The sequence below is a fragment of the Pleurodeles waltl genome, chromosome 4_2, assembly GCF_031143425.1.
Source record: "Pleurodeles waltl isolate 20211129_DDA chromosome 4_2, aPleWal1.hap1.20221129, whole genome shotgun sequence".
Taxonomy (NCBI): Eukaryota; Metazoa; Chordata; class Amphibia; order Caudata; family Salamandridae; genus Pleurodeles; species Pleurodeles waltl.
This window is the reverse complement of record NC_090443.1, coordinates 110,898,902-111,043,080: the sequence shown is the minus strand read 5'-3', so window position 1 is coordinate 111,043,080 and position 144,179 is coordinate 110,898,902. Positions and strand designations below refer to the sequence as shown.

The 144,179-nt window shown below is 44.8% G+C and overlaps 1 protein-coding gene across 1 annotated transcript; it reads right to left on the bottom strand.

Annotated features, from left to right (window-relative positions):
• Positions 1 to 31,970: 31,970 nt before the first annotated feature.
• On the bottom strand, positions 31,971 to 93,390 carry LOC138292330 (retinol dehydrogenase 7-like). The gene is made up of 4 exons (XM_069230880.1): positions 93,007 to 93,390; positions 89,370 to 89,628; positions 34,852 to 35,015; positions 31,971 to 34,155 (listed from the first exon to the last, which is right to left on the bottom strand). The coding sequence occupies exons 1-4, from the start codon at positions 93,317 to 93,319 to the stop codon at positions 33,959 to 33,961; spliced, it is 933 nt and encodes a 310-aa protein (XP_069086981.1). The 5' UTR covers positions 93,320 to 93,390; the 3' UTR covers positions 31,971 to 33,958.
• Positions 93,391 to 144,179: the final 50,789 nt, after the last annotated feature.

Sequence of the window (144,179 nt, the reverse complement as noted above, 5' to 3'; positions counted from 1 at the left end):
AGTTGCATATGTAAAATGCTTTGAAAAGTTCGAGCTCCCAGGGCAGCTGTCATATACAGCTGAAGTTTAGCGACACTATACGACTCGGCTAAACCCTCTTCCCCCCCTGATTTCCCTGATTATGGCAATGTCTTGTTCTCTGGAGATTTGCGAGTCGCGTTCTTTCAGTATCTTTTTCAAGAGGGCCTTTGATATTAGGGGATCCGATCAATACATGGGGCCTAGATTAAAAAAAAAACAGGCGCGCCTGAGATAGGTGGCCTAGCTGCTGGTAACGTCTTAAAAGATTACCTTCAGCGAACCCCTCAAACTGTCGGTATTGGCCCTGGAGACAGCATGAAATAGCTTAATTATGTCCATTTTGCAATTTATGTCCATACTTGTTATGTTAAATTCTAGGTGTATCCCTCCATGTCTGGTGGATTTAGGGATCTGAAAGACCCTTTTGTACGCTCTCATTTGACATTTCTCCAGAGTTTTTGTTATCCTGCCTGGGTATGCTAAATGGCCATAAATAATAGTGGGTAGAAGTTTTGCTTTTGTAACTCTCCTAATTGATACGGATGGAGGGGCTTGGAGCCGGAGACAGAGTTTAGCCCTAGGTGGTTGTCTCTGCCTTTGTCCTTAGTGCTGTTGCCTGGTGTACTATTTTACCTGCATTAGATAGCCATACCCCAAGGTACTGGTATTTTTCTTCTGCGTCTATTCGTAAAGCACCAAGCTTCCATGCTTTTGGATATTTCTGCGACTGCCGTCTGAACATCAATACCTTGGTTTTCGCTGCATTAACCTTCAGAGTGTTTTTTTCGTTGTAATCAAGCAGGATGGCAAAGCCCCTTTTCAAGCCCAGTTGAGTCTGGGCAAGCAGGACTAGATCATCGGCATATTGGATTACAGGAAGCACTGTCTTTCCTAGTTCTGGGGGAAATGTATTTCCTCTGAGTAGGTCCTTACCAAGGTCGGCATATTAATATGATCTTGTGGGGGTTATGCAGTGCTGATCGCAGCAAACTGGCAGACTGGGTACATGAGCGATCAAACCAGCTGTGCTTTATTCCAGGTTGAGACTTGGGCTTCCAGGTCAAAAGAGTATTAAGTGACCTACTAATGGCTTCTAACATGCAGATTAATGTTGTGTTATCAACATTATCACCTAGGCAATACATAAATTCGACTTCATTTGTTCTTAGCAACTTCTGAAGTATTACTGATGGGTCTATCCCTGTCCATTTAACCCGGGCAGCATTCAGCCATATAACAGCTATATTAGCAGCATTGCTTCCAAACCTCTGCTCTCCTGAATTTGTTAATATAGTGACAACTAGTGGGTTGCGTTTACTTACAGCAGTCTCTACAATTTTATAATCTGTAACAAATTCCTTTGTGGAAAAGAGACTAAGAAGCGATCAATAATCGTACTAGCTTCTCTGCCAATATACAAGGGCATCTGGACTTTGCCTGCTCCAACTTAAATCTCTAGTAGTAATAAATCATATTGAAAGATAAAAGCATTAAATGACTGCCCGTAACCATTATGTAAAAAATAATGGGCTTCTTCGCCTACTTGGTCAGTTATGTTACACACTGATTTGGCTTGCAAGGGTGCATTTCTGTGCGTTAAAGTCTCCAGGCCATAAAATAAAACTATTTGAGGAACAAGCCTGTAGAAACAAATTTAGGTCTGCCTCTAAAAAAGCAACAACCGTGCTACGTGTAGTATCAAACATATCATTATAATAACTGATAATAAGGTGAGGCATAAAAGGATCTTTTACCAATCACATGTGACAAATTAGAAATTAAGATCTGGAGGCCACCCTTTGGACGACCTGACAATGAAGGAACTGCAGGTGAAAAGATAGTAACGAAGCCTTCAACATGGGAGGGAGTTACGTCCTATTTTTCCTGTAGACAGGTAATGTGCGACATTCTAGTAATTTGACCCCATTCAGGAGCATCTAACTTATTTTTGAACTCAAATATATTCCATGATGTAAAAGAATATGCACCTTTTTGTCTCTCTAATACTAGCAAAAGGGGTACATTAATTTTACAAGCAGTTCCTAAAACTACTGGGTCAGATGACTTGGTACTGTGATCGCAGGAAGTTAAAACAGATCTATCAGTCTGCCGCTTGTTGACACAAGGCCATACAAGTAGTTGCCTTCTGCCACCCACAGCATAGAACCCCATTAATGTTCTGTCAATCTACATCCTGTAACTAATTTAAGGCAGTGGATCTATTAAATGTAGGAATAGTGGGTTGATAAATCATTCAGCTGGAATTGAGCAGGTGGAATATGAGCTGGTGCCCTACAAGGTGGATGCAAGTGGCGATAAAAATACCCCAAGGGAAGAACAACTATATTCCCAGAATTAGTGCTAAATGCTTGAGATTTAAATAAAATGTCCCCTGCAACCCTGGGGTATTTGGCATGTGTAATAACACAGTCCCCTTTAAAAGATTTCCTCTTTGGTCCAATCCAGCAAACTCTTCTTGTCATGAATATAAGATCAGCTCTTACTACTGGAAAAATAAATTTGGATTGTAACCAATGCAGAACCTTATTCCTTAATTGGTCTGTGGACTCATCCTCACTTGGGGGTAGGGGGAAACATCAGTCATAATTGCCCCATACGGGCAACATGCAGGGGGTAAATCAATAGTCACATTTTCGTTCACGTTAATATTTTGCCTCTCCCTCTGCTCAAAATTAGTAGGCTGCCTCGTACACTGTGATACTTCTCACGAAGAAGATGTGCTGGGGGGACATACAGTATCGTGGCATGTAGTTTATCGGTTCTAACATTAGCCAACTGGGCAGAACATAAAGTCATGGACGTGGCAGCAGAGGGGATACCAGAAGTGCCTACTGTATACAGTGAAGTAGTTTGATTATCAGTCCTAACCTTTGTCAACTGAGAATGACATAAAACCTATAGCGGCAGAAGCAGTGACAACAGAACTCCCGTCATGGGGGGGAAGGGGCGAGGTAGGGTGGTGCATGGCTGGATGACAAACAAAAATAAAATAATATAAAAAAGTACCTTCCATGCTGCCTCCACCGAGCGCTCCTCGGTCCTCACAGCAGGCACAGGCTCCCTCCCTGCCCAGCAGCCAATCCAAGAGCTGCTTTAAGCTGCTGGCAGCTTGAAAGCAGCGTTAGGATTGGCAGGAGCACCCTGGCTTGGTGCTCCAAGGCAGAGTGGGACACAGTGCCGGGTTAGATAGACCCCAGTGCACGTGTGTTTGGCAGGCCCGAGACTGCCGGACAGACATACATGTGCACTGAGGGGAGTGCTGTGCACTCGCCCTCCGTCCCTGTCACGCCCTATGGCCCCACCCCTTTTACAATAAAACAATATTAAACATAGTTTATCATTGTTTTATTGTAAAATATTTGCAGCTGCTACTGGCGGGGGGCGACGCTCCTCTGCCATAGCAGAGGAGCCGCCGCTACAGTACTCCCCAAGCCACCAAAGTTATTGCCTGGCAGTAGTACTCAATAGTGTTCCTCCAAGACATTTTTCAAGTTTATCAGTGCTTCTTCCACATTCTCTAGGTGGATCAGAATTGGCCCCAACATATTTATAACCAGGGCCGGCTTTTGGGTTGTGCGAGCGATGCGGCCACACCAGGCAGTGACCTCACGGGGCGCTGTGTTTAGCAATAACTTCAGAAACTTGCGATTTAGCAGCACCTGCTGAAAAGTTCCTTGTGCGTCTAGCCTTCAGGAAACAATTAAAATGTCAAAAAACCTCTTGTGATTAATGTTCCTTCTAGGGAGAGAGGTGGGAGTTTTGCCTAGCGACAGCTTTGCCTCAACATTAAGTAGCATAGAGGGTTAATATACCTGCTGTAAAAAAAAGTACACTGGGGCATGTTTAAGAAAAGTAGTGCTGCACATAGTGCAGCACCACTTTTCTTGCACCCCTTAGCGTCCACCTAACACCACCATGTGCGCATCATATTTAAAATACGGTGCACTGTGGCGGTAGTTAGGGGACTATCGTCAGAATTTTTTCCGCAAGCAAGGCACCTTGCAGGATTAGCGTCAAAAATGTTTATGCTAATCCTGCAAAGCACCCAGAGGCCTATTGTAACAAGTAGAAGCCTCTTTTTAAGAGGCGTTAAAAGTGCAGGAAAAAAATTATGCAAAGTAATCTGTCAGATTTCTTTGCAACATTTTTTTCCCATTGCATACATTATGCCTGGCGCAGGCATAATGTAGCGCAAAGAGTTACAAAGTGGCGCAATGCATGCATTGCGCCACTTTGTAAATATCGCGCAGCATTTTTGGCCTTCTCACGCCACATTAGCATTAAAGAAATACACTAATGTGGCATTAGAATGGCACTGGGGGCTCTTGAGTATGCCCCTATGGGGCATATTTGAAAAAAGTGGCGCTGCAAACAGTGCTGCGCCACTTTTCTTGTGCCACCATGTGAGCACTGTATTTAAAATACAGCACACCATGGCGGTAGTTAGGGGACTAGCGCAGGAATTTTTTACGCTAGTCAGGCGCTTTGCAGGATTAGTGTAATTTTGTTTTAATGCTAATCCTGCAAAGCACCCAGAGGCCCATTGTAATCAACGGAACCCTCCTTTTAACGCCTGCTCTGAGCAGGAGTTAAAAGTGCTGGAATAAAATGACGCAAACAAATCTGTCAGATTTCTTTGCACTATTTTTTTGGCCCCCCTAACGGGTGGAATGCCACCTTTGCATACATCATGCCTGGCGCAGGCATAATGTTGTGCATAGGGTTACAAAGTGGCGCAATGCATTGAGCCACTTTGTAATTATGGCACGGCATTTTGGGGCTTCTAACGCCACAATAGCATAAACAAAAATTACGCTAATCTGGCATTAGAATGGCGGTAGGGGCTCTTAAATATACCCCTATATTTTATGTGGATAGCTGAGTGGATTAGTAAAGCCAGCCTTTACAAGTGCTTTAAAACACATGAATGCATGTGACAGGGGAGCGATAGAGAGATGAGGGGCACATTTGTCAGGTGGTAGTGAGTGAAACCGAGTAGGAGGTCATGGGGTGGGGGGTGCGCCAAAATAAACGGTCACACAGGGCGCCACCAGTCCTAAAGCCGGCCCTGCTCACAACATGTGTAGCCAATCCTTTACTTATCGCATCAGGAATGCCGGGCACAGATTCTATAGATTTACTAGTAGGGCCAGGGGTCAGACCAGGACTCATACTGCAAGACTACAGTATTGGGGCCAAGAGAGTGTATCTTTGATTTGGCCACCCTCTCTGCCCTCTTTATTTTCCCTACATTATTTTTTAGCATTTTTATCCCCGCAGTGGTTTGTACCCCCTCCAAATTGCCCAAACTATCCACAGGATCAACAGAACCAACTCCTCCGATATGGGCAGTATCTAATTGAGCAATAACAAAGCCATCATTCCCAGGGGTAACAAGTTGTTGCAGCAAGTCAATGCCTGTATTGGTTGTAATTGGCCGAAAGGCTCAGATGCTGTGGCAGAAGGCAGGAATAAACGCCGTTCCTCAGTTTCAATTTCTTTATTAATTGCTCCTACAGCCCGTTGTAGATAATTGTCTATAGTGGTACAAGATGTGGGCTTCAATGGAGCAGTTCTACATTTCTCCATTGCAGGGGCAATAAAAGTAGAGGGGTGCAATAGGTGTAAATACTTTGAGGTGTATCTCAGATTGGCTCTTCAATCCCTCACACAAGGAACAGATGTTTTGACATAACCCCAGTGATAAATGTCTAAAATTATTGTCCTCATTACCTTGAACCTTTGTCCTTGCTGCCAAGGGGGGTGGCCCAGCCCAGCCTATTCTGGGCAATGACAGGCTAAGATGGGTCTGGCGCAGCGGGGGCCCAGGGAGCCTAAAAACAATTGCGGCTCAATATCAATCACCCACCACTTGCGAGGTAAAGACTTCAAGGGGCTTGCAGTCCTCACCTCACCTGCTCCTTCACCAGTGTGCGTCCCGCACTGCGGGAGCCCAGGGAACCTAAAATAACGCTGAATTCAATGCGCAGTCACAATCACCCACCTCCTGTGAAGTAAAGTCTTCCTGAGGTTTGTAGTCATTACCTCACCCGCTCCTTCACCTGCGCGCATCGCATGCAGGTGGACCCAGGGAGCCTAAAATAATGCAGCATTTGCGGCACAGTTACAATCACCCACCTCCTGTGAGATTAATGCTTTCTGGGGCTTGTAGACCTTGCCTCACCCGCTCCTTCACCAGCAAGCTTATTTTTTGTCATTGTTTTATTTTCATGTATTATTTTGACATGTATGTTTATTTGTCATATATTTATTGTCATGTGTGTCTCTGTATTTGGGGGTACTGGCATGTGATTTAAAACACATTTTGCAAAATGTCTTCTTTCTTGCTCACTGGCTTACATTTGGAAGACACAAATGCAGAGAAATCCAATGTGTATTGTCAAAGGTTCTACTATTATGTATTCCCACATATCTCCTCATTAAAATGTTGCTTCACTTGTTTGGCTGGGCCTAGCGTCTGCAACACTAAATAACTCCAAACACAACTTAGCGACACCATATTTCACCCAGCAATTTGGGTAGACGGGTATTGTGGGCCCTAACTTAGCTGCCACCGAGGAAACCCTACCATACCTAGGCCTTTCTAAAAAGTAGAAACCTGGAGGTGTCCAGAGTGATGTGACTTGTGTGGAAATAACAAGGTATTGTTACCCAGAAGCCCTGGAAAACCTCAAGGTTTGGGTAAATACACACATTTTCCTCATATTCCTCATATTTCTGTGAGGAAAGGATCTGGAGCCACACATTTCCTAACAACTAGCGTTCCCCCAAGTCTTTTGATGAAAATTATACTTTACTTGTGTGGGTCGACCTAATGCCCGTGACAGGAAAGGGCACAAAACGCAACATGGACAGGTCAAATTTTTCCACTCAAAACTGATCCTTTATTGACTATTTGTACATTTTGGGAACTAACTCAGACGGCACACAGGGAACCCAACCAAGCCTGCATATTTCTGAAAACTAGACACTGGGAGGAGTCCAGGATGGCATGACCTGAATGGCTCTTGCCAGGTTTTTGTAATCCAGAAGGCCTTGCAAACTTTAAACATTGGCTAAGACACATTTTTCACTCACATTTCAGGACAACTAAGTTCTGGAATCTGGAGGGAGACTCAAATTTCCTACTACAAAACGTTCCCCCATGTCTACCGATGGAAATAGTAGCTCAGTTGTATGGGTGGGCCTAGTGCCATGACAGGAAAGGACAGAAAACACACATGGACACATCAAATTTTACCACTGAAAACCAACCTTGTTTTTTTTTTTTTGCAATTTGGGTATCTGTGGATTTTGGGCCCCAGTTCAACTGGCATCTAGGGAAATCTACCAAACATTTCTAAAAACTAGACACCCAGGTAAGTCCATGGTAGTGGGACTTGCATGACCCTCACCAGATTTTTTTTACCCAGAAGTCCTTGTAATACTACAATTTTGTCTAAAAACACTGATTTTCCTTACATTTCTATGACAAAATACTAGAATCTGAAAGGAGCCAAAATTACCTACCACCCAGGATTTCTCCAAGTCTCCCAATAAAAATCGCAGAAAACACAACATGGACACATCAAATATTTCCACAGAAACCAACCATATTTTCACAATATGGGTAGATGTGGATTTTGGGGCTTATCTCGTCCACCACACTGGGAAACCCACAAAACCAACACTTTTCTGAAAACTAGACAACCAGGAGATTTCAGGGGGATGTGGCTTGTGGGGATCTCATGAGGTTTTCTTACTCAGAAGCCTTGCATATCTCAAAGTTTGAATAAAAACAGATCTTTTCCTCATATTTCTGTGCAGGAAAGTTATAGAATCTATGCTGGATCCACAAACTTCATATCACTCAGCATTTCCCCAAGTGTCCCGATAACTACGGTACCCCACTTGGTAGGTGGGCCAAGAGACCGCACCACAAAAGGCCCTAAAACCTTGCGTGGAGAAATCAGCAATAGGGGTAGCTGCATTATTTGTGGCTGAGCTCAGCTTCCACCCATGGCAACCTACCAATTGAGGCATTTTTGAAAAGTAGACACCCTGGGAAATCTATGGTGGAGTGCCTCATGTCGATCCCATTACTTTTTACCACACACAATGGTCTGAAAACCTCAAACTTTGCCTAAAATCACACATTTTCCTTACATTTATATGTTGAAAACATCAGATATCAGCAGGAATCCACAGAATTCCTACCACCCAGCATTTCCCCACTTGTCCCATAAAAAATAAGGTCCCACTTGTCTGACTAGGCCTATTGCCTGCAGCAGTAACAGATCAAAGCGAGGTTATTGCTACTCCCAGATTCCAGAACTTTCAAAGAAATGTGAGAAAAGGGTATGTTTTAGCCAAGGTTTCAGGCTTATAAGGGCTTCTCAATAAAAAACCCTTGTGAGGCCTATGCACATTATGCCACTCTGGACTGTTTGGGTGTTTAGTTTTTGGACTTGCCTAAGGTTGGTAGGTTTCCCTGGGTAGTGGTTGATCACAGGCTCCACACAACAAAATAAACTCTTGGCTTGGAACTGGAAAAATATTTGTCCATTTTGAGCCCTTATCACGGTCGCTATGCCCATGCATAAATATTGGGTTCCATTTTTACAAAGAGCCGTGGAAATGCTGGGTAGCTGGCTATTTGTGGATTGCGAAAGATTCCAGATATTCCCATCATGAAATGTAATTACATACATGATCTTAGCCATTTACGCAAAATTTGAAGTTGGCAGGGTATTGTGGGAAAGCGGATGGAATCAATGCAAGTTACACCACCCTGTACACCTCCAGGTTTTCAGCTCTTAAAAATGTAAGAGGTTGTTATTTTTCCTTTGAAGCATACCACTACTTACAAAGGTTGGTTTTGACACCTCCAGAAAAGCTAGCTTCAAAGATCATATACTAACAACAGTATCAGAATGACTCCTGGAGGTAAGCCATGTCAAGCACCAACCACTTTAAGGTGCACTCACATGCCTTTGACATGCCACATACAAAGTCCTTCATATCACTAGCCACAGGCCTAATCCAACACAGCAGTACACTCATATGAACACAACACCATTGTTCAACGGCCCATCACATTCATACACCACAGGACAGAATCACACAAGAAACCACATCTCACACAATCATCAATTAACTTGCATACAAACACACCATAAGCAGAACTCTACATACATACGGTAAGACATGTTGTTGGTTGGTGCTACAATAATACAACTTTTCAAATGAAAAGAAACATGGAGTAAGTTTTAACTACCAGTCACTTATCTGCCTCCCTGATTATTCCGAGCAATCCCAAATGCAGGCCAAGAACCTTGACTAATAGCTCCCATGAGAGCCACACAAGGCTCAGGAAGTCTTGTTTATCATGCACCTTTAGTGCTAAACCAACTCCTTCCAGTTTGTGGATGTGAGTTGGGGGGTGTACGAGGATGCCTCAGGACGCAGATTCCTCAAACTGAGTGAGCATATCTATCTTTGAAACTAAGATATGCATGTTATGGAAGACCATCCTCAGATCTCTAAAGAGCACATCCAAAACTGTATGCAAGTCCAAGATTTTTTCAGCTAAAGAAAACAATTTGAAAGGCGGCTTGACTAGTTAAGTAGTGTCCATTGGAAGGTATATACATCCATGGTCAGCCACTAAAAGGTATATACTAGGGCATCTCTACCTCTGTCAATTCCCCAGTTGTTCACTTTTGTATGGTAAAACAAAAAGCATGCTGAAAAACATAGGCATGGGCACTGGTGTCAGTAATACCAACCTCACAGCCTTTTTCCTTGCTCAGATCAAACTCTGCAATGATGGTCAAGTCTTTCTCTCTGTTGCAGAAATGAGGTCAGCAAAGTACCGATCCTGCAGTCTTACAACATCTTTTACAATAGATGAAGTCAAGGCTACTGCTTCTTCTGCAGTAAGAGTTTTGATGACGGTCAACTGAAAGTCAAGAAAAGAGATTAGTCTTACTGTGACGGTAAACATATTGCTCATTGGATGCTGCCAACTGGATCATGCGGTAAACAACTTCTTATCCCACTTGTAAGTGTTATGACTTGTGTAATATCTTTTAGGTGTCTGGTCATTCTGATCCACTCTGCCCATTTACTTGTCTTAAACTTTGGCCAACGGACCCCAAAATGTGACCTAAGATGTGCCTCATCTTGGATTGTGTGAGCACATACACATTCTGCCTATCGAAGAATTTGACTGTGAGCAGTTTCTTGGAACACAGAGAAGTGCCCTGGATTTTCTGCAGCTTTTTACAGACAAGCGCCTGTGGGAATCTATAGAAATGCATCGAGCTCTGCAGCATGCCACAGTGCTACAGCTTACTGAACAGGTCTACTCCTGTATAGAAGCAGTCCACATAAAGTTATAATTTTTATGAAGGAGTAATTGGACAAGCTCCCATGAAATCTCTGCAGTGATTCCTAGTGGAGAAGGACAACCTATAGGATTTAGAGTCGGTCCTTTCCTGTATACACTTTCAGGCTGTATATAACCATTAGAACTTTCACACAGCATGTATATTTGATGTCATAAGAAGCTCTTGTGTTCGGTATCATCTGCTTGAACAGCAGCCACAATTTGAACAGAGTCAAGGGCTTATTAATGGATATATTCTTTCTAGGAGTATAAATCTCTGGAAACCTGGCAGATAAATGCTCCACAACAGGCTGCATTATGAACAACCTCTTATGGTCTGTGTGGTCCCGGGGCAAAGCAGCAGAATTATCATTGGAATGCAGCATACGCTGCAATAGCAAAAAACGATTTCTGCTAATGACCAGTGCAAAGCTGGGTCTTACCCAAACCATGTGATTAGACCAGTAGGATTGTAAACTTGGTTTGTGCAATGTCCCTATTTTGAGCATAAGGCCCGGAAATGTCTTCAATTCCCCAGGTGAAGTGAGAGTCCGCCAGTGTATTTGGAATGATGCCTCTCTTCTCCCGCAGAAACTTCAGCAAGCAAATTTGTTTGGCACACAAATTCCTCTAGGAAGTCAGCATCCAGAAAGAGGAGAGATGGATGCAGTCAATAGGCAAAACATTTGTAGTATTGACTTTACATTCAGCGTCTGCTGTGAACGGGGGAACTTGGGGCTAAAGTAAATTGGGGTGCTGCCAAGCGAGCACTCTGTCTGTGCTTGCCACCTTACAAGCCTGCTTTCTGGGTTGATCTACCTGCTACTTTTTCTCCACTGCATAGATTGTGCTTGTGACGAGACATCAAGACTGACATGACTGTGCTCCTCAGAAGCACTGGAAGACAAGTCATTGGATGGACCTCTACCACCTAAAAAATTGCTTCTAGATTCTGCTCCATTTTCTTCTCCATCGGATTATATATCAGAATCTGGTCCTGCCTCAGAGCTGTCCTCGAAACTCGATTAAGGACATAGGCAGCACTCATACACTGAGGCCCCTTCTCTGTTCTATCTATAAAACCTGTCTAAATCCTTCCTTCTGACATTGAAATTGTTTGTCCTATGTAGTATGCAGTAAAAACAGTAGTTGGATGTACAAGCCTTTAAGATGTGTTTTAGAAACAAAGTGGAGATTTAAAAAACCATATAACATATTGGTCCTGTGATCTGATGAGCTGCTCTAAAGACTTTTTCCAAAGACACTGTAAAAACATATTACTTCAACTTGCTACATACGCAATACCACAGCATTCTTCATGTGACAAGTGGTGCAATGTACCTGGAGTGACCAGAACTGTGCTATATCTTCCAAAAAATGGGGCAGGTCTGCTTCCTCTATGTGCAGGTGCTTGAAGTGCTGCCTTGTGCCAATTCCCAACCCAACCCAACCTATACCAATGTATAGAAGGTCTTGGACACTAAAGGAGTGACATTTACTCTTCCCACTCCAATCTAAATCAATTTGGGCAAGTTGTTGGACACTAATCTGGTAACATTTATTATTTCAACTCCTACGTATACCTATTTGGAGAATATTTTGGACACTAAAAAGGTGACATTTAATATCCTCACTCCAAACTGAACAAATTTGGGAAAGGTGTTGGACACTAAAGGGGGTGACATTTACTATTCCCATTTCAATCTATACCAATTTGAGGAAGGTGCTCGACACGAAAGGGGTGCCATTTACTATTTTCAAAACATTCTTAAACTTTTTATGCATGGTGCTACACACTAAAAATTCATCTACACAATCAATTCTTGATAGTGAAACTGACATTACAAATTACTTCAAAAAACACCCTCACCCGAACTACAAACCTAAATATTCATAATTAAACATTTAAGATTAATATATTATTTTTTAGCTAATGACAATATATTTGTAAAAATATTTACCATTTCTATAATTTGAGCCATTTAATATATTACAATACTCCTAAATTAACACAAATAAAAATGTTTAAAAATATACTTTTTTTGTAAACTAAATGATGTTTTATAAATTGAATTTATTAACTTTTATAAAATGTTTTCCCAACAATAAACCTATTTAAATATTAAACATATTAAAAGTTGGATTGCTGTTTTTGAAACCAAATTACACAAATACACCAGCAGCACCATCAACTTATAAATATATAAAATATGAAAGTATACATCTTAATTGATACATATTTATATTATTTTCAAATTATAATTAAAAACATTTTCAGAAAGGTTTATAATAATTGTACATATTTACAAAAAAGATACAAAAAAAATTAACATTGACATTATGTTTTCAACTTACATAAAAATATACATTATTTAGTTTTTGAAAAAATAATATTTGTAGAAAAATTGTTTATAAAATGTAAGTTAAAAAGAATTTTAAAGTATTTCAAATTACATTATTTTTTTATATATTTATATTTCTTCAAAATGTATGTTATTTTTTAATTTACAATTATAAATTATTTTTGTTATATTTATAAAAAAAATATTCTGAACTATTTATTTTATTTGAGTTCATTCGGTCTAGAGATCTAGGCCATTTTGAGTAACAAAGATAACAATCAAACATGATAAAATAGTATTTGTTAAAAAAAAAAAAACAAGATAACAATAACAAACAGTAATAATCAGGACAGTATAACAATAAGATCAACAGGACTAAGTATTTGATTATAGATAAAAAGTACAATAAATAAGACATGGCTAAAATATTAAGAATAAAAAAGATAAAAGATAAAATATAAAATTCTGTCTGACAAACCAATGTGTGCAATTGTTTCCCCGTAAGACCTGGCCCTCGTCAAAAATAAAATAACAGTTGAGACTCCTTCTGTCGACTAATGACAGGATGGCTCACATGCCCTTTGAAACAATAAGCCTACGCCGGATGTACCAGGCCTCCGCTAAAAATTTGGTAACTGTAATAGCTACCACGGAGGATGAGTCGTATGTACAGATTCTGGTGGCGTTTGCTCTATCATGTAATGACATATTTTTGCAGAGGGGAATGATCCACCTCCCTCTGGGATTTTTATACAGAGGGCAGAAAAATAGTATATGCTCTATTGTTTCTTTACAATTTTGGCAAGAGATACATCTATCATTTGAAGCGATGTTAGATGACCAGTGAGCCGTAAAACCATTAATAGGCAGTGTACCATATCTTAGTTGGAGATATAAAGCACGGGCGTACGGAGGCATGGGAAGGTTCAAGAAGTTCTCAGGCCAGGGCTCGTGCTTGAATTGGAGAAATTCCATTGTTAGCCTGCCCCCCCCTTTTTGGTGCAAGGAGTCTTCGTTAACTTTCTCCCAATATCTTTTTGTGACAAGTTTCTTTGCATTATCGGGGATTTGATCCGGATAGTTCCAGTAGGAAGGAAAACCTATTTTGACCCAGGCAGATTTCATTTCCTTCAGCCATGGGATTTTCTCCAGTGCCTGGGGGGTGGCTATGAGCTCTCTTATAGCCAGCCTATATGGTTCGAGTTCAACAGATTTCCATAAGCGGATCCAATAGGAGAGAGGCCTTAGGGCTGCTGTGGTTTTGATACTGTTTAGACCTAGGTCTAGCCTTAGAGGGGTCATTGGTGAGCCCATACCTAGCCGGGCAATCTGTCTAAGGAAATGGTTTTCCTTGGTTTGCAGAGTATCAAGGTTTTTGTGGGACCCCCAAAGTTCCGCTCCATACAGGGCCGCTGCTCTGATTTGGACATTGTAGATCTCTGCAAGTATGTTCAAGGGGGGACTCAGAGCCTTTCTCGATCTACGGACAAGGGCCCCACCTCTCTGGCTTATAATGAGAGCCCCTTTGTCAATGGCTGCCATCCATTTGCCTGTGGTCGATAGTCTGAAACCCAAGTAGTCGAACTCTTCTACTTTCTCCAGTGGAATCGAGTTCATTTCTATGCTAACGCGCGAGAGTTTCTTGGAGGTACTATACATCATGAGTTTTGTTTTCTTAATGTTTACATCCAGACCATAGTCACTACAAAAAACACAGAATTGGTTGATCAGGTTTTGGATTCCCATTGGCGATTTAGATATCAAAATTGTGTCATCTGCATATAGCAGACACGGGATTTTTTTCCCAACCAATTTAGGTGAATCATTTATACAGTTCTCTAAGTAGTGGATGCAATTATTGATATATAGCAAAAAAAGAGTGGGTGCCAGAACACATCCCTGTCTAACTCCTTTTTTAATAGCTACGGGGTCAGTCAACTCACCCCCCTGGCCACATCTAATTTGAGCGAAAGTATTTTCATGCAGTTGAGCAATGAGTTTCAGGAGACCAGATGGCACTCCCATGTTTGATAATGTTGACCACAGCAGGTTCCGGGGGATCAAATCAAATGCGGCTCTGAGATCTATGAAGACCACATAGAGATTACCCCTCCCCAGGTCAACATTCTTCCATTTTATTGACATGAATCTTAGGGCTTGGTCAACTGTACTCACTGCAGGTCTAAAGCCTGCTTGTAGGTCAGAAAGAGCTTCGGACTCCATAATCCATTCCTCAAGATGGAGCAAAAGATGCTTTGCATAGATTTTTTGGGAGTTATCAAGGAGACTAATCGGACGATAATTGGCAGGGATGTTCGGATTTCCTTTTTTAAAAATGGGTACTATTTCGGCCCCTTTCCAAGTGGGAGGAGCGGGGGCCCCTGCTGCAATAGCATTGCAGAGAAGGTTGAGATATGGTGCCCATATATCTGGTCTTGATTTGTATAGATCGCCTGGGATCTTGTCTGGGCCAGGGGCTTTTCCCCATTTCAATGAGTCTATTGCTGCTCTTGTTTCGGATAGAGAGAATGTGATCGGGGTAGTCTCATGGTTTATTGGGGCATCAGGGGCCCACAAAGATGCTTCAGAAGGCCCTTCATATAGTTGCCCAAAGTGCTCTACCCATGATGCTGAGAGGATTGATGAGCCAGGTGCGGCAGGGGAGTTGCTACAGTCATCAGTTATTAGTTTCCAGAACCTAGATGTGTCATTAGATTTAGCAGTCTCCAAAATAATAACCCATCTGGCCTCTTCCCAACTTCTGCTTGCCTTAGAACATTCCTTCTTATAAACTTTTCTGGCTGTTCTTAACAGCCCAACATGGCCATCTTTTATTGCTTCCAGGAGAGACAGTTGTGCTTCTCTGCAACAGTTGTCAAACCAAGGAGCGCAGTGCTTTTTGTTAGATTTATTGAGAAACTTTTTTGTGAAAAGATGCTTTAAAGATTGGAACAAGTCAGTGTGGGCTGCTAAGACTCTGTCACCCTCCCCGTTCTCATTTAGGCGGATCATACACTCCATCTGGTTGGCAAGCAGGTTGTAAATGGATGCCAGGTGTTTAGGGGAAGAATTAACAGATTCCCATTTTAGGTTGCGTCTGTTATTTGTTAGAGCCAGCTGGGAGGCATGGCTCTTGGAGTAGGGCACAGTAAACGAAGGAAAAAGTCCTCTGGTTGATAAAATCAACGGGTCATGATCACTCTCAATTTGCTTTTGAACCCTCATATCAAACATGTGGCTCCACAGTCGGATGTCAAGAAGTATATAATCAATACGACTGCTGAGCCCTCCGCGCCTAAAGGTAGCTTGTAGATTTACATCCGAGCGTGAGCGACCGTTGCAGGCTCGGAGGCCATGGGCTAGTGTGATGTCGGCCAGTAAGCGCGCGGATTTATTCAGCCTTGGTCTTTTGTTGGAGACTAGCTGAGGGATGCCCCAATGGGCATCCTCTTCTTTACATATTCCTTGGACTAGAGGATTAGGTTCAAAAGTGACATTAAAATCCCCTCCAATCAAAACAAAGAAGGAAGGATTGTTTTTAAGAAAACTGTCCAAAATGGACAGGACATCAGAATCGGTGTGGGAGCTCACATTCCTGTTATAGATATTAATTAAAAGTAACGGTCTCTCTTCAGAAATCATTATTAATAGGACTTGCAAGTCAGGGCAACCCGTATCTATTTCTTCTATCTTGCACCTAAGAGAAGTGTTGATCCACGCAAGCAGCCCTCCCGATGGTCTCCCAGAAGAGGACTTGCGTGCTGGAACCCAATAGCTTTTAAAGCCTAGTCTATATTTGGGTTCTAATGCCCACGTTTCTTGGAAGAGGCAGATCAGGTGATCATCAATAAGACTGCCCCATCCTGGACTTTGTAATTTGCTTTCCAACCCTGCTATGTTCCAGCTGAGTACCTTATCGAGATCCTCTGTTTTTATGGACCCTGCTTTATTCTGAGGATATTTCCTACAGGGGGAGGAACTGCTAGGAACCATACTAATTCCCTCGGGTATATTAGGACCAGTGGCTTTCTCGCTATGTGCCATGTGAACCTCGCTGGATGTGGCCCCGGCTATATATGAATTAGGTAGGTTGGACATGCGGGTGGACACCAGAATGTATGGAACAATTGACAGGGACGGAATACATTCCTCGCTGACTTGGCTCGTGGTGCTTATGGGTGATCCCTGGTTAACAGGATCTGCCAAGGTCAAAGGGGCACCAGAGTTAGAGATGCTGAGGGCAGTAGGGTGAATGTCCTCAGCATCACCATTGCTCGGAGCCACTTCCGAAAGGTCGTCTCCTAGTCAGTCTGTTTCAGAAAGAGATGACGAAGGGCAACTGGGGCCAAATAGAGGGATAGACTGTGTGTGGATAGCCGGGGAAGCCCCGTATAACGTTGGCGGTTGTCTACTCCAAACTGGCGTGGGAGGTGGATAGAACACTTGTAACCTGCAAAGGGAGGCTTTTCCAGTTATAGGATAAGGTCTATTAGCGTTTATAAAGAGCTGTTGGACAAGGTCTGGAGAATTAAAGTTGATAACTATGCAGTCCCCTGAACCGATCTTCGCTAGGGAACCCACCCACCCTACCCTTCTCACCATCAGTATTGAGGGTGTCATGGAAAAAGCAAACCCTGCGTTCACGTACAACCAATGAATAACGTTGTTTTTAAGTTCGGTAAAAGATTCAGTGGAATGAGGTTTGAGTTCAGGAACATTCGATATAATGAGTACATAATGACATGATTCTGGTGGCAAATGGAGCACTTTTGGATCTGGCAGGCCCCTGGACTTGTCGCTCTTCTGGTGTTCTGTAAGCAGGTGATCCCAAGTGGGGTTGCCATCTCCCGGATTAGTTACAGGGTTATTCCATGTGGCGGTTCCTTTTAAAAGGGGAACTGGAACCATATGGGGCTTATTCATTAAAATACTAGCTGTTTTGACGGAGCTGGTCCAATCTTGGTTTAAAGAGGAAAAAGGGATTTTTGCTATTTGGCCAGTGGGTCTGTTGGCAGTGATGGGGTCATGGTTGGCAAGGGGATGGGATTGAATTTCTACGGATGGAGCAATTTTGGGTGGCTGGCTATTGATAAGGCTTTCCAATTTGTCCTCAATCGATTGGAGGCGGGTTAAAATTGGAAGAAAAAGTTTGGAAAGCTCATCTCTTATGAAATCCCTGGTGTACTCATTTGTATGACACTTGTTTGTGTTGTGTAAGGGGATTGATACCGTATCCTTATTAGAAGGTTGGGCCATGTTAGAGGGGCTCAAAGTCCTAGATCGTTTGTTTTTAAAAGTGGGTTCCCTTCGTTTCCTTTTACCTTTGGTATTGGAATCTGCTAAGGTGAGGGGGCCTTCGTTTGGGGGACTCTGGGCAGGTGGAATAGGTGCAGCACAGGTGGTAATTACAATTGGGGTTTCGTCCTGATTCTCCTGGGAATTTTTGGAGGGGGAAGGGAAAGGGGTAGTCAGTATAGACTGTAATTCTGGTCGCGGGGAGGGCTGTGGGGCTGAGCTAACATGAACTAGGCTGTTATTTGAAGAAGGGGGGACAGCTAAGCGTCGCTGCACTAACTCTATTTCTTTTTCAAGTTCCCCAACAGCCTTTTGCAGAAAGCCATCTAAGGTTCTGTTAGAGTGCTGTTTACCTTCCAACCCACCCCCACGTCGACGGCCCATTATTCTTTAAATCAGGGGCCTTTAGTGGGCCCCAGCTTATAGGGGTGTGTAGGCCTTTGGGACCCAGCCACTGACACTATAGTGTGATTAATAAGCTTCTCAGACCCTGCTGTTAACAATTCCCAAAAACAAGACCACAGTAAGACGCCCAAACGTATATATATAAAGCCTGGCCCAACCACTTATCGGGCACAGACAGGCGTAGAGCGGGTAATGAATTATGGGCTCCTGCCCTTGGGGGAAGAAGAATGGTGCCGCCTCCTTCCACCCTCCAAGAAACGGAATTCAATAAGCAGTTATATGATTAACTGAGATAAATTCAGCTGAGTATGTGGATACACCTGCAAGTATCCGGTTTGGGATAATAGTTTTCCACGTGCTTGGTGGGGCCTGGGGCTCTGTGGAAGAGCTACCCACGCACCGAGCAGAGGAACTTGGAGTCTCCTTCAGGCAGCCATAGACAAGTTTGCTGTATGGACCACGTCTTTGGGTAGATGCCAGGGGGGTGGCCCTGCCCTGCCTCTTCCTGGCAATGACGGGCAAGGACGGGCCCGCCCTTGGCCCGGGCGCCGCCTGCGCGCGTCCCGCGACGGCAGGAGCGCAAATTCAATTTCAAAGGGCTCCTGCCCCTTGACCTCCTCCCGGCAAACAAACAGCGCTTCCCGCGAGGGCGGGAGCGCGAATTCAATTTCAAAGGGTTCCTGCCCCTTGACCTCCTCCCGGCAAACAAACAGCGCTTCCCCTGAACTATTCTGAACTATTATTTATGCAAATTATTAGTAAAACAAAAGAACATTAGACATTTATCAAAGCTAATTTGCATACCATCAATAAAATTAGCATGAAATTGAAATTACATTATCCACTCCCCACCCTTAGCCACCATTACCTCATTATCCAGCTGCAGAAAATTATAAATCTTTTACTTTTGTAGGCATTAAAACAACTAAAAATACTAGTTCCAAGGATTTCATCATTAATAAATGATCTTCCAAAAAGAACAGTATGTTTGAAATCGATATTTTTAGCAACAGTATTAAAAACAACACTCAAAATGTTATTCTTACCTTCTTTATTCCTTCTGATTATATTTTTGACATTCCAATATTCTTGACACAATATTTGTCCGGCACAATATTTTTAATTCAATATTTTGGCCAAACACCCAGGAAGTGTGTAGGCTCATGAAATGAGCATGTTGTTATTGTTGATTTCTGTGATATTACCACAAACATTGCCTGCAGCAAGTAAAAATGTATGCATGGTTTGATACCATACAAAACACCTAGACAGCTTGTCTTTTCAAATTCAAAACTACTCCAGTGTTGAAATGTGGGCTACTTTTTAGGTGTGGCCTTGGAATTGCTATAATGAATAAGGGCCAGAGTTTCAAACATTTTGAGTCATATTTGCATGAATTTTGTCATGCATGCCCAATGCAAAATCCTTGTTGGGGTTTTACAAAGTAGTGCAGATGGCTATTAGCACTGCTTTGTAAAAAAAACAAAAAAAACAGTAAGCGCACTGTGCTGCCTTGCGTTACTTTGACCAGGGAGGAGCTCCATGGGTGGTGCATGGGCTTTCCCGTGCATCTCCCTTTGTTTTTTATTCAAATCTATATCTACAAAGACTTTTTGGAGATTGATTTTCACCAATGTCTGACACCTGCCTGAGGTTGTGTAACAAGGACCAATATATTCTCATCAGTGTTTCCAGTTTGCATGTGTGCTGCACTCTGCCACACACATACATAAAGCAGAAAGCCATAAAGAAAATCTTTATGCAGGAAGGGATCTTCGGCACAAAACTATACTGACCATAACCCTTGCACTATGGGGGGGGGGCTTTCACCACCATGAAAAAGCTGGCAGAGAACAGGTGCAGGGGGCCACGGGGGCCCCCTGTACTGCTTATGCACTTTGCATGGGCAGTGCAGGGGTCCCCCTGCCCAGTACCCTCACAATGCTCACTGTCAGCTGTGCAGACAATGAGCATTGCAAGGGTGCTGGTACACCATGGGGATGGCTGTATTGCCACCGGCTCGATTACGAGCTGGCGAAAATGCTGCTGCCACTTTCCCGCTGGGCTGGGTTTCTGCCCGTCAGCCCAGCAGAATGTTGTAATGGGCCCAGCAGGAAGTTAGACAGTAAGGCGGCAACCTCCCCGTCGGAAATTCGGCCAATGAGTCATCCCGTCCGCCGAACTCGTAATCAGGCCCTAAATGTGCCTCTTTAGTGTCCAACACCTTCCCAATTCGGTATATATTTGAGTACCAATAATAAATGTCACCCTCAAGTGTCCAAAAACGTCCCCAAACTGGTTTAGATTGGAGTGAGAATAGTAAAGGTTGCTCCTTTAGGGTTCTAAAAAATGGTTTATGTTGAAGTGTGATTATTTAGTTATATAATGTTACTGCTTAATTCTTTTGTAAAATTGTATTTGTATTTAGAACAAGTAGTTTATGTTATTTCATTAGTTTTGTTGGTGTCTAGAAATATAATACAAAAAGTAATTAGTTGTATGTTTTTAATAATAATTGTATATTTTTACAGAATACAGAAATAAAAAAAGTTTTCAGATTTGTATTTATGTTCTCAAAGTGTATGTAATGTATACTTTTTATATTTTTCATAATGTATATTTCAATTTCAAAATACATTTCTTATGTAGATAAATAAAACATTTGTTAATACATTGTTATTATTAAATCATAAATGTAAGTACAATTTAAATATTATATGTGGTACATTTTGTATTTTGTTACATTGTTTAACATTTTTAACAAATTTTAAATTGTTTTCCATACATATTTTCAACATCATTTTAACATGTTTTTAAGCAAATATTAAAGGTGAATATATTTTATATTATTATTTAATTTATACTTTACAATTGTTTAACGTTTTTTCCTTATATGTTTTACATTTTACATGTTTAATAATAGTTTACATTTTTAAATACAGGTATTTACCATTCTTACATTAGTTTCAATCACTTCTATCGGGAGAGAGTCTTTTTCTTAGTTTCATTTAGCGGCCATTTTTTTTCACCACTTCCTTCTATTTTGTAGCCCATTTGTGTCATTTTGGGTCTATTTCCAGGATGCAGATCGCAGTGCTGCTGTTCACCAGAACAGGTACGTCCTTTTTGAAGGTTTTTTGAAGGGTTTAGAGCGTGTGGGGATTTAGGGGGCAGGTCTAGAGGTTAGTTATAGGGGTTTTCACAAGTGTGTTGTTTTGGGTTTTTGGACACTGTTATAGTAATGTACCATTATGTTATGTTACATTGCGTTCTGTTACTTATTTTATGATGAATAAGTGTAATGTATATGTATTTTTGGGAATGTAATGTGTTTTGCGGGTGGGTTTTCTTGTTTGCTTTATATATTTTTGTCTACAAACGTCCTATGGGCACTGGGAGTTTCTGTGTTTTTTTTTAAAGGAAATCACTTTTGGTTTATAATAAAGCAAGATTTTTACGTTAAATTTCCTAGGTTTCAGATTTCCAGTAGATTTCCCTGGTGTCTAGTGGTTTCCTGCTCGTAGATCGTAGCACGTCCCGGATCCACAAGTAGGACATTTTTTGAGAAGGGCATTGCTGAAAAGAGGAGGCTCTCCCTTTTCCAGCCATCCCTCTTTCAAAATTGTGAAGGCCACCTAGGGCATAAAATCCCCACTCAGTGCAAAAAAGAACACTGACCCATCTACTCTTCGCCACTTCTGGTGGCAATCTGTAACATCAGCATGCCTCGCGGTGCACTAACATCACAGATGGTCGGGAAGATGGCTGTGGATAAGGCAGAAGCTATTCTGCTTCAACCCAACTGTGGGAACTGAAAAAAGGAAACCTCCAGTGCAAGAGCCAGGGTTTCTCTTTAACATCCCCCTGTGTTAGCCATACAGGGGAGGTAGTGCAGGAGTTGGCCAATGCCCAGAGCATCCATTGACCGAGGCCCACATTAAAGGGGTTAACAGAAAGTTCAATGTTTTAAAAATATACCCACCATGTTTTATTTACTCACTGAAAAACGGATCAAAATGCCATTTCAACATTCCACATGTTTAATTACAAATATTGCCCTTTTCAGACATTTCTGAGCTCAGTTATAAATTGATCTGTGGAACAAAAATATACAACGTATAAAAAGTAGCCTTATCTTGAAACAGTGAAATCCAAAGCCTCTCACTCTGAGGAAAATTGGAATGAAGTCCTATTATTAGGGTCCAAACAGGAACATGTGATGCATTCTAAATGAACTGGGGCTAATTGTATTGAGATTTATTGTATGGTTAACTGTTTGTGTTTTCTATTGCTTGTTTTCTCCTTAGTACTCCTGCTATGTTTGTTGTGTTTGTTTGACTAACAAAATAGTTATTTTCAGTATAGTTTATAAAAGTGCTTACACTTATTTGTGTTTCTACTTTATGAAAAAATATGCAATGGACTAGCCTTATAAAATATTTGATAGTGTATAACTGGTATCAGTTTGTGAAAGTTTTCTTCTAACTTATGATAGCTTGTATGCAGAAAATCAGTAAAAAAAAGGTAAGAAAGAATGTCCATGAGATAGTTTCAAGTATTAAATTACCAAGCCTCATGGGGCCTTGCCATTTTGTCCAAAAAACACCTTGCTTGCTTTTGAAAGGACAATTTATTATTCCTTGTTTGGCAGTTTAGTTTAGTGTATTTTTCCTCGGCTGTTCTGGATTAGGGCCATTCCTACCAATCAGTTTCTGTGTGATGTGAAGGGCTTGCATGATGGGAAGACACATGGAGGGATCAAGAGAGAGAGGGAAAGAATTGCGCCCCGCCAAGCACAGTTTACTCATCAACTATGTCATTTCCAATGTGCAGTGATGTTATCAATTCTGTCATAGATCATGTCATCAGTGTAGTATGTGGGGAAATTAGCAGTGCACGGCAGGGGCATGAGTTATAATTACTTTAGGGCACAAGTTATAGTAACTTGAGATAACTATAACTGGTGATTTTCAGTTGATTTGTTTGTTTAAAACGGTATGTTTTACCTGAGATTTTCACTGAACTATAATGCCCCTTTAGCCTTTGTTTTTTTAATTGAATTCCTAGGTTTTTTCAATGGAAAGTTAGATAATATTACCATTCCTAACTATAACGTCACTTTCAGTGAATTTCTAGGGTTTAACACAATATAATATTATATTACCATACGGAATGTTAACCTACTACACTGCCTTTGGCCGTACGTGGCCTGGGGTTGGCAACAGGGTCTGTGACCAACACCCTGATGTGCAGCCAACCCCTTGCCAAACACCCCTGTCCCCTTTAAGTAAATATTGGACCTGGGGGATGGGGTCGTGGGAGGATGCGGCAAGGCTTGGATAAGGGGCGGGATGCCCCTTACCCTCTTAACCAATTTTGGACCGAGGGGATATATTCCTTGGGGCCTTTGGTAGCATGGAGATGGCAAACAGTAAGACTTTCTAAATTAATAAATGTATTAAGAGGACTAAAGTCAGGTCTACCCTGGGGCGCTTGGTAGCATGGGGAGGGTGGGCTGCATTGTCCCTCATTCAGTTTGGAACTGGTCAAGGGCAAAGGGATACCAAGGGCCTCACGGAGGCTAATGGAGGAGGAGGCACACTCCCCCTCCCCTTCAAATTGTTTGTGCCAACCCCAAGGCCCAGGACTAACGCGGGGGCAAGTTTATCTAAAGTGTGAGAGCTCAAACTTTTAAAAAAGTTTTTACTGCACATCCACCACAAATTTGTAGTAAAATGTTTTTTAAAAATATTGTTTTAGGTCCCACCAAGCATAAAGGGGCAGGCTATCCCTAGCCTGCTCCCTTATATCTTCATTTTACAGCTCTTTTAGGACTTGGGACTGGTTCCCAAGTCCTAAAATGGCTGACACCACATCATTGTTAATGTCATAGCAGTCAATCAGATCTCAGCTTGAGATCTGTTGGATCCGCGGGGTGAAATATACAAAGCTTTTGAGTCTAATATCCCCAAACCTACTGAAAGGATATATGCAGCAGATCACAAAAAGGAACACTTTCTGGACCATGATCCAGCTTTCTGTCCAATTTAATGTAAATCCTCTAAGCCGTTCAGGCTGTAGCTGTGTCTAAATTTCCTATAGAAAAATGAATGGGGATAATATGTTTTGAGTTCACCTTTTTCTCAGCCCTCTGCTTGAAGGATTACACTGAAACTTTCCAGGAAGGAGCTGAGGTGGATGAAACTTTTGTTTTGGAACGTTTTGTGAAGATTCATCAAACAGTGCCAAAGTTATAAGCAATTCAAGTATTTCTTCTAAGGAAATGTGGTCCTAACTAACACTACGGACTGCCACTGGGTCATATATGTATGAGGGCACATTAATACACTTAAAAGAGAATTAAAAGATAATCTGTATTTCATAAATTGTTTCAAATTCCTCCTATATTATCAAGACACAGTTCAACTTTCTGATGTGGCCAACACATTTTGTTCATAAGAACTTCTTCAGGCCTCATATATCTAATCTACTTCAGGATTAACCGGAAACCTATGTCAAGATGAACCATCTCTTTCAGGGTAATTAGTAGTATATAATATACTCCAAAGATATGGAGGGCAGTCTCCACATTCTGCAGCAGTATCGTAAGAGATCAACACTGGATACATGAGCCCTGAAGAAGTTCTTATGAACAAAACATGTTGGCTACAACAGAAAGTAGAAGTGTGTCTTGACAAGATATGAAGAATGTGAAGACATTATACAGAAATAATTATTTTTTAATATTCTACATTTGAACATTGCGAGATTAAACTGCACCTAGAAAGGACTTTTAAGCTTATTAATGTACTCTCATGTTGACTTTACTTTGAATTTGGAATTTACTGGAATATTTGATGTAGAGTGCTGGACCATACTCTTATAATGTGGATACAGACAATTGCTTTTTGTCTTGTGTTGGGGGATAGTAGTTGTTAGGTCCCTGGGTTTCATGAACTCTTGCTTGTTTTCTTCTTAGCACTCCTGCTATGTTTGTTGTGTTTGTTTGACTAACAAAATAGTTATTTTCAGTATAGTTAATAAAAGTGCTTACACTTATTTGTGTTTCTACTTTATGAAAAAATATGCGATGGACTAGCCTTATAAAATATTTGATGGTGTATAACTGGTATCAGTTTGTGAACGTTTTCTTCTAACTTATGATAGCTTGTATGCAGAAAATCAGTAAAAAAAAAGGTAAGAAAGAATGTCCATGAGATAGTTTCAAGTATTAAATTACCAAGCCTCATGGGGCCTTGCCATTTTGTCCAAAAAACACCTTGCTCGCTTTTGAAAGGACAATTTATTATTCCTTGTTTGGCAGTTTAGTTTAGTGCATTTTTCCTCGGCTGTTCTGGATTAGGGCTATTCCTACCAATCAGTTTCTGTGTGATGTGAAGGGCTTGCATGATGGGAAGACACATGGAGGGATCAAGAGAGAGAGGGAAAGAATTGCGCCCCGCCAAGCACAGTTTACTCATCAACTATGTCATTTCCAATGTGCAGTGATGTTATCAATTCTGTCATAGATCATGTCATCAGTGTAGTATGTGGGGAAATTAGCAGTGCATGGCAGGGGCATGAGTTATAATTACTTTAGGGCACAAGTTATAGTAACTTGAGATAACTATAACTGGTGATTTTCAGTTGTTTTGTTTGTTTAAAATGGTATGTTTTACCTGAGATTTTCACCGAACTGTAATGCCCCTTTAGCCTTTGTTTTTTTAATTGAATTCCCAGATTTTTTCAATGGAAAGTTAGATAATATTACCATTCCTAACCATAACGTCACTTTCAGTGAATTTCTAGGGTTTAACACAATATAATATTTTATTACCATACGGAATGTTAACCTACTACACTGCCTTTGGCCGTACGTGGCCTGGGGTTGGCAACAGGGTCTGTGACCAACACCCTGATGTGCAGCCAACCCCTTGCCAAACACCCCTGTCCCCTTTAAGTAAATATTGGACCTGGGGGATGGGATCCAGGGAGGATGCGGCAAGGCTTGGATAAGGGGCGGGATGCCCCTTACCCTCTTAACCAATTTTGGACCGAGGAGATATATTCCTTGGGGCATTTGGTAGCATGGAGATGGCAAACAGTAAGACTTTCTAAATTAATAAATGTATTAAGAGGACTAAAGTCAGGTCTACCCTGGGGCGCTTGGTAGCATGGGGAGGGTGGGCTGCATTGTCCCTCATTCAGTTTGGAACTGGTCAAGGGCAATGGGATACCAAGGGCCTCACGGAGGCTAATGGAGGGGGAGGCACACTCCCCCTCCCCTTCAAATTTTTTTGCCATCCCCAAGGCCCAGGACTAACGCGGGGGCATGTTTATCTAAAGTGTGAGAGCTCAAACTTTAAAAAAAGTTTTTACTGCACATCCACCACAAATTTGTAGTAAAATGTTTTAAAAAAATATTGTTTTAGGTCCCACCAAGCATAAAGGGGCAGGCTATCCCTAGCCTGCTCCCTTATATCTTCATTTTACAGCTCTTTTAGGACTTGGGACTGGTTCCCAAGTCCTAAAATGGCTGTCACCACATCATTGTTAATGTCATAGCAGTCAATCAGATCTCAGCTTGAGATCTGTTGGATCCGTGGGGTGAAATATACAAAGTTTTTGAGCCTAATATCCCCAAACCTACTGAAAGGATATATGCAGCAGATCACAAAAAGGCACACTTTCTGGACCATGATCCAGCTTTCTGTCCAATTTAATGTAAATCCTCTCAGCCGTTCGGGCTGTAACTGTGTCTAAATTTCCTAGAGAAAAATGAATGGGGATAATATGTTTTGAGTTCACCTTTTTCTCAGCCCTCTGCTTGAAGGATTACACTGAAACTTTCCAGGAAGGAGCTGAGGTGGATGAAACTTTTGTTTTGGAACGTTTTGTGAAGATTCATCAAACAGTGCCAAAGTTATAAGCAATTCAAGTATTTCTTCTAAGGAAATGTGGTCCTAACTAACACTACGGACTGCCACTGGGTCATATATGTATGAGGGCACATTAATACACTTAAAAGAGTATTAAAAGATAATCTGTATTTCATAACATTTTTCAAATTCCTCATATATTATCAAGACACAGTTCAACTTTCTGATGTGGCCAACACATTTTGTTCATAAGAACTTCTTCAGGACTCATGTATCTAATCTACTTCAGGGTTAACCGGAAACCTGTCACAATGAACCATCTCTTTCAGGGTAATTAGTAGTATATAATATACTCCAAAGATATGGAGGGCAGTCTCCACATTCTGCAGCAGTATCATAAGAGATCAACACTGGATACATGAGCCCTGAAGAAGTTCTTATGAACAAAACATGTTGGCTACAACAGAAAGTAGATGTGTGTCTTGACAAGATATGAAGAATGTGAAGACATTATACAGAAATATTTTTTTTTAAATATTCTACATTTGAACATTGTGTGATTAAACTGCACCTAGAAAGGACTTTTAAGCTTATTAATGTACTCTCATGTTGACTTTACTTTGAATTTGGAATTTACTGGAATGTTTGATGTAGAGTGCTGGACCATACTCTTATAATGTGGATACAGACAATTGCTTTTTGTCTTGTGTTGGGGGATAGTAGTTGTTAGGTCCCTGGGTTTCATGAACTCTTCAGAATATGTTATGGAATTACTGCACAGTTTCATGATAATTGAAAGATATGTGGGACTAACTGTTAGTGCCTCTACCACCAGATTGTGAGTTATGTGTGTTTTATCTTTCTATCTATCGATCTATCTGTCTATCTATATTTCAGATAGATAGATAGATATGCAATAAAAATAAAAATAAAGTTGTTAAAGTGAAGTTATGATTACAGAACAAATTCTAAAAAACTCAGAATTTTTCCAAATATGGTTAACTAAACTAACAATATCTTACATCCTGTTACATGCCATTTTTGATGACATCAGTGATGACTTCTCAAATTATATAATTGATCTCAACATTTTTAAGGTTTGAAGGAGGTACGTGAACTTAGGTTTGCTGACCTTTTTAAAATAAAGGTACTGACAGCTTTATAATTTAAGCTCTTCATTATTACCTTTTTAGATTATGACATGTCTCTATTTATGTTTCTTGTTTTTTGTATTTTTTAAATAGAATATTCCTTTTGGCATACTGATCAGCCGAAATGTATTAGCAGTAAATATCACTCCTCTAATTGTCTGATTTGTGTAGACCTGACTTTTTAAACCTCTAAGGACATTTATTAATGTAGAAAGTCTTATTGTTCCTTAGCTGGTAGTGCTAGAAATGCCGTCATATTCTTGGCCCAACTAAAAGATATTGGGTTCATCTTTGCACTTGCGCGTACCAACCCATCCCCACTTCTACCTTGAAGGCTTGCACATTGACCTACCCTTTTGCTAAAGTGTTTTGTGTTGTGTACTGCTCACTAATACTTGGCCTCTTACCACTGACTGGTCATGTGTTTCTGAGATTATTTAAACAATATTAATCTGTTTTTCAATATTTATTATGAACGATTCATATGGCGCACACCACAAACTGAATTGGCTCTTGGCACTTAACAATAGGTGTTACTATTAAACATATGTGAAATTTTCTTGTTGAGCTTTCATGGTTTGAGCAATTGTACCTTATGCATAAAATGTCCCAAATTACACCAGTGTGAAATTGCACACACATTTTTCTGAAGTGTGCTGAAATTAGAAAAAATGTCTTGTGGGAAGACAGATTCAAACAGAAAATGTGCCCCAAAAAACATTTTCTCTGCAGACTAGTCCCTCAATCGGTCTCTTGATTAACTTTTGAACTGAAGGATTTGTACCTGAGACACCCAAAATGCATTTTGTGTAAACTACATTTACTTTTCCATAGCTTTTCTGACATTTTGCATAATTTTGTGGAAATAAATCTGAGAATTTGTACACCCATAGCTACTATACACAACTTAGTGGAGCAAGACTCCATGGGAATGTCTGAGACCAGTGATTTTAGGAATGACAGATGCTCTAGGGGACGGACTCATGCTGGTGAGGTTCATTATGACTTCGGCAGTCTTTTCGAAAACCGCGGAAGCCGTGGGCGCCAAAAGACCACCAGTGCTGGCAGTCCGAAGACTGCCATATTACGACGTTGTGCCAATTTCCACCCAATCCGACAGCTTTGGCCTGGCTGATGTAGTAATAGAGGCAGTTTCCACTGCTGACACCGCCATGCCAACAGGACGCTGCCCACCGTATTACGATCTGTAATACGGTGCAGCGGTTTCCTGCACGGGGTGTGGTGCCAGCGGTGGATTGCACCGAGACCCATTCCCTCCTGGGTGGCCACCTCGCCGAAGCAGGTAAGTTGATCGTTCAAAAGGGGGGAGGGGTTGGGAGGGCAGTGTTGTGTGAATGTGTGTGGTGTCTGCGTGTGTGTATGAATGCAGGGGTATCTGTGTGTGCATGTGTGAGTGCGTGTATGCCGAGGGGGCGTTGTGTGAGTGCGTGTATGTTTGTGTGAATGCGGATGGGGGTATCAGTTGTGTGTGCATGCAAGTGTATGTGTCAGTTTGAGTGCATGCATGCAAGTGTATGTGTGTGAGTGCGTGCATGCGAGTGTATGTGTCTGTTTGAGTGGTGCATGAGAGTGTATGTGTCTGTTCGTGTGCACGAGTGAATGGGTGTATCTCAAAGCGTATTTGGATGCGAGTATGTGGGGGTGTATGTAAGCAAATGCGTGGGTGAGTGGGAGTGTGTGACTGTAGTTGTGTGGTCATGTGGGGGGTGTCTGCTAGTGACAGGAATGAAGATTCCTGTCGCCGGGTGCATGACTGCCAGCATTTTCGTGGTGGTGCGACCGCCACGAAAATGTTGGCGGTCTGCTGAGTCGATATAGCGATGGCAGTATTATGGCTACCTCCGAGCTGGAGGTGCTCAAAGAATAGGTTGAGATGAGAGTGCATGGAAGCTAAGCATCTAAGTGACATTGTGGTATGTGAGAGGCAGAAAAGGGAGAGGGTAGAAGAAGATTAAGATAGGAGAACAGTGACAAAGGGAGCAAGCAGAGATGAAAGCTGCAAGAGTGCGAAAAAGACACCAGTGGTGGGCGGAACTCATGGATCTTCACTCCGTGGAATTCCTCGGAGGTACATAAATACTTCTGGAGATTATGTGGAGTTCCATGAGATAGTGGAATTTGGCACGTCCCCCTGTCTGCACAGATTTTTAGCTCCAGGAGCCACCCTGAAAATCAGCACGAATTGCACCATTTGACATGCCAGAGAGTGCTGCTTCTTTCTGCCACTCAAGTATATTTCCTCCTCAAACAGCAGCTTTCTCAACGTGAACGGTTGCGACCTGCTGCGACCACCTGCACTGAACTTAAAGTAGGCAAGTGCACATGAGAAAAAACCCCTCCACACAGAGGTTGGTGGAACTTTGCTGGAACTCCATGCTCCAAGGGGTACATGGAGTGGGCAAAACTCTGCGAACTCTGCTAGCGGAGCAGAATTGTTCACCCACCCCTAAAAAGACATAGGCCCTCATTTTGAGAATGGCGGTAAATGCTGCCTACCACAGTGGTGACAGCTGCCAAAAGACCTTTGCTGAAGCTAACATCTGTCTGCCAAAATATGACAACAGCTGGATTTCCGCCACAAGAAGGGTGGAAATACGGCTGTGGCCATACTAGAGGATGGTGTTAAGGTGGCGCTACCACCTGCAGCGCCACGCCAGTAGACCGCTGCCAGCCATATTATGAAAAATAATACGGCCTGGCGGTGTTCTGCTGGTGGGGGCTGCTGGAGGTAGCAGCGCCCCGTCCCGTCCACTGCCGGAAGACTCCCTGGATAGAGGTAAGTTGGGATTCCAGCAGGGAAGGGGGTGGGGAGTGTTGTGTGTGCATGTGTAGGGCTGTGTGCATGAATGTGTGAGTGTGTGCATGAATGCGAGTGTATGTGTAATGCTGTTTGCGTGTGTGTGTGTGTGCATGTGTGAGATTGCGTGTATGAATGGAAATGAGAATGCGTGTCTGGGTGTCAGTGTGAATGTGGTAGTGATGTGTGCGTGAATGAATGGATGCATGCTTGTATACCTGTGTGAGTGAGTGTGTGTATGCGTGTCTGCGATTATGCGTGTATGGGGGTGGGAGATTAGAAGGGGAGAGCGTGGATGGAGGAGGGTGGGTGAGGGGCATCTGGGGAGTGTTAGTGGTGTGGGTGGGCCTCCTACCAGTGACAGTGAAGGAATTCCATGGCGGTAGGCAGGGTCCATATGCCGCTGGCGGTACATTAGCGGCCGCCGGGCTGGAGATTGTTATCTCCGGCCCGGCGGCTGCTACCACCATGGTGGTCGGTGTGGTATATTGGCGGGTTGGCTCCAGCCAACCCACAAATGTCATAATGTGGTGGTATGTACCGCCAGCCTGTTGGCAGTACTACCGTCACATTATCACTGACCGCCAGGGTCATAATGACCCTCATAATGTGTGAGGTGGTAAGGAAAGAAAGAGCCTAGAGGCGGAATCAAGACTAGGCAGCCTTTTATTCAGTCACTGCACCATTTGGCACATCTGGCAGAGGGCATACAAGAAATTCTTTAGGCCACTGCACTTAATCTTTTTTCATTACTTTTTTCCTCAAAATTAAGCACATTAATCAAGTAACACTCCAATGAGTTTTGAAAAGCTCGGGATTATAGGACATCTCAATCTCAACCCTTCTCTTATTCTCCTGGGAGAAGCAATACTCACTGATAAATTCTGTTTAAGAAATATTGTCTGGTACATCTGTCCAAAAATGCACAAACAGTGGCAGGCGTCTTTTAACACTTTGTTCTAAATAACAAGTTACTTTTTTGGATGGGATTAAACTCCTAATTTATTTCCATTATGGCTGAAGAAAATGAAGACCACTGACGTCTTGGCAGACTGAAATAGAGTCATAACAAAGTAGGACGGAAGAGAGAAACTTGCAAAGACGTGTAAAGGATGTGTGACGGATCACGTCCACTAAGTGATGAAACTGTCCAAAATAAATATAGGTGGCCCAAACAAGCTGATTCCTGTAACGCAAAAACAATCACCTAAATATGAATTAGACTTCTAAAAGTTTCAGGAGTATGGAGGCTTAAACCAGATAACGCAATACGAAAGAATAGAATAGAAATCCAATTTAAATTAATCTCCAAGTTTACACTAATCCGCAAGAAAATGGCCCGTTATAGTTATAAATTTAAGAGAATCATCTGCAGGAAAGTTCCAACTCTTTGCCCTATTCCATCCATGGCTGTAATACACCTAGAGATTGTGTTACAAAGCAAAAAACAAACCCCTTCACTGTTTCTCCTTCTAAAACAACTGAAAGTGAAAAGACCCACTGGGTTAGGAAAAACCTGCAAGGGTCTTTAGACAGCTACAAAATGCCCCCCATGGCTGTAACCTTACCAAAATTCTGGGATATCAGTGAGTAATATTATCGATACATATTGCATTTCTGTCAACCCAATACCTTCATGGGTCATTTGCCTAATTAGATCTAGAAAGAGTGCTAAGTTATCGAAGCTGGGGGAATAGTAGTCAAAGGGACAGATCGTTTAGATAAAGAAAACATCTTCCTGTTGTGCTTTTTATAAATCTCCCAAAAACACCATTAACCTCGTACCCATATGAGTCTGGAAGTCAAAATCTAAATGACCTATCTAAATATGCAGCATTTAACTTTGAATCCTAGGCAGTTATGTGAAACAAGAACCAAGAAAGTCAGACTTTGGGGACAGCCAAACTCAGCTGGACTACCACATGAACTCCCAGTTACCTCATGGGGTATCTAAATTAACCACATTGTCCAATACTCCTGAATGCATTAAGGTATGCTTGTCGTTATGATAGATACATCCCACAGGGTACTTTGAAGCACTATGCAACCTTGAACCAAGCTAATCTCTTACTTTTCTAGTGGTAAGAAGCAACTGAGATATGGAGTTTGCATCACAAAACGAATAAACATAAAAATAATTCAAACAGAAGATAGACCTCTTAAAAATATAGAAAGTCACAGAAACAAACGAGGTCATCAAAGAAGAATCGAATTAAACCCTGGAGAAGATATTTAATCAAATGAGTAGCAAGAGGTAGCCCTTAGCGAAAAACACACTGAAACACATTAGGTGACCCAAGAGAAAGGGAGGTTACCCAAGGGAAAAAACGTCATCAAAGAAAAGAAAGGCTTTCTTAAAAGATCACTTTTATGAGAGCTTCCCTCTTAGAAGATAGTGAAAAATGTGGGAGAACAGATTCTGCAATGAAGTACCCATAGGTGGAATCCCTGCACCGCTGGGGAAAAAGGTAACCTACCAGCATACTTAAAAGATAGGCAGTGAAAGAGAAAGGAAAAACCTGCTCCTTCGCCAGTCCTGACGAAGGGGAGGTCTAGCAAAGCATCAGTAAGCAAGTCAAGCAAGATGTCTTCTGTTGTTCCTTCCCAGCTGTAAGGTTTGTGGTTTGCACATCTTCTTAAAAAAGTTTAGCCAGGATATAGTCAACCAATATTGTTGGAAGGTATGAGAGCGGGATGGCAATAAATTTGGCATCCCAGCCGGCTGAATAGCGGGTTCGTGGGCGCACAGCAGTCAATCCATGCTCAATGCTGTCTGTCACTGGTGAGAGGTTGGTCTTCATCATTCCAGTCATTGCCTCCATTTTCATGCAAACTACACACATAAAAAAGAAACATGTATAAAGTGAGATCACAGAAATACCTTTAGCTTATATATTATTACATTGCAAGTTGCAACATTTGTGAACTTTGGGAGGCCTCATTCTTTTTATTGGAAAAGGGTGAGCAGATTTATTAAGTTCCAGAGCTTTGCCTTGCCTTTCCTGATCTGGTGCAGGTGGTTGCCAGGGACACAAACACAAAGCAAAGCCCACCAGTACCTCAAATTGACACTGCAAGGGGATGATATGATGTAGGTAGAGTGGAGTTGAAGCAAGTAATCATTATTTCCATGGTTTTCCCATGTTTCTAGAATAGTATTTAACAATGATCCTTTGTAGTAGTAAACACTTGTCAAACAACAACAAATAATCCACCTTACATTACAGCCAAACTGCCTTCAGCCTCGTCCTGCCAAGGCTGAGACTGGGCAATGGCACGGAATGACAGTCCAGGCAGTGACTACTGAGACTTTGAAAAATCTACACTCCAGGATCAGCCCTTTGTATTGGTTATTATGTGTATTTTGTTATTTAAAGGCACCATCCTGGCCAGACATCTGAGAGCATTTGGTTGCTTCAAAAAGCAGGAAGCTTGGAGAGAAACACACACATACGTCCACCAAAGCCTGGCCAGACCTCAGTTTGCTGCATTGCTGGTAGAACACTAGGTACATGAGCAAAGCACTTACAGTTCTTAAAGTATTCCTCTCCGTAGCTCTCCTTCACCTCCGAAGACAGATGGCTCCAGATCCCCTCCAGGTTTGCCTTGAGGACCTCCCTGTTGGTGAGTGAGGTTTTGAAACTCCCAGGCTCGATGATGGAGACTTTCACTCCAAAAGCAGACAGGTCACGCCTGAAACAATACAAGTGTCAGCATCAGCGATCTTCCTTCCATGAGATCCTATTGTGGATTGGGAGTCTTGTAGTGCAAACATCAAATCCAGTCATATTCTTTGACATTTTTAGATCCCTACACATCACTTCTAAAGAGATCTTTAAGTCCATGTCAATCCTCATCCAGGTTTTATAGCTTCATAAACACCAATAAGGACCTACAATCATGACTTCAAGAAATTTCCTAAAGCGTCTTATGTAAATGACCTTATTTTCCATTAATCGCTGAAGGTGTTCCCACACTGTAAATTTCCAGTAATAGTAACTGTTGGAAAATTACAATATGACTTGGAATTAATTGACTGATTGAGTTTGCCCAACCAAATAACCCAATAGAGACATCTGCTCATCCCCACAAGGATCCCATTTAGCACAATTAAGTAACCCTACCAAAGGTCCTGATTTCAGTGTTCTAAACAAGTGCGGTAACTTACCATAGTAACTTTCTTGTGACAAATTGATTTACAAGCAGTCAGGTAGCTGTGGCTTTCCAACTCTTGGCATTGTCTGAAATTATTTTTAGCTATCAAAGAGAAAGCATACTGCTCAATAATGGCAGCCATTATTGTTATCATTTATTTAGTATATTGTTTTACTGATGTAGACCCAAAGTGCTGTGACCTCTTCTCTGGAAGGAATGTAGTTCCATGCAAGTATGCATAAGACATGTGCTGCTTAGTTAAACATTCATGTGGATCAAAAGTGTTGTTTAAGGGACAATTGGAGAACCGCTTTGTTCCCGAGACGAACATCAAAAAGCAAATTAGAAATGGAGGATATGAAAGAGGTAGGGTTAACAAAGTGGGAGGCAAGAAATTTCAGAACGAGAGAGGGAAGGTTGTGTGGATGATGGTTGTGCATATGTGCATAGGTAGAACAATGTGTAAGTGCCAACTATGTGGCCTGGAGATGTGCTCTAAACATGGCTTGGTGAGTCTGGTTAAGAGTAAGTGGAAAATCGTATCTTGAAGCATACTCAATTAGCTTTGAAGTCACTTATTGCATGGTCTGGGAGAAATAAACTTCTGGCGTCATATGTATGCTTCACAATGTTAATGCTATGTGAGGAAGAATGGGTGAGTTTTAAAAGCTTTGATAAAGTCTAGATAGCTTAGTTGTGTGGAGGGGGACAGTTGAACCTTCAAGTCGGGTTTAACAGAAGTTTGGGCTTTTGATTTCGAGATTGACATTTGAGCTAAAGCTCCATCTGGGTCACAAGGTGTTGTCTGCTTTAGAGGAAGGAAGTCCACACTCTATGAAGGATGCAGGGGGTGATGCTAGGACCTTCTGTCTACAGGAAGCATGTGGAGATCTGAGTTGAAGTTACAGGACTCTTGCTGCAATACTATGGATCCATTGGAAGTTGCACAAGAATACGCTGGTTCACCAAGCTAAAAACCATTGACATTACCGAGATGTGAAAGCAACGGAATAAAAATGGTCTGAACAAAGTGAGAGAAGCTAAGTAGAGGGAAGATTATCTTGGGGTGTCATTGATGATGGATAGAGGTCTTGACATTCAAACTGCTCTGGATTTCTTGGCTAAGGTCAGCATGCAAGTTAGCTAGTCAAGACTTTCATCGAAGGAGCCAGTTAAGGTAATCTGCCTAGCTCAGTAGAACATCGGGAAGAAGAAAATACTTGTGTGACCCACAAGTCATGATTTTTAATTTGTTGGAACTAAACATCCAATGGCTTCTGGTCATCCAGTGGGTAAAATCTCTCCCCTGTTTCCAGAGCCACTAGCAATCTTAAGCCAAAATGCTGCCACTTATACTCCATAAATCCTGCTTCGAACAATGCATATGTTAGAGCAATTGGAAAGATAGCCATAGTAAATTACAGAAAGGTGATCTATGAAGTACAAATATGCTGCATTTAAAAAACCACAAGAATTGTCTGGTATTGTTAAACAATTTTATGATGCTCCAAAGCTTTGCAGATGAATGTTTTCAATCAGTTCTTTTCAATTACATATTTACACTCCAGGTCATTGCAGGCAATGCTTACTCTAATGTGGTGACACACTCAGTGCCAGCATGAAAACCCTGGTGTTTGATTTGACTAACTGTTATATCTGAATCCATGATGTACGTAGGAAGGAAAGCAAACAGCTCTAGGTGCTATGATTGATGTTGAGTCGCATTCTCTATGTGTCACTCAAAAAGTGCACATCTCATGGATATAATTCAATATCCCTTAGCAACAGTGAATATGACATATTTTAAAATGCCTCTATAGAAATGTTTTCTTTTAAAATATTCATATGACTACAGGGGTATGGTGGCTGGTGAGGATTTCTGAAAAACGTGGTTAGTGTTCAGTTACAAGTCCACTTTGAGTAACACTATATTTTAGATCTTGATCAGTCCACCATCTGTGCTGTCACCTTCTCTAGCCTGAGGAGCTTATGCTGAAAAGAACTCCATCAATATGAAGCGCAGCACGAGGAGACAATGACCCAATACTGCAACAGACAGAGCAGACCAACCTTCACTGTCAGTTTCAAGTTAATTTCAGTTTCCATATTGTTGGAGTTCTTTTCAGCCGATTGCGGCCTCCCTGCAGTTTAGAGGATGGCACTAAGGTGGTCATTACAACCCTGGTGGACGGTGTTAAAGCAGCGGTAAGACCGCCAACAGGCCAGCAGTAAAAAAAATAGCAATTACGACCGTGGCGGAAACCGCCAACAAAGACAGCCACTTTAACACGCCGACCGCCACGGCGGTACAAACAGCGTGGCGGTCACCGCCAACAGACAGGCGGAAGACAAAGTACCGCCCACAGTATCACAACCTACCAATCCGCCACCTTTTCCGGGGCAGATTCACTGCGGACAAAAACACGGTGGAAACAGGACGTCGAAGGGAAAACGCTCACCTCTACACACCCCACGAGGAATCCGGACGCCATGGAACCAGAGCTGCAGATCCTGCCAGCCCTTATCTTCTTGCTCCTCTACCAGGAGCACGAACGTCCGCGGCGAAGACAACGGTTAGTACTGCACCTACGACACAGAGGAGGGGGGAGGGAAAAAACAGAGACACACACACGCAACACCCCCACCCCCACCCTCACCCACCACAACACACACACTAATACAGCATGATACATTATAGTTACACCCCCAAGCCCCCCGGAAGAATGCAAAGACAAAAGAAAATGAGTGTAACCATTGTAATATATTAAAATCAAGTACACAAAAATATATATATATACACTATAAACAAAATATACACCAAGCTTAGTAGTCTAGGTAGTGCTCCAATGAAGTCCGTGCAACACTGGGCCCACACGGTATGGGCGAGGCCCACATAAGATCCCCGACCATGATGGAGAGAACACAGCAGGGGCATCAGAGAGCAAGAAAACAGGCACATCAGGGGGAGGAAAAGGGGGGCACCTCAGCCAGTTGAGTGCACGACGCCAAACCCACGAGAGGGCCACATGCCCACTGTTCCATCCTGGGGAGTGCAAAGCCACAGTCTCACAAGTCTCTACAGTGGGTGGGTTGCCCACTGTTCCATCCTGGGGAGTGCAAAGCCACAGTCTCTCAAGTCTCTACAGTGGGTGGGTTGCCCACTGTTCAATCCTGGGCAGTGCAAAGCCACAGTCTCTCAAGTCTCTACAGTGGGTGGGTTGCCCACTGTTCCATCCTGGGGAGTGCAAACCCACAGTCTCTCAAGTCTCTACGGTGGGTGGGTTGCCCACTGTTCAATCCTGGGGAGTGCAAAGCCACAGTCTCTCAAGTCTCTACAGTGGGTGGGTTGCCCACTGTTCCATCCTGGGGAGTGCAAAGCCACAGTCTCTCAAGTGGATGACAGTCTCCACTGGTTCTGGAGGGGGCATGGTGCACAGAGTGCTTCATCCTGCTAAGGATTGAGGTAGTGGATGACAGTCTCCATTGGTTCTGGAGGGGGCATGGTGCCCAGAGTGCTTCATCCTGCTAAGGACTGAGGTAGTGGATGACAGTATCCACTGGTTCAGGAGGGGGCATGGTGCCCAGAGTGCTTCATCCTGCTTGTGACGGACTCAGTAGCGTGAGTGCCCTTGGCGCTCATGGGCCAGCGGTGCTTCTGGCGGCGGTGCCCTGTTCAGCGGTGCTTGTGGCGGCGGTGCCCTGTTCAGTGGTGCTTGTGGCGGCGGTGCTCTGTTCAGCGGGGCTTGTGGCGGCAGTGCCCTGTTCAGCGGTGCTTGTGGCGGCAGTGTCCTTTGCAGTGACTCAGTTGCTGGCGGTCCTCTCTGGCCCAGCGGGGCTGGTGCTGGCGGTCCTTCATGGCCCAGCGGGGCTGGTGCTGGCGGTGGCCTCTTGGGGAGCGGGGATGATGGCGGTGGGCTCCTGGGCAGTGGGGATGATGGCGGTCTTCTCAAGCATGCTGCTCTTCCGAGACCTGCTGACTTTCTTGTGTCCCTTCCCCACCTTGGAAGGTGTCGCAGCTGCCTCCACACTCCCACCTGTACCTCTGGGAGCGGCTTTGGTGGCTGGAGACTTCCCCCTCTCCCGTCGGGCACAGGGCAACTTTAGATGCTTCACAGGTAGGGGAATGTCCGTCCTGTGGCTCTGTGCCACACTGGCTGCCCTGGTGGCCGGTGCACTCCAGATTCCGGTGACTACAGGCACCACTGGTCCTGGAGATGTTGTGGCTGAGGTGCTAGGTTGGGACCTGGAGAGTCGGGCCCTAGGAGGCGGACGGGGTGGGGGAGGTGTGGGAAAGAGGTCAAGGTTGGACAGGAAAAGTTTTTTGGAAACACTGGGACGGGTAGCTGGAGGGGGTTTGGGAGTGGAGGAAGAGGTTGTGGTTGTAGGAGGTGTTGGTTTGGTGACTTTGGGTGAAGGTGCATGCGCTGGAGGCCGTCGCGAGGTGGATGGCTGTTGGGTGGGTGTGTGCCTGCGTTTGTGTATCTTGGGAGGTGGCGTCACAGACACACTGGGAGAGGACACAGGGGAAGTGTGAATGGCAGTGGGGGTGGTGACTGCACGTGAGCGGGGTGTGGTGGAGTGTGTGCTGGTGATGGCAGTAGTGGCTGTAGATGTAGTGCATGCAGGTGTGAGTGGAGACGAGACTGGGAGGGAGGAGGGAGACGAGGAGGAGGGGGACACAGTGGAGGCAGTGGATGTTGGTGTGTCTGCATGTGTGTGATGCTTGTGTGAGTGCCTGTGAGATGTGTGGTGCTTATGTTTGCCTGAGTTTTCCTTGTGTGTTGATGTGTGTGCATGCTGGTCTGAAGGTGTGCTTGGGATAGGCTGAGGTAGAGGGGATTGGGTCTGGGTGGAGGAAGCTGCAGGGTGGAGGCTAGACACAGGGACAATGGCTGCCATCAGTGCTGAGGCCAGAGTCTGAAAAGCACGCTGAAGGGCCGCCTGATCAGAATGAATGCCCTCCAGGAATGCATTTGTTTGTTGCAACTGCCTTTCTACACCCTGGATGGCATTCAAAATGGTAGACTGCCCAACAGTGAGGGACCTGAGGAGGTCAATGGCCTCCTCACTGAGGGCAGCAGGGGTGACAGGGGCAGGGCCTGAGGTGCCTGGGGCGAAGGTGATGCCCACCCTCCTGAGTGAGCGGGCACGGGGCAAAGGCTGAGGGGCTGCTGGGAGGGCGGTGCTGGTAGGGGGGGTGGCGGGTGTACCTGTAGGTGCGGGGCACAGATCTTGCCGCCACCACAAGGGAGCTCCCATCAGAGGACGAGTCCGTGTCACTGGTGTCAGCTCCTGTCCCCGCAGTGGAGCGCCCCTCGCCCTCCGTCCCACTGGTGTACTCCGACTCCGTTGTCTCGCCCTCCAGGGCCATATGGGATGCAGCTCCCTCCTGTGCCGTTGCCACTGCTCCTCCGCCTGATGATGCTAATGCACACATGAACAGGGAGACCACAAAAAGGGGGGAGGGACGACAGAAGTAAGACATGTTGAGTGCATGCATTACCACTACCTTTGGCGGACACGACAGACACAGAAGCCCCCTGCACTACGCTGCACACTTGGCCTCCACTGTTCAATCCCTGGGACATGGGCTACAAGGCTTTGGACGACATCTGCGCACATTGATTTCACAGGAGCCTGACTAGGTGTACTTGGCACTGTACACAGGTGGGGTGGGGTGCCTCAGGCTCTGCCAGCACAAGGGGACCTTACCTCCTAAACTCGCCCTGGCCTAGGGAAACCCACAGCCCACCTCCCCCACTCAGACACCTCCACTGCATGCAAAATCAGTAGAATGAGAGTGTACTCACCCCCTTGTGGCTGCTGTGATGCCCCCAAGCACCCATCCAACTCCAGGTACGCCACCGCCATGATCCTGAACAACAGGGGGGTCATGGTGCGACGAGCACCCCTCCCACGTTGGGAGGCCATCCCCAGCTGGGCCTCCGCTGTCTTCTTGCTCCAGCGGCGAATGTCCTCCCATCTTTTACGGCAGTGGGTGCTCCGTCTGTGGTAGACCCTCACGGTCCGGACGTCCTTGGCGATGGCACGCCAAATATCTTTTTTCTGGTGGGCGCTGACCTACATGAATTGTACGGGGGAAAAGAAAAGTTATTACCAAATGCACCATCACAGTCATTGGCCCCCATCCCTACCCTTGCCATTATGCACATGCCCTCACCATTGTTTCATGCACGCCTCAATCTCCCCCCCCTTCTTTCATCCACCCCACTCCACACAGGCATAGCCCATACAGCATTCTCACAGTGTATTTACCTGTTTGTCTGGAGGACCGTAGAGTAGCGTGTACTGGGGGAAGGCCCCATCCACGAGTTTCTCCAACTCCTCCGATGTGAAGGCAGGGGCCCTTTCCCCAGTCGCACAAGCCATTGTCTCTTCCAGATCGAGGTCACAGCAGCACTTGCAGTGTAGGTCCTCTCCTGTCGAAGATCAGGTACCGAGTGATTGAACAGATAGAAAATGGCGGTCACGTCCGTAGCGGTGCGTACCGTCACCGCCAGCGCACATCGTCATTGGCTCCTGGGACCCATAGGGTCCAATGTTAACCAATGCAGGATTGCGCCGCGGTCTTCGACCGCCTACTGCGACAGTGTACAACGCCAGCGCAGTTACCTCACATCCCACTGTCCCACTTTACAGGTCAGGCAGCCGCCATTTCAGGGGCCCACATGGCTTAATTTTTAACTGCGTCACACATACCTAGGCCTAGCCTCAACACACATACAGGCCAAATATCGGATTATGATACGTGTTCTGTGTAAGCTGTGTTTACGTACCTCTGAGTTGTTTGACTATGTGCTCACTGTTGTCCTTCATAGGCACCGTCCGCTGGGACATGTGAGGAGATGGCGGCATCCTCCGGTGTACAGACCGCTGGTGGACCTGTCGACAATGGAGGAAAGACATGTGATCATCACCTACAGGCTTGACCGTGCCACAATCCAGGAACTGTGTGCCCAGTTGGAGACAGACCTGATGTCAGCTATCCGCCATCCCACAGGAATCCCCCCTCAAGTGCAGGTGCTGTCAGTACTCCATTTCCTTGCAAGTGGGTCATTTCAAACAACAGTTGCCATAGCATCAGGGATGTCCCAGCCTATATTTTCCAACGTGTTGTCCAGAGTGTTGTCTGCCCTGCTGAAACACATGCAGAGCTACATCGTTTTCCCTCAGGTGGAGGATTTGCCTACAGTGAAAGGAGACTTCTATGCCCTGGGACATATCCCCAACATCATAGATGCCATTGATGGGACACATGTGGCTTTGGTCCCCCCCCCGCAGGAGTGAACAGGTGTACAGAAACCGGAAGAGTTATCATTCCATGAATGTGCAGATGGTGTGTTTGGCAGACCAGTACATCTCCCATGTGAATGCCAAGTTCCATGGCTCAGTGCATGACGCTTACATCCTGGGGAATAGCAGCATCCTTTATGTGATGGGTCAACTCCAGAGGCACCGTGTGTGGCTATTAGGTGAGCACCTGGAAGCAAGTCAATGGGAATGGTTGTCTGGGGATATCACTCCAGGTTAGTGTGTGTCTAACAGTTGTCCCTCGCCATTTGCAGGTGACTCTGGTTACCCCAACCTGTCATGGCTACTGACCCCAGTGAGGAATCCCAGGACAAGGGCAGAGGAACGCTAAAATGAGGCCCATGGGTGAACACGGCGGATAATAGAGTGCACCTTTGGCCTCCTGAAGGCCAGGTTCAGGTGCCTCCATATGACAGGAGGATCCCTATTCTACTCACCAAAGAAGGAGTGCCAGATCATCGTGGCCAGCTGTATGCTTCACAACTTGGCTTTGCGACGGCAGTTGCCTTTTCTGCAGGAGGATGGTCCAGATGGCGGTATTGTTGCAGCTGTGGAGCCTGTGGACAGTGAAGACAAGGAAGCAGAAGAAGAGGACATGGACAACAGGAACTCAGTGATCCTGCAATATTTCCAGTGAGACACGGGTAAGAATACAAACCTGCCTACTACATGTACTTTAACACTACTACCTCTCTACTATCTGTCATTTTCACCCACTGTATGCTCACTGAGTTGTCACTTTCCCTTACGATTTCACAGATGTGGGTCCCACTGTGTGACATTTGCTTTGATTCCTCATGGACTACAGCTGTGTGACATAGGTATGTTGACATTAAAATTGAAAGTGCATTTTGCCACAGTAATTGCTAATACACTATTCCAAAATCACAGACTGACTCCAGATTGTTTTGTGCTTCAAGGGTGTTTATTTAAGTGCTCAATATTGGAGGGGGTTGCAAAATGGTGAGGGTTGATGGTGGAGGAATGTCCATGGCAGAGTCCAGTCCATTAGTCTCACAGGTGCATTGCCCAAATGGGCATAGGAAGTGGAGCTGGGGCAGTTTAAGGATGGACAGGGTGACAAAGTGGGACAGGAGGATGACATTCAGGGTGGTCTCATTTCTTGGCAGGGGTCTTGGCATCGTCCTCTGTCTTTGTCCTGGATCTTAGGGACCGTTTGCGGGGTTGTTCTCCCTCTGCAGGGGGTGGGGTGCTGGTGTGGTGGTCCTGTGGCGGTGCCTCCTGTCCACTAGCGCCGGCGGAGGTGGTGGGCAGTTCATCGTCCATGCTAGTGTCAGGGGCCCCTTGTTGTGCCACAGTGTCCCTCCTGGTATTGATTACCTCCTTCAGCACCCCTACGATGGTGCCCAGGGTGGAATTGATGGCTCTGAGTTCTTCCCTGAAGCCCAAATACTGTTCCTCCTGCAGGCGCTGTGTCTCCTGAAACTTGGCCAGTACCGTCGCCATCGTCTCCTGGGAGTGGTGGTAGGCTCCCATCATGGAGGAGAGGGCCTCGTGGAGAGTGGGTTCCCTGGGCCTGTCCTCCTCCTGTCGCACAGCAGCCCTCCCAGTTCACATGTGTTCCTGGGCCTCCGTCCCTTGGACTGTGTGCCCACTACCACTGCCCCCAGGTCCCTGTTGTTGTTGGGGTGGTGGGTTAGCCTGGGTTCCCTGTAGTGGTGGACACACTGCTGAGTGATGTGTCCTGGGGACAGAGGTATGGGCCCGCTGGGTGGGTGCTGTGCTGGTGTTTCCAGAGGGGTGAATCTCTGTGGTGGCCTGTGACTGTGTCAGGGGAACCAACTGTCCAGAGGTCCCCGATGGGCCGGGCTGGTCATCTAGATCCAGTTGGACAGAGCTGCTGTCATCACTGTGGGCCTCTTCTGCTGGTGGTGTGGACATGTATGGACCCTCCTGTCCGGTGACATTGGGTAGGGGTCCTGCAGGGGTATAAAAGGATGTTTATTACATCTGTGTGTGCCATAGTGTGCAATGGGTGGGTGTCCGTGTACCCCAGTGCTTGCATTCCTGTGTAGGACCTTGTGTGATCATGGTTTAGGGGGGTGTATGGGTATGTGCAGTGGCCATGCTTTGGTGATGGGTGTCCATGCTTTGTTGTTGCATGCAGGGCTTGGTGTTAGGATGTGTGGGTTGTGATAGTGGGACATTTGTGAGGAGTTGAAGTGATGGAGGTGAGGGTGGGGCTATGTGATGGCATGCAGGTAGGGTGGGGGATGTAATAGTTAAGATTTGACTTACCAGAGTCCATTCCTCCATCTACTCCTGCAAGGCCCTCAGGATGCAGAATCACCAAGACCTGCTCCTTCCATGTTGTTAGTTGTGGGGGAGGAGGTGGGGGTCCGCCGCCAGTCCGCTGAACCGCAAGGTGGTGTCTTGAGACCACGGAACGCACCTTCCCCAGTAGGTCCTTACAAGCTCTTCCTGACGTCATCCCGATTCAATGGGCGCTGTCCCACTGCATTGACCCTGTCCACGATTCTTCGCCATAGCTCCATCTTCCTAGCAATGGAGGTGTGCTGCACCTGTGATCCGAATAGCTGTGGCTCTATCCGGACAATTTCCTCCACCATGACCCTGAGCTCCTCCTCCGAGAACCTGGGGTGTCTTTGCCGTGCCATGGGGTGGTGTAGGTGATGTGTGGGGTGGTGTGTGTGGTGATAAGTGTGGTGATATGTAGTGGTGTGTTGTGTGAGGTGCGTGGAAGTTGTGTGGGTGATGGTGTTATGTGCCTGTGGATGCTGTTGTACTTGCTGGTGGTGTCCCTCTCTGTGCTTCTTTCAGAATTTTTTGTAGTAGGGGTTTGTGGGTGATGTGGTTGTTTATTTTATATTGTATTGGGTGTGTGGGAGTGGTGTGTGTATGTGTATCAGGTGTGTGTATTTTGAATTGTCCAATGTGGCTGTGTTTTGTAAGAGTGTGATTATATTGAGCTCGGCGGTGTGTACCGCCAATGGAATACCGCGGTTGAAAGACCGCTGCGTGGATTCGTGGGTCGTGATAGTGTGGGCCTATTTCCGTTGGCGTGAACGGTGGAGGTTTTGTTTTCGCCAGTTTATCACTGACCTTTGGTGTGGCAGACTTTTGTGGGTGTCTGAATTTTGGCAGATTCCGTGCTGTGGGTCATAATGACCATGGCAGAATTCCGCGGCCGCGGCAGTGTGTTGGCGGTCTTCTGCACGGCGGTAAGCGGCTTTTACCGCCAATGTTGTAATGAGGGCCTAAGAGTCTTGTCCCCTGAGTGAGTAAAATCTTTTCCTCATTACACCAAGGTGCGCATGCACACCTCACTATTCTGGACTAATTTGGAATTCTTTCGTTTTTCCTTAAATCACAGGGGATTTCAGGTGTCCCCCTATATTCCTAGTCCTGATAAGACCCTAGTATCCTAGTTAAGGGGTTAAAATGTTGTTGACACGCTCAAGCAACAAACAAACAAGAAATCTTTGGAACTGCAACAAGGAAGGATTGATAACCCCATGTTGTTACCAATACATTAGCTTATACCTACCTCCTGAGTTTCATATTTGTTTGTGTTATGGCTCTGGCACTGCAGAAACATTGCACTGTGTTTTATTTTGTGTTTGTGTCTTTGCATGTATCTTTTTGAAATGTGCTTTTATTATAAATCTTTGTCACATATGATTACAGAGGTCTGATGTGGTTTATTTTTAATGTGCCATTGACTGCATGAAGCTATTTAGCCTCTTAATCATAGATATTGGTTTGGTAAATGACACCAATGAAAATCAGAGTTGCCTAAAGGCTGTTTCATACCCTGGTTTCTATGGTTTTAAGAGTTGGGCTTGTAGCCTGATATGGGTATTTCACATAAGACAGGTAAAGGACAGAAACTTCCTGCTGCAGATTCTGTACCTTAGAATAATCCCCAGGTGACAGACTGGATCCAGAATATCTTCAGCAGTACCTCTGCGCGCTGGTATATGGTACCAAGCGGTCACAATGTCCTTTGGACATGGCTGGACCATCAGGACATTTTCCTGGTTGTGCAGTATCTGGTGCGATCTTTAAATGCTAGGGTGGACAAACTCAGTAATTGACGCCTCATGGACCATGAATGCTGGCTGCAACTAGAGATGTCTCAAGGTCTCTTTAGAACTGGGGACAACTTGGCTAGATGTATTTGCCACTGCCAAGAATGTGCAATATTAGCACTTTTGCATGTTTAAGTTTCCAAAGCGGCTCTCGCTCGCAGATGTATTCCAACTAGACAGGAATAAGGGACTCCTACAATCCTTTCCACTGATACCTCTCCTCCCCTGAGCTCTGAAGAAGATTAGAACCGACTGAGCCCAATTCATCCTGGCGACTCCAGCTCTGGACTGGGCAAGGACAGCATGGTATCCAGAACTCCTGAGCATAAACATCTGTTCTCTGCTCAGGCTGCCCTTTCAGGAGGACCTCTTGTCACAACAAAAGGGTAGAGTTCTGCACCAAACCTCTGCACTATCCACCTTCATGTGTGGGGATTGAGTGGCTACAGTTGAGGGTGTTCAGCGTCCCTCCGAAGGCCTGTGACGTCATTGTGGCAGCCTGGGACCCATCAACAAATAATATATACTCCTGCTATTTGGACAAGTTTGTGGTTTGGCGTACTGATAAACATATTGATCCACTATCTGCATCCTTGTCTAAATGTTTGTTCTTTGTTTTGTCCTTAGCCTGACAAGCCCTTACTCTGGGCACAGTTAAGTAGTATCCTTCATCGTATCAGCTTTTTTGTGGTTGCCAGATAAATCCTCCCTGATCAAGTCACCTGAACACGTTCCCTCCAAAGCCCTTTATTATGCGCCAATGGAACACTTAATTTGGTTTTGACCTACCTGATGTGTTTTCCTTCGAAACCATGCATATTTGTCCTCGACGACTCCTGATACTCAAGACAATTTTCTTGGTGGCCATCACATTGGCCAGGTGGGTCAGTGAATTACAGGCTCTGTCAGTTCAACTTTCATACACCAGCTTCTTCCCAGATAAACTGGTTCTCCCCACCGTGCCTCTTTTTTACCAAAGGTAATGGCACCTTTCCATCCGAGTCAAAGTATCATATTGCCAATATTTTTCGCTCCGCCACACCCATCCAAAGAGGAAGACAGACTCCACTGCCTAGACCCAAAAAGAGTTGTCCTTCTATCTCGATCACACCAAAGACCATCGGATAGATAATCAGCTGTTTGTGGGGTTCACCAGTACATAGAAAGGGAAACAAGTGCAGAAGCAGAACGTCTCCAGATGGATTGTGCTCTGCATTAAGCATTGCTATGGACTGGCCAAGAAGCAGCCTCTTGAGGGATCGCGGGCATGTTCTGCCAAAGCCTCAAACAGTGCTTTAGCTCTTAGATTCCCTGCCCTACTGGTATGTGGGTTTCTCTCCACATGCTTGCTAAACACTACTGCCCTGACAGTCTGCTCATTGTGACAGGCACGTTGCATGCTCAGTCCTCAGTGATGTTTTGGTTTGAACCAGTTTGTAGGCCCAACTCCGGGGAAGGCCCGTGTTGGTTTCCATTCTAAGGTAAGGAATCTGCTGTTAAAAGCCTCTAACAGGTGAACAAGTAACCTTTGGTATCGCCTTAGCTGATAGAGGCACATCACAAGTCAAATCCTGAGCTAATGTCACAAATGCAGAGCCTTTCGGTGCCATCTACCAGCACTCAGATGTACTGCTCAAACTTTTGCAGGTCCAGTCTGATGCCTGAGGAATATTCTACAGTGAGGAATATGAGGCTAGATAGAGTCTCTACCAGATAAGGCTTTGCTAAAAGCAAGTAACTTGGGAACGCCCTTTGCACCAGGGGACTAATCCTGTACACCAAGGAGAAGGAACATGAGAGGACCACCAGCACTTGAAAAGCACACCCTGAGCCCCTTGGCATGGGACACGCCATGCAATAAGGAACTCTAAGTCCCAAAACCCTTTGCATCAGGGAGGAGAGGCAGAAGAGGACCATCAGCACTTGAAAAGTGCACCCTGATTCCAGTGGTTTAGAACTCTTTTTGCACCAAAGCACTTCAAGTCCCAGAAACCTGTGTGCCAAAGAAGAGGGGCAAGAGAGGACCAACAGTGCTTGAAAAGTGCACCCTGACGCCCGCAGATGGAAAGCTCTTTGAAACAGACTTCACATCCTAGAAACCTGTGCACCAATGAGGAGGGACAGGAGCCCAAAGGACTGGGCTACTCCCCTAACATTCATTGCCTCATCAAAGAAGTGTGGTTTTGTTGGAGGTCCTGTCCAGCTTTTTCCATGAGACTGCTACCATTGTCGAGTCCTCCCTGGCTATTTGACGCAGCTACTTGTTGTTATTTACTTTTATTTTTATTCTATTTTTCTTTGGAGGCATCATAACAGTTTGAATCATGGGGAAACAGAAAATGTCTTGTGTGCCATATGTCCCCGCAGGAGTGAACAGGTGTACAGAAACCGGAAGAGTTATCATTCCATGAATGTGCAGATGGTGTGTTTGGCAGACCAGTACATCTCCCATGTGAATGCCAAGTTCCATGGCTCAGTGCATGACGCTTACATCCTGGGGAATAGCAGCATCCTTTATGTGATGGGTCAACTCCAGAGGCACCGTGTGTGGCTATTAGGTGAGCACCTGGAAGCAAGTCAATGGGAATGGTTGTCTGGGGATATCACTCCAGGTTAGTGTGTGTCTAACAGTTGTCCCTCGCCATTTGCAGGTGACTCTGGTTACCCCAACCTGTCATGGCTACTGACCCCAGTGAGGAATCCCAGGACAAGGGCAGAGGAACGCTAAAATGAGGCCCATGGGTGAACACGGCGGATAATAGAGTGCACCTTTGGCCTCCTGAAGGCCAGGTTCAGGTGCCTCCATATGACAGGAGGATCCCTATTCTACTCACCAAAGAAGGAGTGCCAGATCATCGTGGCCAGCTGTATGCTTCACAACTTGGCTTTGCGACGGCAGTTGCCTTTTCTGCAGGAGGATGGTCCAGATGGCGGTATTGTTGCAGCTGTGGAGCCTGTGGACAGTGAAGACAAGGAAGCAGAAGAAGAGGACATGGACAACAGGAACTCAGTGATCCTGCAATATTTCCAGTGAGACACGGGTAAGAATACAAACCTGCCTACTACATGTACTTTAACACTACTACCTCTCTACTATCTGTCATTTTCACCCACTGTATGCTCACTGAGTTGTCACTTTCCCTTACGATTTCACAGATGTGGGTCCCACTGTGTGACATTTGCTTTGATTCCTCATGGACTACAGCTGTGTGACATAGGTATGTTGACATTAAAATTGAAAGTGCATTTTGCCACAGTAATTGCTAATACACTATTCCAAAATCACAGACTGACTCCAGATTGTTTTGTGCTTCAAGGGTGTTTATTTAAGTGCTCAATATTGGAGGGGGTTGCAAAATGGTGAGGGTTGATGGTGGAGGAATGTCCATGGCAGAGTCCAGTCCATTAGTCTCACAGGTGCATTGCCCAAATGGGCATAGGAAGTGGAGCTGGGGCAGTTTAAGGATGGACAGGGTGACAAAGTGGGACAGGAGGATGACATTCAGGGTGGTCTCATTTCTTGGCAGGGGTCTTGGCATCGTCCTCTGTCTTTGTCCTGGATCTTAGGGACCGTTTGCGGGGTTGTTCTCCCTCTGCAGGGGGTGGGGTGCTGGTGTGGTGGTCCTGTGGCGGTGCCTCCTGTCCACTAGCGCCGGCGGAGGTGGTGGGCAGTTCATCGTCCATGCTAGTGTCAGGGGCCCCTTGTTGTGCCACAGTGTCCCTCCTAGTATTGATTACCTCCTTCAGCACCCCTACGATGGTGCCCAGGGTGGAATTGATGGCTCTGAGTTCTTCCCTGAAGCCCAAATACTGTTCCTCCTGCAGGCGCTGTGTCTCCTGAAACTTGGCCAGTACCGTCGCCATCGTCTCCTGGGAGTGGTGGTAGGCTCCCATCATGGAGGAGAGGGCCTCGTGGAGAGTGGGTTCCCTGGGCCTGTCCTCCTCCTGTCGCACAGCAGCCCTCCCAGTTCACATGTGTTCCTGGGCCTCCGTCCCTTGGACTGTGTGCCCACTACCACTGCCCCCAGGTCCCTGTTGTTGTTGGGGTGGTGGGTTAGCCTGGGTTCCCTGTAGTGGTGGACACACTGCTGAGTGATGTGTCCTGGGGACAGAGGTATGGGCCCGCTGGGTGGGTGCTGTGCTGGTGTTTCCAGAGGGGTGAATCTCTGTGGTGGCCTGTGACTGTGTCAGGGGAACCAACTGTCCAGAGGTCCCCGATGGGCCGGGCTGGTCATCTAGATCCAGTTGGACAGAGCTGCTGTCATCACTGTGGGCCTCTTCTGCTGGTGGTGTGGACATGTATGGACCCTCCTGTCCGGTGACATTGGGTAGGGGTCCTGCAGGGGTATAAAAGGATGTTTATTACATCTGTGTGTGCCATAGTGTGCAATGGGTGGGTGTCCGTGTACCCCAGTGCTTGCATTCCTGTGTAGGACCTTGTGTGATCATGGTTTAGGAGGGTGTATGGGTATGTGCAGTGGCCATGCTTTGGTGATGGGTGTCCATGCTTTGTTGTTGCATGCAGGGCTTGGTGTTAGGATGTGTGGGTTGTGATAGTGGGACATTTGTGAGGAGTTGAAGTGATGGAGGTGAGGGTGGGGCTATGTGATGGCATGCAGGTAGGGTGGGGGATGTAATAGTTAAGATTTGACTTACCAGAGTCCATTCCTCCATCTACTCCTGCAAGGCCCTCAGGATGCAGAATCACCAAGACCTGCTCCTTCCATGTTGTTAGTTGTGGGGGAGGAGGTGGGGGTCCGCCGCCAGTCCGCTGAACCGCAAGGTGGTGTCTTGAGACCACGGAACGCACCTTCCCCAGTAGGTCCTTACAAGCTCTTCCTGACGTCATCCCGATTCAATGGGCGCTGTCCCACTGCATTGACCCTGTCCACGATTCTTCGCCATAGCTCCATCTTCCTAGCAATGGAGGTGTGCTGCACCTGTGATCCGAATAGCTGTGGCTCTATCCGGACAATTTCCTCCACCATGACCCTGAGCTCCTCCTCCGAGAACCTGGGGTGTCTTTGCCGTGCCATGGGGTGGTGTAGGTGATGTGTGGGGTGGTGTGTGTGGTGATAAGTGTGGTGATATGTAGTGGTGTGTTGTGTGAGGTGCGTGGAAGTTGTGTGGGTGATGGTGTTATGTGCCTGTGGATGCTGTTGTACTTGCTGGTGGTGTCCCTCTCTGTGCTTCTTTCAGAATTTTTTGTAGTAGGGGTTTGTGGGTGATGTGGTTGTTTATTTTATATTGTATTGGGTGTGTGGGAGTGGTGTGTGTATGTGTATCAGGTGTGTGTATTTTGAATTGTCCAATGTGGCTGTGTTTTGTAAGAGTGTGATTATATTGAGCTCGGCGGTGTGTACCGCCAATGGAATACCGCGGTTGAAAGACCGCCGCGTGGATTCGTGGGTCGTGATAGTGTGGGCCTATTTCCGTTGGCGTGAACGGTGGAGGTTTTGTTTTCGCCAGTTTATCACTGACCTTTGGTGTGGCAGACTTTTGTGGGTGTCTGAATTTTGGCAGATTCCGTGCTGTGGGTCATAATGACCATGGCAGAATTCCGCGGCCGCGGCAGTGTGTTGGCGGTCTTCTGCACGGCGGTAAGCGGCTTTTACCGCCAATGTTGTAATGAGGGCCTAAGAGTCTTGTCCCCTGAGTGAGTAAAATCTTTTCCTCATTACACCAAGGTGCGCATGCACACCTCACTATTCTGGACTAATTTGGAATTCTTTCGTTTTTCCTTAAATCACAGGGGATTTCAGGTGTCCCCCTATATTCCTAGTCCTGATAAGACCCTAGTATCCTAGTTAAGGGGTTAAAATGTTGTTGACACGCTCAAGCAACAAACAAACAAGAAATCTTTGGAACTGCAACAAGGAAGGATTGATAACCCCATGTTGTTACCAATACATTAGCTTATACCTACCTCCTGAGTTTCATATTTGTTTGTGTTATGGCTCTGGCACTGCAGAAACATTGCACTGTGTTTTATTTTGTGTTTGTGTCTTTGCATGTATCTTTTTGAAATGTGCTTTTATTATAAATCTTTGTCACATATGATTACAGAGGTCTGATGTGGTTTATTTTTAATGTGCCATTGACTGCATGAAGCTATTTAGCCTCTTAATCATAGATATTGGTTTGGTAAATGACACCAATGAAAATCAGAGTTGCCTAAAGGCTGTTTCATACCCTGGTTTCTATGGTTTTAAGAGTTGGGCTTGTAGCCTGATATGGGTATTTCACATAAGACAGGTAAAGGACAGAAACTTCCTGCTGCAGATTCTGTACCTTAGAATAATCCCCAGGTGACAGACTGGATCCAGAATATCTTCAGCAGTACCTCTGCGCGCTGGTATATGGTACCAAGCGGTCACAATGTCCTTTGGACATGGCTGGACCATCAGGACATTTTCCTGGTTGTGCAGTATCTGGTGCGATCTTTAAATGCTAGGGTGGACAAACTCAGTAATTGACGCCTCATGGACCATGAATGCTGGCTGCAACTAGAGATGTCTCAAGGTCTCTTTAGAACTGGGGACAACTTGGCTAGATGTATTTGCCACTGCCAAGAATGTGCAATATTAGCACTTTTGCATGTTTAAGTTTCCAAAGCGGCTCTCGCTCGCAGATGTATTCCAACTAGACAGGAATAAGGGACTCCTACAATCCTTTCCACTGATACCTCTCCTCCCCTGAGCTCTGAAGAAGATTAGAACCGACTGAGCCCAATTCATCCTGGCGACTCCAGCTCTGGACTGGGCAAGGACAGCATGGTATCCAGAACTCCTGAGCATAAACATCTGTTCTCTGCTCAGGCTGCCCTTTCAGGAGGACCTCTTGTCACAACAAAAGGGTAGAGTTCTGCACCAAACCTCTGCACTATCCACCTTCATGTGTGGGGATTGAGTGGCTACAGTTGAGGGTGTTCAGCGTCCCTCCGAAGGCCTGTGACGTCATTGTGGCAGCCTGGGACCCATCAACAAATAATATATACTCCTGCTATTTGGACAAGTTTGTGGTTTGGCGTACTGATAAACATATTGATCCACTATCTGCATCCTTGTCTAAATGTTTGTTCTTTGTTTTGTCCTTAGCCTGACAAGCCCTTACTCTGGGCACAGTTAAGTAGTATCCTTCATCGTATCAGCTTTTTTGTGGTTGCCAGATAAATCCTCCCTGATCAAGTCACCTGAACACGTTCCCTCCAAAGCCCTTTATTATGCGCCAATGGAACACTTAATTTGGTTTTGACCTACCTGATGTGTTTTCCTTCGAAACCATGCATATTTGTCCTCGACGACTCCTGATACTCAAGACAATTTTCTTGGTGGCCATCACATTGGCCAGGTGGGTCAGTGAATTACAGGCTCTGTCAGTTCAACTTTCATACACCAGCTTCTTCCCAGATAAACTGGTTCTCCCCACCGTGCCTCTTTTTTACCAAAGGTAATGGCACCTTTCCATCCGAGTCAAAGTATCATATTGCCAATATTTTTCGCTCCGCCACACCCATCCAAAGAGGAAGACAGACTCCACTGCCTAGACCCAAAAAGAGTTGTCCTTCTATCTCGATCACACCAAAGACCATCGGATAGATAATCAGCTGTTTGTGGGGTTCACCAGTACATAGAAAGGGAAACAAGTGCAGAAGCAGAACGTCTCCAGATGGATTGTGCTCTGCATTAAGCATTGCTATGGACTGGCCAAGAAGCAGCCTCTTGAGGGATGGCGGGCATGTTCTGCCAAAGCCTCAAACAGTGCTTTAGCTCTTAGATTCCCTGCCCTACTGGTATGTGGGTTTCTCTCCACATGCTTGCTAAACACTACTGCCCTGACAGTCTGCTCATTGTGACAGGCACGTTGCATGCTCAGTCCTCAGTGATGTTTTGGTTTGAACCAGTTTGTAGGCCCAACTCCGGGGAAGGCCCGTGTTGGTTTCCATTCTAAGGTAAGGAATCTGCTGTTAAAAGCCTCTAACAGGTGAACAAGTAACCTTTGGTATCGCCTTAGCTGATAGAGGCACATCACAAGTCAAATCCTGAGCTAATGTCACAAATGCAGAGCCTTTCGGTGCCATCTACCAGCACTCAGATGTACTGCTCAAACTTTTGCAGGTCCAGTCTGATGCCTGAGGAATATTCTACAGTGAGGAATATGAGGCTAGATAGAGTCTCTACCAGATAAGGCTTTGCTAAAAGCAAGTAACTTGGGAACGCCCTTTGCACCAGGGGACTAACCCTGTACACCAAGGAGAAGGAACATGAGAGGACCACCAGCACTTGAAAAGCACACCCTGAGCCCCTTGGCATGGGACACGCCATGCAATAAGGAACTCTAAGTCCCAAAACCCTTTGCATCAGGGAGGAGAGGCAGAAGAGGACCATCAGCACTTGAAAAGTGCACCCTGATTCCAGTGGTTTAGAACTCTTTTTGCACCAAAGCACTTCAAGTCCCAGAAACCTGTGTGCCAAAGAAGAGGGGCAAGAGAGGACCAACAGTGCTTGAAAAGTGCACCCTGACGCCCGCAGATGGAAAGCTCTTTGAAACAGACTTCACATCCTAGAAACCTGTGCACCAATGAGGAGGGACAGGAGCCCAAAGGACTGGGCTACTCCCCTAACATTCATTGCCTCATCAAAGAAGTGTGGTTTTGTTGGAGGTCCTGTACAGCTTTTTCCATGAGACTGCTACCATTGTCGAGTCCTCCCTGGCTACTTGACGCAGCTACTTGTTGTTATTTACTTTTATTTTTATTCTATTTTTCTTTGGAGGCATCATAACAGTTTGAATCATGGGGAAACAGAAAATGTCTTGTGTGCCATATGTCCAGAAACCCATGTACAACGGGTCTAGCATATTAACTTATTTGACATCTGCAGTTGGGGTGATAACTGACAAAATCAACACTGTTGAAGAGGAGTTTGGCTAGGCTTCCTTGTTGATAATCAATCTATAAGTGTTCAAGATGGTATAACTCCTCATATTGGGGATGTTCCCAAACCAAATGAGGTAACTGGGCACCACTACGGAAAACATACATCTAGTAGAAGCCATTATCCATTATTATTATTATTATCCATCAGCATTCAGGTAAGGATCCTGCCGCAACAACAGTGTCTGTGATCCTGTGATCCATTGCTGGGACATCTAAGAGTAAGGAATTGACTCTTGAATATGTAGGTAATTTATTCTCTAGTTATTTTAGTAAACTGGAGAACTTGATCACAACATCCTTTACTGCATACAATAGACTGCCCAAGCTGGAAGCTGCCTTCATCAAACAGGTGGAAGCATCGCAGTCCATCCAGTCAGCCACTTTGGTGGATTTTGTTGCTCTTCACTTTCTTTACAGGATTGTGAGTCACTGAGTCACCGGCTGTGGAGGACAGGTTTGCCCTGAAGGTTCAGTCTGTCATTACACATCAAGCAAACCCTGTTCCCAAGGAAGGGTTTACATCTATTGCAGCATCTGGTCCAACTGGAGGTGGGGATGTTTGTACTTTTGGTCCAATTCAGTTCCCTGGGGCGATGACTCTAATCCCACACACGTTTCTTGATTTACCATCTACTGCCACTACCTACATAATTGTTCTTGCTAATGTGCTCCCCCCCCTTAAACCTGGGATGAATGAAAATTCCCCACAGCTTAAAAACATTGGCTAGATAGGCGAACACAAAATAACTTGAATCTGCATGACACTATCATTATGGCCCGTAGAGTCAATTGACTAGGCAAGCTACCTAATACTATGGATTAGGACTGCATTGTAGTGAACGTTAACTACCCTAATACTGCAGGTCACCTGCTGCCGGACCTTTCTTTTCCCCATTAACTTTTGTCAATAGTCAGCCTCTACCTTTGGGCTATTTTAAGAGACCTATAGCAAAAACTTTTATTTCTTTTGTGTCCCCCCTTTTCTCTCTAATGAACAGGTTGGCCAGTCGTCAGTTATCCATCTGAAGGTATTCACACCTGCAACAGACTTGCCCCTTTGAGTTCACTTAAAGATAATGAATAACTTTCTCCTGGTACCTCTTCCATTAATGGCCTTGCGTCTGCAGGGGGAATCAGAAACCTTTGGCCAAGGTTGACATAGTCATTTTAAGTTGGAACATGGCTGGGGTGGCCAAAAGTGCTGACGATGCTGGGTAGATCACCCTACTGAAGAAGCACAATGTTATTTGCTTACAGGAAACCTGGGAGGCATCCAACAGCCTCTTATTGGAGGGGTACAAGAGTTTTTTTCCCCCGCTACAGATTCTAGGTTGGGCAGAGCTAAAGGTGTTCTCTCAGTTTTTATCTCTCCCAGCATAGATTGTAGCCCCAAGTAAATTGATACTGACTCTTTGAATCTACTTGCTGTTAATTATTTCTTTCTAAATTATGGTAACATTTTACTTGTCAACTTTTACAATGCTAATCTGGCCCAAACTTGCCATACCCAAAGTCTTAGAGTTGAGAGGTTTTCGGGAAATAACACTGACCTGCCAACAGTGACCTATCCATGATGCTAGCGGGTGACTTTCACGTTCACTTGTGTGATTCCTGTCCCAAGTGTGATACCTGCATTTGTCTCTTTTACCCCCAGCGCCTCAGCATTTCAGACATTCTGTCCAGGGCTGCTAATTTAGGTGATATTTATTTGGTTTTGTTAGAGGTCGCTGATCCAAATAAGCTCCACTTCCAGTGTGCCCATCTTTTCTGGGGGCGACTGTTATTCTGTCATTGATTTTATTTTTGTCTCCTCTGGCTTAGTTCCCTCCCTCGAGAATTTTGAGTTGTTCTGGGATTCGAGAAGTGACCATAATACTTTATGTGACACTTTTTCCTGTGAAACTAATTCGGACAGGTTTGTACTAAAGACCAGGGCTGAAGGATTAGTTGGGATAAAGTAATTCCTAGCCAATTTTACCTCAAGTTGTTTTTAAGGAATATTCAGAGTTCTTTACTTGTTTAAATGAAGGTGCTTTGGATGAGGACATTAAGAAGCTTTTGGGAGCCAAATGGCAAATTGCGGTAGACTGACTGAGCGCTAAACCCCCTACAAGACTGGAGAAGGGACATGCTTGAGTGGGTTGGCACTGAGAAAGCACATATGCTGAGATCAACAATGTTGGATATGGAGTTGTCAAGTGTTATGAGGCTTATTTCCTCCGATACTATTTGGGATGGACTGAGTAGAACTGCAACACATTAGAGTTGTTTTGATGATTGCTGTAACGTGTCCGATGGGGAGAAACTGAGTGTCACACTGGGGGGACCACATAGTCAGAATATATCCTGGGATGCTATGAGAAGGAATGTTGAGCCTACACACGGAGCATTGATATTGATTTTGTCATGACATGTCCATCACTGCTGGTAATTTGAAATGCTGATAAAGAAATTCTAAAAAAAAAAAGGTTTTGGAGGCACTGAAGAAGAAACCAAAAGTAAAAACTTATGGTCAAGTCTTGTCGCCAAGATTATGACCTAGCTGTTAAAAGGAGGAAACATGAGTCAAGGCTACAAGCTTGGGAAGATTTGATGTTTTTTTGTATCACCAAAGACTGCCCTAAATTCTGGGCAACAATTAATAGCCTCTTTTTAGCACCGTTCTCTAGAGGTACTATCTCTCAGCTCAGTACCTCAGACTCTTGGCTCAAGCATTGTGTTACCATTCATGATGCCCCTGCTTTTTGTGTTGTCTTGGATGTGCAGCTGGATAAGTCTCTGTCTCCTACCACAGCCATCCCGCTAACATTTAGCTGGGAAGAAGTCGGTGATGCTATTATTGACTTTCCTAAGAATAAAGCTCCCAGCCCTGATGCAGTTCCACTTGATGTATTCAGATCTCATGTTCGCTTCTTAACCCTTTATATAAATACAGCAAGGCGACTAGGACTTCCACCTTCATGGCTGAATTCCATCATTGTTTGAGTTTTCAAAAAGGGTAATAAAGATGATCCCTACTGCTACCAGCCCATCTCACTGACAGACTCTACGGTCAAAGTGAAGGGAAGAGTTCTCTTGAGTAGGTTAACCACGTGGACCAGTGGCCACCACCTCCTTTCAGATGTGCAAAATGGTTTTCAGCCAGGGAAGGCAATGGTGGACCAAGGTTTGAACTTTTACTTACTCATAACTAAATACACCAAGGCCAAGACGAGGTCCATCCACTTGGGATTCATTGACTTAAGTTCAGCTTTTGACAGGGTTAACAGGGCCAAGTTCTGACCGTTATGTTGAGCACAAGTTTTGATCAATCTGTGATTGCTTTTCTTCATGACCTTCACACTGATCTCACAGCAACTATCTGATATGGGTTGTCATGAGAGTGTACAACCAAAATTTGCCCTTAAAAAGGGCATCATACAAGGTTGTATATTGTGTCCTTCCTACTTACCTTATAAATAAACAACTTGGAGAGGGTCCTTTGTGCTGAGGGGCATGATTTACCTATGGTGAATGGCCGGCCCATACATCTATTACTCTATGCTGATGATGTTGTCCTAATTTCCAGAACAGTTCTTGGTCTACAGTGACTCTTGAATAGTTTTGTAGATTTCCTGGACATCCTCAATTTCACCACAAATTATACTAAGTCTAGTATAAAGGTGTTTGGCCCTAAAAATACTAAAAGCAGAGTCCATTCCATCAAAGGTAACAAGTTCAGCAAGATAAAGACATTCCCTTATCTTGGGATTCCTTTTGATAAATCCCTTTACTGGTCCCCTTTGATTAGTGCTAGAAGGCATGCCTTTTCAAGAAGCCTTGCCCTGGTTTTTGACTTTGCCTCTAAATTAGGGCCAAAATCCGTACCAGCAGTGTTAAAAATCTACAAAGCTAAATGCCTTACCATTCGCTTCTATGGCTCTGAGGTTTGGGTATACTCTAATTCATTGCCCCTACAAACTGCGTATAACAGGTTTATCAACTGCCTGCTCTCATTGTCTTGCAGTGTGTCCTCTTTCAATGCTCATGAAGAGCTAGCAATTGGTTACCTTTCTGATTTAATCCAGTTTTACCCTTTGTGCCTGTGGTTAGCCATTTGGCTTAAGAAATATTTTGAGCCTAACAGAGTCATTATTAAAGACTGTTTAAATCTTGACTATGCCAATAGAATTCCGTAGCTCAATTATGTTAATGAGTGCCTTGACAAACTAGGTCACTCTGACTTGTTCAGCCACTGTCTATAAAAAGATGGCTATTACTTGGGTCAGGAAAACAGTCATTACTTTAAAATCTGAAGCAAGAGAAACTAGAGCCCTGCGTTTGTCTTCAGAGGGATCCTAAGTCTTGGTTCAATCCACGCTCTTACTGGAACCTTATCTAACTCACAGGCTGTCAAATAATCAATGTTTTTTGTTAACTCGCTTCAGATAATATCAAATATATCATATGCTACGTGTCCCCAACTGCTGGGTGAATGATGATCTAGACATTCCCTGTCAATGTGATGGGCGTTCAGTACAAGACACTATGGGGGTCATTCTGAGTTTGGCTGGCGGTGGGCGCCGCCAGCCAAACGGGAACCGCCAGAATACCGCTGCGCGGTCATAAGACCGCCGCGGTTATTCTGAGTTTCCCGCTGGGCGGGTGGGCGACCGCCAGAAGGCCGCCCACCCGCCCAGCGGGAAACCCCTTCCCACGAGGAAGCCGGCTCCGAATGGAGCCGGCGGAGTGGGAAGGGTGCGACGGGTGCAGTTCCACCAGTCGCGATTTTCAGTGTCTGCTATGCAGACACTGAAAATCTTAGTGGGGCCCTGTTAGGGGGCCCCTGCAGTGCCCATGCCTTTGGCATGGGCACTGCAGGGGCCCCCAGGGCCCCACGACACCCGTTACCGCCAGCCAGGTTCTGGCGGTCAAAACCGCCAGAACCAGGCTGGCGGTAAGGGGGTCGGAATCCCCATGGCAGTGCTGCCTGCTGCGCCGCCATGGAGGATTCCCCAGGGCAGCGGAAAACCGGCGGGACACCGCCGGTTTTCCGTTTCTGACCGCGGCTGTACCGCCGCGGTCAGAATGCCCATGGGAGCACCGCCAGCCTGTTGGCGGTGCTCTCGCGGTCGTTGGCCCTGGCGGTCCATGACCGCCAGGGTCAGAATGACCCCCAATGTACTTTGTTCTTATTTGTCCTTTTCATCTGTACATGCGCAAACATTTTTTAAAAACAGTTTTGAGGGACTATAACTTAAGAGTAGTTATTCTCACCTCACTGCATCTCAAGATGCTAAGTGATACCAGCACCTGTAATCATGTTGCGTGCTAATAAACTATGCAGTTAGAATGAGGAACTCTGTAATTGTGGACTGATTTACTGGTTTTAACGGTTGTGCCTTTTCTTAGTTGTGTTTAGCTGCAATATTGTACGATTTTATTTTATAACTTCACTGATATTATTCTAAACTTCTGTGATTTGTTCATATCATCCTGTTTTCATTGTCTTTTATGGTTTACTTGTTTTGAAGATCTGATTGATTGACCTTGTTTGTTTATAATGTTGAGGTCAGTGCTTTGTTCAATCCGATGCTGTTACGCTCTTCTGGGCATTAACTGAGATCTCTCAGTAAAGAGATCTGTATATCACATGAGATTCAGATGATATTTACATTTGCACACTACAATTTGGTGACAAGCATGATGGGATTGATTGAGATTGACAGTGCAACTGAGGTATGCCGGACCACCAAAAGAAGTCTTGAATTGATGCAGAATGGCAACAAATGTTCACACTGGATGGAGTCAGTGAGGAAATCTTAATGAGTATGCTGCTGTGCTAGATTTATGGAGTGGCTACTATTCACAGACAGATAAAAGAGCTATTTTGAACTGGTGTGCCTACAGGATTACTGGCATTTGGAATTGCCATTGAAGGTGTGCTGAACATTCTACACTTGCTAACATGCACGGCTTTCCATGTGCAGTTTCTTTACGGGCATGCTTCTCCAAATGCTACTATGGATTGTGTTACGTTTGACGCATCTACAGCTAGACAGATGACCACGTCTTTGGAAAAGCTGCACTGAAACGCCTTCTGCTTAACATGTCTTCTGCATATTGAACATATATTTCATTTGATATATTCCCATCAGCTTAAATGCGTTTTTTCAGCTGCTGCGTTCTTTTACTCAGTCTGTTGTCATCATTAAAAAAAATCACTGCTGCTGTTGTACTTGAAGGGCAATACACGTTCAGATTTGTTTGACATGCCGTTCTGAAGTTATTTGTGACAGTTGTATCAACTTTGGCACATGATAAAAGTGTTGTTTGGGTTGTTTCTTTGCTTAATTCTGGTCATAGTAATATGGCTATGTAACCGGCATCACACACCCTGGTTTGGTCTAACAATATCCTGCAAAGCCTACTGTTTAATGGAAAGAATGGCACAGGGCATTTGAAAATGACTTGACAGCTATTGAAGGCAAGGTTTTCACAGATGAGAGGGAAAAGGTTTATAATTTGGCCCACTAGGTGACACAGTCCAGGACCTTTTTGACAATCTGCCAGAAACAGAACCACGTAGGGGCAATTTGTACCCTGGGGCGAATACAAAGAGGCTGTTATGTTCGGGTTCAGGTATGGATGTGTTAATGCTGAAATGTATTAATGAATATTCATGTGTTTTGAGCGTTGGATTTGTGTAGAAAATGTATTAACTTAGATCAAAATAATGCACGCATTTGAAGGTGCACCCACCACAGTGGCCGCCAATGTTCATGCAGTGTACTTATTAATGGCTCATTAATGTGAAATGATTGAGCTTATGTTTGATTAATGTAGTAATATGTCATATTAAGGGTTATGCCCAATGTATTAGCTTTATCAATCGTAGGCCTTAACTTAGCGATGTCTTGGCCTAGTTGCATGGCCTCATGTCAAGCTGCATTTCTTAGGAGTTTTATAAAATGGATGCTTTAAAGAGAATTAAATTGTGATTTTCCACTGTTCTTACCATGTGCTCGAAGCTGAAGTTAGTTCTCATGCGAAACTGCTTGCTAGAAGACGCTGTACTTGCTAGTGAAACAATATTTAATGTAATGTGTGAAAGACTGACCTTTCCAGGCGAAGACAATGGATGCACTGACTGGAGTATAAGGTGCAACAGTATTGATATCTGACAAGCCGAATGACGAGAGCGGGAGAAGAGGAGCCAATCGTCGACATGTGAACCATGTACTAGTAGAATTATAGATTTGAGGTTTCAGTTTCATTGGACTAAGAGTAAACATGAGATCCCCTGACCAATTAGGATGTGGGAAGTAGTTTTAGGAAATCTAACCTAGCCAGCCTGCACAGAGAAAAGAGAGCCACTTCGCTATTATTTTTCTTGACCGTCTTGAGAAGAGACGTGCTTAACTTTACTGCTCAGAGGGACTTTACTTTTTCTGAACTTTGATGCTGAATCCTGATGTCTTGCTGACCGAACTGATGTCCTATTGACGAAGACTGTCACAGCTTGCTGAACCATATTGAGGACAGGTTTTAAACAATGATACTGATCGCTACGTCTATTTGCTTTTGTTTATAGGTACCAACCGCTATATTTTGATAGAGCCATAGTTAGATGTTTTTCGAAATTTGTGTGACTAAATTGTTTTGCATGAAGCCCAAACATGCTCTTCTAATCTGGTGTTAGTTAGGGTTCTCATTGATGAAGTTCGCTATATGTAATAACAGTTGATGCCCTTTCTTTGCTGAATTTAAATGTATGTTATTTCGTTTGCGCAGTTATTCTTGTTATTAATTTGTACTGTAATTTTAGAATGTGTAGTAGCCCAAGCTTTGATTAGATTGCGATTCTTTCACCACTTTGGTCAGGCAGCATTGTTTCTGTATGTTTATCATTTGATTTGAGACTATGGGGGTTATTCCAACTTTGGAGGAAGTGGTAATCCGTCCCAAAAGTGACGGTAAAGTGGCGGATATACCACCAGCCGTATTACGAGTCCATTATATCCTATGGAACTCGTAATACGGCTGGTGGTAAATCCGTCACATTTGGGACGGATTACCACCTCCTCCAAAGTTGGAATAACCCCCTATGTTTCGTGACATTAGAATTGTTAATATAGGGAAATAAACATTCTAACTTTTACATAAAGTTGTGGTTATTCATGACTGCAAAGTCATAGTGTAGGGAAATTACTGACTCCTACTGATTACTGATGTTATTGGTTGTTGATGTTGATAACGCGTCTCTTTATGATAATTTATTACACATCAGAACTCGTTTTAGGCCAATGAATCTTTTGACCCAGTTGAGAGACACCATAGGACGAGATAGCTAATCAATACGTCAATAATATAATCAATATTTATTATCACAATGCATTTCACTTTAGTCAAAGTCATTAATCAACTTAGGACACTCCCATGGCCTTGCAGTCATGAATAACCACACCAGTTTAGTAGAATATTATGTTGTTTATTCCCTATTTGATTACAATTCTAAAAGCATGTGTGTTAATCCCAAAACCAAAACACTTAATAACATTGTCATAATTTGGCAACTCAAATAAGACTTAAACAATGCGAGAGACGCAATTATTAGAACATAACACAGCGTCAACATAACTCAATTTTAGCAGAGTGTCATCAACGCGTCAGTTCAACAAAACATAGATTCAGTCATTTGTCTATTTGTGTCGGTGTAATGAACCCCTGTCTTAACCTCTGATTAGCATTAGCATGTTAGGCTTCATGCAAAAAAATTTAGAACACCAATTTGGAAAACATCTAACTATGATCCCTGTCAAAAGTAAGCAGCTGGTACCTAGAAAGGAAAAGCAAACAGACAAATCACAATTTCATTGTCATAGTTACCCTCCAAGGTTTATGTCAGCACACATGTTCAGTCTTCGCCTTCAGGACATCAGTCAAATCGCCATCAGTCAGACTTCAGCTCCGGGGCAAAAAGGGGGCACTTCCCTCATAAGGAGGTAAAGTGTAAAATGGGCAATCTAAGAAAAGGATGGTTTAAGTAAAACCAAAGTAAGTCACCAAACAGAGTGACAAAGTTTCTGGATAAAATCAATAGCATTCCCTAACCCACCTAAATGACTCCCCGTGTCATGGGTTTTTATCCCTTTTTTGTTGTACATTCCCCTAAAATGTCATTGGTCCATGGTTATACCTCACTATCTTTACCCAGTTAGGAAATAGATTATGCCATTAATTCTTTCACCCCATATTAATTTACAGTCATTTATTGGTCCATATGATTGACGTCTTCAGAGGTAGTACGTCCAGTATGATTTCATCCTTCTGTAATTCTTTGCACATCTTTTGGTCAGTAGCTACACTGTCTTCACCGGTTTGAACGACCTTGTACATTATACTAATCTATACTGTTGCATTTTGGCTAAATATTTTCTACAAGCAATATGAATTTCATGAGAACGGATCTACTATGGTTACATTCAGCTTCAGCTTCTAGTTTGAAGAAAACAAGAGGTCATGTTCTTTTGCGAGTCAGCACACTGCACATTAGGAAAAATACATTTAATATGAGAGCCAGGCAGCTAAGCTTTGGCTCATGCTAACTTAAGACCTACAAGGATTTTAGCACAATTTCAATACCCTAATCATTAATAATTAGTATAAAACTATCCTCTAATATATAATTCATCAACATTTAGTCATTTTTATTAGTCCACGTATACATTGGTGGCCACTCCCCGTGGTCACATTTCAAGTGCACGTTTAAGCAAAATACATTAATACAATTTCTATGCAGCATTATCACATACTAGTTCGTAAACATTTCATGTTAATATAGATTATATAAACTACGCTCTCTCAGTCCCTCCTCTGATGACGTTCGTCATCACAAAACCCTTTCCTTTTCAACCTTTCACTTTCAATTTTTCACCTTGCGCATAATGCGCATTTCAACATCTTGACCTTTGTGTGAATTTTTCCAAATTTCATTAAACATTTTCTCCCTTTCACTTTCCTCATTCCTCCTGTTTCTCTTTGTCCAATTTCTTTTAATTTTGTCATTAATTTTGCATGCTCCCCACAAACCTAATAAACAGATCAGGACAATTAATAAAGCCCCTAATATTTTTGCAAGCACCCCATTCCAAATATTGCTAAACCAGCTCCATACTCTGGCAATTCCTTTTCCAACTTTCTCCCAAACTCCAGGTTCCTTCAGTTCAATCTGCACTATCTCTAGTTAGGTTAGTAAGCATACCTCTAATCTTTTTGCTGTTATCTAGAATAAATGAGCAACAATGACGCTCGTTGAGCATCTTAAAGGCTCCGCCGATCTTTGCAAAAAGAATGTCTAAAGCAAGCCGATTTTGAAGAGTCATAGCTCTTTCCGCAGCAAGTTCAGTATCCATCAGGAGTATACCCCCTGTAAAATTTGTCAGCATGTTATCCACAATAGTAGACAACTTTTGAATCTTTATGGAGTTTAAAATAACCCCTACTGAAGGAATTATGGCTCCAAATATGTCACCAACGACAGCAGCCGCTGTCTCTCGTTTTTGTCTAGCATGTTGTAAGTCAGACATTTTAGGTATTTGTTTTAAGTCATCAATCTGGTAAATCTTTGGGAAAACTATCCCCAAATAGCATGTCCCATACCATCCCTTAGGGAGACGGTAATAAGCACTAAGTCCACAGATATAATAGATCCCAGGGATCGCTGGATCCTGTCCATTTAGCATGAATGTCCATTTACTCTGAAACAAAAACACATGCCTGCATTCACTCGTTCCCACAAATAAAGTGTCATGATCAGATTTTGGCCTATATATACAAAGCCTTCCTACATGTAATGCATCTATAGCTAATTTGCCTTGCATCTTTATTGCAGTGTAAGCATAATCATTTGCATATGTGTGTTTCTCTAGCCCCTTTTCTAGTCTTTCTTTCAATGCTTTGCGTCTATCATCAGTGTGATCTAAAAAGCTTTTCTCTACCGGCGTTAATAGGCAAGTCAGATTGTTGCGGTGTGCATAAGCTGTCCCAAATGTAAGTGTCGGTTCAAAGAAACCTCTAACTAATTTTATACTATGCTCCTTAGCTAATTTGTTCAGAACTCAATCACAGGCATAAAGGAAAACACCACATTCAAATTAGAATAAAAGTATTGCACATGCTCCTGGTCATAGAATCTTGTTAGTAGCAAACTACAGCTTATCCCAAATGTTAACGGCAAGCTATGATAGGTGACCCCTTCTTGTACTGATGAAGGAATCTTTGTGCACACATAACATTTTCTTGCATCCACCGTATCAACATACTCATTCAGCAAGTGACAGAAGACATTAGTGGAGAGTTTCCCTTTTGAATTAGTTCCCTCATGCAAGTGTTTTGTATCTTGCTGAAACTTTTCCCACGGTGTTAGTGTTGTAGTCTCAGGTTTTGAAGCATTGTTAGTCGCTTTCTTATCCAACCACGGCATTCCCACAATCAAACCCACAATTATTATTGCACACACAATAGCTAATATGACGCTTAACCAACCACACACTTTACTTTTCTTGCTACTACTTCTATTGTAAGCCATGGTCTTTAAAGAATCAGATAGCAGAATAATTCAAACAAACAACCAACTTGAGGACGATTAAAAGCTCTTTTTTTTTTCTTCTTTATGCAAAGTCTCTCTTTCTCTCCCTGCGTGTATTTACAGCGTTTCACTCACTCCAGGATCCTTTTGTCAAATCAGGTTAGCAGCTTGTCATAATCGGTTTTCAGAGTCAATTCAGGTTATCAGTGTCACATCCGGTAATTCATTAGTCTCTTTTCTCAGCTTTCAACTTTCAATTTCAATTTAACACAGTCTCTTCCTCAAGTGATTTCAGGCACCGTAGTATTGACCTGGTACTTCTCGATCAAAACAGAACGCTAAGAATTCTTGTTGCCATCGAGATGTCGTTGCATATGCCCATTCAGGACCTGCGTACCTCCTATTCACTTTGCAATTTTCCTTCACTCAGATCCTCTATTCTGGTTGTATCGATTTCTTCCGCTATTGTTTCACCTGGCGCGACCTTTTCTTTGGCATCCTGATTCTTTGGCCAGTTATCACCTCTATGCGTCTTCTTCCTGTTCGTCCTTTCAGGACGCTGAACAGCACCCTCCTCTTGTGCTATGGTGTTTTCTCTTGACTGACCTGCAACTGGCTCATGGGATGCCGGTGTGCTTTGACCTCCCTCTACTATTTCCCCTTCTTCTTCTTCTGGGTCTGTAACGGGTTCAAGCTCTAACCCGTATCCGTCTACTTCTGGGAGAACATCTCCTTGACTTAGTTCTCCTGCTGCCTCTACTGAGATATGCTCACGTCTCCTCTCTCGAACTCGTTTGCTGTTTGAGGGACTGGGCCGTCCTCAGTGGGCTCATCTGTAGTCTCAGTTCCCCCTTGGCTGTTTTCTGGCCCTGAGACTTCCTTCTCTAGGATTTCTGAGTCTGAAACTTCAAGTTCCTCATCAGTCGGACATCTTACCTTCTTTGTGTGACTGGCATGTATACAGTTTGGAACGCCTGCACATTTCACAGCAGTGGTTGTTGTCAGTATTACTTGATATGGCCCCTTCCAGCGCGCCTCCAAACACAACTTCCTCACGTGCTTCTTGACAACCACCCAGTCACCGGTTTGCAGGGTGTGACCTGGATCACTGATCGGTGGCAATTGGTTGGCTTCCACCTGGTGGGAAAAAGAGAGAACCACATCAGCCAAACCTTTGCAGTAGTCCAACACCATATCATCTGTGATATTCACAAGAGCATTTGGGGGTACTGCAGGTAGCCTCATAGCTCTGCCCATGAGGATCTCATGGGGTGATAGTCCTGTCTTCTTATCAGGGGTGTTTCTCATCGACATCAGCACTAGGGGCAATGCATCTGGCCATTTCATATTGGTAGCTGCGCACATTTTTGCCATTCTCGACTTCAAGGTACCATTCATCTGTTCTAGAAGTCCTGATGCTTCGGGCGGTAGCTACAATGCAGCTTCTGTTCAATGTCTAATGCAGCACACAAGAGCTTAATCACCTCATTGTCGAAGTGTCTGCCCCTATCTGATTCTAAAGGGACCGGAAATCCGAACCTTGGTATTAGCTCTCTAAGTAACAGCTTTGCAACTGTAAGACTGTCATTCCTACGTGTGGGGTAAGCTTCAATCCAGTGGCTGAAAACACACACAATCACCAACACGTACTTCAACCCTCCACACATTGGCATTTCAATTAAATCCATTTGCATCTTGCTAAACGGACCTCCAGCTCTCCCTATGTGGCTCAAAGTCACCATGGTCCCTTTTCCGGCATTCATCTGTTGACAGATGATGCACATGTGACAGGTAACCTCTGCGGCTTGTCTGAATTTCGGGTTGAACCAATCAATTTTGAACATCTCGATCATTGCATCTCTCCCAAGATGTGCCTGCCCATGATACAGCCTTGCAAACTGTGACAAAAGACTGTTTGGCAAAACCAATTTCCCCTCCTCTGAGACCCACAAGTCGTCATCTCTTTGTACACATTGCATTCTATGCCAAGAGCGTTTTTTCTCTCTGCTAGCACGGCCCTGCAGTGATTTTAGCTCGTCTAAAGTATCAACTACTCTTAATGCAAAATTCAAACCTGTCTCATTTTCCGTTTGCGGTAACAATTCCCACTGTTCCTTGAACGATATACAGTTTAATGCGCAAAATCTTGCGACTTGATCTGCATAGCCGTTTCCCATTGACACAAAGGGCCTGATTCTAACTTTGGAGGACGGTGTTAAACCGTCCCAAAAGTGGCGGATATACCACCTACCGTATTACGAGTTCCATAGGATATAATGGACTCGTAATACGGTAGGTGGTATATCCGCCACTTTTGGGACGGTTTAACACCGTCCTCCAAAGTTAGAATCAGGCCCAAAGTCTTGTGACTTAACGTGAGCATTGCATTTCACCACAGCAATTTGAAGAGGCAACTGAATAGCATGTAACAAATCCTTAATCTGTTCGCCATTTTTCAGTGGAGAACCAGAAGAGGTCATGAAATCTCTCTGTGACCACAATTGTCCAAAATCATGTACAATTCCAAATCCATATCTGCTGTCAGTATAGATAGTAACTTTTAGATTTTCAGCTGTGTGGCATGCCTTAGTAAGGGCAATTAATTTAGCCACTTATGCGGAATACACTCTTTCGAGCCAGGAAGCCTCTATAATATCAGTTATTGTACACACAGCATAACCGGCTCTCAGTATTCCAACTGAGTCTCTCAAACAGGACCCATCAACAAACATAATGCAGTCATTTTCTTTTAACTGCATATCTTGAATGTCAGATCGGGGTTTGGTACATAGTTCTGTTACCTCAAGACAGTCGTGCTCCACTTCCTCTTCATTATTAATCTCAGTATTTTCAATAGGAACTAGAGTTGCCGGGTTCAATACAGTACATCTCTTTAAGGAGACATTAGGTGACCCTAGAATAATTGTCTCATATCGGGTAAGTTGGGCATTTGTCATGTGCTGGGTTTTAGTTTGAGTCAACAGAATTTCAACTGAATGTGGAACCATTACTGTTAAGGGATGTCCCATCACTATGCCTTCACACTGTGTGAGGCTTTGACCAACTGCTGCAACTGCACGCAAACAACCCGGTAAGGCTGCTGCGACTGGGTCCAAGGTAGCTGAAAAATATGCTACAGGACGGTTTGCACCTCCATGGACCTGTGTCAAGACAGACAAAGAACAAGCATCACGTTCATGACAAAACAGTAGAAAAGGCTTTGTGTAATCAGGCATACCTAAGGCTGGTGCCCTGCACATGCACTCTCTCATTTCCATGAATGACTCAAGCTCTTCCTCGGACAGAGTTATGGTATACGGGTCATCCTTAGTTTCCTTGCCTGTCAGCTTTATCAATGGCTTAGAGATAATCGAAAAGTTGGGATTCCACTGGCGACAGTAGCCCACCATTCCCTAAAACATTCTGACATCTCTCTTTGTTGTTTGGGGGTTCATCTGTAGTATGGCCGTCACCCTCTCCTTTGATATTCTCCTGGACCCTTTTTCAATCAAGTGCCCTAAGTATTTCATCTCTTTCTGACAGTACTGCAGCTTCTTTGGGGACACTTTGGGGGTCATTTTGACCTCTGCAGTCTTTTTACCAGACCGCCGAGGGACCGCCGTGCGGAAGACCGCCAATGTTGGCGGTTTTCCACTCGGCCTATTATGACCATTGGCAGCTCTCTGTCCTTTTAAGGATGGAGAGCCGCCAACAGCCATACTGGCGGGCGGCGGGGAAGTGGAGGTTGCTCCACCTCCACGCCAATAGAACATCGCCCAGCGAATCACGTCCTGTGATTCGGCGTGGTGGTGTTCTGTTGGCGGTGTGGTGTCGGCGGAGGGGCCCCATGGCTCCCGTCCCCTCCCGGAGGATCGTCGGACCAGGTAAGTTGATCGTCTGTGAGGGGAGGGGGTTGGGAGGTGTTGTGTGCATGCATGGGTGTGTGTGTGCATGTAGAGGGGTGTGTGAGTGCATGTATGCTTGCAGGGGTGTTGTGTGTATGGGAATGAGTGCATGTATGTCTGTAGGTATGGCTGTATGGATGTGTGCGTGTATGTTTGAATGTGGGTGTGCGTGTCTGACTGTGTGTGTGGATGTTCGCATGTATGTCGGTGTGTGTGCGTGTACGTGTGTTGGTGGTGCCTGCGTGCGTGTCATGTGTGTTATTATGTTGGGGTGAGGAGGGGGGTCCTGCCACCTTAGGGGGTGGCAGGGGGGGTGGGGCGGTAGGGGAGTGAGTTGGAGTGGGCGTGGGGGGTGGGGGAGACCCCTATCAGTGCCAGGGAAGGAATTCCCTGGCCCTGATAGTGCTTCCCACCATGGATTTCATGCGGTTTCAAACCGCATGAATTCCATGGCGGTCAGCTGGGTCCAAATACCGCCGGCGGTATAGTGACGGGCGGAACGGAGAACCGGCGGATGACCATGGCGGCCGCCATGGTCATATTACGCTGAGGAAAGACCGCCAGCCTGTTGGCGGTCTTACCGATGCTTCTCTGCCTTCCGCCAGGGTCATAATGACCCCCTTTATGTCCGTTCTTTCACAAATGGTTCAGTAAGGCAATTGTGTCATACCTGCAGTCATCTTTTGTTCTGGACGCAATTAGCAAGTCATCAATGTACTGCACTAGAGTCGAGCTAAAAGGCAGTTCTAAGGACTCTAAGTCCTTCTTCAATATCTGATTGAAGATGGAAGGTGATTCAGAAAACCCTTGAGGAATTCTGCATCAACTGTACACCTTGTCCAGGAATTTGAAACTGAAGAGAAATTGGCTGTCCTCATGAAGGGGTACCGAAAAGAATGCTTCAGACAGGTCTACAACTGTGAACCATTCTGCATCACACGGAACCTGAAACAAGATTACTGCTGGATTCAGCACTATAGGGCAACACTTTACCACAATCTCGTTTATTTTCCTCAAATCTTGCACAATTCGAACTTTCCCACAAGGCTTTTTCAGACCCATTATTGGCAAATTACATGACAAGACCTCCTTCAGAACTCCCTGCTTTACAAAGTTCGCAATTATCTGCGACACCTGAATAAGAACATCTTGTGCCATGTGGTACTGCGGCACCTGAGGAAACACAGCATTTGGCTTCACTTGTACTTTAACCGGTTCTACTCCCTTTGTCAGTCCTACTTCCTTTCCTGTCAAGTCCCACACTTTCTCTGTCACTGTTCCCTGTAACTCAGCTGGTAAGTCAGTCACTGGAAGCATCGGGAATAAGGTTATCAGAGGGTAATCTTCATTTGCAGCTTCCGTCTCTAACTCTGAAAATTGATCATCATCCCCTTCATTATCACTGTTTGTCTGCACCTCAATTCCATCATTAGAACAGGTAATCGAACATTTCATTTTGCACAGTAAGGGGGTTATTACAACTTTGGAGGAGGTGTTAATCCGTCCCAAATGTGACAGATATACCACCAGCCGTATTACGAGTTCCATAGGATATAATGGACTTGTAATCCGGCTGGTGGTATATCCGTCACTTTACCGTCACTTTTGGGACGGATTAACACCTCCTCCAAAGTTGTAATAACCCCCTAAGTCTCTTCCCAGTAGGGACACGGGACTCGCATCGCAGACTACAAACTTATGCAGTCTCTGAAAGTTTCCAATCTCAACTTGAACCGGACTGGTAATCGGGTTTGTCAAATACTGATTCGCTACTCCTATAACTCTTATGGTACGTCCTGAAAGTGGCAGTTTCGGAACCTCTGCACTTCTGACTGTAGAGCGTGTAGCCCCTGTATCCACCAAGAATGAAACTTTGTGACCCATTACTTTTCCCTCTACATAGGGTCCCCTCTGATCTACTTCTAGGAATGCTGCAAGCCTGCACTCCTCACTGTCTGAACTATCATTCGACCATTCATCATTCATTCCATCTTCACCACGCAATGGGAATTGCTGTACTGTATTATTTTGGCTCATTACTTGACCTGTGACCTGCTGAGGAAGCATCTCCTGTTGCTGTCCCATTGGAGCTAATGGTAATTGCATTTGCTGTCTAGGTACCATGGGAACCTGCTGTTGTGCCTGCTGCATTTGTGCTGTTTGAACACGCGGCATTTGCATTTACTGCATGGGCTGTAGCCCCTGCATCTGAACCATGTGATTTTGACTTCTAATTTTTGGGCTTCTCACATTTTGGAATGTACCGACATCAGTGCTTTGTTGAACGACACCATCATGCACCGCATTCGGGCATTCCCGTTTCCAATGTCCCACGCCCCTGCACGCGTGACATGGTGACATCTTTTTCACCCCTTGTACATCATTTTGAACCACAACCGTATTCAAGTCCGGACCGCGATTCACAAATCCTCGACCTCAGCCTCTCGGTTGCACCTGAAACACGCCATTCCCTTGCGGTTGCTGTTGAATCATCTGCTGAATCCCATTCCCTTGCATACCTGCCTGCGCTGCCTTAATCTGCATCACCATCACTTTCTCCTTCAACTTTCTCTGCTTCAGCTCAATCTCATCACTGCAGTATTTCGCATACTGCAACACCTCATCAATCGGTTTCGCTTGCCAACAGATCAAATGATTCTTAATCATCTGGCTAACCTCTGGTCTCAGCCCTTCAACGAATCTAAACACAAGATGGTTCATGTCTTTCAGCTCAATACTCTCAGTGCCACTGTAATGTTTGAACGCTTTCAACAATCTCTCATAGTAAGCGTGGATGGACTCTTTAACCTCCTGTGAGGTTCTATCAATTTTCTGCCAATCAGTCACTTTCGGCGACACCTTTTGCTTCAAAAACTCAATCACTTTATGATAGTACTTCATCACCTACTCAGATGGTGCTCCAGTCACCTTATCCCTTGCCGGCTCCTGTGTTGGCCAGTCTACACCTCTGTTGCACTCAAGCCATAAGTCAGGCGGAACAATAATCTCGAACAAGGTATTTAAGTCTTCCCAGAGACATTTAGCAAGCTTCACAAACCTGTCCGTCTGCTGATACCACTCTATCGGTTTCTCCCTCAACCTGGGATAATCATTTGTGAATGACAGAATGTCTCCCCTAGTCCACAGTACATGGACTAGAACCCCTCCAGCTGTTTCTCTCATTGGTAATATCTTTACTGTCTCGGTGTCTGGTGAGGCTTTAGTCGGACTTGATCCCTGACTATCACTTTTTTCCTTATCTCTTTTCTTTGCCCATCTGCCTTCTCACTTTTCTAAGGCTCCCCAAATCTGCGCACTTTGCAGTATTTCTTTAAGATGCGCTTTTATTCCAGCTGACCGCATGTGGTCGAAATCTTTAGAGTCGAAGTCTAGTCTGTAACTTCTTTTCAAATGTTTAGTATTCTCAATGTCAATATTGTATTTGTCTGCCAGGTTCGCTAACCTCTGATGCGCCTTTCCCACTTCTTTAGTAATCTTGGGGCACAGATACCTTAACTCTGCCTCCGTGTAAGATTCTAATCTGTTTACCCCTATTGTCCCTTCCACTAGTTCAGCAGCTTCCACACCCAGTCTGACAAAGTTTAAATACTCATCTCTTTCTGATTTCTCTGCATTCACTACAGTAGTTTGCAAAGCGTGAGTCTTTTCTAACCACTCTTTCAACTGTTGCACCGTAAAACCTTAAGTGAAATATTCCCTGCATGCATCATTGGCGACTGTGAAGCATTCATACTTATCGTCTGTGGGGTTAGCACACCTAGCCCTGTCTGTCTCATTGCCTCCAAAGGTGTTTCAACTGGGCTAAGGTCTAACAAGGACCTGGGTCCTTCAACTGATTGCTCTCCCGAGGCCATTAACTGGGGAGTTCCTATGGACCCTCCTCTTATTGCATCTTGGGTCCTTACTCCCTGATCACACATACCAGGCTTACCTTGCGCATACAATGGCACCGGTGGACCGACAGTAACTGGTAAGGATTTGGCAGCTGGTGTCTGACCTGGTCCCAAACCCCGCGGAGCAGTAACTCCCAGAGCTTGACTCATTGAGGCTGGGGCAGGTACTAATAGAGGTCCTGCTGCTGGACTATACCCCGGAATCAGCAGTTGCTGCGGCTGGGGCAGCAATTGTGAAGTTGGCTCAATCTGGACTAACCTCGATTTTGTATATATCGGGTCAGGTGGCACTATCAGATTCGTAGTAGTCTCTAGTACTGGGACGACTGGATAGATTCTCTGTATCTGCGGTGGAGGTTGCAACTGTATCTGCATGTCTGGCGCAGAGGGTATGCTGACACCATTCTGTATCAAACACGTATCACTAGTCTGTACTGTATCAGTAACTCCCTTCTCCTGCGTCTGGTTCCCAGGACCCACACTAGTGCTCGGGACATTGTCGTCTACTGCATATGGCGGTGGGCGCTCATGCAATAACTGATTAAGAAATTGTTCATCGTCTGAGTCATCTTCTTCTATCCAAGACCTCTTAGTCTCTTTAGGCTTACTAGAGTCCTTGTCTGTCTTACAGGTGGCTTTCTTTCCCTGTCTCGTCTCCCTGTGTTATTGCTGGAAACAATTTGAGTCCATCAACTATTCCCCATCTCCACATTTTGCTCTCATTGTCCCATCTAGCCTCAGCTAAAGTCTTTTCTGCCCTTTTCATTCTCCTTTCGAATTTCTGCTGTCTTTGTCGTATGGCCATTAAATCCCAGACTGCTAATGCCTCATACTGGGCTGGCCTTGGAGGTGGCTTTTGTACACTTAACATCCACCTCAAATTCTCTAAAATTCTCGTATTGAACGTTCTGTGTTCTGGAAACGCTAAACATCCTTCCTTTTCTGTCAATTTGCACCACTGTTCCATCCATAAGCAAGGCGCGACACCCTTTTCCTCCATTACTATATAAGCTGGAGTACCCTCAGGCGGTGTAGGCTCCCCTTCACTTGCCATAATGTATGCATCTCCTTTCAGAGTGCTTCTAAAAGCTTTGATAAAATTCATTTTTGTGTCTTTTTTTTTCTTTTGTCTGTATTTAATCAGGAAGTGACCTTAATTCCCAGGACACTCTTCACCCACCTTTCTCAATCTATTGCTTCGCACGGGCGGCAGCCAATCTGTGCGCGACCCCTCTTGGCAACTGACCTATCCCAGCGCGGCACCACTGATGTCACACTCACACACTGCAGCTGACAAAGCCTTGCGGCTTGGCCGCCCCTCACTGGATTCACACCAAACTAATGCAAAATTATTGCGAGCACCTTTAACAACAACAACTACTCAAATTTGCCGGTTTACTACAGGAAGGGTAACACAATTGCTTCAGAACTTTACAGAGATTTCACTTGAAGCCTCGGCCGCTACTCTCTCCTTCTCAGTTCCCACACCTGCAAGTAGAATTCGACCCGCAAATCCTACTCTCGACTTGTCAATGGTTTGTTCTAGTGCACTTTAGAACTTGCCAAATCTCCATCGAAGGTTTTCACTCACACAATTGACTCAATCTCCACTTGTCAACCACGCCCGATTGACCTAATTAAACCGCAAAAATTACAACATAAACCCAAGTGTCTCCTACACTTGTCAATCTACTCCGAAGTCTTAGACCACGACGGGTCCGTACATTAACAACCAACCACGTTGATAATTTTAAAGCACAAATCGCCACACTCATATGAAGTACGCCAACTTCCCTACTTTCATACTGTGGAGTACGCCCACTCCTACTAAAACAACATCACCTGGCCTAAACATACACAAACTTCACAAATCATCTGCAAAATGCATAAGCTGAGCAAGCGTAAATTCTATATCACACATACTAGAACGTTGAGAACATTCCCAACTCACTTAGGCAGGCTCCGAGATCCCGGGAAAGTCATGGTGAATTTAGAAACACATCATACCTCCAAATTGCATTATCTTAGAAAAACAATCTAAATAGTAATTCTCCGTCCTAATGCCCCAAAGGGCCAAACCGTCGCTCTGCTACCAGAACTGATAACACGTCCCTTCATGATAATTTATTACACATCAGGACTCGTTTTAGGCCAATGAATCTTTTGACCCAGTTGAGAGACACCTTAGGACGAGATAGCTAATCAATATGTCAATCAATACGTCAATAATATCATCAATATTTATTATCACAATGCATTTCACTTTAGTCAAAGTCATTAATCAACTTAAGACACTCCCATTACCTTGCAGTCATGAATAACCACACCAGTTTAGTAGAATTTTATGATGTTTATTCCCTATTTGATTACAATTCTAAAAGCATGTGTGTTAATCCCAGAACCAAAACACTCAATAACATTGTCATAATTTAGCAACTCGAATAAGACTTAAACAACATGAGGAACACAATTATTAGAACATAACACAGCTTCAACATAAGTCAATTTTAGCAGAGTGTCATCAACGCGTCAGTTCAACAAAACATAGATTCATTCATTTGTCAATTTGTGTCGGTGTAATGAACCCCTGTCTTAACCTCTGATTAGAATTAACATGTTGGGCTTCATGCAAAACAATTTAGAACACCAATTTGGAAAACATCTAACTATGATCCCTGTCAAAAGTAAGCAGCTGGTACCTAGAAAGGAAAAGCAAACAGACAAATCACAATTTCATTGTTATAGTTACCCTCCAAGGTTTAGGTCAGCACACAGGTCAGTCTTCGTCTTCAGGACATCAGTCAAATCGCCATCAGTCAGACTTCAGCTCCGGGCAAAAAGGGGGCATTTCCCTCATAAGGAGGTAAAGTGTAAAATGGGCAATCTAGGAAAAGGATGGTTTAAATAAAACCAAAGTAAGTCACCAAACAGAGTGACAAAGTTTCTGGATAAAATCAATAGCATTCCCTAACCCACCTAAATGACTCCCCGTGTCATGGGTTTTTATCCCTTTTTCGTTGTACATTCCTCTAAAATGTCATTGGTCCATGGTTATACCTCACTATCTTTACCCAGTTAGAAAATAGATTATATCATTAATTCTTTCACCCCATATTAATTTACAGACATTTATTGGTCCGTATGATTGACGTCTTCAGAGGTAGTACGTCCGTATGATTTCATCCTTCTGTAATTCTTTGCACATGTTTTGGTCAGTAGCTCCATTGTCTTCACCAGTTTGAACGACCTTGTACATTATACTAATCTACACTGTTGCATTTTGGCTAAATATTTTCTACAAGCAATATGAATTTCATGAGAACGGATCTACTATGGTTACATTCAGCTTCTAGTTTGAAGAAACAAGAGGTCGTGTTCTTTTGCAAGTCAGCACACTGCACATTTGGAAAAATACATTTAATATGAGAGCCAGGCAGCTAAGCTTCGGCTCATGCTAGCTTAAGGCCTACAAGGATTTTAGCACAATTTCAATACCCTAATCATTAATAATTAGTATAAAACTATCCTCTAATATCTAATTCATCAACATTTAGTCATTTTTATTAGTCCACGTATACATTGCCGGCCACTCCCCGTGGTCACATTTCAAGTGCACGTTTAAGGAAAATACATTAATACAATTTCTATGCGGCATTATCACATATTAGTTCGTAAACATTTCATGTTAATATAGATTATATAAGCTACGCTCTCTCAGTGTTATTGATCTGTATTGGTATAGGATACATGGTGGGAAAAACTCAAAGCGCAGTCAAAAGCTCCATCGGCCTATCTGCGTGTAAATTTACTTAATAAGGTCTGACGCGCTAACAGAGATGGTAGAAGAGATTGATGGTTTGTCTCCTTAAGAGCCCATCATATTGTCAGGAGATAGGTAGTAGAGCATTTGGTTCCAGAGATAATAAGCAATAAATAACAGGTGTTCCCAGAGATGATAGTAGGGTAAGAGTTAGTTTCCTACAAAAAGCAGAGTAATTTGCAGATTTGGGGAAAATTGGTGAATGTTTGGATTATTCAGATTCGATGATACAAAGTGGAAAGAAGATGAGTCCCTAAGTACTTAAAATGACTTTCCCAGAATTTTGGAGCTTGCCAATGATTGTTTGAGGATGTTCTCAGCGTTCTAGTGATGGTGTGAATGAAGGAGGTTTTGCGCTTGCACAGCTTATGCAAATCGCAGGTGAATTGTGAGGTTTGTGAGGATTTAGGGAGTTTGTGTACTCCAAATGAAGTTGCCGAATGAGTGTGCATACTCCGAAATGTGAGAGTAGGGATGTCTTCGAACATCACATGTGTGTGGTGCTTTGAGCTTAAATATAGTTCATGTGGTTGTTGAAATGTTTCCGGTTTAATAGGTCAATCGGGCGTGGTCGACAAGCCAGAGTGTGAGTAAAAATGAGTGAAAGAATTTTTGGCTGAGATCTGGCGAGTCCTATGTGCACCAGGACAGGCCCACTGATCAGTTGAGAGTGAAATTTGCGGGTGGAATTGTGCTTGCGAATCAGGGAAACTGAGAAAGAAGGAGTAGCTTCTACAGTAGAACGAAACGCCGTCAGTGAAAAATCTGTAAAGTTTCTGAATCAATTTTGTTACCCTACCTGTAGTAAACGGACAAATTGGGTTTTGATTTTGTTTAGTGCTTGCAATAATTTTGCATTCATTTAGTGTGAATCTGAGTTTGGGAGGACAAGCCGCAATACTTTGTCAGCCGCAGTACATTGGAGCCACGCTGGGATAGGTTGGTTAGTGAGAAGGGTCGCCCACGGATTGGCAGCTGTCCGTGAAGCACAATTGGCTGAGAAGGAGGGTGAAGAGAATTCTGGGATTAAAAGTCACTTCCTGATTTGATTTTGAATAACCAAAAGATCGCAAAAATTTAATTTTTCAAAGGTTTAAAGAGTGCTTAAAGGTGAGATATGTACATTAACACGAGTATAGGGGATATTGTACAGTCAGAAGGTACACCAGCATACATTGTAGTCGAAAAGCAGGGTGTCGCACTATGTCTTTGGTTAAAGCAATGGTGCAAAGTGACAGGGAAGGATGGGAGCTTAGAGTTTCCTGCCCACGGAACATTTAACTTGAGGAGCTTAGAGCATCTGAGGAGGGTGCTATATTATCTGAAACCCCCTCCGAGACCAGCAAAGTTTGAGGCATTATCAATCTGGGAGTTAGTAGCCAGACAGCAACAGCAACATAAATTTGAGAGGAGAATGAAAAAGGCAGAAAAGACGCTAGCGGAGGCTAGATGGGACATTGCTCAGAAATTATGGAAAGCCGAGACTTTACAGGGAATTAAAATGTTTCCAGCAATTGTACAAGGCAGCGAGGGAGAACGAAGGAAAGCTACGAGAAAAACAAACAGGAGCCCTTCGAGAGTAGGGAGCGGAGAACAAAGAAGTCTAGAGGATCTTTGACATTTGAGAATGGCAGAGGCCACCCCCGCAGGGGACCCAGAAAGTAATAGTTAAAGCCGCCTCCGCGGCAAAACAACAAAGGGATGGGCATCCCGCTCCCCCCCTCAGTAGAACTAAAAGAGCGCCAAGGGGGGCGCAAAGTCATCAGGCCAATGAGGGCCCAGCAAGAACAAGGATTCCTTGGAACACCCCTACGGGGGACAACACCGCACCCTCAGCTGGGGAACGGGGATTAAAAGGACGGCACTGCCCCTGCAGAAGGTACATCGTGGTGCAGGAGCAGCGCACAAGAAATTCAACATTTGAGAAACAGTCAGACGATGATGAGTTTATTTTACAGTTACTGAGGAATAGTTCCCCACCATATGCAGCACAAGAGAGTGGACCGAGCACCAGTGTAAATTCTTCAGCTCTGACCCAGGTTAACATGACTACGAGTCCAGTCCAGGTTAACCTGACTATGACACAGAGCCCAATGCAGAGCAGTTTTATTGCACCTATCACTCCGGTACCACAAAATCAGGTGCCACTGTCGAATGTCCAGAGAATTTACCCTGATGTACCTGTAGTGGAAACTGCCACAAACCTGATAGTGCATACAGGACAGGTTTTCCCGAAACCGATGTTGGTTCAGACAGAGCAAACTCCACTTTTACTGCCTCAAGAGCAGCCACAAGTAATGCCAACGTACACTCCAATTACAGGGACCCAGACAGATATGTCTGTACTGATGAGTCAGAATATGGGAACTACGCACCCACAGAACTTGAGAATCAGACCAAGCCCAGATGCTGTATCTATACCCATCACCATTGGTCCAGTTGTACCTTTGTTCACACAAGAAAAACTCAATGCAGATGGACAGGGAGTCCTGAGTTGGAATTCAATGAGGGGTGGACTTTTTGAGAATATCTGAGTAGTCTCTCCTGTGGGACAGGCCTTTGACGGATGGAAATCATTGCTAGAGCTTCTCCCATTCAGAGTTCCTCCGGATACAGTGATAGGGTTTAATGTTAGTCAGAGCCTGAAATTACTGACACTGCAGTCCCCAAATACAGTTGTGCAACAAGTGCCACATGCTCAGGCTAACAATATTCTGTTGCAAGGTTTGACTGCTCAACAGCTGACTGAATGGTTAGGTAAGCTGAACACCCCGCAGAGTGCTCCCAGGGGAGAGGAGTACTTGAACTATACAAGACTAGGAATGGAAGCCGGTGAGCTCATTGAAGGATCTATGGGTGTGAACAGATTAGAGTCCTACACAGAAGCAGAGTTGAGATATCTGTGCCCAAAGATTACAAGGGAAGTGAGCAATGTGCAACAAAGGTTAGCAGACCTGGCAGAGAAGTACAGAATAGAAATAGGGAAAACAAAGAATTTGAAAAAGAGTTACAGGTTAGATTTTGACACAAAAGATTTCGAACACATGAGATCTGCAGAGATGAAGGCACACTTTAGGGAGTTACTCCAAAGTGTCCAGACAAGGGGATCCCAGATAAATGGGAAGGCAGATGTGCAAAGAAAAGAGATAAAAGAAAAAGGGGTTCTGTGTAGCTGACTGCAAGGATCCAGTGCAAATGTTACCAGTGAGAGAGATAGGAGGGAATTTTATTCACGTCCCTTAGAGCAGAAGTGATATTCTGTCTTTTACAAATGATTATCCTAGGTTGAGAAAGAAGCCAGTAGAATGGTACCAGCAGACAGACAGGTTTGTGAAACTTGCAAAGTGCCTGTGGGAAGACTTGAACACTCTATTAGAGATAGTAGTTCCAGCTGATCTGTGGATAGAGTGTAAAAGGACTATAGATTGGCCGACAAAAGAACCAGAGAGAGATCAGGTTAAGGGTGCGCCATCTCCTGAAGTAATTAAATATTACTACAAAGTGACTGAATTTTTGAAAATGAGAATATCGCCCAAAATTATTGACTGGCAGAGAACAGACAGGACAGTTCAGGAAGCAAAGGAGTCAATACACGCATACTATGAGAGACTGTTGCAGGTGTTTAAGCATTACAGTGGTACAGAGACGACCGAGCCGATAGACATGATTCATTTCGTGTTCAGATTTGTGGAAGGATTGAGACCTGAAATTAGCCAGATGAATAAGAGTCATTTGATTTGCTGGCAGGCAAAGCCGATTGATTACAGCATGCAGAGTACTGTAGTGACGAGATTGAGTTGAAGCAGAGAAAGTTGAAGGAAAAGGCGATGGTGATGCAGATTAAAGTGGCACAAACAGGAATGCAGGGACATTTTCTGCAGCAACAACAGCAGCAGAGAAATGTGGTGTTTCAAAATCAGATGAGAGGTAGAGGTCGCGGAGGTAATGGTAATGGAAACTGAAGTCCTGATTTGAATACCGTAGTGGTTCAAAATGATGTGCAGGGGGAGTGGAGAGAGTGTTGATTAGTCATGCTGGCGGAGCAGTGGGACATTGGAAGCGGGAGTGTCTGATGATGGTGCAGGAAGGTGTTGTTCAGCAAACAGGTGACATCAATGCGTTTCAAAACATGAGAGGACCTACAATGAGAGGTCATAATCCAAATTTTAATAATAATGTGAATCAGGTGCAAAATTATCAACCCATGCAGCAGGTGCAAATGCCATGTGTACAAATGACACAATTGCAGCCAATGCAACCGCAGGTTCAAATGGTACCTAGACAGCAAATTCAAATACCTCAAGCACCAATGGAACAGCGGCAGGTGATGCTTCCTCAACAAGTCACAGGTCAGAGGTCTAACCAGAGTAATAACACAGTTCACCAATTCTCGTTACACAGTGAGAATGGAATAAACAATGATTGGGAGCGAGAGTTCGGATGAAGAGGAATGTGTGCTTGCAGCTTCTTTAGAGGTAGATCAGAAAGGCCCATATGTGAAAGGAAAGGTCATGGGTCACAAGGTTTCATTCTTGGTGACACAAGAGCTACACACTCTACAGTGAGAACTGCAGAAGTTCTGAATTTGCCCTTTTCAGGAAAGACAGTCCAGACTGTAGGAGTGACAAATCAGTATTTGACCAACCCAATTACAGAACCAGTTCAGGTTACAATTGGCAATTTAAAGGATTGTATAAATTTGTAGTCTGTGATTCAAGTCCCGGATACCTACTGGGAAGAGACTTGCTGTGTAAAACCAGGTGCTCGATCACTTGTTCAAATGACAGAATTGAGATACAAACGAATAGTGATGATGAGGATGGCCCAGCTCTAGAGACCAAGTGTGAGACGATAAATGAGGAGTACCCTCTAATTAATGTTTTGCCAATGTTCACACTGAAGGAGCTTCCTCCTGCTCTACAGGAAACGGTTAAAGAGAAAGTGTGGGATCTGACAGAGAATGAAATAGGTTTGATAAAGGGAGTTGAGCCAGTTAAACTTCCTGCAAAACCGAACGCAATTTTAACTCAGATTCCCCAGTACTACCTGCCACAGGATATCCTTATGAAGGTTGCTCACATAATTGCAGAATTTGTAAAACAAGGGGTCTTGAAAGAAGTGTTGAGCAGCCCGTGTAATTCACTGATAATGAGATTGAAAAATCCCTGTGGAAAAGTCTGAATTTTCCAGGATTTTAGAAAAATAAATGACATTGTGATCAAATGTTGCCCCATGGAGCCAAATCCAGCTGTGATTCTGTTTCAGATTCCATGTGATGCTGAGTGGTTCATTGTCATAGACTTGTCACAAGCCTTCTTTTCTGTGCCTCTTCATGAGGACAGCCAATTTCTCTTTTGTTGCAAATGTTTGGACCAAGTTTACTGTTGGTGTCGAATTCCTCAAGGGTTTTCAGAGTTGCCTTCCATATTCAATCAGATTTTGAAAAATAATTTGGAGTTGTTGGAATTGCCTTTCCAATCGACCTTGGTACAGTACATTGATGACATGTTGATTGCATGACGAGGGAAGAGTGCAAGTATGACACGACTGCCTTGCTGAATCATTTGGGAAAGAATGGTCATAAAGTGTGTTCACTTAAATTGCAATACTGTCAGAAAGAAGTGAAGTACTTGGGTCACCAGACTGAGAAAGGAATAAGACAAATATCCAGAGAAAAGGTCACAGCAATACTACAGATGAGTCCCCTGACCACACAGAGAGATGTCAGGATCTTTCTGGGGATGGTAGGCTACTGCCACCAGTGGATTCCCAATTTTTCAGTAATTTCCAAACCATTGCAGAAGCTGACCCACAAAGAGCTTACTGATCCCCTAGTATTTTCTGTACTGAGAGAGAGTCTGTGCAAAGCTCCGACTTTGGGTATGCCTGATTACACAAAGTCCTTCACATTGTTTTGCCATGAGCGTGATGCATGTTCTTTGTCTGTCTTGATGTAGGTCCATGGAGATGTAAACTGCCCAGTAGCATATTTTTAGCTACTTTTGACCCAGTGCAGCAGGTTTACTAGGTTGTGTGCATGCAGCTGCAGCGGTTAGACAGAGCCTCGCACAGTGTGAAGGCGTTGTGATGGGACATCCCCTAACTATAATGGTCCCTTACCCAGTTGAAGTTTTACTTACTCGCACCAAGACCCAATACCTGACCGTGCAAGATTGACTCACTATTAAACGAGGATTCTAGTGTCACCTAATGTGTCATTGAAAAGATGTACAGTGCTTAACCTGGCAACCTTACTTTTGAATGAAAATGTTGAAATTTAAAAATTGGAAGACATTGAGCATGATTGCCTTGAAGTAACTGATCTGTGCACAAAACCGAGACCTGATATTAGAAATAATCGATTGGAAGAAAATGACCAAATTATCTTTGTTGATGGTTCCTGTCTAAGGGACAATACAGGAGTACTGAGAGCAGGATATGCTGTGTGCACAATTTCTGGTATACTGGAAGCGTTTTGGCTTTGAGGAGCATATTCTGCACAAGTAGCAGAACTGGTAGCCCTTACTAGAGCATGCCATGTTTCTGGCAAGCTTAAAGTTACCATCTACATGGATAGTCGGTATGGATTTGGAATAGTCCATGACTTTGGCCAGTTGTGGTCACAGAGAGGTTTCATGACCTCTTCTGGTTCACCAGTGAGAAATGGTGAGAGAATTAAAGAATTGTTGCAAGCTATCCAAATGCCTGAAAAAATTGCCGTGGTGAAATGCAGTGCACACCTGAAATCACAAGATTTAGTGTCAATGGGAAATGGATAGGCGGATCAAGTTGCAAGGTTTTGCGCATTGAACTGTATATCGTGGGAATTGTTACCTGAAGGGAATTGTTACCTGAAGAAGATGAAACATGTCCAAGTTTTGCATTGCATATATTAGAGACTCTGGAAGAATTGGAAACATTGCAGAATAATGTTCACAGGGAGGAAAAACGTTCATGGAGCAAAATCAAATGTGTACAGTGACAGAATGAACTGTGGGTTTCAGAAGAGGCTCAATTGGTTTTGCTGAATAGTCTATTGTTAGAAATGGCTAGGTACTATCATGGTCAAGCACATGTTGGGAGTGATACAATGATTCGCCTGTTCAAACAGAATTGGTTCAATCCAAGGTTTAGACAAGTTGATGAAGCAGTTTGCCATTGTTGTGTCATTTGCTGGCAAATGAACGTGGGAAAAGGGAGAGTGGTTAATTTGAGCCACATTGCAAGAGCAGGAGGTCCATTCAGCAGAATGCAAACGGATTTTATTGAGGTGACTGTGTGTGAAGGTCTGAGATATGTGTTGGTGACTGAATGCATATTTAGGCATTGAATCGAACCCTACACGAAGGAATGACAGGCTCACAGTAGCAAAGTTACTGCTTAGGGAACTGATACCACGTTTTGGGTTTCTGATCTCTTTAGAATCAGATGAAGGAAGTCATTTCAACAATGAAGTAATTAAATTATTATGTGCAGCATTAAACATAGAGCAGAAATTGCATTGTAGTTACCGCTCTGAAGCATCAGGACTAGTGGAACAAATGAATGGTACCTTGAAATTAAGAATATATGCATCCACAAATCTGAAATGGGCTGACGCACTGCTGTTAGTTCTGATGACAATGAAAAGCTCATCCAACAGGAAGCCCAGATCGTCACTGCACAAAATCCTCATGGGCAGAGCAATGAGGTTGCCAGCGGTCTTTGTGAATGCCCTTGTGAACATAACAGATGACATGATGTTTGAACTACTGCAAAGGACTGGCTGATGTGGTTTGCTCTTTCTCTCAGCAGGTGGAAGCCACCACACTGCCACCGATCCAAGATCAAGGACACACCCTGAGGGTGGGTAACTGGGTTGTAGTCCGGAAACATGTGAGGAAGACGTGTTTGGAGCCTCTGTGGAAAGGCCCTTTCCAGGTGGTTCCGACCACTACCACAGCTAGTGTGAACTGTGCTAGAGTTCCAAACTGGATACACGCATGCCACACGAGAAAAGTGGCCATGTCCTTTGGACGATGAAGAGGAGTTGTTGAGAGCGAACAACGACCAGACAAGACTATAACCTTCTGGAGAAGACCTCCAGAAGGGCGACAGTGAGCCAATCTCAATTGAGGAAGCAGGACAGCCTCATCAGAGTAGGGCTTTCCCAGAAGTAGACGAATTTCAAAGACAAACAGAGCAAACGCCAGACCCCAAGGGGGAAGGAGTTGAGGCGGATCAAAGCCAATGTGATCTGACTCCTCCTGAACCAGTTGCAGATCCGTCAAGAGAAAATCCTGCAGAGCAAGAAGTTTCAAGTTCAACACTAAAAAGAGCATTGACCATGGGTCTACTGAAACAAGATAAGTGGCCGGAGTCACAAGCAAAGAGAAAGGAAGCAGTTGTTGTGAAAACAACTGAGGAAGAAGTAGATACGACTAGGAGAGAAGACCTAAGTGAAGGAGAGTTGAATGGAGATCGAAAGTTGAAAAGAAAGAGGATAGCAAGTTGACAGTACACAGGTCCTGAATGGGTGTATGCAACAACAAGTGAATGGCATAGAGAATTTTTGTCTTTTTGTTTTGATCGAGACATTCCAGGTCAATAATTTGCCACTTGAAGGAAGCTAACAAACTAAACTGTTGAGACAAATTTGAGAAAAGGTACAAAGAGAAAGAGACTGTTGAAAGTAACCGGATAAGACTTTTAAAAACCTGATTTGACAAAATAACCTGATTTGACAAGCTGCTATAACGATTTGTGAGAAAAAGGATCCTGGAACTGAAACAGAAAGCTGTAAATAGCTGCTGAAAGAAGATTTTTGTTTTTGATTTTGCTGCATAGTTTCTACATGTTCTCTTCTACTTTCTGATACTTTTTAGATCATGAATAACATTAGCCAGCAGGGTAGGAAGAACAGGTGCTGTAAATACATGAGTGTTGGTTTGGCAATTGTGTGTGTGATATTGTGCGTGATATTTATTGTGGGTATGACTGTTCTTGACAAGAGAAAGCCAACCACACTTCAGCTTTAGAGACAACTGCTGCATTAACAGTGATAGAGACGTTTAGGCTACATGAGAAGTATCTGCATGTAGATAATGCCCAAGGGCAACTTTCCTCTAATGTGTTCTATCGCTTATTGAGTGAGTATGTTGAGACGATGGATGTGAAGAATTTTTATGTGTGTACGCAGATTCCTTCATCCGTTGAGGAAGGAATTACCTATCATAGTTTGCCTCTTATGGGATAGGTTGTACTCTGTTACTAACAAGATTCTATGAACAGGAGTACATTCAGTATTTCTATTCCAATCATGATGTTGTGTTTTCGTTTGTTCCCATTATTAGGTATCTGAGTAGAGTAGCTAACAATAATGAAATAGTATTAGTGAGAGATTTCTTTGAGCCCACATTAACTTTGGCACAATTTACGTTCACAGGAATAATCTGACATGCTTGCCTACATCTTTAGAAAAGAGCTTTTTAGATCACACAGATGACAGGAGAAAGGCATTGAAGGAGACGTCAGAAAAGGGTTTCCAGAAAAGGACTTTTAGAAATGATTATGCTTATAGTGCAATAAAAGCACAAGGGAAATTATCTTTAGATGTGCAACAAGTAGGGAAGCTTTGTGTATATAGACCTAAATCTAGCACTGACACTTTGTTTGTGGGACCGAGTGAATGTAGACGTGTTTTTGTTTCAGAGTAAAAGGACATTTATGTTGAATGGAAAAGATCCATTGATTCCTGGCATATATTACATTTGTGGACTTAATGCTTATTATCGTCTTCCAAGAGGATGGTATGGTACATCTAATTTGGGGATAGTTTTTCCAAAGATTTTACAACTCAATGACTTGAAAAGATTACCGAAATTGACTGAATTACATCACAGTAGAGAAAGGAGAGAGTCTCCTTCTGGTATAGAGGGATATATTTTTGGAGCAATGATTCCTTCAGTAAGAGTTGTTCTGAATTCGATAAAGATCTCTATTTTTTGTTAAATACATAGCAAGGGAAGATGTACATATACAATACCCCCATAATTTGCCTCACTCCCCTTTAACAGTTGCTGATAAGTCTGGCCCTTCACACAACAAGGTTCTCCATATAATCAAGAAAAGCTAGAGAAATGCCTGAAGTCATGGCTATCCACACTTCGGTGCTTATGCCGGTCTTGCGCTGGACACACACAAGTGGGAGGGCTCCAGAACTTCTCTGAACTTTCCTTCCTATTGCATCATTTCTAAGCTCACATTTTGAAGATCCACATTTTTGTACTGGTCACAGTCAGGAAATGATGGCATTGGCAATAAAGTGCATGAGATGAATTAAAACCTTCAACAAACTCTCACCTCAAGCTGTCGGAGAAAGCTTCCACTCCAAATTTGGAAATGAAGTACCCGCCTCCTCCTGTGGCCAGCCTGCCCGCTCCACTGGCCACATTGATGATCCTCCCACGAGCCTTCCTCACAAGGGGTATTATGCCAAGAGTTACATCGATTACCCCTACCAGGTTCACATTAATCACATTCGTGAAGTCGTCCAGTGTCAGCCACTCAGTGGGAGCCATTGGCAATAAAATCCCAGCGTTGTTCACCAGGCCCCAGAGCCCTGGAGAGAGAATAGGACAAATTAGCAGTAGTGCACAGAATTTCCAGAAGATGAGGCTGGATTTGAGAGGCAACTTATCAAACCAGATCTCACTCAGGCTATCCAACATAAGAAACATTATACAACTAGCACTTTTCATTAAAGAGGATCTCCGTGAAAAAAATCTCCTCTGTCACCCCTGTGCCCTCTTTAAAAGCACTCCCCAAGAGCGTTTTGGAAGGTCCTGAAGATAAGTTTAAAGTCAGCCTTGCACTACTGTCTCCGTCTTTTGTTTGACTTACGTAGATCATTTTGTTTACAGCCTGTGGTGGATGCACCAAAAGAGCCAATGCATTGGACTACTTCTACATTACAATCTGAGAATTAGTGAGTATAACAAGGAAACAGGCCTGATAGAGTCTAACTGAGATGGATAGCAAGAGAACACCACCAGATTTATTGGAAACTGTCTCCTCATGTACCGCAAATATGGAACAGAAGGTCTTGGGCAAAGCGTGCAATGGGATTGCATGTTTTAAATAAAGCAGTGTTTTATGAGCCACAATCTAAAAACTATAAATTCCAGGACTGAATGTAGTAAAACGAGTACTGACAGACCCTACAGTGCTGTGTTACCTAAGAGGCCCCTCAAGCTACAGCCTGTAAAAGGCTATGTCGCAGAATAGTAGTGGCTTTAGTTCTGTATTTGAACAAGCGGTTTGTGACCGTCTACCCTCTGTAGCCACTTTTGGTGTGGTGTCAAAGATGTCAGCTGGAGTCGGGAGAGGTCCCATCACAACTGAGGAAATAGACTCTCACTCTTCGGAGGAGCTTTATTTCATGTGTAGCACAATCCACGTCAGTGGTAACCCAAGCGAGAGAATGCTCATTTCCCAAGTTTATTAGGGAGTTGCCCATTTGCCAAAATGCCCAATTACCTATGGACTAGATGAACAAACACACTGATCACAAATTGTGCACAATTTTTTGCAAGCAGTGTTAGAATTTGCAAACCAACTAAAGTACTATTGGGTCCCTTCATAAAGTCACCATTTGCAGGGGGTCTCAGAACGATTTGTCTATTGAATATTAATGAGACAGGTTGCAATTTGTTACTCGTACAATTGGCGGCAAACAAAGAAATCACAAACTCCAAGGAACAGGAAACCGCCATCTCTGATTGCATTTCCAAAGAGGAAACATCAACCTCATTCCTTGTGGGACTTCTTTGCAAATGAGTTACTGCTAGTCCTTTGCAGAGATGGTAATTAGTCAATGGTTTATAGCTGCAAGCTATTGACACATTCCATACCGAATCCCAATTTGGAAGGAACACCTCTTTCACACTCCTTCCAAACCGTGATTCGGTATGGATTAAATTTCATGAGTCCAAAAACTTTAACAACTCATTAAATGGGTTTTGTGCATAACAAATGGGGATTTTGCAGTCGCAACCCAGTGATTTTGCGAATTGCAAGGTTTGCAATTGCAAAGTGTTTTAGTGTATCCCTCCCAAAGTGGCTGAATTGGCTACCCAATGTAGAGAAAGTCAAATAAATAAGTACTCTATGAAATTGCTTATTTTCAGAATGCAATGAAAACATATGGTTTAAGTGGTTGCTCACTCTAGGTATTGTCCAATAACTATGTACCTTCTCAACCCAGAGGATACACGCTAACCAGTTGCCTTCGGTGGTTGCCCAATTTTGAGAACGTAAAAGAGCCAAGGACCTTTAATGGTTATCTTATCTAGATGAGGTAAAATACCCAAGTATTTAATGCTCTTATTATGTCCTGGCAGTTACCGGCCATTTGAGGCTGAACTTGGTACATGGCTGAAGTATGTGCATAGGCATATGAGGCCTACTTAGACATCCAGGCCTCTCCCTTGACATATCAGGATGAACAGAAACAATGCGGAAGCCCTTCACAGATGATGAAAGTACCTTAGCCTGAACAACTGCGCTGGGACCTAAGCGGTTGTATCTGGACATGTGAGCCTGTGCTTGATATATCACAGGATACATGAGCATTAACACAGAACTTTGGAATGTGAAGCTATACTGTGACGTTTCCATCCTGCAAATTAGTGGGAGAATGGTAGATAGTAATCACTAGGTATCAAAAGGTAACTGGTTCCCAGTTCAATCTGAGATTTTATTGTATATAAAGGAGAAGACAGTGCCGTATGTTAAAGAAACACAAATTACAATGTCAACATTTTTACTTTTTGTTTGTACAAATATTTTGATGATTTTATATGTACTTGACACTTGGGGATAACCCAGATCATTAGTTTGGCTTTTGCTCAATTTCAAAACTATTTAAAGACGTGGACAAAGTGTGCAATTGCCCTGCACAACCTTGGAAGGAGTCTGGCCCCTGCTCTCCCTCCACAAGCATGGACAGCAGACCACTGCACCAGAAGAGTTTGACAAGGTGGATGGGTGTTGCTTGTTCATCCACTTGACAGTGCCTCTTCTGTTTCTCTGCTGTCTACTGAGACAACTCCCCAGGTACCCAATACCTTCCGATAGTCTTGGTGGACCCATCTTGTCTGATTGTAAGAATTGTCCCACCTTGTTCTTCTCTTCCTTATTCATCCAGTTCTTAGCAACAACCCTTTGAATCACTTGCCGTGGATCTCCCATTTGATCTCAATTTAATCCTCTTCTTTTATTATCTTTGATTGGTAGTCCGGGCTCCCATTTCTGCCATAAATGCAGAGTACCAGGCATACACTCTAGTGCTGTGAGACTACAGACAAGTTGTGGGTACCTCACATCCTGACATTAGGTGTGAGACTGTCATCTACACCATCTGCCCTGCCTCATTAAAAACATTTTTAGGTTGAAAGTCCGTGGGTGGTCGGGGTGAGCCAGATGTTTTTGTTCAATTTGTTTAAACTAGCATAAGGTTAATTACCTTAATGTTTCCCAAACCGTTTGCCAGGGGTTTTAAAATGTTCAGAAACATAACCAAAATTGTGATGTTTGTTTCTCTTCAAGAAACATTGGGTAGATTTGGGTAGGAGTGATGGCTTGACACAGTGATGAAGGGCATTAATTTCCTACTGAACAAGGACGTAATGTGACACCTGAATGTAGAACACCAGGAGGCAATCACAATAAGACCACAGTGGATAAATAGTGCTATGTTAAAAAAGAGTAAATAAATGCACTGACAACATAGTGATGCATGGCCTCTTTTGGGTGTGTCTGTAAAACTGACATTTGTTCTTGAATTTTTGTCCTGAATTTTGACCCTTTGTCCTGAATTTGTGTCCTGAATTTTGACCCCTTGTCCCGAATTTTGTACAGTCCGGTCCATAATTTGCCTCAATGCCAGGTGGTCACCCTATCAATGTAACAATGAAAGTGAAAGTGGTTCTGTCCTCACCTTTATTTCCCAGTTGCACCTTCACCCACCGTACCATGGCGGCCACACTGTCTCTGTCGGTGACATCCAGAAGCACCGTCTGCAACCTCTGAGAGGTGGTCTCCCTCAGCTGGTCCGCCCCCTTCTGTGTCAGACAAGTCGCAAGCACGCGCATCCCGCGCTGGTCGAGCTGTCGCGCTACCTTGTTCCCAAATCCAGAGTCGCAGCCGGTGATCAGCACGTACTTCTCCTGGAGGTTCGGGACTGTCTCCCTCTCCCGGTACCAGCGGAAGAGAAAGTACAGGCCCAGCAGGGCCGCCAGGTACAGCCACATCACGGAGCTTCAGCCTGTTGCTGTAGAGAACGGGGCAGCAATGAGAACAGTCTTGTGCACGAATGACTCATTTCCTCCCAGCCCACTCCAACTCTATCAGCTACCGGTAAAGAAAATTACTTCCTGGTTTACAATACATGACTTCTACAGGTCGTGATAAAGTACACCACATGCTGATTCGGCAGAGGGAGATCATTTATTATAGGGTCAAAAGGACAATGGATAGTGCGAAATCAGTATTGAAGTAATTATCCAGTGTGGCACCACTATGTTCTTTGCTATTCCTTTTTTATAAAGACATAACGTCTAGAGAAGACACTATACCAAAAGGGCTCGGTGCATGCCATATTTCGAGGGCTTCCCTGTAAGATTAATTGAAATATATTAAATCTAAGTGGAACACAAATTCATACACTTGTCACCCTGAAAATCTGTCACAACTCCGGCCTATGTGGAACTAAATTGGACACCAGAGTGGCATGGGTTGCAGGCAGTCCCTGCTCGAGAGTATACCTGCACCAGCCACTTTAAAATTAGTGGGTGTCATTACCTGACCAGAAATATCCAAATTTAGCACACAGCGAAAGTTGTAACAATCATAATTTCTAGTTTTGTAGATTAATTGTTCAGGCTACAGAATTCCCATTGTGAGATGACTGTAATTCCCTCCGACTGGTTGTATAAGTAATACACAATAATCAGACAGCAGGCGAGGTGTAACAAAGCCCCAAGACAGATAAAGGGTTCAAGAACACAGGGTCGAGCCTTGAAGAATCTATAATGGCTTCCAATTAAATGTATATTTGAATATGGTATACTATGCCTGCGCCAAATACATTTAGTAGGTGTGGCCTGTTGTTGATAAAGGCGTGGTGCACTGGTTGCAGATCTCCACTACTGTTGCAAGACATATGCTGGAGGACCGCATCTACACGGCCAAGTCTAACGTAAATGTGCGTCCCCTTCACACCCCAGCTTGTGGTAGGCCACCACTGCTACAAATAAGACCGGCCTTTTACTGGTGGTGAGCAGCGATGCATTTTATAGAAATCTTGGTGTACAGATCGAAAGTGAAAGTTGAAGAGAGTATAGAAAAGCAAGGTAGGCAATGCTTAATTTGAGCCAGTAGTTGCTGGTGGGGACCTGGCACTTAGTTTCCACATCAGGCTGCAACTCAGGGCAAGAGGGAGAAAAAAAACACAAGGGGGGAAGAAGTAGGAAGAGAAAGACGAAAAAACATCAAAAAGGGAGAAAGCAGGAATCTGCAAGCGTGAGATAAAGCGGCAGGGAGTGAGAGAGAGATAAAGTGGCAAGGAGTGTCCGGTAATGGATTAAAGAAGAATGATGTTGACTTAAGACAACTAGCCTTGGTATTCGGCGCACCAACATTTAATTGCACCCAGAGTCAGCCCTTGCTTGGATAACACCATGAGCAGAAATTAATTTGGCACCCTTACTGCAATTGGTGAATAAAATGAGGCAGCAGGAGGGCTTCTTTTGTGTTCATAAGTGGGGGGACGCTGCTGTTTGTATAACCTTAATACAAAGCTCTTTGTGCCTATCTGAAGATTGGCGCCCGAAGCCAGGGCCCAACTCATTCATGCCACAAGCAGGGACTGACTGCACCGAACGAGGACTTCAGGGCACAGATAGAGCACCAGACCTCATTATTTTACAAATTAAGCACTGAGAGTAGGGATGCTCTATTATGCCTGAAGAATTACAGGGAGTTTCTTGGAACTTGTGCTGCTCATTGCAGTGGTGATTCACTGGGCTTTGACTCCCACCACTGCTAGCTGCGAGCATCTATGGCAAAAATCATCAGCACTAGAGAGAAAAAATAACATTTAGCAATCCTTCACTGGTTATAGGGTACACAAAGTTATAATTCCACCACTACAACTGAGCAAAATTCTTAATTTTGAAGATGCTTCAGATTGCACAGTTGTGAATTTGTTTTTCATCTACAATTTTGGTGAAGTTCTACTGTTTTGTGGGACAAAAAGTTTTTTTTCTGAAATAGATAACAAAAAAAATAAGAGAGGGAAACTAAACATGGTTGGATGGCAACATATCTAAATAGCATGACTCCGAAAACAGCACAATTCGCTGGATCGAGGGGCATGTTTAATGAGCCTCTAGCGCCACTGGTGCGTCACTTTACGTGATGTTCCAGTGGCGCAAAGTTCTGCTTCATATTTACAAGGAGGTGTAACGCCACTTATTGTGGCGTTACACCTCCTTGTAAATATGGCCCCTCCAACGCAATTATCTGAGTCAAAAGGGTGTGCAATGGGTGTTGCTGGGGGCGTGCCACACCAACACCCATTGCATTTTGACGCTGACTCAGATTTACAAGATTTCGTATTCAAGATTCAGCAGCATGCACAGAAAGAGCAAAATGCAAGAAATTATTGTTTATGTGTGGGAAGGGGTCCCTTCCTGCACCTAAACAATCACACCCCTTAATGCAGACATCCTTGCAAGATGGTGCAAGGATGCCTGCGTTGGCGCTGGCAGCTAAATTTAGCGCCAGTGCAGGGGACATCACAGGGGTGCGCCGTATTCACTTAAGCACGGCGCATTCTGGCGTTGTGAAAATGATGGAGCGTGGCAGTGCCAATTTTGGCGCAGCGTCGCGCTCCGTCATTTTCTCATAAATATGGGCCCTCGTGTTCAAGTGACAAACCTATCATTGTCATTGTGTAGGTTAAGTTTCTCTAAGTCAGGCTGGCGAGCGCAACTGTCATCAGACCTTATGTGATTAAAAAAAATAGTTTTAAAAGGAGGCTTTGGTTGTGCCTGTATTTTTATTCCCTTAACTATAGCAATTTACTGGGCAGAGTGTGTGTGCTTCTGTTGAAAGAGAAACTCTATTGGACTATATGCCTCGTTGGGGAGCTTATGCTCAACAAGTAGGCCTGAAATGATTATGGTGACAAGATAATAAGGTTACATATGAGGGCACAATAATGAGCCGTTTAATTTGAAAAGTTACAACACAGGCAGTAGGCCAGACTTATTTACTGTAAAAAGCATATGCTACAGCCAATAGTCCTCTAAAGGTGGATTGATACTGCTCTCTGGTAAAACCTGGAAACAGGTATTTTGTTACATGGAATCCCACATAACAGTATTGTAGGCATGGAAGTTGGTGTCTATTACTCTGCTAAAGCCAGAGGTAGCACATTTGCAATGTGAGAAACCTTGTTAGACCCTCTTTAGACTAATAAGATTAATGTAAGTATGGTGGTTGCCTCGTGAAAACGCTCTTGCTCAATGCAGTAGGTCTGAGTTGATTATAGTGGCAAAGAAATTATAAAAGCTATAGGCCAGTTTGGGTTACTGGGAAACGTTATGTCAGACGCAGCAGGTCTGTTCTGTTTCTTATGAAAAAAATACAAGGGTAGTAGGAATGACATATCTGTAGAAAGAACATCTTATTGCCAAAAGGACATTAATTGTGGTTTGCTAAAGCCTGTAGACAGCTATTTTGTTACATGAAATCTCACAAGTGTAGGAAAGTATGATAAGGCCTTAGCTGGCAGTTCAATTGAGAAGTTAGGAGATAGCTCACACTCTGACTCAGGGGAGCCCCCAGTGGGAGTGTTACAGGGTTCTCTTCCTAATCTTCCCCTTAGCAGACCACCTAGCAATGCTGGTAGTAATAGAAGCTCCCATCATAGTAGGGATGTTTTTGTTCCTGGAGGCCAGGTTGTTAGAGTGCCAACTGTTAGGGACAGGTCTCCCTCTGTTCATTCAAATCTTTCTTCTGTGTCAAAACATTCCCAACCCACCCACCCTGATGTCAAAATGGTAGAAAGGGAACTCAATAAGTTGAGAGTGGAAGAGACCAGGCTGAAGCTTAAACAGCAACAGCTGGCTCTAGACAGGGAATCCCTAGACTTAGAAAAAGAGAGACAGAGGTTGGGGTTTGGACCCCATGGTGGCAGCAGCAGTATTCCTGATAGTAATCCTGTTAGAGAGCATGATTCCAGGAATCTGCACAAGATAGTTCCCCCTTACAAGGAGGGGGATGACATTAACAAGTGGTTTGCTGCACTTGAGAGGGCCTGTATGGTACAGGGGGTCCCTCAAAGGCAGTGGGCTGATATCCTATGGCTATCTTTCAGTGGGAAGGGTAGGGATAGGCTCCTTACTGTTAAGGAAAGTGATGCCAATAATTTTACAGTTTTGAAGAATGCACACTTGGATGGATTTGGCTTAACCACTGAACAATACAGGATTAAGTTCAGAGAAACCAGAAAAGAGTCCTCACAAGACTGGGTAGACTTTGTTGACTATTCAGTGAAGGCCTTGGAGGGGTGGTTACATGGCAGTAAAGTTTCTGACTATGAAAGCCTGTACAATCTAATCCTGAGAGAGCATATTCTGAATAACTGTGGCGGTCATTCTGACTTTGGCTGGCGGCGGTTGCCGCCAGCCAAACGGGAACCGCCACTTGGCCGCTCCGCGGTCAAAAGACCGCGAAGGCCATTCTGGCTTTCCCGCTGGGCCGGCGGGCGCCCGCCAAAGGAGCGCCCGCCGGCCCAGCGGGAAAGGCCCTGCAACATTGAAGCCGGCACCGAATGGAGCTGGCGGTGTTACAGGGGTGCGACGGGTGCAGTTGCACCCGGCGCGATTTTCACTGTCTGCTAAGAAGACAGTGAAAATCTTTCTGGGGCCCTGTTAGGGGGCCCCTGCACTGCCCATGCCAGTGGCATGGGCAGTGCAGGGGCCCCCAGGTGCCCCACAACTCCCGTTCCCGCCATCCTGTTCCTGGCGGTAAAAACCGCCAGAAACAGAATGGCGGGAAGGGGGTCGGAATCTCCATGGCGGCGCTGCTTGCAGTGCCGTCATGGAGATTCAGCCCAGCCAGGGCTAATCCGGCGGGAAAATGCCGGATCCCCTTTTCTGACCGCGGCTTTACTGCCGCGGTCAGAATGGGCACTGAAGCACCGCCAGCCTGTTGGCGGTGCTTCCGTGTCCCTCCACCGCCAGGGTTGGAATGAGGGCCTGTGTGTCTGATTTGTTACACCAATTTCTAGTGGACTCAGATCTGACCTCTCCCCAAGAATTGGGAAAGAAGGCAGACAAATGGGTCAGAACAAGAGTGAACAGAAAAGTTCATACAGGGGGTGACAAGAATGGCAAGAAGAAGGATGGTAAGTCTTCAGACAAGGGTGGGGACAAATCTAAAAATGAGTCTTCATCAGGTCCACAAAAACACTCTGGTGGGGGTGGTGGGTCCAAATCCTCTTCTAATCAAGTAAAAAAAACATGGTGCTATTTATGTGAAGTAAAAGGCCATTGGACAACTGATGCCAGGTGTCCAAAGAAAAGCACCAAGCCTCCCACTACCACAACCCCTACTGCAACCTCTAGTGCCCCTAGTAATAGCAGTGGTGGTGGGAGCAAACCTACTAATAGCCAATCCAAGGGAGTAGCTGGGCTCACTTTTTGTAATTTAGTTGGGGTTGGTCTTGTTAGGGAGACCACAGAGGCTGTGTTAGTCTCTGAAGGTGCCATTGATTTGGCCACCTTGGTTGCTTGTCCCCTTGATATGGATATGTACAAGCAACTTCCCCTAATCAATGGTGTTGAGGTTCAGGCCTACAGGGATACAGGTGCCAGTGTTACCATGGTAATATAGAAACTGGTACATCCTGAACAACACCTACTTGGTCACCAGTACCAAGTGACAGACGCTCATAACAACACTCTTAGCCACCCCATAGCTGTTGTGAATCTCAACTGGGGGGGGGTTACTGGTCCAAAGAAAGCTGTGGTTGCCTCAGATTTACCTGTAGACTGTCTACTAGGGAATGATTTAGAAACATCAGGTTGGGCAGAAGTGGAGTTGGAGGCTCATGCAGCAATGCTGGGCATTCCTGGGCATATTTTTGCTTTGAGAAGGGCTCAGGCCAAAAAGCCAAAAGGACAGGGTGACTTGGATCCTGGAACAATGGACCAAGTGCTCCCTAAAGCTAGGGTTAGTAAGGGTAAAACCCTACCCACTATCCCTTCCTCTACAGATGATTCTACTTCTGAGGAAGAAGAATTTCCTCCCTGTGCAGAACCTTCACCAGATGAGCTGGTAGCAGACACTGCTGAGCTTTTGGGTGGAGGGGGGCCTACCAGGGAAGAGCTGAGTGTGGCACAACAGCACTGTCCCACATTAGAGGGTCTAAGACAGCAAGCTGTCAAACAGCAAAATGGGGATGTCAGTGACTCACATAGAGTTTACTGGGAGGACAACCTCTTGTACAGAGAGGCAAGGGATCCAAAACTTGGAGCAGCCATGGGATTGGTCATTCCCCTGAAGTACAGAGAATTCCTCCTAACTCTGGCACATGACATTCCTTTGGCTGGACATTTGGGTCAGATTAAAACATAGGAAAAGCTTGTCCCCCTGTTTCACTGGCCTAGGATGTCAGAGGACACAAAAGACTTTTGTAAATCTTGCGTGACCTGCCAAGCCAGTGGCAAGACTGGTGGCACCCCAAAGGCTCCCCTTATTCCACTGCCTATGGTTTGGGTTCCCTTTGAAAGGGTAGGGATTGACATAGTTGGCCCCCTTGAAACTCCTACTGCTTCAGGCAATAGGTTTATCTTGGTGGTAGTGGACCATGCCACAAGATATCCTGAAGCAATTCCTCTAAGAACCACTACAGCACCTGCAGTGGCAAAAGCCTTCCTGGGAATCTTTTCCAGGGTGGGTTTCCCAAAAGAGGTTGTATCAGACAGGGGTAGCAACTTTATGTCTGCATACTTGAAGGCCATGTGGAAGGAATGTGGTGTAACATACAAATTCACCACACCTTATCATCCACAAACAAATGGACTGGTAGAGAGGTTCAATAAAACTCTCAAAGGAATGATAATGGGACTCCCTGAAAAACTCAGGAGGAGATGGAATGTCCTGTTACCTTGCCTCTTTTTTGCTTACAGGGAGGTACCCCAGAAAGGAGTGGGCTTCAGCCCCTTTGAACTCCTCTTTGGGCACCATGTAAGAGGCCCCCTAACACTTGTAAAGGAGGGTTGGGAACAACCTTTAAAAGCTTCTAAGCAAGACATAGTGGACTATGTACTCGGCCTAAGATCCAGAATGGCTGAGTACATGAAAAAGGCCAGTAAAAACCTTCAGGCCAGCCAAGAGCTCCAAAAGCAATGGCATGACCAGAAGGCTGTTCTGATTCAGTACCAACCAGGACAGAAGGTGTGGGTATTGGAGCCTGTGGCCCCAAGAGCATTCCAAGACAAATGGAGTGGACCCCATCTCATCGTTGAAAAGAAGGGCAAGGTCACCTACTTGGTTGACCTGGGCACTGCCAGGAGTCGCCTTAGGGTGCTCCATGTCAATCGCCTAAAACCCTACTATGACAGGGCTGATCTCACCCTGATCATGGCAACAGATGAAGGACAGGAAGAAGAGAGTGATCCTCTCCCTGATCTCTTCTCTTCCACAGAAGAGTATTCTCTAGTGGAAGGTGTAGTTTTGGCAGACTGTCTTACTGCTGAGCAAAAAGACAACTGCATAAATCTCCTAGGTCAGTTTTCTGAACTCTTTTCAACTCTGCCAGGCACCACATCTTGGTGTGAACACACAATTGATACTGGAGACAGCTTGCCTGTCAAGAGTAAAATCTATAGGCAGCCTGACCATGACAGGGACTGCATAAAGCAAGAAGTTCAGAAAATGCTTGAACTAGGAGTGGTTGAACACTCTGAAAGCCCATGGGCCTCTCCTGTGGTGCTGGTACCAAAGCCTCACTCAAAAGATGGAAAAAGGGAGATGAGGTTTTGTGTAGATTACAGAGGTCTCAATCAGGTAACTAAAGCTGATGCTCACCCTATACCTAGGGCAGATGAGCTCATAGATACACTGGCATCTGCCAAGTATCTAAGCACCTTTGATTTGACTGCAGGGTATTGGCAGATCAAGTTATCAGAGGATGCTAAAGCAAAAACTGCATTTTCGACTATTGGAGGGCACTACCAATTCACAGTAATGCCCTTTGGTTTGAAAAATGCACCTGCCACTTTTCAGAGGTTGGTGAATACAGTCCTGCAAGGGTTGGAGGCTTTTAGTGCAGCATATCTGGATGATATAGCTGTCTTTAGCTCCACCTGGGATGATCACCTGGTCCACCTGTGGAAAGTTTTGGAGGCCCTGCAAAAGGCAGGCCTCACTATCAAGGCTTCAAAGTGCCAGATAGGGCAGGGGAAAGTGGTTTATCTGGGACACCTTGTAGGTGGAGAACAGATTGCACCACTTCAGGGGAAAATCCAAACTATCATAGATTGGGTTCCCCCTACAACACAGACCCAGGTGAGAGCCTTCCTAGACCTCACTGGGTATTACAGGAGATGTATTAAGAATTATGGCTCCATTGCAGCCCCACTTAATGATCTCACTTCCAAGAAAATGCCTAAAAGGGTATTGTGGACAGCTAGCTGTCAGAAAGCTTTTGAGGAGCTGAAACAGGCCATGTGCACTGCACCTGTCCTAAAAATCCCATGTTACTCCAAGAAATCCATTGTTCAAACTGATGCATCTGAATTAGGGGTAGGGGCAGTCTTATCACAACTTAATTCTGAGGGCCAGGATCAACCTGTTGCTTTTATCAGCAGGTGGTTGACCCCTAGATAAAAGCGTTGGTCTGCCACAGAGAGGGAGGCCTTTGCTGTGGTCTGGGCACTGAAGAAGTTGAGGCCATACCTGTTTGGCACTCACTTCATTGTTCAGACAGACCACAAACCTCTACTTTGGCTAAAACAAATGAAAGGTGAAAACCCTAAATTGTTGAGGTGGTCCATATCTCTACAGGGGATGGACTATACAGTGGAACATAGACCTGGGAATACCCACTCCTATGCAGATGGACTCTCCAGATATTTCCACTTAGACAATGAAGACTCATCAGGTCATGGCTAGTCTTATTGTCCTTCGTTTGGGGGGGTTGTGTAGGAAAGTACCATCTTGCCTGGCATGTTACCCCCATATTTCACTGTATATATGTTGTTTTAGTGTATGTGTCACTGGGACCCTGCCAGCCAGGGCCCCAGTGCTCATAAGTGTGCCCTGTATGTGTTCCCTGTGTGATGACTAACTGCCTCACTGAGGCTCTGCTAACCAGAACCTCAGTGGTTATGCTCTCTCTGCTTTCCAAATTGTCACTAACAGGCTAGTGACCAATTTCACCAATTCACATTGGCATACTGGAACACCCTTATAATTCCCTAGTATATGGTACTGTGGTACCCAGGGTATTGGGGTTCCAGGAGATCCCTATGGGCTGCAGCATTTCTTTTGCCACCCATAGGGAGCTCTGACAATTCTTACACAGGCCTGCCAGTGCAGCCTGAGTAAAATAACGTCCACGTTATTTCACAGCCATTTACCACTGCACTTAAGTAACTTATAAGTCACCTATATGTCTAACCTTCACCTGGTGAAGGTTGGATGCAAAGTTACTTAGTGTGTGGGCACCCTGGCACTAGCCAAGGTGCCCCCACATCATTCAGGGCAAATTCCCCAGACTTTGTGAATGCGGGGACACCATTACACGTGTGCACTGTACATAGGTCTCTACCTATGTACAGCGTCAAAATGGTAACTCCGAACATGGCCATGTAATATGTCTAGGATCATGGAATTGTCACCCAATGCCACATTGGGGGAACAATTCCATGATCCCTCGGGTCTCTAGCACAAAACCCGGGTACTGCCAAACTGCCTTTCCTGGGGTTTCACTGCAGCTGCTGCCAACCCCTCAGACAGGATCCTGCCCTCCTGGGGTCAAGCCAGGCCTGCCCAGGAAGGCAGAACAAAGGACTTCCTCAGGGAGAGGGTGTTACACCCTCTCCCTTTGGAAATAGGTGTCAGGGCTGGGGAGGAGTAGCCTCCCCCAGCCTCTGGAAATGCTTTGATGGGCACAGATGGTGCCCATCTCTGCATAAGCCAGTCTACACCAGTCCAGGGATCCCCCAGCCCTGCTCTGGCGCGAAACTGGACAAAGGAAAGGGGAGTGACCGCTCCCCTGACCTGCACCTCCCAGGGGAGGTGCCCAGAGCTCCTCCAGCGTGCCCCAGACCTCTGCCATCTTGGATTCAGAGGTGTGCTGGCACACTGGACTGCTCTGAGTGGCCAGGGCCAGCAGGTGACGTCAGAGACTCATTCTGATAGGCTCTTACCTGTGTTACTAGCCTACCCTCCTTCCTAGGTAGCCAAACCTCCTTTTCTGGCTATTTAGGGTCTCTGCTTTGGGGAATTCTTCAGATACCGAATGCAAGAGCTCACCAGAGTTCCTCTGCACTTCTCTCTTCACCTTCTGCCAAAGGATCGACCGCTGACTGCTCAGGACGCCTGCAAAACCGCAACAAAGTAGCAAAGACGACTACTGCAACCTTGTATCGCTTCATCCTGCCGGTTTTCTCGCCTGTTTCCTGGTGGTGCATGCTCTGGGGGTAGCCTGCCTCCTTCTTGCACCAGGAGCTCTGAAGAAATCTCCCGTGGGTCGACGGAATCTTCCCCCTCCAACCGCAGGCAACAAAATACTGCATCACCGGTCCTCTGGGTCCCCTGTCAGCATGACGAGCGTGGTCCCTGAAACTCAGCAAGTCTGTTCAAGTGACTCCCACAGTCCAGTGACTCTTCAGTCCAAGTTTGGTGGAGGTAAGTCCTTGCCTCCCCACGCTAGACTTCATTGCTGGGTACCGCGTGATTTGCAGCTGCTTCGGCTCCTGTGCACTCTTCCAGGATTTCCTTCATGCACAGGCAAGCCTGGGTCCCCAACACTCTAACCTGCAGTGCACAACCTTCTGAGTTGTCCTCCGGCGTCGTGGGACTCCCTTTTCTGACTTCGGGTGGACTCTGTTTCACTCCTCTTCCAAGTGCCTGTTCCGGTACTTCTGCAGGTGCTGCCTGCTTCTGTGAGGGCTCCCTGACTTGCTGGGTGCCCCCTCTGTCTCCTCATCCAAGTGGCGACATCCTGGTCCCTCCTGGGCCACAGCAGCATCCAAAAACCCTAACCTCGACCCTTGCAGCTAGCAAGGCTTGTTTGTGGTCTTTCTGCGTGGGAACACCTCTGCAAGCTTCTTCACGACGTGGGACATCCATCCTCCAAAGGGGAAGTTCCTAGTCCTCTTTGTTCTTTCAGAAACCAAAGCTTCTTCCATCTGGTGGCAGCTTCTTTGCACCCTCAGCTGGCATTTCCTGGGCATCTGCCCTCTCTCTACATTGTTGCGACTCTTGGACTTGGTCCCCTTGTTTCAAAGGTACTCAGGTCCGGAAACCCACTGTTGTTGCTTTGCTGGTGTTGGTCTTCCTTGCAGAAACCCCCTATCACGAATTCTGTGCTCTCTGGGGGTTATAGGTGAAATTTACACCTACTTTTCAGGGTCTTGGGGTGGGCTATTTTTCTAACCCTCACTGTTTTCTTACAGTCCCAGCGACCCTCTACAAGCTCACATAGGTTTGGGGTCCATTCGTGGTTCGCATTCCACTTTTGGAGTATATGGTTTGTGTTGCCCCTATACGTATGTGCTCCTATTGCAATCTACTGTAACTTTACATTGCTTGCATTACTTCCTTTTGCTATTACTGCATATTTTTGGTATTGTGTACATATATCTTGTGTATATTTGGCATCCTCATACTGAGGGTACTCACTGAGATACTTCTGCATATTGTCATAAAAATAAAGTACCTTTATTTTTAGTATATCTGTGTATTGTGTTTTCTTATGATATTGTGCATAGGACACCAGTGGTATAGTTGGAGCTTTGCATGTGTCCTAGTTCAGCCTAAGCTGCTCTGCTATAGCTACCTTCTATCAGCCTAAGCTGCTAGAAACACCTCTTCTACACTAATAAGGGATAACTGGACCTGGTACAGAGTGTAAGTACCCCTTGGTACCCACTACAAGCCAGGCCAGCCTCCTACAAAAGGTAATAGTATTTTGGTGCTGGTTACTGCCTCCTCCAAACCCATGGCACAGAATATTTGCAATGTAAGAATCACTGTTAGGTTAACTGTGGAGAGGCTGTATTTTTGCTTACTGTAACTTAGTACATATTTGTAACTTTGGGGGTTATTACAACTTTGGAGGAGGTGTTAATCCGTCTCAAAAGTGACGGTAAAGTGACGGATATACCACCAGCCGTATTACGAGTCCATTATATCCTATGGAACTCGTAATACGGCTGGTGGTATATCCGTCACTTTACCATCACTTTTGGGACGGATTAACACCTCCTCCAAAGTTGTAATAACCCCCTTTATGACTGCATGCTTGATGGTTGCCTTGCAGGAAAATTTATGCTCAATACATTAGGTCTGAGTTTACAAGCCAGTTGCAAAATTCATAGTGCTGATAATTTTATGTGTAATATGTAGTCGTATTATGAAAGTATATTTTACCTCTTGCCTCACAGCTTTAACTGTCTTATCGACACCTGCAATAAAAAAATCATAAGAAATGCATACATGAATAGAGGGGCTTTGCGTCAGTCCTAGCCAAATAATGGTCTGGTCGAGTGTTATTCTAAATCTGTTTCCGCCCATGACAACATATGCCATGGGGCAATAAGTTATTCAACTTCAGCATTTTGCTCGATTGTCCGATAAGTGATAGCATTTTGCTTGCTCCCATGTGCACATCTGCCTGAAACTGAATGTATTTTAGTGCCATGGCTGCACACCAGACCTTTAGTTTTCAATGTTTTGCTTTTATAGGTCCTCTTTTTTAGTTTCCCTTTCTTTTTTGTATATGTTTATTTATTTAGAAGCATCTCACTACTCCCCACTGGGTGGTACTGGGCCACTTGTTTGCCGCTTATTTAATCTGTAGTGCACAACATTCCGTGTGATGATTACTCCTAAAGAGGGTGGCTTTCTTGGAATGGTATTGTCGTAGTACATCATTGGTTTACCATTCCAAAATGGCTGCCATACTTAGACGAAACAGCTCAGCCATCTTGGATCAGATCAGCAATGGACAACTATGCAGGACACCATTCCATGGTGGCTGCCTACTGCTATACTCATTTTTTTTTTTTTTACTGAAGGTTGAATGCAAATATGAGACTGCCCTATTCATGCTGGCAGCATCGTTTTCTTTTTTCTACTTTTATTATTTTATTTTTATCTTGAATGCGTTTGCTTTATTGTTGGTGGGAGGATGAATAAGTAAATGCAATTATAAGCCAGTGAGTGGATGGATAGATGTGTGAGTGTATGGATGAGTGACAGAGTGCATCTACGATGAGGCATTGAGTGCCAAACTCACCAGTGGCTGAAGAGGTATTTTCAGTTGTAAGCCAGGTCTACTGGCATTGCAATGTTTGGTTCACCTGTTTGTAGGTGGCTGCACCAGGGGAGTAGAGGCATTAGGTAGTGTACAGTGACAGTAGTAATTAGCAGTACGATGCAGGCACAGTGACCGGCGGAGGCGGGCAGTGATAGGAAGGAGGACATCAGAATTATTGGAAGTGAGCCATAGGAGAGGGATGGTGAACTGTTGTGACGAACTGAGAGTGGAGAAACAGGCCGAGACAAGAGAAGGCCAGTGAAAGGAGAGGTACAGTAACAAGGGATGCTGTCAGAAACAGTAGATGGGGCAAGAAAGAAGTGATAGGGTTTGAGTAATTAGAAAGGGTCTGTGTGAAGAGATGTGATACTGAGATTAAAGCAAGGGAATGACGAGGGAATTAAAGTGACAGGAGAGGACAAGTGGTAGGAATGGCAGTGTCAGAATCAAGACAGAAAGTAATAGGAGAAGAAGTAAGCACCGATAAAAGACTTGGACAGTAACATAAATGGGCAGTGACAGCAGAAATGGGCAGCGACAGCAGAAATGAGCGAGGCACGAGATGTATGCCGTGCAGGCAATACTGCCTGTGAATGGAGAAGGGCCATAAGAGGTGCAAACTGGTAACAGAGAGGCAATACATCGGAAGTTTGAGATGACAGGAAGAGACCAGTCAATATAATCATGTTCCCCTAGTGTCCCAATAACATCTCAATGCACCATCGTGAAAACTGAACAACGCTTCTGTACCTAGCTTCTGTCAGTGCTGTGAAAAAATAAATAATTCACCTCAAATAAGTTTAAAAATAGGTGCAATGCATTTGAAACGTAGTATATCCTACTATATCACTGGGAAATTTGGAATATGCCCAATTCTCCCTCAAGTGTGGACAACTTCAGAAAACCCCTTAAGTATCTGTCATTCTAGGATTCTGTCTGTATATTAGGTTTGCTGCTTTGATATGTTTTATAAGTTGAGGTCCTTATCGCTTGTTGTCATTGTGTTGCTGTGAGGTTAATAAAAAGCACAACTGAAAGTGCATTAAAGAAATCTATTAAGCCTTGTGCCCCTCAGCACCGCCCTTCACCTGGCCTGCCCACTCTCTCAAACTAGGAGTGGTGAACAACTCAAAAACACCTTGGTTCACTTGTGGAGAGCGGTGGTAGGGGGAGTAAACAACACAAAGGTCAAAATCTACTTGCTCCAGGACCTTAGCAATTGCCATACCCCGTTGAAGTACTGGGTGACACTCAGTGCTTAATTTGTAAATAAAAAGGTGCCGGTGCTCAAAGCCCTCCTCTTAAAAATGTGGCTGCTGCAGGTAAATGTGTTAAATGTGTGAACAGTGAATACTGAGGTACCTTAATCCTGAAGCCATCTCAGGCCTCTTCAAACCATATGGAGGCACTCCCTGCCCCTTCAGCTCACTCCAGCAGCTTTCTACTTCCTCCCTTTGTGACGCTTTTTCGTTTTACTCTTCCACCGTCTTTCCCAAACGTGTCTTTTGCTCTCAGCAAATGCTTGAGGCAGAAGAATAAGCCCCGGCCCTCAAAAATAAGTGCCGGTGCTCAGCACCGGAAATAACAAGCACAAATTAAGCACTGGTGACACTACCCTCAGTGTGTCGACTTCTTCAAGTAACTCGGCCATTATCACAATCTATCCCACCGCTGGATCTCAGAGTTTTATTGGTGTCTACTTGCTTCCTCCAAGAACTTGGAAATTCTCATGCACTGTCTAGTCCCACGATCGCATTGCTTCATGACTATGTCACCAACGGGAGGGGTGAAAGTCATCGACACTTTAACCATGCCCACTCGCTTCTCGTTACCTCTTTCTGAGCAACCTGGCAAGTCTACCTGTTCAGGATACCCGAATCACTAGTTGTCTGACACTGTCACCAACAGGGTGCTAGAGTTTGTTCGCGATAGGGATACAACCGAAGGTGGTATTCCCGTCATGAGTGACTGCTGGTCCCATGAACAGGCCATGCCACCACTAGCAGTCGATATCAGCTGATCTATAGCTGCGGTATACAAACATCTTTACCTGCGCCACAACGTGGCGTCTGGCCACCTGCGCTCCCTCTGCAAAGTCAATACAATATAGTCGTTCATGTCTACGCCCTTTGAGTGAACAGCAATACTTGTCGCGAGGATTGCTTAGTTTCCCCACAGCTCACCATGCAGCAGCAACAGATGAAGAACGCAGACCACGGAAAGGAGTATATACCAAATAAGAGGCCCGATTAATTTACTGCTCCGTGCCCAATAAACACGTCGGACGGCCCAGAGAGGGAAGCTGGATGGGAAGCTACGACATTAGAGTTAAGGGCAGCCTGTAGTCAGGAAGGCCAAGTTTGCGGAAGGCAGGATTGGTGGGTGAGGCGATGCAGTGGCAGGAGGCCCATCCTGACACTGCAGTCTTTGTAGTCCCCAAAGAGAAATACCTTTCGAGTGCATCCCCTGCTGTTAGCTTTCCTCTCATCCTGCTTACCCCATTGCCACATCACGAATCCTTCTGTTATTATTGTGCCCACAGTGGGCTCAGCACGACCATTTTGAATAGTAGTGGCAGAGCTGCCACTGACTAGGGAGGATGACGAGTTAGAAGGGGAAATTCTGGTAAGGGGAAAGATGAATTGCAAGTGAGGCAGGCTTAAGCGCAAGAAATGCTTCAACATGAGTAACAGAGATAGGAACAAACGTGTAAGTGCTGCAAGAAAATCCAAGGGCCGTCCCTACAGAAGCAAAGGTTGTCACTTTTCAAAACAGCACTCCGCTGCACCATGACATCCAAAAGGTTTTGGTGCCCAACTATACACTACGCTGGCTTGATTGCATGAATTAACATTTTTGACTTTGCATGTGAAGTGCACACGTGAGGATGACAAAGTAGATAATTAGCTTAGCAAATTTACCTTAGTGTAAAATGAAATTTATGGAGTTGAATGTCTGAGTGAGAAAGAAGTATGAAGAATGATTAGAAGATGTGGGTTGACCAGTACTCACTTCTACATAAACTTTGAGTTCAGAGAAGGGCCCGAATGTGCACTATGAGACCTTTATGCACAGCATTCATAAGAGTTTGTGAAGCGGAAGAAGGCAACCTGTGATGGGTTCTTTAACCAGCGCTTAATTGAGACACTGGAGTGTTTGCTTAGTAGAGCTGTCTCAGTATTTGAGTGATTTGCAGATTTCCGATCGAACCTCACTTTTTCGGTTTCATGGTGCTCCTCAATACCCTCTACCAGAGGAAGTCCAACGATGCTCTCTCTTAGGAACCCTTCTGTACACGTCATCTGTCTGCAACATCATGGATTTATTCTGGTTTTTATACATACCTCCATGCTGAGGGTACCCAAAATGTTCTCTCTTCCCTGCTTCACTTACCTCCTTCAAACACAGATCTGCAACTGCCTCACTGCCGTCTGTCACTGGAAGGCATTCAGATCTCTTAAAATCAGCTTCTGAAACTGAAATCATCTAAATCGCTGCAACTTCATCACCGCTGTTTCTTCCCCACCCTCTCCACTTCTCTGCATATCCTACCAACTAACAGCTCAGCCAAAATCCTTGGTGTGCACTCCGACTCTTCCATGAATATTGGAACATTCATATTTAATATACCCTGGCCAACCAGTGAACCACAGAAAGATCCACTCTTATCAGACAAAACACTTATTTCTCCATTTGTCTTTATGCATGCTGATGTGCTGATTGTAACTACGTTTATGTAAGATGGTACCCAGTGTAAGTCAGGACGTATTATAGCCTTATACCCTTCTGCCGAGGGCTATACCAGTTGTTATGCCTTGACTCCGAGTTATAGGCCCAAACCGCAGACAATCCGTGTACCCAAGGCAGAAGACTATAAGGCTAATTAAACGTTCCACCCTCTGAGCTTAGAATGTTCTAAATAAAAAAGGGAGAAACACAAACACCGGAATGTTAATATAAGGAGGCTTATACCAGCCATTATTAGCCTTGAGCTACTTCATTGCCTTTGATGGAGCTCCCCACATTCTAATGTTCTAAAACGTAATAGTGTATAGTCATCACAAGGTCAAGGCCAAATGTGTACATGGCCTTGGTACATGTAAACGGATGGAGCTATCTCACTTACAGGGATACTGATGACCTCAATCACAGACCGCTTCTTGAAACCAAGCTACATTGAATTTCCCAGTCCAGACCACAACAGATGACTCAACATGCCCACCATTGATAGGACCCATCTTTTCTAATTCCATCCATTAATGTTTTTTTTTTACTCCCATTCAAACTTATCCTTTTCTGTCTCACATTTTTCATCATCCCCTTCTTGACCATTCTACAATGAATGTCTCGGAAATAATGGGATAACTCACTACCCTACTGGCTGTGCTACTTTAGACGTGGCCACTACAATTAGTTTAAAAATATGAGTACATTACATCTGAAAACATTGTTCCATTAATGCAAGATTAATGACTACCATCAGAAGACACATGTTTACTGGTCTCAATTGACCTCTTTTTATTGTTACTACACTGTGTGCCCACAACAAGGATTCCTGTATTTAACTAGAGTTTTGACTGTGTTTCACCAAATTATATTCACTTTATTTCTCATTAGGTTAAACTATCATCTGCCTACACATCTGGCCGCACTGGGCAAGTCACATGTACACTGACCCTGATGTGAAGCTTCTCTCCTCATATACAAACCAAAATTTGATGAGGGATCTGTTAGACCTGGCATCCTTGGCGTGGTCTCTCCTGTCTTTTTGCCTTTGCTTCTCATGTTTTGACTGAGTGCTGGACTCTGTTTTTGCTGGTGTTGTTACTCTAGGGACACTTACCACTGCTGACCAGTGCTATAGTGCACATGCTTCCTGTGTAATTATATGTGTAATTTGCTTTCCCATGATTGGCATATTTGATTTACTAGTAAAGAGCACTAGAGGTTACCAGGGCCTGTCAATCAAACACTATTAGTGGGCCTGCAGCACTGATTATGCCACCCACATGAGTATCCCTGTAAACATGGCTCAGACCTGCCACTGCAGCGTCTGTGTGTGCAGTCTTTAAACTGCCAATTTGACCTGACAAGTGTACCCATTTGCCAGGCCTAAACCTTCCCTTTTTATACATGTAAGGCACCCCTAAGGTAGGCCCGAGATAGCCCTATGGGCAGGGTGGAGTGTATGTTAAAGGTAGGGCATGTGCTGGTATGTCTTTACATTTCCTAAGTGAACTACTGCCAAATTCAGGTTTAACTGTTGCAAGACCTATCTCTCTCATAGTTTAACATGGGGGCTGCCTTTAAATAACTTTTAAGTGAAGTTTCTCTTTGGGAGCAAATAGAGATCTGGAGTTTGGGGTCTATGAACTCACAATTTAAAAATACATCTTTCGGTAAAGTTGGTTTTTAAATTGTCAGTTTGAAAATGCCACTTTTATAAAGTGGGCATTTTCTTGCTTAAACCATTTTATGCCTCTTCCTACTTGGATATTCCCTGTCTGGGTCAGGCTGACAGTTGGGCTGTTTGTGAATCTCCACTAAACAGTGACACAAAGGGAGCTGGGGAGTAGCCTGCATATCCTGATGGGCCACCTGGGCTAGAGTGGAGGGAGGAGTGGTCACTTACACCTGAAAGGGCTGTGCCTTCCCTCACACAATGCAGTCTCAAAGCCCCTGGTGTGTGTCTAGGGCCAAGCCTGGCCAAGGCAGGATCTTGTTAACAACAAAGACTTTCCTTTGAAGTTTGCCTAATTCAAAGGCAGAAAGGAGTATAAATAGTGGACCCAAAACCCCAGATTTTCAAATTACTTCTGGATTCAAGAGGAACCTCTTCCAAGGAGAAGAGCTGGAGGAAGAATACTGTCCCTTTGCCTGTGACTGTGCTTTGCTGGGTTGGCCTGCACTTGTTTCTTCTGCCTGAAAGAGGGCAAAGACTGTTCCTGCTTGTGAAGTGTCTCCAAAGACTTCCTCTGCCAGCATCTGGACTCTGCTGGGACTCCTGCCCTGGCAAGTAGTGCCCTGTGCAGTCCCTGGGTCCTTGAAATGTGAAGCTAGTAGAACAAGGACTGAAATCCACGCACAGGAAGCGGTACGGGGAAAATTGAAACTGACCACCTGTAACGCAGCTCTAAAAACAAAGCACCACCTGCCTCGTGGCTGAAATTGATGCACCACCTGCATTGCGGCTGGGAAATCAACATATCCCCTTGCATCGCGGCTGGAGAAACGATGCAACAATCGCTTGGGGCTTCTGAAAATGACGCAAACCCATCGCAGTGCAGTTTTTCCATCACCATGCGGTCGGATTTCAGACGCATCATCGATGGGAATCAAAATAATAAATAAATAATCTGAGCTACTACCTCTCCAGAGGAAGAGTCAATGCTTCCTCTAATAGAGAAAGTACTAGGTTTGTGGAGCATGCAAGATTTGCTTGAGTCTGAACAAAGCTGAAATTATAAAAAGCCTTGTCAGACCGTTGTACTCTGAAAACATTGTGCAAGAAAGCCCTGGCACACACCCTAGGGCAATATCTTAGTAACTTTGAACATTGTGCCAGAAAGTTTTGGCACACTCCTATAGGCTGTATATTATTAACTTTACAGTTACTTAGGAACGGGGGTATTTTACTACGAGTTCCCAGATCCTTAGATGACCCAGATTTATTTGACACAACTAGCCCACGTGCTTTTTTTTCTGGAGGGCTGGTGATGACAAAGATTAAAGAGAGGTGTTTCCCTCATTTACACTTTCATGAAATGGATGCATAAACTGTGCTTTTGTCACTCCTATTCTACATGCCAGATGGGTAACTTGCCTGAAGGACAGGCACAGGCAGTATTAATGCCACCGCCCACGGTAGCAATTGACATAGTTGGTATCCCATATTGCAATATGACTATTGGTGGTCCTGAAACACACATACTGATACCCAAAAGTAATTTAATTGAGGAGCACCACTGGCTATGGTAGAAAATGCTCTGAGTGGAATTTTTTTAGAAATTAGTTTTAATAGAGAGGTGGTTTCTGTCCGCACACACACTTCTAGACGATCTACAAGAATGCCAGGTGGAATGAGGTTGATAAAACATAGACGTTTCCAACTCACACCACCCTCAAACCCATGGCAATTGGTTGTTTGAGAGGTTCAGTGATACTCTCCGAAGTTTTATGGGAATAAGTAAGTTCATTTTCAACATATAAAGTAATGATCAGCTGTAATGGAAATACTTCATGGGGGAAGGGAGAATGACAGGAAGCCCCTACGCTATTTACTACATCAAGATCTCAAAGATAGATCAGGGGAGGGAGGTAATCTTTTTACTGATCTAACATATTTGCAACAGTGTAAGCACAGAGCCATGCTAAGAGAATTTTCAGGGCTGTTCTCACTGAGGACAGTTCAGACATGCGAATGTTCATTTAACATTGACTCCTGAGACATGATTTTTATGAAGAGCCAAATGTACAGAATATCGTATAAGATCTAAGGCAGCATCTGGGAATTGGTAACTAAGAATCTGGACCTGAAAGTCATAGATTCCATTGCTATGGTGATGCTTTGCATGGTTTTATATGGTTACAGGTTTTAAGTGAGGTCACCAAATGCAAGGCTTACTCAAGGAGTCGGTGTACCATTAGAGACTGCACGCAAATTAAATTTTGTGGGAGCACTGTCTAGCCAGTACTTGCTTACAAGTAAATGACTTCAGTGCTAACACACACAGTTATTGTCACTGTATGCAATTTAACAGTTAGCTGTTGTTAGGAGGTACAGTACTCCCACTAATCGTGGGAGACAGCCTTCAGTTGTAGGGTGCGTTGGGCCTGCAAGAGAAATCTCACTGCATTTTGGTGGAGTAGATTTTGTCATTCTAACCACCCTTAGTTAGCCACAATGGAATAGTTAACTTTCCTTCCTTCAGAGAGCAATGTCATAGTACTTTTTATTTCCTGTTTGCAAACTGTTAGACCTGACAGCCTGAGGTGGTCTTCCTCCAACATTTTCCATGCCTCCCTCTAGTTTTCTGACTTTGTTTTTGCTGGTTTTAGGACTCTGGACTTTACCACTGCCGACCAGTGGTAAAGTGCTTGTGCTCTCTCTCCTAAACACAGTAACATTGACTCCTACCCAATTGGCAAATTTATTTAATTTACCTATAAGTCCCTAGTAAAGTCCACTATATTTGCCGAGGGCATGTAACTGAACTTTTACTAGTGGGCCTGCAGCACTGATTGTGCCACCCACATAAGTAGCCCCTTAACCATGCCCCAAGCCTGCCATTGCAAGGCCTGTGTGTACAGTTTTACTGCCACCTCGACTTGGCATTTAAAACCCTTTGCCAAGCCTTAAACTCCCCTTCTATTACATATTAGTCACCCCTAAGGTAGGCCCTATGTGTCCCACAGGACTGGTTGCAGTGTATTTAAAAGGCAGGACATGTACTTTTAAGTTTTACATGTTCTGGTAGGGAAAAACTCCCAAAGCCATTTTTCACTATAGGGAAGTCTGCTCCTCTCGTAGGCCAGCATTGAAGATTCCTTAATATACCTTTAAGCTGTAATTCCTCATCAGAAACGAGTAGCTACATCATTTATCATATCTCTGGAATGTTAATGATAAATCTTATGTATTGGTAACGTAAGATTTAACATTACTATTTCAGAAATGCCACTTTTAGAAAGTAGGCATTTCTATGCACACACTGCTCTATGTGCGTTATAGCCTGCTTCCAATTCACACCTGGTCTGGACAGGGTGACCGTTCCTCTTGTGCATTCCATCCAGATCCAGACAGCCATAAACACATAAACACAGGACATTCAACTGCATCTGCATTCATCAGCACACTGATTTGTCTTCCTGGGCAGGAAGGATGGAGGAGCTCTCACTTACACTTCTAAGGGTAGTGGCCCGATCCCACACAAAGGACTGATCACCCCCCTCAAATAGCCTGGCAGACAGTACTGGGCTGAAAGGGGAACTGGTGCACTTCAAAACCACTCTTTGAAGTCTCCCCCACTTCAAAGCACTTTTGAGTATAAGTACTGGTTATCTGACCCCATCAAATCAGACACTCCTGGATCTGGAACTGAACCTCTGTCAGAAGAACTGCGGTGCTGCACAAATGAATCATCTGGACTGCTTTTGTGCAAGGACTGCTTTTCTGCTTGTTTCCCTACCACCTGCTGCTCTCTCACCCTTCTGAAAGGACTCTGTCTTCCCACAAGAGAGATATCCAAGGGCTTGTTGGCTTGCCCCCTGCTCTCCTGCAGTCTCAGGGACATCAACGACTGCCCACAATTCTCCTATTCTGCTGCACTCTGCTCTCTGTGAGTCTCATCCTTGCCTGAGGTGCCCCCTCCAAGCCCTGGGCCTCAGAAGTGGGTTCTGCAGTTAAATTCTGCCAAAATCGATGCATCGCCTGAGTGCTGGAGAAAAATCGACTGTTGCAGGCATAATGTGGTGCAAGGGAATGCAAAGTGGCGTAATGCAGGCATCGCGCCACTTTGTAAATACGGTGCAGAGGAAAAACCACCTTAGCATATAAAATGGCGGTGCACAGTGGCTCTAGAGGCTTGTAAATATGCCCCTTAGTTTTTAAAAATTCAATTTTTGACTTCCACTGGATGGATTTTTGTTGTTTTGGTCTTCTTTCAATTAACAAATATTCTCTATTTTCCTAACCTGGTGTGGGGTCTTTTTGTTGTGTTTTCACTGTATTACTGTATGAGTTATTGCACAAATACGTTACACATTGCCTTCTAAGTTAAGTCTGCCTGCTCTAAGCAAAGCTACTAGAGGGTGAGCACAGGATAATTTAGGTTGCGTTGTGACTTACTCTGATTAGGATTGTGGTGCCTACTTGGACAGGGTGCATACCTCTGCCAACTATAGACCCTAACTTTGTGAGGTTTTTTCTAGAGGCAGCGCTTGTGGGTGATACTGTCATAGGAGGGATAATTGATCCAGTAGTGTGCATCTAGCAAGACTAACCAAACGTGGATGCTGATGTCTTAGTCTCAGCACAGCCGATGGAGGTCAGGGTTCATGCTTATGCACCGGCACCCATTTACTTCAGATAAGTCACAGCACTGAAAGTGCCTACCCAAGGTTGCATTGATGACACCCCTCTGACTAACTTGATTTTCTCTTTGTGCTTGAAGTTTTTTGTGAATTCAACCTCATTTGGCAGTTGTGGTTGGCTTACCATGTCAGTGGAGGTAACACCCCATGTTTCAACAGAGGTGTCACTTTGCGTTCCTGAGGCCCTTGCATTCTGTGTTTCTTTTGAGCAGTGTGTTCTTCATGCAAAGGTGTCTTCAATTACCCTCCTGAGCAGACAGTCAGATCTCACACGCAAAGTAGGATGTAGGCAGCTCCTCCTGGTATTCTAGTCGAATATTCCCCAGGTTACTGGTCCAAACCTGGCTAGAGAATTGGCAATAAGTACACTAGTCATAGTCCAGGGTTGATTTCTCTATTTCTTTTACAGTTAATGCTTCCATCACCCATTTTCCTGTGTACAAAATTGGGATATTAGTTGAAAGGGAAAGAAACCCCACTCAAATATTAAACACAATTCTTGTAAATTAACCTATTCTTAGCCCTCTGGTAACTTGGCACAAAAGTATTCAAGGTTAATTTAGATGTACGTGTAAAGCATTTAGGCAGCACTCAAACAGTAATGAAGTGAAAACACTAAAAAGATTTCAGGCTGACAGCGATGGAGCGCAGGTCAGATACAGGGACCACACATGAAAAGAAAGGTCGCCCCTCCTAATATGAATAAAGTTCTGGGACCAAGGGGAATAAACAAACTAGCGAAGAACAATGTCCCACATGCCCTGTATTGCTTCTTATATGCTTAAACAAATGCTATTGTTTCTAATTCCCCAATGGGTAATAATGTTCTAAACACATTAGTTTACGTAAATTAATTAAAAAACTTTTTTGGTATAATTTCAAGAAAATTAATAACATTAATAACATTTGTGCTCAGATATCTCGCATAATTTCCCTAAATATATTTCTCTATAAAACTTTTTATTTTACGAACAGAATGCACAACAACTAACATACTATAAACAACAAACAAAAATTATACATAGATACAAATTCAAATGCCCCCACTATTCACTCACATACAAAAGCATCCCCTCTTGTACTCACCATTCATATCCCATTCCAGCCATTCTACACATGCAAAACACCACACAACGTAAAAACAATTTTGATTTTTAGGCGCTGCAATGTTGTGAGCTGGAATTCCTCCAAATGTCGGACAACGCATGTTTCGGTGAAGAAGGAATTAATTGTCCAGTTACCTTCTTCAGGACCACATTACAATGTGATTACCTTAAAATGGTGAAAAAGGGGGCAGAATACTGATATATATTAAGATTGTTTCAAGTTGTCTTGGGGAAAGAGACACTCTACCCCTCCTCTACAATCTTTCTATTTCAATAATTTCACCTCCGAAGAAAGATTGGATGAAGGGAGTAAACAAAAAAAACAAACATCCTCATATTAGTTCATGTGCGGCAGTCACTCCTTACTCCATGTGGGTAAACAGTTGGTGCGATTGGTCAATCCAACATAAATAGATGGACCTGGTAAATTAAGCCTAGGAAACAAGTTTTTGAAGTCCTGAGAAACCCGGTTAAGAACCGCATTGTCACTCAAGTGCGTAACCCTGTACCTCTCTTGGTGTCTCAGATACAGGGACCAGGCTACTCCCTTTGAAGACTTATCTTCCCAGAGTCCGAAAGAAGAGTTTGGTTCTCATTGACTGGGGCTGCAAAGAGGAGGCTGACAGCATGAGGAGCAGGTCAGATTTTCCAGATGGTGGCTGATGTAGTGCAAAGAGCTGGTCTTTGCTGAAAATTTCATTGGTGGTCGCCACGGGCTTTCGATGATAGGGCGAAGAGCAGGTCTCACTGGAGTTTTGTGTAAGCGGGCTTCACAGGTGGTTGCTGTCAGCGTGAAGAGCAGGTCAAACTGGAGCTTCGCATTGGCAGTTGTCGTAGGTGGTCAACTCTCTGCGCAAAGAGGGCACTTCACAGTTGTGAGGAGCCCAAAACGCCTGTATCTTCACCTTTTCTTGAGGATAAGTTCACATTGATGCCAATCAATGGAACATGACCAGATGGGAACCTCCTGTGGATCAGGACACACTCCAGCAGAGGCCAGCGACAGGGCTCAGGCAGGCCCAAGCACGTCCAGTTGGTGCTGGTCCGCTGGGTAGTTGCAGGGAAGCCTTTGTAAGCTTGTTGTGTCCCTATAGCTCTCACGTTGGAGTCACTCTGGGTAGCCTGAGTTCAGGGAATGCAGGTCCAGTGTTCCTTCTTCGGTCAGCAGGGAAGTCCCTCTTTCTTCCTCCAAAGGCAGGGCAGATCTTATTCTGAATCTTCCACAGGTCCAGGAGTATTCTGAGGCTCTGAAGGTCCCGTTTTATACCAGGTGTCAGCCATCGTGTTGGGAAATGTCCTGGCCTAGCCCCAAAAGATTCTGGTCAGTTCTTATCCTAGGATGGCTACAAACTGTCAAAGGTGGCAAAGGCAAGGACAGGCCTGGTGTCAGGTTCCTTTGTATGTGCTGCAGGCAGATCTCTTTGAAGTGTAATTGGGGCAGAGGACAGATTCCCCCAAGCCATCCTGTCAGAAAGACCCACTCCCATCACACCTAAACCTTCTTTGTACCCATGTCAGGAAGCAATATACAATCCACAACAGCAGGGACATTCACAGACACAAGGGCACTGGCAGAAAGGTGTAGTTGGTTTTGGCAGAAAAATGGCAACTTTCTAAAAGTGTCATTTTCAAAATTGTAACTCAAAATCCAGCTGCACAATTAAAAAGGATTATAAATTAGAATTCATTTCAGAGTAAACAGCAGATTTCCATCTGCTCCCATTCCAAAGTTAGGACTGATAAATTGAAATAAGGTAACCTAGTGTTAGTCTATAAGAGAGATACCCTTACAGCAGTGAAAAAAGTTAGGGGGTTTTCCCTGCTGGGACATGTAAAACTTAAGTACTCATGTCCTACTTCTTATATACCATAGACACTGCTCTAAGAGCACCTTTAGGGCATAGCATAGAGGTGACTTACAAGAATTAAAAAGGAAGGTTTAGGCCTGGCAAAAGATTTATTTTTCCAGGTGGATGTCAGGAGTAAGGCTGTGTGCGGCCCAGGTCCCGCCCAAAACTCCGCTGCGCGTATTTGCGGCGCTTCATGCACACCACTTGTCATCCCCTCTTGTTCTAGAAGTGGTTATCAGCGTCGCCTGTCCTGTGGTAAAGCTCATGTAGCTGCAGGGTCAGGACTTTGGTGGACAAGATGCACTTATCAGTGCTATTCTATGAATGGACTACAATTCCCAGGTTTCTAGAGGCAGCAGCCATCTTGGGGTGTGGCAGGCATATAAAACCCAGCCACACCCAAGCACATTGCTCACTATTTTGAAGACTTCGATGCAGTCAGACCTCGTGGGGGTTCCTCTGAAGAAGAGCAGATTTCCTGCATGGCAGATTGACAGCAAATCGGAGTAGCCTTGTTTCCATGGTGAGTTCAGATACGAGTAGGTCGTACTCGTAGCGGTAAGGTATTGATGAGCCCAATCTTGAAGGGAGTTGCTACTTCCAAAAGTAAAGTGCCCCTTAGCACACCGAGCAAAGTGTTTTCAGTCCAAAGAGTAAAGCGCTCCTGGCCCAACGATAAAAGCGCTTCAAGCCAAACGAGTAAAGCGGCCTTGGCGCGACGATCAAAACTCTTCGGACCACATGAGTAAAGCGCCCCTTAGCAAAACGAGCAAAGCGCTTCAGGCCACACGTGTAAAGCGCCCTTGGCACAATAATCAAAGCGCTTCAGTCCACACGAATAAAGTGCCCTTGGCAAGACAATCAAAGGCGCTTCAGGCCACACTTGTAAAGCGCCCTTGGCACGATAATCAAAGCGCTTCAGTCCACATGAGTAAAGCGCCCTTGGCAAGACAATCAAAGGCGCTTCAGGCCACACGAGTAAAGCGCCCTTGGCACGACAATCAAAAGAGTTTCAGGCCTCACGGGTAAAGCTACCTTGGCACGACGGTCAATGCGCTTCAGGCCACATGAGTAAAGCGCCCCCTTAGCACAACGTGCAAAGCGCTTCAGGTCACAAGAGTAAAGTGCCCTTGGCACAACAGTCAAAGCGTTTCAGGCCACATGAGTAAAGCAGTGTTGGCACGAGGATCAAAACGCTTCAGGCCACATGAGTAAAGCGCCCCCTTAGCACAATGAGCGTAGCGCTTCAGACAAAGCAAGTAAAAGCGCTCTCTGGCATAATGAACAAAGCGCTTCATGTATGATGATCAAAGCGCTTCATGAACAATAAACAAGGCGCTTCTGCCCAACGAACAAAGCGCTTCAAGTTCAATGAGTAAAACTTTCAGGCCTTAGTAGTAAATGTGAAAACGTTTTGGAGATAAGCAAATTATAGTTTCATTGTTTTTTGGGAAGCATATTATGTGAGATACATATTTAAGTCTTGGAGAATTTCCTAGGCTGAGATCAAACGTTTATGTTATGAATGCATAATTGTTACATGATTGATATTCAGAGTATGACCATAGTCCAAAGCTCTTGCCATCTCTGGGTTCAGAGATTGCAGTTTGTTCTTGTTCCAAGATTCAAAGAAGGGGCTGCGCCCAATTCACAAAGGGTCTCAATCTGATACCACGGAGACGCCTTTATTAAAGAGTCTATAGGTGAGTTTATACTGTTATGAATGAGTATATGCATATTTGTTCTAACTGTTTTTTTTTCAGATCTCTCTCACTGCAGTTCCCTACCCTAATTCCCTTCCCCCCCGCCTGGCTTCATCATAACTCTGTGCTCTGATAGCTTTCTGAGTTGGTGACGCCGGGAGGTGGGCCTTTTGTTCAGCAGCGTGCAGATCCCAAGGAAAGGGCACTATGACAGTGGAGATGGCAGTTCATAACTGCACCAGAGGCTGAAGTGGCTTGTTGTTTACAAGGCTATTTTTAGTGGGTGGCACAATAATTGCTGCTGCCCATTAGTAGCACTTAATGTACTGGTCCTGGATACATGTAGTAACATTTATTGGGAACTTACAAGTAAATTAAAAGTGCCAATACGGTGTAGGCTAATTTTACCATGGTTTAAGGAACGAGCACAAAACCATTAGCACTGGGTAGTAGTGGTAAAGCGCTCAAAGTCCTAATAAAAACAAAAACAAGCTCAAGCAAAGTAAAGAAGCAAAGACAAAAAGGTTGAAGGAACACCATGCCAAGGATGTTGAGTCTGGCCACCTGCATATGTTAGAAGTTGCCATTCTTCTGCGCTGCCCTAGAAGAGCAGCTCCTTTTGTTTTAATTTTTATTGGCACACCGTGACCCCATTGTGAAGACGGGCTTCCATGGTCTGCCGTTTATTTCTTTTTATAGTGGGGCTCCGATGTCCATGTGGGAAACTCCTCCCTTTACCACTGCTTATTTGCACCCTTGCCCTTCACATTCTGCCACCTGCTACTACTGTAGTATGTTTTTTAATCAGGTCAGTCACGGGGTGTATGTCCAGCATTCGGGTGATGTGGAATGAGGGATGCATACTGCCTTGCAATATACATCCGGTGCCTGGGCTCTTCCTCTAAGCCTCCATTCTAGATGCAATCAAAGTATGCCTGACACAAAATGGAACCCATTGTAGCCACAACCACTTGTATCATTTGTGCTCTGTGGACATCCTCTACACTAAAGTAGTATGCGCACATGCTCTACATGGATGGGCAAAGGACACTCTTGTGGAGGAAGGAAAGTAAGAACAAATGGGAAAAAGGAGTTTTATGGTCATACTAAAAAAAGCACACTCTACATTTTCCAACGATCCTACATCAAAGTTCTGATGTCAGATCTTGAGTGGTTATTGAGACAGTCCACACAGAAAACAGACAAGTTCACTGCCGACCTGGTTTTGGGGAGGGTACTGTTGACACACCTACCTCTGGCAAGCCCTCCTGATCATAATGAAACATGTCAAAGTAATCACCTCAAAGAACAAATCTTGCAAAACATATGCTAACAGAGGTGAGCCAAAACTTTAACTTAGTTGCCAAAGGGAAATGGTACTGGCAAGATTAAAATCATCCAGCACAAGTGATCCAATGTTTGAACCACAGCGGGGTTTGATTACTAATGTGAATGGATCCTTGATTAAAAATGGACAGAAGATCACACCTAGACACGAAACTGCACACTCATTGGAGAATTGTATATCCTGTTGGCTTATAAAGAAGTCACCTTAGCGACCTATGAGTACAACCACTTGAGTACTTTCATTCTGATTGTTTCCTTAGTGACTAAATTCCTCCTTCGCTATACTCATCTCCTAGTTCTGCACCCTTGTCAGCCCTAAACCATTTTACAGCCTCACTACCTGTTGGCACTCTACCGTATTTGACTTATCACTGTCATGGACTGAGTCAGTGGGTTGACATCACCAAAGCACATCCAAGACACGTGGGTGCTGACTGCAACTTCTCCTGCTCACCCTAAATTGAGCGTCGACTGGAAATGAGCAGGGGAGATGTAGCCAGCTTGTGATTATCCCTTTAGCAAGCAATAGAGATGACTTCCTGCTTCGTGGTTGTGTAGAACGGCATAACGAGGGTCTTCAGGCCTCTCACCGCTTGGGCCCCTGTGTTACTGCACCTGCTGCACTACACTACAGATAGCTACACTTCTGGTGAGAAGACAGGGTCCAAGCACACTGGCCTGTCATGGGTGTCATTTAGGTATCCCTGGGGCCAGAAATTGCTAATCCAAGCACACACTGATTCAAAACCTAAGGTTAGTGGTTAATCCAGTGGGTATTGATTATTATTGGTTATTGGGATTAGCCTTGCACTCTCAAGGCCACAATTCCACACATTTGCTTCAGTTTGTTTGTGGTAAATTAAATGAATAGGGGTTACCTGATTATTGGAGGCTAACGGAGTCCATGCAAGTGATGGGAGGGATTAATAGGCTAGAGTCGATTAGGCAGGGTCAGGCTGCAGTTGTATGACTTTCAAATAAGAAGAGGAAGTGATCTTTGAAATGAGGTGTGGGAAATGTGCAGAAATACAAATAAAGGACATTAAAGCCTATGACTCATAGTAGGCTATACTGAGAGGAGGCATGAGGATCATGGAAAGTAAGAAGAGAGTCATTGGAAAGAAATGTAACTACTATCCTTGGATTTAAGTTAATGTCACTATTCTCATGCATGGTTTTATGAGTGTGGAGAAAGGTTTTTGAAACAATGCAAACAATCACAGGGGTTGCATTTGCAAAATATAACATATTTGTGAAAACAACAGTCCGTTTATTTTTTCCAAATAAACACATGAAAAAATAAAATATGCAAACATTGTTGGGCAATAGGAGTGGGATTTGAAGCCTGGGAGAAATGTAAGCAGGTCTCGCCGTAGGAGCCATCGAGAATACTGACTTCGCATTCAGACTGTCTTTGAATGGAAGACCCCTGGGTTCAAAGTTCCATGGAGCGCAGTGTCCGTGCAACTCGTGGGAATTTGTGAGCGGAGTAAACCTCAAAAAGACACCAAGCTATCTGTGGTAATGTTTGCTTACATTTGCCGTTTGCCTCTTTCCTTCAATATGGCTGTGTGTCGTCATGTCTTACGGTACTTTCCATGTTCTCTGTCCCATTATTTACTACTCAACTCTGTATGTTCTCAGTTCAGCTGGGCTGGAGACTTTGCTACTTGCCCGGCATTCGCTGTGTGGGGTTTCACATTAAATGTGAATAGAGATAAATCTTCATCTTTGCATCAACTTTCATCTGTTTCCACACCAGCGATAGACAAGTTGCCTTCCATGGTACACTGCGTGCATGCTGTTCGTCAGTTCTATCGCAGCAATGGAGGATTTCTTAAATTGAATATAAGCAGCATCTTTAGCAATTTGGATGATTGGATCTGTGCTAACACCGGTAACAAGATAGCTTCGAAAACATTGACAGTTCTCTATTTCTGAACGGCAATTCTTCAATGCCTGATTCGGGAAACATAACGCTTGACCACCACCTAGTGGCTAAACAACAGTAACACATTACAAATCAAGACAGCATGCATTGCTGACTGAAATGCATATTCGAAGATGGGTTTTATGCTTTAAAGACTGAAACTATAATGACACAATGGCAGCCGTGGAATATATTCTTAAGAATGTTTTATCTGTCTTCAAGATTCAAAGCTATTATGACTTAATTACAGCTTTCAGTCAATCAACACAGAAACTGGTGGCCTGCTAATGAAGCTGTGAACAGTTGGATTTGGAATTGTATTTATATAGCGCTTACTACACCCGAGTAGAAGTCGAATCGCTTTTCGGCAAGTAGCACGCTACTCCGGAACCCAAAAAGATTAGTGGTAATGCTATTATTATTCTTATAGTTCTTTCACAGCTCCACTACAATGACTATTAAGCAATTGTATTCTGTCCAAATATAGTTATTGATAAGACCTCAAAGGCATTCTTCTTTGGAGTTGGCAGACTTTGGCATTACCTTGCAAATTATTTTTTTGTGAGACATCATTAACAATGTGTTCAGACGTATTTTGAATTTTCTGTACAAACACCAAACATCTTGTCCAACCGACCATGGCTGTGCAGTTTGGCAAACGCCCCCGACCTTTCACGAATTAATCTGGTCAACCATCAATGAAATGTGAGAGATGGATTAGACTTTTCAGTAATTATATGCCAGCCAATAATGGTAATGCATTCTCAGCGGAAAGGTAAAAGGCGATTTTGTTACCCTTTTTAGGATCTGAAGGAGAAGAAATATTTACATATGTAGAGAACGGACGCAGCGTAAGTGTTCTTATTTTAAGTATTCATTGTAAGCAGGGGAGATCAAGGAAGTACATCCACTCACGACCAGATCTACCTCCCAACCTCTTCGAAACCCGAACCCTAGAACAATAGTGGCATGTATCATAGCAACATACAACAACACACATCTTCCCCCTTATTAACCAAAGTACATCATGTCATACACATAGAACTGTTAAAACTTAACTACAAGATTTGCATTGAAGTATAAACAACAACAAAAGTCAGATCGCATTGTAGACTAAACTACTAAAACAACAATACAAGTCTAACCATTCCATCTCACCCAATTACAAAATCTTGAAATGTAATGGGTAACGATGAGATTCTGGTCCACCTCCTCACCCCATTGGCATTATGAACTAACTTGTTGCCACCTCTAGATGCAGTTCCACCTATGCTTCCATTCGACGAGTAACTGACACCACAAGTTGCCATCTCGCCCATTCTTTCCCCAGACAAGTTCGTATCACAAGAAGGAACATCATCTGTTCTTCCTACTGGCGTGTTACCAGGATCCGCTGACGTGATGTTAGAACTGGATTCCAACTTGTATTCATCTTCCCACAGTATAGCTCTAGGAACTACCGTTATGTTGTTGTTGTTGATTCCACATACAGGTTTTTTACATTTAGATAAATGACTAAAAATTGCAAACCTTCCCATTACTAAGTCTTGCTGAACACGAAAACACTTTGTTCACTTGAACTGGATTGGAAAATTGACTTCCACCCTTCTGTATATTTTTGCTCAGTTTGATTCGTACACAATCACCATAATTCAAAGTAACATTCTTCACATTATGCATCTTATAACGACTTTGGCATAACGCGCATTCACTAAATTATTCCTAACAATATCTGGTGACCATTTGCTCTGAGTACTATTTGACATCGACACTGAGTTATCCTTAGTAAATTGTTTTTGTCCCTTCAATATCTTAAATGGGCCATACTCAGTGACTGTGGGAGTTGTGCGGTATGCCCATAACAATTTGTTTAATTTAGGTTCCCAATTCCTTCCTGAGTTGATGGCAGATAGATTACAACCAATTATTACCTTGTTAAATCTCTCCACAGCTCCATTCCCAGCCGGATGATACACTGGTGTTTTCCTTTCTATGACACCATTATTTGTAAGAAAATTAGTGAACTTTTCTGCTACAAATTGGGGACCATTGTCTCTCAACAATGATTTGTGTATTCCTTCTCTCAGGAAGGTTCTCTCCAGGAATTCAAAAACACGTGTTGCATCTATGTTCTCACATATCTCAACCACAGGCCATTTGGAATAAGAATCCAATAACACAATAATATATTTAGGATTCCTATTATTAGCTGATATAGGCCCTAAGATGTCAAAGGCTAACACTTCCCAAGGACCTGAGGGTATTTCATTAAGCCCCAAAGGTGGTTTTAAGATTACACAAGTTTTGTCAGCTTCTTCACACTGTGCGCAGTTCCTTATATACTTTTCCATACACATGTCTATACCTGGCCACCAATAAGAACGTTTAACCCTTTGTCTGGATTTGGCTATTCCCAGATGTCCTTCATGCATTAACTCCAAACATTTTTGGCGTAATTTGAGTGGGGGAATTACTCTTTCTCCTCTAAAAAGGAAACCAGAATCCGAAATGGACAATTCATCTCTCAACTCCCAAAACTTTCTACACTCTTCTGGAATCTTCTTTTTTCTCTGGCCAACTTTGTAACACAAATCCAGAAACAGTGTTTAACACAACATCCTCCTCATATCCTGTCTCCCATTCATTTCTTGAAATAGCTTCTGTTTCATCATCAACCACCGCAACGCTATAATCATCCCAATCATTAACACATTTCATCCCACACTTCACTGGAAACCTACTCAAATAATCTGCTACTTTGTTCTTCCTTCCCAGTACGTATTCAACATCATATGTGTAATCTAACAGTTGTAAGGACATTCTGGCTGTGCGCGGAGTGGCATTGACTGAACCTTCTGTAGTAAGCACTTTTAGTAAAGGATTGTGATCTGAACTTCTTCACAGCCCATACACAAGCTAACATTTCCTGCTCGATAACCGAATACCTTTCATTTGGAGACGTCAAAGATCGGGATGCAAAAAATATGGTGCTCTCTTTCCCATAACCTAACACTTGGGTCAAAACAGCACAACCTTTACCACTCACATCAGTAGTTACAACGGTTCTAGCTCTGAGGTCAAAACCATGTAAAGGAATAGCATTACAAGTCTCATTTTTAATTTCCACAAATTCTGTTTGCCTCAATTCAAATGAGGGGGGGGGTGTTTGTGGTGTGGGTATGGAGTATTTTAAACCACTTAAAATTGCCCCATTTTTATAAATGCCAAAAAATTGGATGTGATGGCCAATTCAGGATCCCCTTTTAGTATGGTGTCTGACAAATATGTTCAAGAACATTTTGATGGTGTCAAATTGGAACTGAATGACATAAGAGTGTATGGGTATGGAGGAAAGAAAATGTATGTTTTGGGATACTTTACAGCTACTATTGAATTTCAGGACAGGAAAATAGTAAACAAGGAGCATTTGGCATTCAATGATCAGCATGTGCTAGGATGGAGACACCAAGGTAGAATGGGCATTTTGCTTAATCCTAACGCAAAACATACTGCTCTTTGAATAACAATGGATGGGGATGAGGATGTGATAGGAAATTAGGACTTTGAATGCTTGTAAACACAACTCTTTTGGAAAGAGCTGGAAAAAGTTAACAATTTCACAGACAACATAGTTCTTAAGAAAAAATTCCAATCCAGCAAGACACAAGCTTAGACATGTTTCCATAACATAGGTGGTCATTATAACAATGGCGGTAAAAACCGCCTACCGCCGTGGTGACGGCCGCCAACATACCGCCACCACGGCTTCTATCCACCCGCCATATTATGAGCACCGCTGGACTTTCACCACAATAAGGGCAGAAATCGGCAGTGATCATAGTGGCAGACAGCGGTAAGCTGGCGTGCTACCACCAGCACCGCCACGCCAGTAGAACGCTGCCAGACATATCATGACCTGTGATACGGCTTGGCAGTGTTCTGCTGGCAGTAGCAGTGCCCCTTCCTGTTCCCTGCCGGAAGACCTCCTCGACAAAGGTAAGTCGGGCTTCCGACAGAGGAGTAGGGTGGGGGTGTTGTGTGTGTCTGAGTATGTGCATGAATGTCTGAATGTGTGTGTGTTGCTTGCGTGGGTGTATGCGTGTGAGTGAATGCGTGTAAGAATGGTGAAGTGAGTGCGTGTCTGCATGTCAGTGTGACTGTGTGTAAAAATGTGTGCGAGCATTTCAGGAATTATGCATGTATGAATGCGTGTATGCCAGTGTGAGTGATAGGGTGTATGCGTGGGTGTATGCACCACATTATATCCCTCTACGCTGATGATGCCTTAATGTAGCTATGTAATCACACAGGGGGTCATTACAACCCTGGTGGACGGTGTTAAAGGTGCGGCAATACCGCAAACAGGGCGGCGGACCAAAAAAGGGAATTATGACCCTGTCGGAAACCGCCAACAAAGACAGCCACTTCAACACACCGCCCGCCACGGCGGTACAGACAAGCAGCGCGGCGGTCACCGCCAACAGACAGGCGGAAGACAATGTACCGCCCATAGTATCACAACCCGCCAATCCGCCACCTTTTCCGGGGCGGATTCACCGTGGATAAAAACACGGCGGAAACAGTTACTGCAATGGGAAACCGCTCACCTCAACACATCCCACGAGGAACGAGGACTCCATGGAGCCCGAATTACACATTCTTCCGGCCCCTGTATTCCTACTCATCTACGAAGACCAACAGCGGTGCGGCCGAAGACAACAGTGAGTACAGCACCTACGACATGGGGAGGCAAAAGTTAGGGGGACACCCACAAAACACTCCCACCCCCACCCTCACATATTACAACATACACACCAATGCATCCAAAAAAATCACAGTAACAACCCACAATCCCCCCGGAAGAATGCAAAGACAAAGCGAAATCTGATCAAACATTGTAATGTATCAATATACTTGTCTGTCAAAAATAGACAGATATATAAGAAAATCAACCAGAAATATATACATTACGAGAAATAGTGCAGTTATGCACATAGCAATGTCCGTGCACCACTAGTCCAAAAATGCATGGGTGAGGCCCACAAAAGATACCTGTCCTCAATCGGAGAGAACACTGCCGAGGCATCAGATAGAAATACTACAGGCACCTCAGGGGAAAGGGAAGGGGGAGCACCTCAGCCGGATGACTGCAAAGCCAGATCCACGACGGGGCTCCATGCCCATTGATGTATCCTGGGGAGTGCAAAGCCACAGTCTCTCAAGTCTCACAAGTGGGTGGCTTGCCTACTGATCAATCCTGGGGAGTACAAAGCCACAGTCTCTCAAGTCTCACAAGTGGGTGGCTTGCCCACTGATCAATCCTGGGAGTGCAAAGCCACAGTCTCACACGTCTCTACAGTGGGTGGCTTGCCCACTGTACCATCCTGGGGAGTGCAAAGCCACAGTCTCACAAGTCTCTACAGTGGGTGGCTTGCCCACTGTACCATCCTGGGGAGTGCAAAGCCACAGTCTCTCAAGTAGATAACATCTGCCAGTGGCTCTGGAGGGGGACTGGTGGCCAGACTGGATCAGTCTCCCCGTGAAAGTTCCTGTCCCGTCACTGTCCCAGATGCACATGGGATAAGGATGCTTGATGTGGCGGTCTTTACATTCTTACCCGGTGCATGCCCCGTTCAGCTGTGCTTTGCCATGGCGGTCTCTGGAGTGTTCAGCAGTGCTTTGCCATGGCGGTCTCTGGACTGTTCAGCAGTGCTTTGCGATGGCGGTGCTTGCCCTGTTCAGCGGTGCTTTGCCATGGCGGTGCTTGCCCTGTTCAGCGGTGCTTTGCCATGGCGGTGCTTGCCCTGTTCAGCGGTGCTTTGCCATGGCGGTCTCTGGACTGTTCAGCGGTGCTTTGCCATGGCAGTGCTTGCCCTGTTCAGCGGTGCTTTGCCATGGCGGTGCTTGCCCTGTTCAGCGGTGCTTTGCCATGGCGGTGCTTGCCCTGTTCAGCGGTGCTTTTCCATAGCGGTGCTTGCCCTGTTCAGCGGTGCTTTGCCATGGCGGTCTCTGGACTGTTCAGCGGTGCTTTGCCATGGCGGTGCTTGCCCTGTTCAGCGGTGCTTTGCCATGGCGGTCTCTGGACTGTTCAGCGGTGCTTTGCCATGGCGGTTCTGGACTGTTCAGCGGTGCTTTGCCATGGCGGTCTTTGGAACGGGTATTGGTGTGTGGCATGATGATCCCTAGACAGGGCATTGGTGTGTGGAATGACGTTCCATGGACTGGGCATTGGTGTGTGGCATGACGATACCCAGACTGGGCATTGGTGTGTGGCATGACGTTCCCTCATAGCGCACCGGGGCTGTGGCAGCTGGGTCCCTCCTGGGCACTGACTCCGGCGGTGGTCTCCTGACCAGTGACGATACTTGGGCCCTCCTGGGCACTGACTCCGGCGGTGGTCTCCTGACCAGTGACGATACTTGGGCCCTCCTGGGCACTGACTCCGGCGGTGGTCTCCTGACCAGTGACGATACTTGGGCCCTCCTGGGCTCTGACTCCGGCGCTGGTCTCCTGACCAGTGACGATACTTGGGCCCTCCTGGGCACTGACTCCGGCGGTGGTCTCCTGACCAGTGACGATACTTGGGCCCTCCTGGGCACTGACTCCAGCGGTGGTCTCCTGACCAGTGACAATACTTGGGCCCTCCTAGGCACTGACTCCGGCGGTGGCGGTGGTCTCCTGACCAGTGAGGACGGTGCTGGCGGTAGCGTCTCGACCGCCGGGAATGATGCCGCCCTTCTCCGCCGTGAGACTCACAACAAGCTGGGCAGACTTCCTCTAGCCCTTCCCCACCTTTGGTGGAGTCACAGCTGATTCTCCAATCCCCTTGGGACCCCTGTGAGTTGTTTTCCCACCAGGAGTCTTCACACGGTCCCGTCATCCACTTTCCAATTTCAGAGCCTTTACAGGGGGTGGGCTGCCAGTGCCTTGGCTCCGGGTCATACTGCCTGCCCTGGTGGCCGGTGCACTCCACATACCTTGAACAGGCACCAATGGTATTGGAGGCTTTTTGGCTGAGGCGCTACGACAGGACTGATGAATTGGAGGAGGAGGGTGGGGGCAAAAAGGTCAACTTTACACAGGGACAGTTTCTGACGAACACTGGGATGGGTAGTTGGTGGGGGTCTGGGAGTGGAGGAAGAGGAGGTGGTTGTAGGAGGTGTCACTTTAGGTGTTTTGGGTGCAGGTGCAGGTACTGGAGGCTGTCGTGAGGTGGATGGATGTTGGGTGTGTGGGAGCCCGCGTTTGTATACTTTGGGAGGGGGCGTCACAGACACACTGGGAGAGGACACAGGGGACGTGTAAATGGCAGTGGAGGTGGTGAGTGCAGGTGAGCGGCTTATGGTGCTGGGTGTCCTGGTGCGATTCCTGGTGCCTGTAGATGTGGTGCATGCAGGTGTGTGTGTAGACAAGACTGGGAGGGAGGAGGGAGAAGAGGAGGAGGGGGACACAGTGGAGGCAGTGGATGTTGCTGTGTCTGTATGTGTGTGATGCTTGCGTGAGTGCCTGTGGGTTGTGTGGTGCCTATGTTTGCTTGAGCTACTTGTGTGTGCTGACTTGTGTGCGTGATGGTCTGTAGGTGTGTTTGGGATGGGCTGGGGTACAGGGGATTGGGTCTGGGTGGAGGAGGTTGGAGGGGGGGGCTAGACACAGGGACAATGGCTGCCATCAGTGCTGAGGTCAGAGATTGCAGGGTTCGCTGAAGGGCAGCCTGACCAGAATGAATACCCTCCAGGAATGCATTACCGTGTTGCAACTCTCGTTCTACACCCTGGATGGCATTCACAATGGTAGACTGCCCAACAGTGAGTGACCTGAGGAGGTCAATGGCCTCCTCACTGAGGGCAGCAGTAGTGACTGGGGCACGGCCTGAGGTGCCTGGGGCGAAGGTTATGCCCACCCTCCTGGGTGAGCAGGCACGGGGCGAACGCTGAGGGGCTGCTGAGAGGGCGGTGCTGGTAGGGGAGGTGGCGGCTGTACCTGTAGTAGTGGGGCGCACAGATGGTGCCGCCACCACAAGGGAGCCCCCATCGGCAGACGAGTCCGTGTCGCTGGTTGGTGATCCGGTGGCCGACGTGAAGCTCCCCTCGCCCTCCTTCCCACTGGTGCATTCTGAGTCCGTGGTGTGGCCCTCCATGGCCATGTGGGATGCAGCTCCCTCGTGCTCCGATGCCACTGTACTTCCGCCTGATGATGCTAATGCACAAAAGAACAGGGGGGGGGGAGACAGAAGAACAGGTTGAGTGCATGGCATACCGCTACCGTTGGCGGACAAGACAGACACAGCAGACCCCTGCATTACGCCGTGCTCCTGGCCTCTGCATATGCAATTCCTGGGATATGGCCTACATTGCTATGGTGGACATCTGCACACATGGATGCCACAGGGGCAACTATACCTGTACTTGCCACTGTACTGAGGTGGGGTAGAGTGCCACATGGGCTGCATTACAGATGGGCCTAGTCTACGCATTTCTGCCTGGCCTTGGTACACCCACAGCCTTCCTCCCCCACCCAGACCCCTCTACTGCGCCCAAAGTCAGCAGAATGAGGTTGTACTCACCCCCTTGTGTCTGCTGTGATGCCCTCAAGCGCCCATCCAATTCCAGGTAGGCCACCGCCAGGATCCGGAACATCGGGGGGGTCATAGTGCGACGGGCACCCCTTCCACGTTGGGAGGCCATCCCCAGCTGAGCCTCTGCCGTCTTCTTGCTGCAGCGGCGAATGTCCTCCCATCTTTTACAGCAGTGGGTGCCCCGTCTCTGGTGGGCCCCCAGGGTCCGGACGTCCTTGGCGATGGCACGCCAAATGTCCCTCTTCTGGTGGGCGCTGACCTACATGACATGCACAAGGGAAGAAGAGAAGTCATTACCAACTGCACCGTCGATGTGAGTGGCCCCCCTCCCTACTCTAGCCATGTGGCCCATTCATTGACATGCATTAATGTTCCCTGAACTCTGCCCTCTTCCCTCTTCCACCCAGCCCTCTCCACCCAGGCCTAGGCCATACAATGTGCTCCCTGTGTACTAACCTGTTGGTCTGGAGGACCGTAGAGTAGCGTGTACTGGGGGAGGACCCCGTCTACAAGTTTCTCCAACTCCTGAGCAGTGAAGGCAGGGGCCCTTTCCCCAGACGCAGCAGCCATTGTCGCTTCCAGACCGAGGTCACAGCAGCACTTGCAGTGTAGGTCCTCTCCTGTCGAAGTTCAAAATACGGGAGGGATCAGGAGGAGTTATGGTCCAGTGTATATCCTCCAAATGGAAACATCAAAAATAAGTAATACACTGTTCCAACCATGTAAAACAGAAAGTAGTGACCGGGGTCCTAAATTCTAGGAGCAAGAGGCCTCACACACCCATAGGGTGTCATGCTTCATCATAGGCACTGCTCCTCGTCAGACCGGCGCTGCAATGTCTGACGGGCACCACCCCGTGAGGGGGGGCTCTTTGCCGGAGATCTTTTTATGTGGTGGTGCCGTGACCCCAAAGGTAATTGAAGTGTCAACGGAGATCAAAAAAGAATGTGATTTAAAATTGACTACCAAAACCGCCACTGAGACAATGGATTTTATTAGACCAGATGGACGGTCAGGGCCAAGGTTAAAAATATATAGTCAGAAGAGTGAATAGAGAAATTAAGATCAATCACTCTTATAGTGAAAAAATGTATCAAAAGGAGGGGTCTGGGAATTTTCCAAAATCTACCCTCTCATGGGTCAACATGTTTCGCATCCTGGTGGTCCAAACGGATCCAGTGATGCTTCATCAGGACCTTATATGACTATGTGTATCTCCTAAGTACTAAGGGCCACATATATTTCCGAACAAGGTATACAAGTTACTATCAGCCCGCAATTAGCTGGGGGGAGTAACAATCACTTACATGAACGTGGAACCAGTCGTTCCTAACTCGTGCCCTAGAGAGAGAAGTACAGAAGTTATACCACAGTAAGCACGAGATATGACTTATGTGTATCATGGGAAAGGAAAGCGACCGTGCAGTACAGTGAAAGTGTTAACTCGTGAACAGCAAACATGCAAATGCTTGTGAGTACGAGCTTACCGTCCTAAACTTGAAGACGCGCATCCTAGAAATACACAGACCAATGGTCCAGCGCTAAATGACGTCTACAGAGGAGATGTGGAACAAAAAGTTTAAATGACAAGTAGATTACCCACTCAAATGTCTCAAATGTCCAATAACATAGAGGTCTAATGTGTAATAATGGTAGGTTCTAAATTAGACACATCACAGGAAACATGGTAGCTCAAACGTGACTGGTAAAAGTCATAAGTACTGTATTCTAATCAAATAACTGATGATCAGTAATAAAAGACACGGTGTCTCTGGAAAGCAGAACAAAACACAACAATACAAACATTAGTTCCGTATTGGTAGAAGAGTTTAAACAACAAACAGTATATGGGATGGTACAAAATATTTGTCAATGTCCCGGTAGAATAACGAGTGTCAACTATGGGGTGGATCACAATAAATGTGGAGGTATCACCTTAATCGATGCACCGGTTCATAATAATAGGCCACCAGGTAATAGGTCTAACGGTGAGAAAAGCCGGAGAGTATAAGCAGAATCTTGCCTCTCTATAAAGAGCGCAATGCACGTGTGACCGGCCGAGTCCTGAGAAAGCAAACTAGCCTCGGAAATGTAAAAACGGAGATCGGCGGTGCACTTACTTTTGTCTGCTGCTGTAACCAGGACGTAACCTATCCCGGTCCGTGGTTCCCGAAGATTGGAGGGGACCGGGCTGGGGCGTAGAAATGAGCCTTACACCGGAAGCCGGAGAATAGTATTTCCGGCAAGAGGCAAGGTCAGGCAGTCAGGCAACGCGGGAGCGTTGGTCTGAACAAGCTAGAAAGTGAAGAAAGACTACGAAGCGGCCCGGGAAGCAGAAAGGGGGAAATGCATGCAAAGTCTAAGAATAGCTCAGAGCACAGATCACAACACTGGATCAGAAGTCACAGGGCTAATAGTATTAAAAAGTCAATAATAATACAAGGGTAACTCCAAGTCAATTATCAGTCAAAGATAGTTGGGACATGGGGTACTGTAAGTTCAAAGTCGAAGAAGGCAGGCTAGTGGAAATCAGCAGTAATGACTTTTCTAGTCAAAAAAGTATAAAGAAGAATTATTTGGATAGACAGTTCCAAGGAATGTCATCATTCAAGCCATACACATGGGTGCGTAACTTAAACACCCATCGTTGTTCTAACTCAAACAGAGAGTTAGATGTATTGCGTGAGTCAATTTGTAATACTACCCACCACATGTCGTCAGGGCTATGTCTCTTATCAAGGAAGTGTAGAGCCAGTTTGGTCGTGGCACGGCCACATCTTACGTTACTGCGATGTTCATTAATTCTCAGTTTTACTGCTCTTGTGGTCATACCTATATATTGTAGTTTACATGGGCAGGTGATCATATAAACACAATTCTTTGTGTTGCAATTCGTATGTGAGGCTAAAAGCCAGAGACCTATAGACTCAAATTCGATGGATTTTAAACGTTTGGTAAGACTGCATATATTACATGTACCACAAGGGAAATGTCCGGCCACAGGTGGAATACCCCATAATGTTTGAGAATAGGGGGGTGATTGGATGGGGCTGGGTCTAGTATGGACGAGTAAATCTTTTACATTAGTGGTGCGTTTAAAGGCAAATAAAGGTTTTGGAATCTGTGCACCACCACTACATAAAATGGACCATCTCTTATTCACAGCTCTTTTGATGGCGTTAGAAAGAGGAGTGAAAGTAGATACACACGTAAGTTTTGGGTCTGTATCCTGTGAAGTAGTAGATAGTAAAGTGTCTCTATTGCAGAACTTATTTTTGATGTTTCCATTTGGAGGATATACACTGGACCATAACTCCTCCTGATCCCTCCCGTATTTTGAACATATTAGTACAGCAGTCTAGCTGTGGGATTATTATCATTTTTCAAAACCCCCCCAATATGGATAATTTTCAAGGGTTGAGTTTTGATGACGATATAGTATCTGCTATTTTACAGACCCCTTCTATTTTGGGAAACAATGGCGCTGGACCCTCGGGTCCATCAAAAGAAGAGTGGGACAATTTGTCTTCACTTAAAAGAGACCTGATCAAAACCGTCCTACACGGCACAATTATGACCGAATATCTGAGGGCGAATATAGCCCCTAATGGTCTGCTCGTCTCAAACATGCCTAGGATTTTCTTGCAAGATTTAGCTTTTAGAAAAGACTGGGCCCAGGTAGCATGGAAATGCACTAGAGATTGGCTGGTGCTCATTATCAACACCTCCAAACGTTTGGCTGATTCCATCATGGTACAGATTACTCTCATGGAAGGCGCTCTCAAAACTACAGTCTCATTGGCTGCTTTTAAGAGTCGACTAGCTGAAATCAACTCTGAACTTAATGATAATAGGGAGTTCCTAACTCAACAGAAAATTACGAAGTTACAAAAAGACATTACGAGGTTTAGCCGTGACAAAGTCTACCCCTACATCACAGATGACTTTACTACTGAGACACTTCCCTCCTCTTCTGATGAATCATCTGCATCAATGAAGAAACCACGGAAATATAGTAATAGCTCTTCATCCGATGGTTGGAGTACAGATGATGATGGGACTTATCCATTCTACCATTACCCCCAATACCCTCCTGGACATTCCCAGTACCCCCCTGGACAACCCTTAGCATGGCAACAACCATTTCCGTTCTATCAACCTCGCCCCATGCTCCCCTACATGCCTTTTTTAGGCCACGGCCGGGGCAGGGGAAGAGGCAGAAGGAGAGGAAGAGGCAGAAGGGTACACTGGGCCCAGGACGAACCACAGATGGTAACCCGCAGTCAAGGGAAGAATCCACCAAATCGGATCTAGTGGTCAACCTTTCATCACGATCGCTTTCCCCTATTGAACTGCAGGTCCTTAATAAAGGACTAGGCTTTGTCCCTACTCCTAGAGAAGACTCTTTCCGCCTCCATTGTGAAATGTCGCATTTCTTCAGGAAGATTAGATTGCAATTTTTCTTTGAGGATCGAGCTCCACCTGATCAGCCCACAGACACGGGCCTCCGCAAACCATCCACCTTCATGCCCCCTGCCACGGCGATGCCCTGCGAGGTTTTAGCATTTGAAAAAGCAGTATTAAGCGACCTAGCTTCTTTACAACCCAAACGGAGTTTTTCCAACATCTCCAATGTTGAAAGAGATGCCCTCAAAGCACTATCCACAGACACGAGTATTGTCATTAAACCTGCGGATAAAGGGGGAGCCACGGTCATTATTAATTCTTCCGATTATAGACATGAATGCCTACGTCTATTGGGGGATCAGACCTACTATACACGGATTAATACTGATCCAACGAGACGATTACAAACTGAAATACGAGGCATGATTGAGGAAGCCTTAGGGAATTCTTGGATTTCACGCAACGAGGCTACTTTTTTAGACACCACGAGCCCGCGTATCCCGTATTTCTACTGTCTCCCCAAAATCCACAAGGGCAAGATACCCCCTCCGGGACGCCCTATAGTCTCCGGCATAGGGTCTATTCTCGAACCCCTTTCCACCTTTTGTGACAGATTTCTACAACCGATTGTCCAGTCATCTTCCACCTATTTGAAGGACACTAAAGACGTCCTCAATTTGATTGCAGCCATCAACTTAACCACTGAAGTTCACGCCCTTATCACTCTTGATGTTGAAGCCCTCTACACGAATATCCCACAAGAGGCTACTTTGGAAGTTGTGGAAACTGCACTTCATTCAACTAATGAGACACTTACTTCTCCTATACATTTCATCATGCACTGCGCTTCTCTAGCCTTGAAAGAAAATTTCTTCCAGTTCGAGGACCTCCTTTTTCATCAGACACGCGGAACATCGATGGGTAGCACCTTCGCCCCCAGCTTGGCATGTTTATATATGTTTGACTTTGAATCTAGGTTTATACTTCCTGACATCAACCCCTTTCATACCAATATTAAACTCTGGCGCAGGTATATTGATGACATCTTGATCATATGGCAAGGCGCCCAGTCGGAGGTACAAGCTTTTACTACCTGGATTAATACACTGAATCCATTTCTGAAATTTACATCATCTGTCTCCGAAACAGAGATACCTTTTCTGAACCTCATGATCTGCATCGAGGGTGGGAAATTATATACTCATACTTACCATAAAACTACAGACCGTAACAGTCTCCTTATGTATGAGAGTCACCATCCCAAGACATTGAGAGACAATCTTCCCTACGGCCAGTTCCTCCGACTACGACGGAACTGCAGTACCATACGTATGTTCAATTCCCAAGCTGATGACCTGACCAACAAACTTTGTAACCGCCATTATCCAGATAAGGTGGTTAGGACAGCCTTCAAACGGGCCAAGTTCTGCAATAGAGACACTTTACTATCTACTACTTCACAGGATACAGACCCAAAACTTACGTGTGTATCTACTTTCACTCCTCTTTCTAACGCCATCAAAAGAGCTGTGAATAAGAGATGGTCCATTTTATGTAGTGGTGGTGCACAGATTCCAAAACCTTTATTTGCCTTTAAACGCACCACTAATGTAAAAGATTTACTCGTCCATACTAGACCCAGCCCCATCCAATCACCCCCCTATTCTCAAACATTATGGGGTATTCCACCTGTGGCCGGACATTTCCCTTGTGGTACATGTAATATATGCAGTCTTACCAAACGTTTAAAATCCATCGAATTTGAGTCTATAGGTCTCTGGCTTTTAGCCTCACATACGAATTGCAACACAAAGAATTGTGTTTATATGATCACCTGCCCATGTAAACTACAATATATAGGTATGACCACAAGAGCAGTAAAACTGAGAATTAATGAACATCGCAGTAACGTCAGATGTGGCCGTGCCACGACCAAACTGGCTCTACACTTCCTTGATAAGAGACATAGCCCTGACGACATGTGGTGGGTAGTATTACAAATTGACTCACGCAATACATCTAACTCTCTGTTTGAGTTAGAACAACGATGGGTGTTTAAGTTACGCACCCATGTGTATGGCTTGAATGATGACATTCCTTGGAACTGTCTATCCAAATAATTCTTCTTTATACTTTTTTGACTAGAAAAGTCATTACTGCTGATTTCCACTAGCCTGCCTTCTTCGACTTTGAACTTACAGTACCCCATGTCCCAACTATCTTTGACTGATAATTGACTTGGAGTTACCCTTGTATTATTATTGACTTTTTAATACTATTAGCCCTGTGACTTCTGATCCAGTGTTGTGATCTGTGCTCTGAGCTATTCTTAGACTTTGCATGCATTTCCCCCTTTCTGCTTCCCGGGCCGCTTCGTAGTCTTTCTTCACTTTCTAGCTTGTTCAGACCAACGCTCCCGCGTTGCCTGACTGCCTGACCTTGCCTCTTGCCGGAAATACTATTCTCCGGCTTCCGGTGTAAGGCTCATTTCTACGCCCCAGCCCGGTCCCCTCCAATCTTCGGGAACCACGGACCGGGATAGGTTACGTCCTGGTTACAGCAGCAGACAAAAGTAAGTGCACCGCCGATCTCCGTTTTTACATTTCCGAGGCTAGTTTGCTTTCTCAGGACTCGGCCGGTCACACGTGCATTGCGCTCTTTATAAAGAGGCAAGATTCTGCTTATACTCTCCGGCTTTTCTCACCGTTAGACCTATTACCTGGTGGCCTATTATTATGAACCGGTGCATCGATTAAGGTGATACCTCCACATTTATTGTGATCCACCCCATAGTTGACACTCGTTATTCTACCGGGACATTGACAAATATTTTGTACCATCCCATATACTGTTTGTTGTTTAAACTCTTCTACCAATACGGAACTAATGTTTGTATTGTTGTGTTTTGTTCTGCTTTCCAGAGACACCGTGTCTTTTATTACTGATCATCAGTTATTTGATTAGAATACAGTACTTATGACTTTTACCAGTCACGTTTGAGCTACCATGTTTCCTGTGATGTTTCTAATTTAGAACCTACCATTATTACACATTAGACCTCTATGTTATTGGACATTTGAGACATTTGAGTGGGTAATCTACTTGTCATTTAAACTTTTTGTTCCACATCTCCTCTGTAGACGTCATTTAGCGCTGGACCATTGGTCTGTGTATTCCTAGGATGCGCGTCTTCAAGTTTAGGACGGTAAGCTCGTACTCACAAGCATTTGCATGTTTGCTGTTCACGAGTTAACACTTTCACTGTACTGCACGGTCGCTTTCCTTTCCCATGATACACATAAGTCATATCTCGTGCTTACTGTGGTATAACTTCTGTACTTCTCTCTCTAGGGCACGAGTTAGGAACGACTGGTTCCACGTTCATGTAAGTGATTGTTACTCCCCCCAGCTAATTGCGGGCTGATAGTAACTTGTATACCTTGTTCGGAAATATATGTGGCCCTTAGTACTTAGGAGATACACATAGTCATATAAGGTCCTGATGAAGCATCACTGGATCCGTTTGGACCACCAGGATGCGAAACATGTTGACCCATGAGAGGGTAGATTTTGGAAAATTCCCAGACCCCTCCTTTTGATACATTTTTTCACTATAAGAGTGATTGATCTTAATTTCTCTATTCACTCTTCTGACTATATATTTTTAACCTTGGCCCTGACCGTCCATCTGGTCTAATAAAATCCATTGTCTCAGTGGCGGTTTTGGTAGTCAATTTTAAATCACATTCTTTTTTGATCTCCGTTGACACTTCAATTACCTTTGGGGTCACGGCACCACCACATAAAAAGATCTCCGGCAAAGAGCCCCCCCTCACGGGGTGGTGCCCGTCAGACATTGCAGCGCCGGTCTGACGAGGAGCAGTGCCTATGATGAAGCATGACACCCTATGGGTGTGTGAGGCCTCTTGCTCCTAGAATTTAGGACCCCGGTCACTACTTTCTGTTTTACATGGTTGGAACAGTGTATTACTTATTTTTGACCTCTCCTGTCGAAGGTCAGGTATCTAGTGATTGAACAGATAGAAAATGGCGGTGACGTCGGCGGCGGTGCGTATCATCACCGCCGGCGCACCTGTTCATTGGCTCCTGGGACCCATAGGGTCCTATGTGAACCAATGCAGCATTGCGCCGTGGTCTACGACCGCCTACCGCAACGGTGTGCAACGCCAGCGCAGTTACCCCACAATCCCATTGTCCCAGTGTAGAGGTCAGGCAGCCGCCATTTCAGGGGCCCACATGGCTTCATTTAATTCTGCGTCACACATAGCTAGGCCTACACTCAACACACATACAGGAAGGGTTTTGTGTGTGGTGTCGTGTTCTGTGTAACTGTGGGTACATACCTGGATGAATATTGACTTTATTGTCGCTCTTGTCCTTTGTAGGCGCTGTCAGCTGGGACATGTGAGAAGATGGCGGAATCCTCCGGTGTACCGACCGCTGGTGGACCTGTTGACAATCGAAGAGCGACATGTCATCGTCACATACAGGTTTGACCGTGCCACAATCCAGGAACTATGTACCCAGTTGGAGCCAGACCTGATGTCACCAATCCGCCATCCCACAGGAATCCCCCCTGACATGCAGGTGCTGTCAGTGCTCCATTTCCTTGCAAGTGGCTCTTTTCAGACAACAGTGGCCATGGCATCAGGGATGTCCCAGCCTATGTTTTCCAACGTCTTGTCAAGAGTGTTGTCTGCCCTGCTGAAACACGTAAGGAGATACATCATTTTCCCTGAGGTGGAGGATTTGCCTACAGTTAAAGGTGACTTCTATGCCCTTGGACATATCCCCAACGTCATAGGTGCCATTGATGGGACCCATGTAGCTCTGGTCCCCCCCCACAGGAGTGAACAGGTGTATAGAAACAGGAAGAGTTATCATTCTCTGAATGTACAGATGGTCTGTTTGGCAGACCAGTACATCTCTCAGGTTAATGCTCCGTTCCCTGGCTCTGTGCATGACGCCTACATCCTGCGGAATAGCAGCGTCCCTGATATGATGGGTCAACTCCAGAGGCACCGTGTATGGCTATTAGGGGACTCTGGTTACCCCAACCTTTCCTGGCTACTGACCCCAGTGAGGAATCCCAGGACCAGGGCAGAGGAACGCTACAATGAGGCCCATGGGAGGACTAGGAGGGTGATCGAACGCACCTTCGGCCTCCTGAAGGCCAGGTTCAGGTGCCTCCATATGACAGGTGGTTCCCTATTCTACTCACCGAAGAAGGTGTGCCAGATCATCATCGCATGCTCGATGCTTCATAATTTGGCTTTACGGCGCCAGGTGCCTTTTCTGCAGGAGGATGGTCCAGATGACGGTGTTGCGGCAGCTGGGGAGCCTGTGGAGCCTGGGGACAGTGATGAGGAGGAAGCTGAGGAAGACAACAACAACAGGGAGTCAGTCATACAGCAATATTTCCAGTGACACACAGGTGAGAACATTTTCAGATTTTTCATTACATTCACTGTCACACGTCTTCCTCTATCCTGTGTGTAATTACTTGGGATTATTTGGTAATTGAGTTGTTTCTTTCCATTACGGTTTCACAGGTGTGGTTACCAACATGTGTCATCTACTTGCATCCTTCAAGGACTTTTGATGTGTGACATTGGTATGTTGCTTTTACATCTCACAAGGCATTTTCACACTGTCATTGATATTACATTTTAACAAATCATAGACTGATTCCAGATTGTTTTGTGTTTCAAGGGTGTTTATTGCAGTGCTCAGAATTGGGAGGGGGTTGTTAAATGGTGATGGGTGATGGCGGAGGAATGTCCATGACAGAGTCCAGTCTATTAGTCTCACAGGTGCACTGCCCATCTGGGCATAGGAAGAGGAGCTGGGGCAGTTCAAGTATGGACAGGGTAACAAAGTGGGGCAGTGGGGGGACAATTAGGGTGGTCTCATTTTCTGGCGGGGGTCTTGCCATCTTGCTCTGTCCTGTTCCTGGATCTCAGGGACCGCTTGCGGGGTGGTTGTCCGTCTGCAGAGGGTGGGGTGCTCGTGTGGTGGTCCTCTGGCGGGGCGTCCTGTCCACTAGTGCCGGCGGAGGTGGTGAGTAGTTCATCGTCCATGCTAGTGTCAGGGGCCCCTTGGAGTGCCACGGTGTCCCTCAGGGTCTGCTGTATGTCCTTCAGCACCCCTACGATGGTGCCCAGGGCGGAGCTGATGGTCCTGAGCTCCCCCCTGAACCCCAAATACTGGTCCTCCTGCAGGCGCTGGGTCTCCTGAAACTTGACCAGGGCCATGGCCATCGTCTCCTGGGAGTGGTGGTATGCTCCCAAGATGGAGGTGAGGGCCTCGTGGAGAGTGGGTTCTCTTGGCCTGTCCGCCCCTTGTCGCACAGCAGCCCTCCCAGCTCCCCTCTGTTCCTGGGCCTCCGTCCCCTGGACTGTGTGCCCACTACCACTGCCCCCAGGTCCCTGTTGTTGTTGGGGTGGTGGGTTATCCTGGGTTCCCTGTAGTGGTGGACACACCGCTGATTGACCTGTCCTGGGTAGGGAGGTTTGG

Coding starts and splice junctions, on each gene's coding strand:
- LOC138292330 (XM_069230880.1), bottom strand. CDS start 93,319: ATGTGGCTGTACCTGGCGGCCCTGCTGGGCCTGTACTTTCTCTTCCGC. Junction 35,016..89,369: donor GCTTTCTCCGACAGCTTGAG/GTGAGAGTTTGT, acceptor GTATTGTTTCAG/GCGTGACCTGTCTGCTTTTG. Junction 34,156..34,851: donor AGAGGAATACTTTAAGAACT/GTAAGTGCTTTG, acceptor TTATGTGTGTAG/TTTGCATGAAAATGGAGGCA.